At 46.4% G+C, this 143,835-nt stretch overlaps 3 protein-coding genes across 3 annotated transcripts; 1 reads left to right on the forward strand and 2 right to left on the reverse strand.

Annotated features, from left to right (window-relative positions):
- Window positions 1-37,051: 37,051 nt before the first annotated feature.
- Cops7b (COP9 signalosome subunit 7B) lies at window positions 37,052-61,969 on the reverse strand. The gene is given in 10 exon segments (XM_052191789.1): window positions 37,052-38,240; window positions 38,890-40,042; window positions 43,191-43,296; window positions 45,353-45,555; window positions 47,433-47,521; window positions 52,167-52,242; window positions 55,632-55,809; window positions 57,725-57,741; window positions 57,744-57,944; window positions 61,789-61,969. Coding segments are annotated over 9 exon segments (1,155 nt in total). The 5' UTR covers window positions 61,915-61,969; the 3' UTR covers window positions 37,052-38,240; window positions 38,890-39,883.
- Window positions 61,970-62,333: 364 nt separating this feature from the next.
- Pde6d (phosphodiesterase 6D) lies at window positions 62,334-108,141 on the forward strand. Its single transcript, XM_052191788.1, has 5 exons — window positions 62,334-62,586; window positions 102,649-102,737; window positions 103,752-103,877; window positions 104,935-105,040; window positions 107,571-108,141. Exons 1-5 carry the CDS (start codon window positions 62,537-62,539, stop codon window positions 107,650-107,652), a joined length of 453 nt encoding a protein of 150 aa, XP_052047748.1. The 5' UTR covers window positions 62,334-62,536; the 3' UTR covers window positions 107,653-108,141.
- A 13,605-nt stretch (window positions 108,142-121,746) lies between these two features.
- On the reverse strand, window positions 121,747-125,846 carry Ptma (prothymosin alpha). The gene is made up of 5 exons (XM_052192682.1): window positions 125,615-125,846; window positions 123,297-123,368; window positions 122,977-123,073; window positions 122,656-122,729; window positions 121,747-122,476 (listed from the first exon to the last, which is right to left on the reverse strand). Exons 1-5 carry the CDS (start codon window positions 125,657-125,659, stop codon window positions 122,429-122,431), a joined length of 336 nt encoding a protein of 111 aa, XP_052048642.1. The 5' UTR covers window positions 125,660-125,846; the 3' UTR covers window positions 121,747-122,428.
- Window positions 125,847-143,835: the final 17,989 nt, after the last annotated feature.

Here is a 143,835-nt window from a genome sequence, read left to right on the forward strand (position 1 = left end):
CATGTATGCAGTCAGGACTACTCATGGGATACCCAGAGGTTTGCAGGAATATTGACAACAACCCTGCATAGGGGATATATTTGTAGATGGAAATATCTACATTTTTACTTGTGTGGTAGCCACAGAAGTACATACATGTACCCTGTTAATAAATCACTTGACTTTATGTAAATTGTCTCCATTTAAAATATCTGACAGTCCTCATCCTTACTTCATCGATCTTTCCAAAAACTTGCTTTTTTGTACTTAAAATTTTCGGGGTGAACTATAAACTATCTCTACATTTAAATTGCACTGAGGGGCTGAGGATGTGCCTCACCAGTAGAACACTTGCCTCGAAGTTCTGAGTTCAAGCCTCAGTGTCACAAAACAAAAAATTACACTGAGCTCTTGATAGAAATGATATTGAGAAATGATACTGAGTGGGTCCCTGTCTGCGCGGAGGGGCCGCGTCTGCACGGAGGGGCTGCGTCTGCACGGAGGGGCCGCGTCTGCACGGAGGGGCCGGGTCTGCACGGAGGGGCTGCGTCTGCATGGAGGGGCTGCGTCTGCATGGAGGGGCCGCGTCTGCATGGAGGGGCCGGGTCTGCACGGAGGGGCCGCGTCTGCACGGAGGGGCTGCGTCTGCATGGAGGGGCCGGGTCTGCACGGAGGGGCTGCGTCTGCACGGAGGGGCTGCGTCTGCACGGAGGGGCTGCGTCTGCATGGAGGGGCCGCGTCTGCATGGAGGGGCCGGGTCTGCACGGAGGGGCTGCGTCTGCACGGAGGGGCTGCGTCTGCATGGAGGGGCCGCGTCTGCATGGAGGGGCCGGGTCTGCACGGAGGGGCCGCGTCTGCACGGAGGGGCTTCGCAGTCTGCATCTCCGGCAGCCATCAGAAGCTTGCTGAAAAGATACAAACTGGTCCCATCTCAGACATCTTTGATCAGAATCTGTATTTTCATCGGCTCCTCGTTTGACGTATGTAGTAAAATCCAAGGCATGTCAACGATAATTACGTAATGAATATCCTACTAAATACAAGAAATTGGGCTGGAGAGATGGCTCAGTGGTTAGGAGCACCAACTGCTCTTCCTGAGTTCAATTCCCAGCAACCACACAGTGGCTCGCAACCATTTGTAATGGGATACGATGCCCTCTTCTGGTGTGTCTGAAAACAGCGATAGTGTACCCACGTATGTAAAATACATAAATCTTTTTTTAAAAATATAATAAATTGCAAGCAAGCTTCTTCCCAGTTTTAGCTACTGTTGTGTTCCTCTGATTGCTCTGACTTAGTGCCCTGAGTCAGATTTGTCAATATTTTATTCAAGATATTTTCCCCCAACATTCAGCGAGATTGATCCACGCGGCAGTCAGTCTTGGGCTCACTTGTCAGGTTTGGTGTCAGGGGATGACACGCGGCTATTTCTCCGGATCCATTCCCAAGCCGGTGTGTGTTTTCGCTGTAAAATAAGTCACAAGATTCCATGGTTTGTTAGTCTTTAGTGAGTACTTTCCCTCATTATAGATACTGCTTCCCTATGTATTCCAAAGCCTAGTCACCGAGGCATTTAAGCTATTGGAAACAGTTTGTAACCATTTCACACAGTTTTAACTATTGTAGCTTTATGAGGGAGTTTAATGTTTTGGGCCAAGAGGTTTTGGTGACTCCACAGAGCCCTCTGAAGCTTTTCTCTCTAATGTCTGTGTTCCCCCCAAGGGCACCTGGTAAATGTCAGGAGACAATGATGTCAGTTTGGAAAGGCAGATGACTGGCAGCCACTCGCTGTGCAGGTATGCAGGCCTCTAATCTGTCAGACCTGGGACACATTCACCTTCATAAATGCTTTTACCACATGGTGAGCAATTCTGAAAAGGAGCCGGGGATTCTGGGATTAGCCGAGCCAAGAACACTGTGTCCCATCTTCTGTCTTAATAACGAACCGCTGACTGCCTGCTAAAAGATGCACAATTTATTTTAAATATATGAATAGGATGATTGTTTAAAAAGAGTTCCAGCTGGTTAAATTTAGGTTTTTGCAATAAAACTCTCCTCCGGCACATTCCCTGGCTTTGGGCCCTGGAGGGCTGCAGGGCCCGTCTGCTGAATCAGAGGCTGTGGTCTCCAGCATTCAGGTTTCCGGTGGTGGTTTTGACGGTCTAAGTTGGGGCGTCAGTAACAGCGTTGGCCTCGAGAGGGCTTCCTGCATTACTTGAGCAGTCCATTTCTACGCTGGTCTTGCCAGTTAGGGAAAGTCTTATTCAGTAAAATACTTTGAGCGAACCACTGGGCAGAAAATCAGGTGGCCTATGTCCTTTACCATTGTCACACAGGAAGTCTCCCTAACTCCTTTGAACGTGTTCGTCAGTTCTTGAATGCCACCTGGCATAACCTCAAGATATCACGGCCAGCGGGTATTAAGATAGGATCCTCCTGGAGCTCCTTCAAGAGCTCTCAGGTTCAGTTAACAAGCTTGGCCCAAAGGCTGCCTGGCGTTTTGCTTTTGTCTCTGCATCCCCTTTGAGGTCTTGGTCCCTTCCCTCCATCAACTTGTCTTCTGCCAGGAGTCAACTAAGCCTTATTAACCTGAAGAAGATGCTCAGAGGTGGTCTGCAGATGGTCCAGGGCAGCCAGGTCTGCATGTTGGAAAGACGTGAAGAAGAAGGTAGGTCTGAACCATTCAAGAGCCAGGTGGTTGGGATGCGGCAGGAGGACCGTGGAGGAGTGGCGAGAGGAGCGTGAGCTCGGAGAGGAGCACCGTGGAGGAGCGGGGAGAAGAGCGTGAGCTCGGAGAGGACCAGTGAGCCATGCCTCGCCTGCAGCTTGTGTTGGGGAAGAAGGTTAGTCATCTTTATGAAGTTTAGAACTTCGATGGAGAAAAGGGATCAGAACAGAAATTTACATGCAGTTTTAAGAGTGTCTGGAGTCCGGGCAGATGGCTCACCAGTTAAGAGCACTTGTTGCTCTTGTAGAGAGCCAGGTTCAGTTCCCAGCACCCACTTGGTGGCTCACAACGCTCTGTAACTTCAGTTCCAGGGGATCTGATGCTCTCTTCTGTCTCTCCAGGTACCAGGCATTCTTGTGGCTTACATACATATGTACATATGTACGTACATACATGTAAAATAGCACTCATACACATAAAATAAAAACTAATAAACCTAGAAGAATCTTTAAAAGGAGTGCCTGGAGCGGAAGGCTCTTCAAGGGAAGGGGGAAGTGAGGCTGAGGAATGCATGGGCTGCAGGTGAAGGCAGAGCAGAGGAGAGTGGAATTAATAAGGCAGGCCCTGGGGAAAGACGTGATTTAAGAGGCTTGTTAGATAACAGTGTGCAGGATATCTGGAGCCACATAAAGTCTCCCCAAGTTGATGTGAGGTTTTGTCCCAGTGAAACCATTCTAAGTTGAAATGTCTGTTGGAGGCATTTAATGTACCTAACGTGTGGACTGTCCCCGCTTACCTCTAGTGCTGCTCAAAATGCTTCTATCAGTCCACAGTTGGGCAAAATCACTGAATACAAAATCCACCCAATAATGAAGTGGTGCCTATCTCGTGTACTGCACTGAAAGTGAAAACGGAATGCACACCTTACACAGCCTTATAAAATAAAACAAACCGTGAGGTGGGTCTGTGCAGACCCGGGCCCGGTGCGAACACCTTCCTGCGCTTTTCACTGTGACCATCCAGTTGAACCTGAGAAGAGCGCATGAGTCCCAGTCCCACTGGGTGGCAAATGCAACCGTCTCCAAAGACAGCAGCAACGTTGCTACTACACGCCCAGGCATGCCTGCTGGCTGGGGCGCTGTTTAATTCTTCAGCAAGTGTCTCTGACTCCTGGGGGGTGGGAGCGTTCTTCCCATAGGGAATAGAGAGAGCTGGGGAGCAGCGGCGGCAGCAATAGCGGCACATATGTGGAGTCACAGACGAGCATATGGGACGGAGTTGTTTCTGCCCTTATTCCATGGGGGCAAGCCAGATGGCCAAGCCTGGGGCCCACAGAGCAGATGCACGCCCCTATTCCAGGGAAGGGCACTTCCAAGTGCTGCCGAGGAGGTCATGACTACAACATTAGGAGCCATCATTTGATTACCACAAAACCCAACCATTTCAGACTATAGTTTGAAAGTGAGACACTTCTGTTCTATTAGCCAGTATCCTCCACTCCGATGGGTACAGTGTCTCCTAGCCAGGACTGTGCAATGTGTGGAGTTTTTAGCTAGCTGGTCAGGTTAGTAAGAGTCAGAATACAGGAGCAGCAGCATGAGCCAGTGGGTAAAGGCACTTGCCATCAAGTTACCTGAGTTCGGCACCTCAGATTCCCATAATGGAAGCAGAAAACACACTTCCTCCCATAAGTTGTCCTCCGACCCCCACAAGCATGCCATGACATATGTGCATACACATTTATATGTGTGTGTGTGTGTGTGTGTGTGTGTGTGTGTGAGAGAGAGAGAGAGGGGGGGGGGGAGAAAACATGCATGTGCAAGAACACTTAATGTGGGGCTGGAGAGATAGCTCAGCAGCTGGGAGCACTGACTGCTCTTCCAAAGGTCCTGAGTTCAGTTCCCAGCAACCACATGGTGACTCACAACCATCTGTTCTGGTGTGTCTGAAGACAGCTACAAGTGTACTTATATACAACAAATAAATAAATCTTTTTTAAAAACCACTTAATGTAATTAAAAGTATGCTTAATCAGAATACAGAATTCTGCAGCCTTTTCATTATTTCACAACCTTGCATCTGGGTTCTATCAGTGGAGCAGACGCTATTTTGAAATGATAATGGTCTTCAGATCTCCAGTTCACTGTCAGAGCTGTGAAACTGATCAGCTCTCAGTAGATCAATAGTCTTTGGCCACAGACAAGACCCTGTGAGCAGCTGAACAGAGAGAAAGACTACTAGGACATAGAGGCTGATGGGAAGGCAGAAGGTGGGCCAAGGAAAACAGGGTAGGGCTGCGCAATGCGGTAACCCTCTGTGTCCTGTCTCTCTATTTCTCATAGTTCCGAGTCCCAGGACAGCCTGGTACATAGAATTCAGGTCCTGGGACGCAGGCAGTCCTGAGGATCCATGATGGGCTTAAAAATTCCTTCTGAGTTCTTCAGCTAAGAAGCTGGACTTCATCTCCTGCTTGCCAAATTGAGGCTGCTCTCAATATGGAGAAAGGAAAATCCCCCCAAAAGATTTCAAGAACTCATTTTAAAAGAGAATGTCTGTCTAATGGCCATAGACCAACTAGTGCCTATGACGAATGGCAGAACACTGTCATAGGTAGCTTTACCTGTCAACTTGACCCAGCCCAGTCACGTGAGTAAGAAATCTCAGTGGAGATTACACAAATCAGACTGGCCTGTCCACATTCTGGGGGAGATTGTCTTGACTGTTAACAGAGGGTAACAGGGTCTAGCCCTGTGTAAAACGGTCTAGCCCACTGTGGGTGGCACCATTCCCTAGACAGGGGTTCTGGTACGCATAAAGCGGCTAACTAAGCAGGAGCCCACGAGAAAGGCAGAAAGCACCGTTATCCATGGTTTCTGCTTTAAGTTCCTGCTTGAGCTCATTCATGTCCTGACATCCCTCAATGCTGAAATTTTTAAAGACTGGGGGACTTAAAAGTTGTATTGTGTTTTATGTTACGTTATGTTATGTAGTTATGATATTTACATGAACCCTTAAGGACAGTGAATTGAAAGATTAAAGTTTTGTTTTCTGGTTGGTTGGTTCTTTGGTTGGTTGGTTGGTTGGTTTGTGTTTGGTTTGGTTTGGGCTTTGGGTTTTTTGTTTTTGTTTTTTTGCTAATCTTTGAGAATTTCATTCAGTATATTTTATCATATTCTTGTCCCTCCCTCAATTCCTGTGAGATTTTCCCTGTCTCCCTACATACCCAATTTCATGTTCTCCATTTAAAAATAAATATAACAGGAACATGAAAAACTAGCCACTAAAAACCATGGTGTCTGATCTGTGTTAGCTGTCTGCTCCTGAGCATGGGCCTGTTCTGGAGGGAGGTTGATACACCCAGTGTCACTCCACCGAAGAACATTGATTTTCCTCTCCCAGAAGGTATCATTTGTGAACAGCTTCTTGGCTAGGAACAATAGATCAATGTCCCCGCCCTGACTTTCCTCAGTGATGGACTGTAAGCCACAAGTTGAAATAAAACCTCTCCTCTCTTACACTATCTTTACTCCAATTGTTAGATCACAGCAAAGGAAATGAAACCATGACAATCACTGAAATAAGTGCAGTAGAGGAGACGACAGTTCCCGGGCTCCCTTTGCTCCATGGTGTTTGCAGGGAGACTCAGACCCAAAGTGATGTAGCAACAGGAGCATCTGCAAGACCATGACACTCCCATCTACGCCTTTCCCTGGAACAGCCAAATTGCTAACATTTTTGGGATTGTTTTGGGGTTTGTTTGTTTGGTTTGGTTTTGTCTGGGGGTTTTTGAGATAGGGTTTTTCTGCGTAGCCCTGGCTGTTCTAGAACTTACTCTGTAGACCAGACTGGCCTCAAATTCGCAGAGATCCGCCTGCCTCTGCCTCCTAAGTGCTGGGATTAAAGGAATGCACCACCAGTGGCATCAAAATCATTAAAGTTTTTAATCCAAAATGTCTTGAAATTCTCTCCTGTCTTTCACATCACAATACAAATGTCTTTATCCAGCAATTACCACACACCAGGCACTACTCCAAAAATTAATCATCCCACTTAATCCTGACAGAACACATGTTAAGTGGTTCCTCTAGAGGTTTTGCTTTGTTCTTTGGCAGGGTTCTGTTTGTTATGTGTATTTTGTGGGGTTTCAGGTGATGGGCTTTGTTTGTTTTGAGACAGAATTTCACCTTACAACCCAGGCTGGTCTTAAACTTGTAGTTCTCCCATCTCTGCTTCCCAGTGCTGGTGATAGGCGTTAACTGCCACGCCTGTCTGTGAAGTATTTGCTACCCTGAACACCATCTTACAGGCACAGGAACTAGATCACACAGCAGGCAAGAGTTAGAATAGGAACTCAAGCCAGGTCATCTTGATTGGGATTCCACCCTCTGGTCCTTTTGCAAAACTCTCTCTAGGGACTTAGGGCAAATACTTGGGAGTTTTAGACAAGAGAGAATGGGACTGTTTTTCAGGTGCTTGGAGCAGGAAGTAACAGTGAGAAGGAAGGGGAAGAAGATACTAAAAGAAGACACTTTTCTAAACACAGGAAAACAAAGAGGCAGACAGTCTTTCAGACCCTGAGGGTGCTCTGCACTGTGAGCTATGCAGAGTTTGAATGGAAGCTAATGGTGCCTTCCTACTGGAGCTCCTACCTGGCCAGGGCCTCACATTTCCTGTGGGTTCTGGGATGGCTTGTAATCCATTCCAGACTCATCTCTCATGCGGACTGGCCCGAGTGTGGGGCCAGGTGTGCGGCCCGAGGACAGCTGGCTCTCATTTGAGGGCCTCCCTTCCGCCATGTTGTGATGACCTCACCTCACTCCCTTAACTTCCTCATGCACAGTTCACACCACATTTCACAACCCCAGGTGATAACGTATGGGGTGCACTCCTCACACCACCACCACGTGAGGGCTTCTGCTGGTTTCCAGGATTGATAACTGTTCTGTGGGGGCTTTAGAAATGTATGGACTATGAGGGTAATCAAAAAACACTTTTTTTCCTTTCCATGATTCTGGTTACATTTGGTTGTAACCAAAGAATTCCTTTCCACCCTCCTGGCCCTCCCACAGTTATCTTTGAAAAGCCAGCATATTATACAGGACTGAGAGCTAAGTTGTGGCTTTGGAATAGCAGACCTGAATTTGAAACTAGCCTCTGACATTTAACAGCCCTATGACTTTGGGGAAATTGGGGGACTGCACTGGACACTGTACCCTCCAGGAGCAGCAGGGAGTCCTAATCTACAGGAAGGGCCCACACTCCATTCTTTCTCAGAGAGGCAGCCTCTCTCCCATTTCTGTGTTCTGTACAACCCTTCCACAGCATCTAATCTCTGAAAGCGTCATATGAAAAGAAATGGAAACTAGCCAAACCAATCATATTCTCTGAGGATTCCAAATACAGCAAAACAGGAAGTGAATAGCCTTGGTTTTCATTTGGGTATTGGTTTGGGGTTGTTGTTGTTGTCAGCAGAGTCCCATTATGCAGTTATGGCTGTCCTGGAACTCACTATGTAGACCAGGCTGCCCTTTAACTCAGAGATCTGCCTACCTCTGCCTCTTGAATGCTAGAATTAAAGATATGCACCACCAGCGCCTGGCTCCCAGATCATCCCTGAACAACGACTGGGATACCTGGTCCTAGGGCTGCCTTGAATCCAAAGCTCATCCTCAAAAAGCAGATATTTTTTTCCAACAGCAAACATGGGGAGGAATGGACTTATTTCATTTTACAGCTTGTAGTCTTTTGGAAGTCAGAACAGGAAGTCAAGAAACCAGGAACTGGAGGCAGCAATGACGCAACAGCTGTCTTTTCCTCCACAGTAAAACAGAGAGGCCCCCAGGGGTCTGTGTAGAGGAGCAATGCTGGCTAACGACTCCCCTGGCTTGCTCAGCCTGCATTCTTATGCCAGCCAGGACCCTCCACTCAAAGGTGGCACTATTCTCTGTAGGGTGGGCCTATCCATATCACCCACGATTCAAAATATGCACCATAGCCTTGCCCATGGTCAGTTTGGTGAGGGCATTTTCTCAGTTGATGGCCCTCTTCTAAAATGACTCTAGTTTGTGTCAAGTTGACAAACAAGCAAAAAGCAAAAAGAAAAAGAAAAAAACTAGCCAGCACAGGAGTCATTAAAATGCCACCTTTGTTCCCATCTGTGCCCTCCCTCTTCCCTTTTCCCTTTTAAGTTGAGCACATAGACTCCACTGTCTAAGAGCACATGAGTTGTACTCACCTGTGTGACCCATTTATGTGTTCAGGGTCCCCCTCTTAACCTCTTGCTTGTCTTTCTGTCGTTACTCTATCTCCCGCCAATCTAAATCATAGAAAGAAGCTAGAAGGGTAGAAGGGAAAGAATTTTTCCTCCCCTAGAGTCACAAGTTCTTTTTCTCTTCAGGAACCATCTTACTCCCCGAGTGTTGTCGGACTTCATTTCCCAGCCTCCTTTGCTGTTAGGTGCAGCCATGTGATTGAATTACAGCTAATGGAATGTGAGCAGTGTGATATGCACAGCTCTTGAAAAATTCCGGGTGTGTGTGTGTGTGTGTGTGTGTGTGTTCGCATACACGTCCATCTGTCATGTCTGTTTGAGAGCTTTGAAGTTCACACCGATTATACTTGTGATAAATATGTCCTTTCTTAAAGCTGCCCAGAATATTTTGATTTTGCAAAGTACTGGAAGTTAACACTCAGTGCTAAGTTCTCACAGAGGAAAATCGTGAGTTGCTATACCAACTGACCATACAAGGTGCCACATTTGCATCCCTGGGGCTTAATACCAAGTCACAAGTTCAAGCACCAAGAAGTCCCTTCCTCCCATGTGGAGACTTAACTTTGCAGAGTGAGGTCCCACTCCGTCTCTCCCTTTGTTGCCACCCTATCACTAGCTTCATGGCTGTATCCCTGTGGCTCTGCTGTGCTGCGTCTGCTGGAGCGCGCTCAAGAATTCCTTTCCTTTAGACCCTAGGACTCTCTCTCACCTCTATGACTGACATAACCCCACACCACCAAGGTGGCCGTGCCCCCAGAACATGTTAGCTTCAGCCAGGAACAGCATAGTCCTTTCAACTAGGAGACCTTGGCCAGGGCCTTCTGGATGACCCTACTGGTCTCCTGGCCCAAGACTCAGGGAGAAGAGGCTACGGGTCTCTATTGTTTCTTTTCAGGGGGCTGTGGTCTACTTGCTCCAGATCTCTGCTCACCAGGGAGGCTAGCACCTGCTTTGCCTGGTCTACACTGACCCTCATCTAAAGAAGAGGAACTGGCCTTCCTTCTACAATAGAACAAAGAGGCCACCCAGGGTCTTTATGCAGAGCCCAGATCTGCTCCAAGATGTCCTGCTGGCTTGCTCAAAAGAGCAGCTGGATGCTTTTTCTTCTCTATTAAAAACAATCACTGCAGATTACATTGACTTGGGAGGAATAGATGATGAGTCCCCGGGAAGATATTAATTTCCATTTTGTTACAAAAACATACAAGCAGACTGCTGAGAACCTAGGCCTCTCATTTGCTTGTAAAACATATTTTGCATTAGCTCATTCCTTCTTCTAGGGTGTATTAATTTGCATTTGCTCCTTTTTAGAATTTAGCTAATGGCTTATTAATTTTTTTCACTGCCTGTGAGGGAGTTTCCCCTTCAAATGAGTGTAATATTAAACCCTACAGGCAGCCGAGCCCCAAAAGCCTTGTGGGTCCAGCCCAAGCAGCGAGTCCACACTGGTCACCTATAGCCCAGCCTAACTACCTCATCCCTAAATGCTCTGACCTGAGAGCAGACAAAACCACGGGCTTGCCTTTTCTCCATCAGCACAGAATTCTAAAAGGAATTTGACTAAATACTAGAGAGGAAAAAAATAAAAACAAAAAATCAAATCAGTGTGACAACAGAGGTCTTGAAGAGTAAGGGGATGGGGGGGGACTTATGAGGAGGTTTCGCTGCTCTCCCCAAGCTCCCAGCCCTGCTGTCTCCATTGCTGGAGTGCTGGGGTGTTGGGGTGCACTCCTGGCTTTGAGCATGCTATTCTCTCCAAATATGTCTCAGGAACTGGCTGGGGCAAGAACTCCAGTCTGAAGTCCACGCCAATGGGTGGCCACAGGGTCAACAGAAGCCACATTCTCTGAGGCCATCTGCCCCCAGATATATAAAAGGGAGAACCTGGATGCCTGGCAGACCCTGTCCTCCCACCTCTGTCCCAAAGTGCCCCACGCTGCACAAAGGTCACTTCCTCCAGGTGCCTACGATTAAGTTTATCAACTCCCTCTTCCTCCATTTTGTTTAAATTTATTACTTCCTTTTTCTCCTTTCTCTTGGTTTGCAGCTTAAAGGGAACAAGGTTCATCAGGCATGGGCTTGATTTATGGTTTCTCTTTTTTTCCCTCCTTAATGTAAGCCCTGGGAGCAATGAATCTCCTCTAAGTACTGCACTGGCAGCATCCCAGAAGCAGAGATGTGTCACTTTCATGGTTGTGTTCTTAAAATATTCTGTGCAGTCCCGAATGTCTCCCCTAATGAAAGGTTTATTTAAGAAAGGATCCGCTCCGCCCAGTGCAATGAGAAACAGCTGAGGACAAGTCAGGGCCTGAGGAGCAGGAAGGAGACGCCATTTGCTGAGACCAATCTGATTCCGTGAAGTGAAAACTTCTCAAGTTAAGCAAGGTGGCACACTCCCGTGAGCACATTCATTCACAAGGCTGAGGCAGGTGGAGCCTAACCAGCCAACCAGGGCAACCCAGTGAGACGTCTCAAGAAAAGTAAGAATTAAAGTTAAATGGATGCGAAATAAATATTCATAAATCAGTTGCTTTCCTCTTAGGAATACTGAGAAAATATAAGAAAGGTAGATGGTTGGGGCTATAGCTCAGTTAGTACTGTGTACCATAAGAAGCCCTGCCTTCCATTCCCAGCACCACAGAAACAGACAAAACGGCACACCCCCATCACCCCAGCACTCAGAAAATGGTAGACCAGAAGTTCAGGGTCACCCTCCTAGACACCAGGCCAGCCTAGGTTATATGAGACCCTGCTTCAAACAAACAAAATCAGGAAACTTTTAGAGAATAAATAATGTCTAAATAATTCTGAAATGCATCTGTAAAGATACAATGAGTTGTAATCCATCCTCCCTCCTGAGGAAGTGTCGGATATTTGGGCAAGACTGGGGTCAGGGTATGGGTGGCTGCGATGAAGGCAGGTAGGGGACAGCCACCTTCCAGAGCTTTGTGTTTTCTGAGCTGTGGCTAGACTCTATACCAGCCGTTCAGGAAGGACTTGCTAGATACACGGCCTGTGGGAACTATGGTCAGAGCAGCAAAAAGGACAAAGAATCTTCCTCCCAGATAGGGAAGGCAAGCCTTAGACAAATGAACACATGCGAGTGCCAGAGAGTACTGCAGGGAGGACTGAAGCACCCTGTAGGGAGGACCAAAGCACTCTGTAGGGAGGACCAAAGCACCCTGTAAGGAGGACTAAAGCACCTTGTAGGGAGGACCAAAGCACCCAGTAGGGAGGACCAAAGCACCCTGTAGAGAGGATTAAACCACCCTGGCAGAACAGAGGGGGGTGCTCCCCACAGAGAGCTAGGTGGCAGAGATCACTCAGTCTGGGGAGTGTAGGGTCATGACTGTGAAGGTTGGGAAGAAAGGAAAGGAGACAGTCAGGGCAGTGTCACACTGAGAGACCACTCCACACCTTTGCAGACAATCCTCAGGCCTCGGTGACCTCGAAGTCCAGCAGAGTCCAGACAGACAAGTAACTCTCTGGAAGAATTCAGAATGAACACAGGACTGCATGGAGCTCTTGAGAAAAGAATGGAACCCTGTGAGGCAGTGGGGAGCTGGGCTCTGAGGAGCTTGGATCCAAGGCTGAAAGCAAGAGTGGGTGTGCAGGGGGGGATGGGCCAAGAGGAGGCAAAGAAGAGGCAGATGGACCGTCCACAGCCAGGGATGGTCTTCTCATGGACATCCATCTTTCTCAGTTAGTTACTAATGGCCAACTTAGCAGACTTAGCCAGGACACTGGTTCCCCAAACACCATTTCAGGGAATATCTTTTAAAACACTGTATATGCTTCAACTCTCACTCTGAAAGGTCGCTTGAGCCTTCTTCTGACCTACTCTTTATGTAACAGTATTCCAAATCTGTAAGGTCTCAAAGAAGAACCTTTCAGCTGATGCGGATTTCTCTTGAGTCCTTTCGAAAGTCATTTGCTGTCTTGCCAACACTTAGCATTTTTCAGATTCTTTTCCAGTTTCTCTGAATGACCAGCCTGATGATTTTAGCAGATGTGCAGATGAGCCAGACTCATGCTTCTACTGGGTACAGAGCTGACAGGCAATGGGTATTTTATGGAATGGTTTTAAAAGAATTTAAAAGCACTTTTGCTTCTGCCTTCGGATGATGTTTCAATGAATGTTCATTTCGCCTCTGTCCCACAGCGAGATGGAAGCGAAGAATCGAGATGAGATCAAGAAGCAGACAGCATGGAGCTGCAGAAATGAGTCTGGGGTCACACCGTTGGCAAGGACAAAGAGGACTCTAGGCGCTGGGGTCTGCACATGATGGCTGCCAGGAGCAAGGAGGTGTCAGCCGCAGGGCCACAAAAAAATCAGCGGCGCTGGGGCTGGAGAGATAGCTCAGAGGTTAAACATGGGACTCACGAGGTGGAAGGAGAGAAGAAACTCACAAAAGTTGTCCTCTGACCTCTCCATGCATGCTCTGGCATGTACACACACACACACACACACAGGAAGCTGGAGAGATGACTCTGCAGTTAAGAGCAGGTATGGCTCTAAACCCCACATCAGAGAGTTCACAACTGTCTATATCACTCTAGCTCCAGGGATCTGAGACTTATGTGCACATGCCCACATGCAGGTGCAGACACATTCACATAATTAAAAATAATAAAAATAGATCTCTAGCCGGGCGGTGGTGGCACACGCCTTTAATCCCAGCACTTGGAAGGCAGAGGCAGGCAGTTTTCTGAGTTCAAGGCTGGCCTGGTCTACAGAGTGAGTTCCCAGAACAGCCAGGGGTACACAGAGAAACCCTGTCTCAAAAAACAAACAAACAAACAAACAAAAAACAAAAAAACCAAAAACAAAAACAAAAATTAGATCTCTAAAGTATTCCCAAATAAATGTTAGGAAAAAACATAAAAGAGGAAGAAAGTAGAGTTGCCCTGGAGAGGCCCCAGCAGAGCCTAGGGGAGGGGAACCTCCCTGCCACACTTCAGTGTCCCCAAAATGCACCTCACATGAGCCTTTCATTCTCAAGACTATATTGAGGCCAAGAACTCTATGACATGCAGTTATCTTGGTTCATCTACCGGCTCCGGCGACGTTCTGTTAATTCTAACTGGGCATTGAGTGTTTACCATGTCACGATTCCTTCCTTAGAACAGAATTTGTAGAAACTGGAAAGCCAAAGAGTTAATGCACCATGTCAAAATGGCTCCCCGCCTCCAAGGAATAGGATTTTCTGGACTGATCCTGGAAATGTCTGACAAGAGCCAGGGCGAGCCCCTGATGCTCTCCGACAGTTGCTCCTCAAGCCCCCCAGGTCAGCTCTGTTTTCATCACAGTGTCAATGCAAACCCCACAGCTCTGCCCACCCCACCCCCACACCCCCAGCACGCAGAGGCAGCAGTTGGATTCCACTGCAGACACAGAAGTTCTCGGTCAACCAGCCCTGTAGATGGGTTGAGGAAGGCACCCCTCTTTTCTCTGAGAACTTCAGTTAACTTTTTTTTAAAAAAATCCTGATATAGCCTAACTTTATAAAGAAAAAAGTTTATTCGGCTAATAGTTTTAGAGGCCGAAAATCCAAACAGCAGGGGCTTTTTTGCAAATAGTCCCAACCCACACCACACATCACCTCTGAATACAACAAAACAAGATAGCAGACATATTTGGGTCCCAGTGTCTTTCTCCTCAGATCAGAGAACTCAGGCTAGGCTCCCTTCCTTCCTTCCTTCCTTCCTTCCTTCCTTCCTTCCTTCCTTCCTTCCTTCCTTCCTACCTTTCTTTTTCTTTCTTTCTTCCTTCCTTCCTTCTTTCCTTCCTTCTTTCATGTTTTTAACCTTTATTTTTATTTTATGTGTATGCGTTTTCTTGGGTTTTTTGTTTTTGTTTTTTGTTTTGTTTTTTGTTTTTATTGAGACAGGGTTTCTCTGTGTAGCCCTGGCTGACCCGGAACTCTCTATAGACCAGGCTGGCCTTGAACTCAGAAAACCACCTGCCTCTGCCTCCCAATTGCTGGGATAAAAGGTGTGTGCCACCACTACCCGGCGTTTAAGTCTCTATGTGCCTTCAAAGGGCCCGCAGTCTTTGAGGCACCACGTGGATGCTAGGAATGGGATCTGGGTCCTCCGGAAGGGCAGCCCATGCTTCTTACCACGGAGCCATCGCCCCAGCACCTGGACTACATTCCTTAAAGGCCCCACACTGCCTTTAGACTTCGGGCCTCCCCCACACATGAGCCTGGCCAGGAAGCAGCCATGTGACACTGAAGCTCTCAAAGAAGCTGCAGCTCCCTTAAAGACACTTCCGGCTGTTTGATGTTGGCTGAGTAACACCAATTATGGAGAGAGTGTTTAATAGTGGCCACTCCTCTGTGATTTCTCCTTTGGCACCCCCCACCCCATTTGCCCAGCAACCTAAATTCTAGAGAAAGGCTGCACCTAAATGGTTAAGGTGTTAACTACTAAATAATCATTCTCTAGATTTACAGAACCCAGAACATCTGGCATCCTCTGGTGACGCCAGTGTGTGAATGTGTAACTCCCCTCCTGATCCTTCTGTTGTATGAGTCAACTAACACAGAACACAGAAATTGCAGAGAGGTTTAACTTGAAGTAGCTTAGCAATAATCTAAAGAACTATGGGAACTACTTACCCCTGAGGTCAAGGTTAACTGGAAACAGCTGGCTGGATGGCACAACCCCTCCCAGCATGAGGTCTCTCTGTCCAATGCCCCCTGCAGCTCCTCCCCCTCACTACAAAAGCCCTTTCGTAAGATGTGGTGTGGAGCGGATGCACTAACTCCTCCATCTTCCCAGGATGTTTGAACAACCTGATTATCTCATCTTGGCTTTTGAGCAAACACTTAGGTCCATTGATAACGGAATGTTGCAGCCAAAAGCCAAAATGGTCTTAGCTTCATACCTGTGATATCTGCTTCTGCCTCTGGGTCTAGCCTGCCACCCGGTGACTACACAAACCAAGCAGACTAGATCACTGAGCTTCACAGACCTCTGCTAGCCTCTCAGAAGGCATCACTGAGCTAGCCTCTGCCAACTCAAAAGCAACAAAGAGCCATTGGGACTCCACATGATCCCTACCTACTACCCACAATTGGAAGCCTAAGGTGGGAGGCTCTGAAGTTTGAGGCTAGCCTGGGCTACACAGCCAAACCTTATCTGAGAAAGAAAGAAGAAGAAAGAAGACGGGAAGAGGGAAGAATGAAGAAATGGAGGGAGGTTGGAGACAGGAGGAGATGGAGAGGGTGGGAGAGGGGAAGAGGAGAGATTTAGTTGCTTTGCTCTGGTCCATCTGCCTGACACCCACCAGTGCTTTTGGTAAATGTATCGGTTTATGACCTTTGTGCTGTGGCTACAAAAATTCCCATAACCTCTTTCTGCACAGAACATGTCATTCATGCTGGACCCCCCAAAGAGAACACAGCTTCCTCCCCTCCTCTCCATGAGACCTCACCAGCTCACAGAAACGAGGGCTCGGTAATGGCACACCTGGACGGACTTTGTCACAATATATTGTCTGTTCTTCTGGCTCATTCCAATTCTAAAGAGAATCATTTTAGTCCCTTCAGCTCATTCCAATTCCAAAGAGAATCATTTACAAGATATTATCTCTCTCTGGGGCTCCTTCAAATTTCCAGAGAATCATTTACAAGCTAATTTCTGCCTCCCGAGTCTATTCATCTTCTCTAAAATCATTTACTATCCCTCGAAATTACCTGCACTCCCCGCCTTCCTCTGCCTTATGAAGAAAGGTATTGAGCCCTACTTGATTATGCGGGGCACCCACTGTCCTGTGATTTTCCCCTTGTGAGTTAAACACATTTGCATGACTTTTCTCCTGTTACTTTGTCTACTTTCAGTTCATATTAGCAGACCCTCGGAGGGACAGTAAATGGGAGAAATTCAATAACTTACCTGCTTGATTTTTTTTTTTTTTTAGACAGGGTCTCACTATGTAGCCTTGGCTGGCCTAAAACTCAAAGATCCATCCACCTGCCTCTGCCTCTGCCTCCTGAGTGCTGAGACTAAAGACTGGGCACCACCAAGCCAGGTCTGTTTGATGATTCTTCTGTCTCCTTTGGCAACAAAGAGGGACAGGTGTCTGTGCTACAGGCTTGGTCAACAGGGTACAGCTCCCCAGTGAAGCCAAGGTTCTCTGAAGAAAGAAATTTTTTCCTTTATTTACTTATTTGGTATGTGTGTATGCAGGGGTGTGTGTGGATTCAGGGGTGTGTGTGCATGCAGGGGTGTGTGTATATGCAGTGGTGTGTGTGCATTCAGGGGATGTGTATGCAGGGGTGTGTGTGGGTGCAAGGATGTGTGTATGCAGGAGTTTATGTGTATGCAGGAGTGTGTGTGTGTATGCAGGGGTGTGTGTGGATGCAGAGGCGTGTTATGCAGGTATGTATGTATGCATGTGTGTATACATTTGTATATACGAATGCTTGTGAACATGTGTGTGCTGTGTGTGTATGCAGGTATGTTTGTGATGAAGGGATATGTGTATACAGGTATGTGCGCGCGCGCGCGCGTGCACGTGTGCTTAGGCATGTGTGCCATGTGGCACTCAGGACAACACTCAGAAGATGTTCCCCCTTTTGCAAGGGTTCCTGAGAGTTAACTTGTCAGGCCTGCACATGTGTTCATACCTGCCAAGCCATCCTAGCAGGCCCAGCTTTATTATTTAAAGCAGAGTACTCGGGCTAGGGACATAGCTTGATGGGTAGGATACTTCCCTAGCACACACAGACTGAGTTTGATCCCCAGCACCAGGTAAACTGGGAATCCTGGCCCACACCTACATCCCAGTGCTCAGGAGGTGGAGGCAGAGGCTCCAGGCCATCCTTGGCTATCGTGAGTTATAGACTTCAGGCCCTATCTCAAAAACCTAAGTCAGATGTGCTGGTGCAAGTGACTGTTCTTAGCCAATAATAAAGGAGTTCAAAAGCCACTTGAAATGTATCTAAGCAGGTATGCTGGCTCCCACCTACAATCGCAGCAGTCAGAAGCCTGGGGGAAGAAAATATTGAGTTGGAGGCCAGCTATACAGAGAGGAAAACAAACAAACAACAAAACCATCTGTCTAAATCCCACATTGTTTTCTGCTTTGGAATACTCTTAATGATTTAATATGGAAATGAAATCATTTTAGAAAACAGTCTTTATCTGAGCAAGTACCAAAATTATAGGGGTTGATGGTTGCTAAGAGAATGCTAGCTCCAATCCAGGACTGATAAGGAGCGTGCGCATGTGTCTGTTTGTATGTGTACATGTGTCTGTGTGTATCTGGTATATGTGTGTGCTGTGTGTGTGTGCACATGTGTCTGTGTGTATGTGTGTGTGGCATATTTGTGTGTTGTGTGTGTCTGGTATGTGTTGGGGAGTATGTGGGGGGTGTGCTGTGTATGTACACATGTGTCTGTGTGTATGCGCATGTCTGGTATATTTGTGTGTCTGGTACATGTAGTATGTGTGTGTGTGCACATGTGTCTATGTGTATGTGCATGTCTGGTATATTTATGTGTTGTATGTGTCTGGTACATGTGTGGGGTGTGTGTGTGTGTGTGTGTGTGTGTGTGTTTCTGTGTGTGGTATGTGTGTGTGCACCTGTGTCTGTATCTGTGTGTGTCTGGTATATTTGTGTGTTGTATGTGTCTGGTACGTGTGGGCTGTGTATGTGTGTGTGTGTGTGTGTGTGTGTGTTATGTGTATGAGCGACATGTGTCTGTGTGTCTGTGTGTGTCTGGTATATTTTTGTAGTGTGTGTGTGTGTGTGTGTGTGTGTGTGTGTGGTATGTGTGTGTATGTGTGTTTGTGTGTCTGGTATATTTGTATGTTGTGTGTGTCTGGTATATGTGTGTGTGTGTGTGTGTGTACATGTGTGCACATGTGTGCTTGTGTTCATGCACCTGACTTGGGGGTGGAGGGTTTTAAGTGATCAGTTCAGCATGGTCACTCATCATAGAACCACTCCGCATTCACTGCCTCTCTAAGCAATGAAAAAAATACTCCGAAGCAGGTTTTCATTTTCATAGGGACCCAAACTGACACACCACCATCAATATCTGGGTGGGAAAATCCCAGTATCCTACTGTTCCAAGCAAGACCCTAATGGACCACCAACCCCCAAGCCCCATAGCGCAGATATCAGAGTTTTGTTCCTAGTTCTGCTGACAACTGAAAAATCTATAGGCACCAAAACACCGAAGGCCTGGAAGCTCATGCCTGTAACCCCAGAACCTGGGAATCAGAATTCAAGGACGGCCTGGAGACCCAGTCACTGAATAAGCAGACAAATGACCTGTGGATGGACAAGGAGGAAAATGAGCAGCCAAGAGGGCTCTCAGAAGACCAGACTCTCAGAAGAGCCAACAGGGTATCTAGCCAGGTTCGTCCCTCCGTCCCTTGAATTCCACCAGTGCCCCCAAGGTCTGTGGAGAGACCTCCGTCCACATTCCAGACTCTGTCCTACTCTGAAAGGGGAAGATCTCTTCCCACCCCATAGTCTCACCTGCCTTCTGTCACAGTAGGGGACGGAGGAAATGCAGGAGTGAGGCTACAGCACCTCAGGAACTCAGCCCACTCTGGCTGGGTAGCTGGGCGTGTGGAGCTAGGATGTAAACAGTCCAGGGGAATTCCACATTCCAAAAAAAAAGGAATGCTCTAATTCATTCACTACCCAAACACCCATGTCTTAGTCAGGCTTCCTATTGCTGTGATGAAACACCGTGTCCAAAGCAAGCTGGGAAAGAAAGGATTTATTTGGCTTACACTTCTATATCACTGCTCATCATCAAAGGAAGTCAGGACAGGAACTCTAACAGGGCAGGAACCTGCAGGCAGGAGTTGATGCAGAGACTGTGAAGGGTGCTGCTAACTTGCTTGCTCCCAGGTTTCTTGAGGAACTCAGGACCACCAACCCAAGTATGTCCCCCACCCCCAATGGGCTGGGCCCTCCCACATCACTCACTAAGAAAATGCTCTAGAGGCTTGTTCTCAACACGACCTTAGGAAGATGTTCCTAGTTCCCTCCTCTCAGATGAGTCTAGCCTGAGTCAAGCTGACATAACTAGACAACAGACCTACTATGTGCCAGCCATTTCTAGGTGTTTATATAAAATGGTAACTTTTTAAAGTTTAATTTATTCACTTTCTGTGTGTGAGTGGTTTGCCTGCACGTGCATATATACATGTACAGGTACCACGTGTGTTCCTAGTGCCTACAGTGACCAAAGGAGAGCATTAGATACCCTAGGACTGGATCTTCAGGTGGTCTACCAGGTAAGTGCTGGGAAACAAACCCAGGTCCTCTGGAAGAGTATCCAGTGCCTCTTAACCACTGAGCTATCTTTTCAGCCCCAAAGATAATTCTTTTAGACTTGTCTCCTATATCCCACACTGGCCTCAAACTCCTTATTTGGCCAAAGGTGACCTCGAACGTCTGATCTTGCCCCCATCTTCCCAGTGCTATAGTTTCGTATGTGAACTACCACACCCAATTTGTATGATGCTAGGCATGAAGCCAAGGACTCGGTGACTGTTGGGCCAGCACTGTAGCGAACGAGCTACACTTCAAGCCTTTAAGTACAAATCCTAGAAAAAGAAGTAACAAATTCTCCCCTGGAACAAAGAATTCTACAAGTCTCTAATTACTGTGGTTTGAATTTGGAATGTCCCCAAAAGGCTCATGTGTTTGAACCCTTGGTACCTGGTTGGTGGCCCTGCTATAGGAGTTTATGGAACCTTGGGAGCCTAGTTGGGACCACTCGTGAAGTGTGTTGTGGTAAGTAAGGAGTACCAGTCACAGATTCCAATCACTGTGAGCCTGCCACAGCCATGCCTTCCCCGTTCAACCATGAGCCAAAAGAAACTGAAGAGGGGGGAGGAGGAAGAGGAAGAAGAGGAAGAAGAAAAATGAGGAGGAAGAAGAGGAAGCAAGGCTGGAAGTGATGACTCACACCTTTAATCTCAGCACTTCCTCAGAGAGGAAGACAGAACTCTGTGAGTTTGAATCCATCAAGCCAGGGCTACATGTGAGATGCTAGTTCACATATATATCCTTAAGTTTCTTTTGTCAATTATTCTGTCACTGTGATAAGAATATGTCTGTCCCATGCCTTAGGGAAAGAGGGCTCAAGTTCACATTCATGCCCCCAGCACATAGAGAAACAACCCTTCCCTGCAGTGGCAAGGCTTCTGGAGCGGTAAGCGCAAGTCCGCATCCCAGACGTCCTGCCTTTGCTCCCACTGTGCAGCCTGAGCATCACAACTCATGCAGCCAGCTGGAAAGGGAGGGCGGACCAGAGCCCAACCCCAGCATTCGGAGAAGCTGGGCTCGCTATCATGCATGGCTTTGCAGTACCAGCCTCTGCTGCTCGTATCTGGGAACCATAAAAGAAAGCCGAATACTTGCAGGTATCATTTAGTGACAAAGGCGAGAGAAGTTTTTGATGATGGTGTGAAAACATAAGTAGGGTATTATATCCCTATATAAATTACAATTGAGGCCAGGTTAATTGTTTTTTGGGGATTACAGATGGCTGAGGAAAAGGGTGTTTGCATTTTTATGAGGTCATAGAGTGTCAGGGCTAACTAATGTCTCTGAGTAAGCATCACAGCACAGAATTTAACCCTCTCCTAGCTGCCTCGTGAGGGAGAAAAAAAAAAAAAAACGAGGGGCTGACCACCCAGTAACTGTGTTGAGGCAGTTGCTGAAAACCCACTTGATAATGTAGAGGAAGACCTCTGGATGTGCTATCTGGTGTCCTAGAATGATTGATGATCATCCTGCTGGGGACTGAGGTGCACCTCAGTCACCAGTGTGTCTGTGTGAAATGCATGAAACTGTAGGCTAATGTCAAACGCTGCATAGCTCAGGGACGGTGGCACACACCTATAATCCTAGAATTCATCAGTTGGAAGCAGCTCAGCTCAAAGTCGATTCAAGTACAAAGTGAGTTGGAAGCCAGCCTAAGCTACATTAATACTGTATCTCCTGTGAGAGGCCACATGCCCAGGCCAAAGTCACTACCTTTCTAAGTTCAAACTGACACTCTAGGTCTCATACCCATAAGCCCCACTGGAGTGGTTAACTATATCCGGACGTCATGATGGTGCATCCTATCAGTCGCAATGAGGTTTCCTCCAAACTCCCCAAGAATACAAACCATGGGGAAAAGATTGATTTCCTAGAGTTATCCAAAGAGCCTTGGAGGCAGACATCTCCCGGACCTAGAATGGCTCCTGGAGCCTCTTACACTCTGCCAGGTGCTCTGTGCACTGAAGAACATCTCTCACACCAGAGAGCACTGGCCATGGACCATGACAAATCTGGGAGGGCGTCTGTAGTCCTCGACCCTTGGAGAAAGCTGGCCCAGAATGTGCATCTGTGCTGACTCATGCCATTAGCTGGACGTTCATCAGAGCCCTTTGCCCCGTTCCCATCTCCTCGGACAACCTGTCTTCGGACTGCGTTACTAAACTCCAGTCAGTCCCAGAGAAAGTAATTCACAGATTCTGGGGCCAGGGCTTCCCCCAGTTCCTCTGGCAGCAGCGTTTCTCGACAAAACAGCCAACTATATTAGCATTGGTGGGGGGCGGGGCGGGGGCGGGGTGATGTGCTGATCTCAGGTCCATGAAATGCTGATCTTACACAGTGAAAAAGCATGGGGTCGTGGAGGTTTCCAGAGGAGTTTTTCAAAAAGTCTGGGAGGCCCCATAACGCAATAGGTTGAAGTCCTTGCAAAATCTCCTGAGGAGGCTATGAATGAAGCTATGAGGGCAATGTCAAAGATGAAATAGAGTCTGCAGCGTGTTTGAAGCTTCCAGGAATATTCGATAGAGTCACAAAGTGGTGTCAGCTCAGAGAGAGCCACGCGGGTTATAAATGGCTGCCTGTACCTGTTGGAGCTGACCATGACATGTGAACCCAGACATGGAGGAAGGGAACTCAGCACTGGCTCTCTGGGTCCCAGCTATGCTCTGGGAGATTTCCACGCCACATTACTCTGTAGCACTGTAGCTTGGGAAGACAAGCTTTTTATTTTACAGAGGCTCACAGTGAAAAGAGTCTGCCTTTAACCTCAGAAGAAACTTACAATTTGGATAAGGTTAAGACTGGGCAAGGTTGGGATCCATTGAGGTTTTGGGGCACCTTGAAATGTACCAGATGTGTTTGCAGTACAGGATGTCGGTGAATTTGGGGAGTGGGGCAAAGCAGAAAGTTATGGCTTGAATAGGAAATGTCCCCATAGGCTTGTGTCTCGAATGCTCGGTCCCCAGCTGGTAGAGCCATTGGAGGTTCTGAAATTTTAGAAAGTAGAACATAATTGGAAGCAGTGCCAGTAGGACGTCTTTGGAGATGACGACCAGTCTTCAGTGCCTTTGCTCTGCTGATCTGCCGTGAGCAAGTGGCCTCTTCTCCCAGGGATGGCAGCCTCACCACAGGCTCAGAATCTAACAAATCGAGGAGGAGTCACAAGCCCTGGAACCATGAGCAAAACCGAGCTCCTCAGCTGTTTCCTCCGGTTATTCTTGTCACCACCATGAGGGACACAGTGATGCCTTCACCTTACACCACTATCACCCTGGGTGTCTTAGAGCCTGGAAGCAGAAGTCTTTCTTATGTCTTCTTATTCCCAAGGTTATTTTAGCTGTAATAGCTCTTTGGTTTTCCATATGATTTTCATGGTCAGCCTGTCAATGTCTGCAAAGAAGACAACCAGAATTCTGGCAGGATTTGTACTGAATCAATAGTTTGGGAATTATCGTTATTTTAATAACATTAAATAGTTCTATCAGTGATCAATAGATGTCTTTCTACTCATTCAAATCTTTAAAATTAGCCAGGCAGTGATGGCACATGCCTTTAATCCCAGCACTTGGGAGGCAGAGGCAGGCGGATTTCTGAGTTTGAGGTCAGCCTGGTCTACAGAATGAGTTCCAGGACAGCCAGAGCTACACAGAGAAACACTGTCTTGAAAAAAACAAATCCAAAAAACAAACAAACAAAAAAATCTTTAAAATTTGGCAATATTCTATATATATTATAATTTATAATTCATTTCTTTTCCAAATGTTTTCTTATTTATATTTTAGGTGTATGGGAATCTTGCCAACATATGTTCATGTATTGTATGCATGTAGCACCCGTGGAAGCGGAAAGAAAGAGGACATCAGATTCCCCTGGGACCGGAGTCAGAGGTGACTGTGCACCACTGTGTCGGTGCTGCTAATGAAACTTGGGTCTTCTGGGAAAACAGCCAATGGTTTGAATTGCTGAGCCAACTCTCCAGCCCTCCTGTTTGATTTCTAAGCAATGTGATATTTTATTTTTGAGATGGAGTCTCATTATATAGACTAGGTTGAAACTCAAGAGCTTTGCCTGTCTCTGCCTCCCAATGCTGGGAAAAAGACATGAGTCACCATACCTAACTCTAAGGATTATAATTTTGTTGTTATGTTTCTTAATTTAAATTTAAATTAAATTTATTTTTTAATTTTAATTTATTTAAATATGTGTAAAAGATAAGAGTATTGAATGCAATCTTATGACAACTTGAATTTTTAATTATTGCTACAGTATGCATAGCAGGGTGTTTTGTTTTGTTTGACACTAGAGGAAACAGAAGGACTATAAAGTTATAAAAGCTTCCTCAGGGGCTGGAGAGATGGCTCAGCGGTTAAGAGCACTGACTGCTCTTCCAAAGGTCCTGAGTTCAAATCCCAGCCACATGGTGGCTCAAAACCATCCTTAACAAGATCTGACACCCTCTTCTGGAGTGTCTGAAGACAGCTACAATGTACTTATATATAATAAATAAATAAATCTTAAAAAAATAAATAAATAAAAGCTTCCTCAATCACCTACTTCTAAAATTGAGCAAAACTGATTTTATATTTTTAAAAAAAGAGGAATATACATTCAAATCTCAATCAAAATGTCTATAAGACACAGGTCACAGCGTCATCTTTTTCACATCTGGAAGAACAAGCAGGCTGAGCATCCGTCTAGCAGGTGCCGGGCTCTAGGCTCCATCTCCAGTAACCAAACCCAGGTTGGGGTACAGCTCAGCGATAGGCCAGTTGCCAAACATGCATGAGGCCCGAGATTCAAATTCTAACACTGTAAAAAAAAAAAAAATCAACCCTACCTGACAGACATATAGTCCTAGACCTTGGGAAGTAGAGAGGCAGAAGGATCAGGAGTTGAAGGTTATCCTTAACTTCATAATAAGCTTGAGACCAGCCTGGGCTATATGAGAACCTATGTCAAATAAAAGGGGTATGGGGGCGGGTGTGACTGAGGGCTGAGGGCATATAAGGTTCCCTTTAGCCTGTAATAACAGGGCAGAGAAAGGAGGATCCACGGGGCTTGTGAGCTGCCCGGCCTAGCCAATCAGTGAGCCCCAGGCTCAGTGAGAGATGCTGTCCCAAAAACTAAGCTATGGGGCTAATGGGGAGGCTCAGTAGGCAAGGGCACTTACTGTCAAGCCCAACAGCCTGAGATCGAGACCTGGAATCCACACGATGGTGGGAGAGAACGGACTTCTGCAAGTTGCCCTTTGATCTCCATACATGCTCCATGTCACGCACATGCGTGGACACACACATGAATTTCAATAATAATAAATATGTTGTAGACACCTGAGGTCAACCTCTGGCCTCCACATACACACATGCGTACATGCACCCACACGCATGAGCACAAACACACAAGCTAGGGACGGTGCATATGCCTGCAACCCCAATGCAGCCGAGAAGAGACCGGTGGATCTCTGGGACCCCTGGGATCCTAGCCTGCGTGCTGAGCTGCAGACCAGTGAGAGGCCTGTCTTAAAATAGGGCGGACAGGTTTCCTAAGGAACACTAGAGGTTGTTGCCTGGTCCCCATATGCATCTCCACACACATGTAGACACAGACATGTGGGGGCAAGGGGAACTAGGCACATTTCTCAGGATCCATTGAGGAGAGAGAAATCACAAAGGAGGGTGAAGGGGAAACGTTATCACAATGAACTGCTCGATCTGACGGAAAGAGAGATGGGGCATGGCTAGAAAGAGAAGACCTCTGGAAAGTACAGGAAGAGCAGCAGGTAAATGGAGACACCTCTGCCTCTGTGGCTGAGACCGACCCTAAGAAACAGTCTCCATGCTCCGGGACTAAGACCTTGAAGAGGAATCAGACCATGCCTCGCTAGATGGTGAAGCTGACTGAGGTTTCTGCAGCCTCCTGGGACAGGATATGAAGAGCAGCTGTTCACGCGCCATGAGCTGCTCGCTGGCCACCAGGCACTGCCAAAGGGAGTGTACTGCAGGAGCACTACTTCTACAGCGGCGATTCTCAACCTGTGTGCCACCCTTTTGAGGGTTGAACCACCCTTTCACGGGGGTCAACTAAGACCATCAGAAAACACAGATGTTTACATTGTGATTCACAGCAGTAGCAAAAATACAGTTACGAACTAACAATGAAAATAATTTCATGGTTTGGGAGTCAGCACGACATGAGGAATTATATTAAAGGGTCAAGGCATTAGGAAGGTGGAGAACCACTGTTGTAGAGCAAAGCAAATCTGTCCATTTCCGTGGTCCAATGGCGCCCTCTACTGGCAGTTGAATATCAGGCCTGCAGGCAAATGATACGTCTTTACTGACCAATATGGAGCTATACTGAATACATTAATGCCTGAGAAAATTACCCAAAATGAAAACACCAAGATATGTTTTAAGAAATCTACTGTGTGGTATTGGATGAAAGTATTGAAGAAGCAAGAGGAGAAATAGCAAGTGCCCTCCAAAGGAAAGCGGATAGGCTCCGGACCTGAGAACCATTGCCGTGCAGCAGAACAAATCAGCGAAGCGTGCCTAAGGAGCGTACTCACTGCTCTGTGTCTTTGGGAAACACCATGGCCGAAAGCAAGTTGGGGGAGAAGGGGTTTATTTGGCCTACACTTCAGGCCCTAATCTATTACTAAGGGAAGTCAGCACAGGAACTCGGGAGGAACTGAAGCAGTCTGTGCTGTGGACCGGCTTCCAGACTGCTCTTCGGATCATTCTCTTACAGAGCCCAGGACCACCTGTCCAGGGACGGCACTGGCCACAGCAGGCTGGACCCTTACACATCAATCAGTAGTTCTCCACAGACGTGGCCGTCTGTGCAGTTCCTCAACTGAGCTCCCCTCTTGCCAGGTGACTCTAGGTTTGTGTCACGTCGACAGTAAGTACTGACCAGCACAGGCAGGCACGGTGGCGCATGCCTTTAACCCCAGCACTCAGGAGGCAAAGGCAGGTGGATCTCTGTGAGTTCAAGACCAATCTAGTCTACTCAGTGAGTTTCAGGCTATCCAAAATGACACAATTAAACCCTGTCTCAAACAATAAATTAATTAAATTAAAACTAATCAATGCTGGGAGTTAATCAAATATTTGATATCTAGGAAAAACACCTTTCATACAAAGTGCTAATTGTGTCTCAGGACTCAGAATATTGTGTCCGTGAGATCTTTCTGAAGAATGTAAGCCTCAGCCTCAGACAAAACCATAGTGACATCAGGTATTAGAAAATATTAAACACACAGGGACCTATCAAAAAGAGCTTGAGGCTTCAAAGGTAGGAATGGGTACCCCAGGACTGCAAATTCTGACAGTGTCACAGGGGACTGCTCTATCACTTACTCTGGTGGAGAAGCATTAAGACTGTTACTCTGGGGCTGGAGAGATGGCTCAGCAGTTAAGAGCACTGACTGCTCTTCAGAAGGTCCTAAGTTCAAATCTCAGCAACCACAGGGTGGTTCACACACATCTGTAATGAGATATGATGCCTTCTGGGGTATCTGAAACCAGCTACAGTGTACTCATGTTTAAAAAATAAATAAATATTGTTTGAAAAAAGACTGTTACTCTGTCACCTGCACATAAATGTATTTTCACTATTGCCCTGTTTCTTCAAGATCAGGATTATTGAAGGAAGAAAAAAATAAATAGATGTAATGTTTAAAGGATTAAAGTAAAATCGATAGTGTTATCCAGATATGACATGCATGCCTATAATCTCAGCATACAGGAAGTCAAGGCAGTGCACTGACTATAATGTGAAGCTAGCCCAGGCTAGAGTAAGACTGTCTCAAAAAATCTATAATACTAAATTTTAAACTGAAAACTCAGTGTGACCTCATGAGATGTCTATTACTGTAGGTCTGCTTTTTCTTTGTTGTAAAATCTTATGTGTGTGATGTGTATGTTTGTGTAAGCATAAACATGCATGTAGCATGGTACATGGGTGGAAGTAAGAGACAAGCTTGAGTGTAAGTCCCTTGTTTGACACTGCATACCCTAGGCTAGCCGCCTAGTGAGCTTCCTGGGATCCTCCTGTCTCTGCATCCATCTCCCCACAGGGCACTGGGATGACAGACACAGCTTTACATGGATCCCAGGATCCAAATTCAGTTCATCATGCTTGCATGCCAGACACATCATCCACTAGACTGTATCCCAAGCCTGCAAGTCTGAACAAAATATTCAAAAAGGAGTCAGGGACATCTTGGCCCTGTATGACAGGAGAGAACCATTGTACCAGCCTGGGTTCAGGGCCAAAGAACTCAGGAGAAAGCCCAAAGAAACTCTCACTGGCCCAGGCTAGGACAATTTAAGCTTTGACCATAGTAACAATTATAATACATTAAAACCCACTAAATAATTTAAATATATTATATAATTAATTATCATCGTTACTATGATACAGGAAATGTCTGTAGTGGACATTACTGTTTTTAAATTGCCCATGTGGTTATCCTGCTCCTGCACCACCGGACAGACTCACTGCGGGAGGAGAGGAGTATCTACAGGGAAGGGATCCCAGCAAACTAATGGAAAAGGAATGACAAGATTCAAATGCCATCGCTAGGCCGGGTGGTGGTGGCGCACGCCTGTAATCCCAGCTCTCTGGGAGGCAGAGGCAGGTGGATTTCTGAGTTCTAGGCCAGCTTGGTCTACAGAGTGAGTTCTAGGACAGCCAGGGCTACACAGAGAAACCCTGTCTCGAAAACAAAACAAAACAAAAACTAAATCAAATGCCATCACTGGCAGTGGTTGCTGAGACACATCATTCTTGTGTGATGGCATTTCTTGTGTGAGGTCCCTGAGGCCTTACTAATGCTACCATCTAGTCAACACTCTTGGTCTGTTTTCCTGAGGCCTGCTGACTGGATGACAAAGTTACAGTGCAAGCGAATCTGCATCGCGGAACAGTGAAAACCTGCCCCGTGCCACTTTGCTGCTCTTAATGCTGTGATGGGCACCAAGGGTACCATGAGCACAAAGATAAGCAGCTGGCCATCGTGGGCCCCATGCAGGAAGGCACCATCTCCTACAGTCTATAGAGCGTCTATAGAGCGTCTCCATCGTGGGCCCCGTGTAGGAAGGCACCATCTCCTACAGTCTATAGAGCGTCTATAGAGCGTCTCCATCATGGGCCCCATGCAGGAAGGCACCATCTCCTACAGTCTATAGAGCGTCTATAGAGCGTCTCCATCGTGGGCCCCGTGCAGGAAGGCACCATCTCCTACAGTCTATAGAGCGTCTATAGAGCGTCTCCATCGTGGGCCCCGTCAGGAAGGCACCATCTCCTACAGTCTATAGAGCGTCTATAGAGCGTCTCCATCGTGGGCCCCGTGCAGGAAGGCACCATCTCCTACAGTCTATAGAGCGTCTATAGAGCGTCTCCATCCGCTGACACTGAGCATCAAATGCAGAATATAGAGGAGCGGCAGACAACCCAAGAGAGGCAGCCGGCAAAATCCAGTGGAGAAAAGGTCTGCAGTAAACATGGAAAAGGAAGAGCCTGAGCATTGAGGAGGTAAAAGATGGAGAGATGGCTCAGCGGTTAAGAGCACTGACTGCTCTTCCAGAGGTCCTGAGTTCAATTCCCAGCAACTACATGGTGGCTCATATGGTGCCCTCTTCTGGTATGCCAGCAGAACACTGTATATGTAATAAATCTTTAAAAAAAAAAAAGGAGAAAGAAAAAAGAAAAAGCAGGGCAGTGGTGGTACATACCTTTAATCCCACACTTAGAAGGCAGAAGCAGGAGGATTTCTGAGTTCAAGGCCAGCCTGGTCTACAGAGTGAGTTCTAGAACAGTCAGGGCTATACAGAGAAACACTGTCTCGAAAAACAAAAACAAAAAAAAATAATTAATTAGTTAGTTTTTTTTAAAAAAAAAAAAAGCTAAAGGTATGTTTTTGAAGCTGGTACAAACGTTTGGGTGACAAAGCTATAAAGTGGGTGTGCTCAACTTGACTAATAAACCAGAGTTATCTAAAAGGAGGAAACAACTGAGAAGATGCCTCTAGAAGCTGTAGGACATGTTCTTAATTAGTGATTGATGGGAAATGGCACGGACCATCCCTGGGCTGACGATCTTGGATTCTGTAAGAAAGCAGGCTGAGCAAGCCAGGGGAAGCTAGCCAGTAGGCAGGACCTCTGCATCAGCTCCTGTCTCCATGTTCCTGCCTTGTTTGAGCTCCTGTCCTGGTTTCCTGCAACGATGAACGGTGCTGTGGAAGTGTGAGCTGAAAAAACTCTTTCCTCCCCAAGTTTCTTTGGTCATAAATTTTCATCAATGCAACAGTGACCCTGACTAAGGCAGCAGGGAAGTCACTTAGCACTTAGAAGTACTTGGCATCACCAGAGCCCAGCAGGTCATCAGGCTAGCCATGGTCTACTGAGTAGTACCAGCAAGTCCCGTGTCAGAGGCTCTGGCCAGGCTGGTAGAGAATAGATGGGCAAATGGGCATGTTGTGAGGAGTCACTCACATCTAGATGAGACACACACACACACACACACTGCTCTGCCATCAGTCTGGGCCATGAGAAGTGACTTCCAGCGAAGGGATCTCGGATTCCTCTGAGGATTCATTTATCTCTCCAGCCATGGCCGTTCTTTTTTTTTAACATTTCATGTATGTGTGTATGTATGTGTGTGTGTGTGTGTGTGAGAGAGAGAGAGATAGAGAGAGAAAGAGAGAGAGAGAGCATACGCATGCAGGTGCACCACTGTGTACACATGGATATCAGAGGACAATGTAAGAGTTGGTTCTCTCCTTCTGCCCTGTGGGTCTCAGGATGGAACTTAGGCTGTCGGAATTAATAGCAAGTGCTTTGACCTGCTGAGCCATCTCACTGGTCTGTTGACCTTTCGGAGTCATCTCTGTGAACCTAACCACACCATAGACTCCAATTTAGAGACATTTATCATATATTCTGAATTTCTAAACCCAGGCTCAAAATTTGCCCAGAATACACTGTTAAGCCTCCAATTCTAGCCCATGCATTATGGTATACTGCTGACCTCTGCTGGCCATTCGTAGTACTTAAGACGACGGTTTTTAAATAACCCTAAAGGCAAAATGAGTTAGAGAAGTCAACAAGAAGAAATGCAGTTTTATATTTTATATAAAATTTATATTTATATATGAATGTATTATATAAATTATATATGTGTGTACTAATTAGATGTGATTAACAAGAGACCCATGTCACTGAAGTGAAACCCTTGCCTTACTGGGACACTTGATGCTGGTTAGCTGAAGCTGACCTTATTATTAACAGTGATTAAGAAGAGACCAGCAGCCTGATAGTGGTGGTGCACGCCTTTAATCCCTCCACTTAGGGGAGGCAGATACAGGTGGATTTCTGTACATTCAAGGCTAGCCTGGTCTACAGAGGGAGTTTTTTCAGGACAGTAAGGGCTACCCAGAGAAATCCTGTCTTAGGAAAAAAACAACCAAAAAAAAAAAAAAATCCTAAAAAGTTAAAGGACAGCTGGGCAGTGGTGGTGCACGCCTGTAATCCCAGCACTCTGGGAGGCAGAGGCAGGCGGATTTCTGAGTTCGAGGCCAGCCTGGTCTACAGAGTGAGTTCCAGGACAGTCAAGGCTACACAGAGAAACCCTGTCTCAAAAAAAAACATATCTAAAATAATAAATAATAATAATAATAATAACTTAAAGGACAATAGAGGGGGAAACCCTAGAGGAGCTGTACTGAGAAAGGAAGAGTGTGTGTGTGTGTGTGTGTGTGTGTGTGTGTGTGTGTGTGTGTGTGTGTAAGACGTGTCAACCAGGGCCTTCAGCTGCAGCTCAAGACTGAGGTTTTGGCACAGGTCAGTGAAATGCAATTACCTGGTCATAAGACCCAGAGGGTCTGGGAAAAAAAATGAGAAGGGGCTGGATTCAGGGCGGCTCAGTTGCAAAGCACTGACCTGGCCTCTGCAAGGCAGGCTCTAGTTACACAGTAGTGGGAGCAGGAGGGGGAGGGTTTTTTTTTTCCCCTGGTGTATTAAGCTGCATTGACTGTGACTCTTTCCTTTCAATCCTGGGGCTGTGATAACTGGTTTACTCCAGGCCTACCCTACACTCTGTCCTGGCCCTACCTATGTAGACCAGAATGGCCTTGAACTCAGAGTTCCTCCTGCTTCTACCCTCCATGTGCTGGGATTACAGTGTGCCACACCTGACCAGTGTTGGACAGAGAACAGCTTTAGTTAGCCTGACAACTGATGGTAGATGCTACCCACTGTTTCCAGATGGCATGGAATCCGGATACCAAAGGACAATCAAGTGCTCATTTATTTCTTAGTAGGGTTCCTTTTTACTTCTCTATCCTTTCTGAGACAGGTCTGATAGCCCAGGCTGGCCTAGCACTTGTTAGGTACCATAGGCTAGCTTTGCACTTGTGATCCTATGACATCTACCTCCTTGGTGGCATGAGATCACATGCATGTGCTAGCATTCCTAGATAGCTGATTGGTCGTGGTATGCTTTGGATGACAATGACAAAGTGCCCTTATCTTGTCTATCACTTGGTGACACTACAAGAATCTTCCAGCTCAGGTGTCTGAGAAGCCTTCCTGCCCCTCATCTGCAGGGGCAAGGGCTTTGGTGAGAACAAAACTTCTTACCAGAAGATCCCATCTTCGATGGGCAGGAACGGAACTGGAAAAGAGGGTGCTTGGCAGGACTGTGTGATAGATGAACTGCCTCACTGTGAGAGGAGAGGCCTGGGTCTACGGCTACAGGTACTTAGAGCTCTGGAGGCTGCCTGGGATTCAAATCATTGAGATGAAGTCTTCTGGGAAGTGTCCTTGGTGTGAGCGCACAGAAGCTGTGTTCCAGTGCCACGGTTGTACTTGAGCTGACAACTTGGTAACATGCATGTCTCCCAGATGGCACTTGTACTGAAGGCATAAAGAGGTCATGAAGAACCGCTGAGGCTAGGAGGCCAAAAAAGTCACTGGTGAAGCTGCTGCCTCAGTAGCATTTTCTTAATTAGTGATTGATATGGGAGTATCCAGTCTACAGTGGGTGGTCCTGAGTTCTATAAGAAGGTTGGGCAAGCCAAGAGGAGCTAGTCTATTAAACAACATGCCTCCACAGCCTCTACTTCAGCTCCTGCCTCCAGCTTCCTGCCCTGCATCCCTTCAGTGTGCTGTGGAAGTGTAGGCCAAATAAATTCCCTCCTCTCCCAAGCTGCTGTCAGTCATGACGGTCATGGTGTCTCATCACAGCAACAAAGGCGATTTCATGTCTATTTATTTATTTTAATTATGTGTGTGTGTGGGGGGGGGGGGTTCTGCACATGAATGCAGTGCCCGTGGAGGCCAGTAGAGGGAATCGAAACCGTGGAGTTAGAGGCAGTTGCAGCCACCTGACAGGTGCTGAGAAATGAACTGAGATCCTCTCCAAGAGCAGAATGCGCTCCTAACTGCCATCTCTGTGGTCCCTAAACTCAGCAGTACCTGAGTTTAGCACATATACAGGGAGAAAAGCTGGCCCCTGGCTTCATCTTTAGGGGGAGTGCCCAATCATTTGCAGACAATTTTAAACTAAAACATAGAAACATCTCTCATATTAAGAGAAAGAAGAGGGGACTGGAGAGATGGCTCAGCAGTTAAGAGAACCGACTGCTCTTCTGAAGGTCCTGCATTCAAATCTCAGCAACCACATGGTAGCTCATAACCATCTGTAACGAAATCTGATGCCTTCTTCTATAGTGTCTGAAAACAGCTACAGTGTACTTACATATAATAAATAAATAAATCTTGAAAAAAATAAAGAGATATATGAAGAGCCTGGTTGACAACTGCTTAGCCTGGCTACACTCAAGGCCTGAACCCAGGCCTTGACCCCACCATTGATACTTTCCCAGAGGCTCGGCACAGGACTTCAAACCCCACAGAAATGTAGTTAAAGACTGAGCCCAGATCATACCTGGTGTGATGGGTTATATATGCTTGGTCCAGGGAGTGGCACTATTGGGAGGTGTGGCCTTGTTGGAGTAGGTGCGTCACTGTGGGCATGGGCTTTAAGACCCTCATCCTAGCTGCCTTTGGAACAAAGGGTGGAACTCTCAGCTCCTCCTGCACCATGCCTGCCTGGATGCTGTCATGCTCCCGCCTAGAGAATACACTGAGCCTCTGAACCTATAAGCCAGCCCCAATTAAATGTTGTCCTTATAAGAGTTCCTTGGCCATGGTGTCTGTTGACAGCAGTAAAACCCTAGTTAAGATACCTGGGTATAAGCCCAGTTTCACCACGCTATGCACAACGTTTTATGTTCTCATTAGTAAGCAGACGTTTTAACAAGCCTCCCCTGAGTGCTGAAATGCAGCTCACTTTGCATGGTGGACAATGTGCATTGGATTCAAATACAATGGAATTTTATCATCTCAAAGAAGCATCCTTTAGCTTAGGATGTATCATATGAGACATATGTCCCTAGCTTTCTCTAACTATTTTCATCCATACCCATGAACAAGTTGACGCTACTATTGAAGATGTATGAACAATGTGTTTGTACACTGCAGACATCAGAGGATAATGTTATGGGATTGATTCTCTCTTTCCACATTATGTGTGGGATTAAATTTAGGTTATCAAGGCCTGCAAAATAAGTGTATTTACCTGCTGACCCATCCCGCTGACCAGTGAAGATGGGTGTTGGTAAGAAAAACCCTTGCTAGGTTTTGGTAGTAGGACTCACTTAGGAACTTTAATTTTTTTTTTTTTGTAAAATCACCTAGTCAGTTAAGGATGCAAAGGAATCACTAAACCCTTAGTAATAAATGAACACGAAGCATGGAGAGATGGTAAGAGCAGTGGTTAAGAGCACTATCTGTTCTTCCAGAAGTCCTGGGTTCAATTCCCAACAACTACATGGTGGTCTATAACCATCTATGAGATCTGGTGCCCTCTTCTGGTCCACAGCCAGAATGCTGTATACATAAATCTTTTAAAAATTTTAAAACTTTTTAAAAAATAAATGAGCAGGAGCCCAGAGCCTTCATGAAGGTATACCTATGGTTTTTACTTCTGTTGTTTTGGTTTGCACTGTCAGTGAGCTACTTCCCTGCCCCGCCATTCATCATCATAATCCCAATTTCCTCTCTGTAGCTACATCCACAGTACCCTGTATCTGTTTGCTGTACCCTTTATCTGTGTCCACAATACCCTGTATCTATGTCCACAGTACCGTGTCTGTGTGTATCTGCAGTACCCTGTGTCTGTCTGTACCTGCAGTAGCCTGTAAGGTGCTTGGCATACAAGGCTTTCCTGAATCGGAGCAGTCTGGTCAGGGTGGGTGGCGGTGGCTTCTGAGGTTTCCTGGAGCTTTAGGGTACAGCTTTACCAGGGATTACAGTAACTGCCAGAACCACTTGCCTTTGCCAGGAAGCGTTCACCAGGATCTCATCTCTCAGTGAGTGAGTGGTACTTAAGCTTTCTCAGGCCAACCAACTAGTATGTGAATGCTCACTATGCAAAGTGAGCTGCATTTCAGCACTCAGGGGAAGATTGTTAAAACGTCTGCTTGCATGTAGACCAGACTGGGCTCCAACTCAAAGACCTACTGGCCTTCCAAGTGCTGGAATTAGAGGTATGTGCCACTAAGCCTGGACTTTTTTTTTTAAGTACTCTTAGAGCGCATGTGTGCCCAAGTGCAGGCATGCGTGCCGTGGGGGTTCATGATGGTCAGAGAACAATTTGAAAGAGTCAGTACTGTGTGTGTGCGCGCACGTCCAGGGCAGAACTCAGGTCATCTGGCTTGAGCACAAGCAGCTTTCCCTATCTTTAATTTCTCGATTGCCTTACCTTATGAATAAATTATGATCATCCACCTCTTTCCAGAAAATTGTTGTTAACTGAAGTTGGCATTTAAACTAACGGTCCTAAGGTCTGTGGTCCTCTTTCCTCATCTGTCTTTAATTGGTCTGATGGGTATTTTCCCTTTTTGTTTTATATATTTAAAAAAGTTCTGATTTGCGTGGCAGTGGTGGTGCACACCTGTAATCCCAGCACTCTGAGAGGCAGAGGCAGGCGGATTTCCGAGTTCAAGGCCAGCCTGGTCTACAGAGTGAGCTCCAGGACAGCCAGGGCTACACAGAGAAACCCTGTCTCAGGAAAAAAAAAAAATCCAAAAAAAAAGCTTTGATTTGTAATTTTGACTTGGCAGTTTACTTCTTCTCATCTATCATTTCTTTCCATCTACTCTGATGTTGTTTTGAGAAGGCTCATACTTGTAACCCAGGCTAGCCCTAAGCTAGTCTCCTGCATCATTTTGAGTGCAGGGATTACAAGCATGGAGCACCATAGCTGGCTTCCTTCTGCTTCTGTAATCCTGTATGTTCTGACCTTGGCTGCATCCTAGCACATAATGAACACCGCAAAGGATGCAACTGGAGATGTGGTTGAATCCAATACAGTACAAGGGCATGCATTAAGGATAAACCTCACGTTCTCAGTCAGGTAAGAACGGTTATGGACTTGTATGTAAATTCATTTTGAAGTCCCCCCGCCCCCTCCCCCCCCCCCCCCCCCGTTGTGAGTGTATTTTAAAATGGGACCTCTGAGGAGTTAAATGAGATCATGAAGGAAGAACTCCATCTGTATACACAGAGAAAAGGTCCTGTGAGGACAGAGAAGACATGAGGACAACCGTCTGCACACAAAGGACACAGGCCTTGGGAAAAAATCGATCTTGCCAACACAATGACCCTGGACTTACAGCCTCCAGAACTGGGAGAAAATTGATTCTGTTGTTTAAGACACATGGCCTGAGGTCTTTTGTTATGGCAACCACAGGAAACTTGGATGGGTAACACCATTTATTGACAACACATGGGGGATGGCCAACTGGCTCTGCTTCTCACGTTGAGCAGTCACAGATGGAGAGCTGGGGTTGGAGGAGAGACTGGAGCCATGGCAACGAGCCACAAGACCTATGGAGGACGTGTATCAGCAAAGGGAAGTCACAGGGACCCCTGGCAAGCACAGACGAAGGAGTCCGTGTCAGAGTTGGGATCTGTAATGTGCTCTCCTCCCTGTATGCTGTGAGGTGGGGCCTGGCTGGAGGGGAGGTACATCTCGTCCCAGGCCCTTCCTTTCAGTTTCTTCACAGCTGCCTAGAAATAAGCAGTCCAGCTCCACCATGGTGCTCTGCCCACCACGGCCCAGAGACAGTGGAGACCAGGAACCATCCACTGAAGCTTCGATTTTCTCAAGTTATTTTTGTCATAAAACAGAAAGCAACTAACACATCCCAGAAGAACTTTGGAAGCTGGCAGGGAAACTCAGGAAAGGCCTGGGGTAACAGTGCCGGGAAAGCTGAGGGAGCACTCATCAATGCTAGCTCAGAAAGCCGGGGTCCACGGTGTCCTTGATGAAAAAGAAGAGGCAGAGGGAGGGCAGAAGGCGGCTGCTCAGACGCAGGTGCTGAGGAGGAGGAGGAAGAGGAGGAGGAGGCAGAGAGAGAAAAGATGGGCAGTGTCAAGAAGACACTGGAGATGGAAGATGCAGAAATGTAAGAAATGGTGGTGAGGAGAAAAATCGGCCCAGGGAGAGAAACTGAACTCACACAGAATCTCCCATCACAGTAAGAACAAAGGAGCCGAGAGAGAGTTGTGTTTTCCTGGCCAATGCTCTCAGGTGGATCTCTGGGTTCGAGGCTAGCCTGGTCCAGAGTGAATATTCCAGGATAGCCAGGGCTATACAGAGAAACCCTATCTCAGAAAAAAATAAAATAAAAAATAAAAAATTTTCAAAATTAACTTGCCAGTTGGGGAAAAGAGGACCAGCAGTAACTTGCTCACAGTGTGTCCCTGTCTGGGGTCTTGAGAGTCATGGGGGAAATGTCTATGAGGCTGGGAGGTGTTCTACATCTCTTGGGGGGTCTTGAGAAGTACTTGTTTATCAAAACTTACCCAAAATGTATCAATACCCTCAAAGATCCGGTAGTGAAATCAATGTGGGCATGGGCTTCATCCCCAAGATGCCTCCAAGACCTGAGTAATGCACTTCAGTGAGGGTATGGAAAGCAGGGAGTGCACATTTATTTAATAACAGAGCCTCTTCCACACAGCGTGTCTTCTGGGGAGTTATCAAGCACACTTTGGGAATCACACTGAACCTATGGTTAGGCACAGTGTTAGATGGGTATATGGACCAGCATAAAAGGAACACAAGAGCACTTCAACACTGGATCAAACCACTTTTTAACCATGCCACTAAACGAGCATCACATTTCTCCGAGCTACCCAAATTACTGCCCTCCAAACCCACCAGCTGTACAACCCCATATTCTACAATGACAGATGTCAAATCTACATTTTTTTTCTTCTTTTTTTTCCCCCTAAAATGTGCTTTTTCAAACTCAATGAGGTTTAAATCAGTACTGGGCCTCCATCTCCCCTTAGGAAACAAAATACACACACACACACACACATACCCCTACCCCCCAACCCCCCAACCTCCCCCACTAACCCCAGCCCCCCCCCACACACACATAATCCCACCCACCTACAAAGATATACCCTCCAACCAAGTGAGAAATCCCTGGCGATTAGACTATAACAAATATTGACACAAAGGGAGAAAAAAGCATGTTGAAATGTATTAGAATCAACCTGTACAAAAAAAAAATTAAAATATAACCTGAAACTGTTCAAGTTCAGAAAGTCTAGTCAAGTCCTTTTCTGTGGCCAGGAGTGGAGTACTGATGTCATCAGAGGGCTCTGGGTCACAGCCAAGGAGGGGCGGGAAGGAAGGAGAAAGCAGCAGCAATGGTCCTTTACCAGTCTGAGGGGCTTCGGCACCACCACTCCTACCCCAGGGGCAGCCGGGAGGCATGAAAGATCTCGGGAGAGCAAATGTTGGCAGACAATCCCAGGGGGCAGCTGGGCCTCAATGCCAAGTCAAGGCTGAGCAGTCAGAGACAGCAGGAAGAGTAGCCAGCAGAGGATGCCAAGCTAGGAGAAACACCTTCTGCTGCCCACAGACCCAAGCACCCCCCGCTGGTATCAGACACCAGGGGTTAGTCAGCCCAGTGACCCAACTTGAAGAGAGATCCTGGCTGGGCTTAAGAGGCTGAAAACCCAAAGGTTTAGTAAACATAGCCCAGCACCACATCCCTACATGGCCTCAACTGGCACTGCCAACAGGGGTAAGGCAGGAGAGGAAGGAACGTGGCTACCTGACTAGAGACACCTACACCACTGTGGGTGATGTGGTACATGGGGCTAGGGAAGCAAGGCCCTCTTCACTCAGAGAGGAGCCATCTCCACAGTCATCTCGGGGCTGGGTAAACTGCCTCCAGCTTAGGACCAGCCCGACAAAATGACAGAGCGCAAAACAACGACAGGGAGGGAGGTAGCCCATCACAGAGACGAGAACCCCTGCAGGGAAGCTGGGCAGTGTTGGACCCTGGTAGGATGGCATCCGTTGAGCCCCTGAGTCTGAAGGGAACAACTAGGAAGGGAGGCAAGGGAGGAGCAATCATTTTCCGCAATGGGACCAATGGATGTGGACATACTGGTGAGGGGCGGGCAGATCTGGAACTCACTGCAGTTACAGAGGGGCAGAACTAGGCCTTGGGTGTCCCCTCCTGACCTGACCCAGGCCTGCTGAGTGCCAGCTGCCCCAGCCAGCCCTAGTGGCGGCTGGAGACCAGACCTTTCACTTTGGACATCTTCTTAGTGGGCTGCCTCTGCTCAGCATGGGGAGGACACTCCCGTTCAGTCAGCTGCTGCTCCATTTCCTGAGCTGAGGAGGAAGCTGTTGCTTTGAGTGTCTTCTTAATGTTGCTAACCTGGAAGGAGAAACAAACTTGTGTGACCTACAGTTCATACCTGAAACTCACTGAGTCCTGTTCTAAGTAAAAGGACCACACAGAGAAGCAGCCCAAATCCTCTGCAACAAAATCTGAAATGATATTCAAAAACCCAGAGGAAGACAAGCAGGCTGCTCATAGATAAATGGAAATGAGTTCACTACAACATGGAACTAGGAGCTGGAAAATGGCTCCAGAGGCCAGAGGAGGGCAGTGGTCCCTGGAGCTTGAGTTGCAGGTGGTTAGGAGCCACCGGGTGCTGTGACCCGAATCTGAGCCCTCTGGAAGAGCAGTAGCCACCTCCCTAGCCCGTGTGCTTATGGTTTAAGGACTAGTGTTTTTGTACTAGTATAAAGAGCCTACTATTTAGAATAAAGAGCCTACTGTTCTCTGCTGCACACTGTGGGAGCATCCTCCATCGTGGGGGATCTGCTGTCTGAGTGAGATTTCCAGATCAAAATGGACATATGTTTTATACTGAACCAGTATCATTATGTAGATTGACCATCCAGTATAGTAAATGACTTGAACCCGAAATGTTTCAATGTTTTTCAAGATTCTGTGATAGATTCGGGAATAGACTTTACTGATGTTCAAAAGTTTCTTCAGATTGGAATTGAAGAGACAGCTCAGCAGTTAAGAGCACTTTTTGATCTTGCAGAGGAACCCAGTTCAGTTCCCAGCACTCACATCTGGCAACTCACAACCTCCCATAGTCGGAAGGGATCTGACATCATCTTCTGACTCCTCAGGCACCCAAATACAGGTAGCATAGACACACACAGATACACAATATACACATAAATAAAGTAAGCCAGGCATGCCTTCAATCCCAGTACTTGGAAGGCTTCTCTATGAGTTCGAGGTCAGCCTGGCCTACAGATTGAGTTCTAGGTCAGCCAGTGCTAAACAGAAAAACCCTGTCTAGAAAAAACAAAAGGAAAAAAAAAGTAAAATCTTTTTTAAATGACTTTAGCCAGCCATGGTGGCACATACCTTTTATCTTAATACTGGGAGATAGGCAGGAAGCTCTCTGTGAATTCAAGGTCAGCCTGGTCTACACAGTGAGTTCCAGGCTAGCCAGGACAAGATAGTGAGACCATACTTCATAAGTAAATAAATAGTCTTTTAATAAAAGCCAGAATTCTGCTTTTTAAAAAATCAACTAGTAGGCTAGGCAAATAGCATAGTCAGCAAAGGGTTTACCACGCAAGGACAAGGACCTGAACTGGATCTTCATATACAATGCCAAGCACAGAACACATTTATAACCCGTGTTTAGTGGCTGGCGCACAGGCAGATCCCTGGGCTTCACTGACCAGCCTACTTGGAGGGGTCCAGACCAACAAAGAGACCCAGGTTCAAAAAAAGTAGAGCATCCAAGGAAGATCACCTGAGGTAGTTCTCTGGCAGCCACACACACCTACAGACCTATGTATCTGAACATACAAATACACACACACTGAGAGAGACAGACAACAGACAGAAAAACAGACAATGACAACTAGTGCTTCTGCCAGGCAGTACAGGATTGAGTACAGATACCCACATCCAGGACTCAGGCTGCCTGCCCAAGCAGGTCTACCAGTCAAACCTTTTTTAGCCTCAAAGATGTGAAGGTATCTAGTCCCCCCACCACCAGCAGCCCACCCGTTTGATAACAAGTACCCTGCAAATGTGTCTTCTTCCATATAAATCTGACCAGGGTCCTTGTGACATCCTTCAGAGGACTGGCTTATCGCCAACTCTGCCCCACCTCCCTCACCCAAGCAACCTAGGGCTCTTAAAGCACGGGGCCCAGGGTCACTCCAGTGGGCTGGGCCTCATAACAAACCTGGAACTTGGCAATGGTAGAGACACAGAGCTCCCCAGGGTGGGAAGGTGCCTTTGGGGAGGAGATGGAAGAAGACGGGGCATGTGTGGGAGACAGACAGGTATGCTATGGGTACGACAGTCCAGCACTCCAGAGGCTGAGGCAGAGGGTACAAAGCCTTGAAACCTGTCTGGGCCTGGGCCTGGGCCAAATTTTGAAAAGCAAGCAAAAGAAAAAAAACAAAAAAACAAAAAAAGCAAACAGAAATCAAGCCCACAGAAATCAAGCCCACAGGAAATACTAAAGAGACGTGAGAGATGATGAGAATTTCTCTATGAGGTACCCAGGAGACATGTTTTTAGCACACTGTAACATCTTAACTCCTGAGGGATTTTCACACAATAAAAAAATAACACTTACTCTTGTTCTATTACCTAGCTTGGGTAGAACACAGCCTATTTTGTGAACGTGTAACAATAGCTATATATTAACATCCCACAAAACACCAGACACAGGCACATTCAAATATAAAGAGAAATAGATTCCAAAAGCAAATGTGATGAAGGCTCTGCGGTGCTGTGAGCCATCCATCGCCCCTTTCCCTCCCAAGTCCCTGCTGCAGAGCCTGGGAACGCCCCTGTTGCATTATGTCTCCCCAGCTACACTGAACTATACTTATTAATGGTTTTCTATCAAAGGATAATATGACAGACTTCTCAGGCAGTTTGTCATTGGGCTGACTGAACTCAGAAGGAGGCTCTGGAAGGCACAACTCACCAGAAAATTGTTGTTCCAAGACTTGGAAGGAAAACATCAAGTTTCTCCCCTCTGAGAACAACAATGTAATTTAAAGACAAATGGGGGAAAATGTATCTCATCTACTCAATTGAGAAAATGGTTATAATGTGGGCCAAGCGTAACAGAAGCAACAACACAGGAAGGTATGACACAATGGCCTCTGCAGAGCCTTGTGCTCAGGTGAGCATACAGTAAGGCCCTGAAGTATGGCTCGGCCAGGAGACCAACACCTGCTCACAGTTCCAGACAGTCAACAAAGCCACGAGTCCTGCCCTCTCTGTCTAGTCAGTCTGTTCTAACTTTTCTAGACAGCCAGTAGGGACTGTGTTACTGTAACTGACATGGCAAAGGTGTCCTTTTCCTCATATTTATTTAAAACTTTAATAGTTTTTGATATTTCATTCATGTGTATGTATGTGTGCCTGAATGTACATCTGTGTACACGTGCACGTAAGAGGCCATGGAGGCCAGAAGGCACGCCCTGAGGAGAGGGACAAACGCTTGTGCTCTCCTTACCTCGGCTTCCACCTGCTGCTGAGTCCGGTGGTGGTTCTCTTTGTACTGGTTGGCTCTCAGAACCTGCTGTTCAATGCCCAAGAGAACGGCCTCACAGCCGTCACACCTGCAATGGAAAAGCCGGCCCTGAGCTGCAGTGAAGCCCAGGCAGTCTCCTGCAGGAGGGACCATCCGTCCCGAACCCTTCCCACACTTTACGGGACTTCCTTTACCATCCCCCCTTCCAGGTGGTCATCAGTCCCCTCCCTCCTTCCAAACAAGATCATCTAAATATGTAACACAGGCCAAGGGCGCAGCAGGAGCTGTGGGCAGCTTCTTGGAGTACAGCTCTAACATCCATCTTTGCAGCCACAGTTTTACAGACTAAGACTGAAGGAGGAACAAACTACAAGTAACACTGACTGATCCCTTTCTACAAAAGAGAAAATAAATGTTCTATTGTACAGATTGCCTTTTTCCTCAGAATTTGAAGTTATTTCCTGACTAACAACCGCTTCTCCCTGGGCTTGGTGACACATGCCTTTAATCCCAGCACTCATGAAACAGAGGCAGAAGCAGACAGATCTCTGAGTTCAAGGTTAGTCTGGTCAATACCAGCCAGGTTTACAAAATGAGACCCTATCTCATAAAATAGAAAAGGTTTTGAAAATCAATATGAATGATCAATGAAAATTCATGTACTGTCTACTACTATTCAATATGTACAACATTTTGCTATGTTTTTACTTTCTCAGGACAATAATTCTATTTCCAGTCCACCTCTAACATATAAATAGGAGCTCTGAGATTCTCTTCTAGTGGCTGAAGAGATGGCTCAGTGGTTAGGACACTTGCTACTCTTACACAGAGCCCAAGTTCAGTTTCCAGTGTCCACACACTAGCTCACGATCATCCTTAACTCCAGTTCCAGGGAATCTGATGCCCTCTTCTGACCTCTATGCACTAGATAAACACACAGCGCACTTCTATACATGTAAGCAAGATGCCTTTTATATACATACATACATAATATATATATATATAAAACACCTGGGTGTGGTAGCACTTGGGAGGCAGTTGGACAAATCTTGACTTTAAGGCAAACCTGGAATGCATAGTTATAGTTAGTTCCAGGAAAGCCTGGGCTAGAGAACAAGGCCTGTTTGGAAAAACAACAACAACAAAAGCAAGTTTCCCTATCTCTCGCACAAAGCTGCCCACCCTGCCTAATGGCACACAACATGTCACACACCTATGTAGGAACAATCTCCTCACTCTCAATAATGCTCTCTCCCTCAAAACTGCCTCCTCTGATTTCATAAGCTCCAAATCATTTTTTTTTTTGGATTTGGTTTTTTTCGAGACAGGGTTTCTCTGTATTGCCCTGGCTGTCCTGGCACTCACTCTGTAGACCAGGCTGGCCTAGAACTCAAAAATCTGTCTGCCTCTGCCTCCCAGAGTGCTGGGATTACAGGAGTGTGCCACCACCGCCCAGTGCTCCAAATCACTTAAATAGCTTATAACCAATCCTCCTAGAATGTGAAATCACTTTTACAAGCATCAAATTACACTAAAATAAGAATATATTCAAAAGTCTCAGTTCTTTTTACTAAATTCATTTATTCATTGGAGAGGAGAATAAAGAGATAAATTCTCCAACTCATAATCCTTCTGCTTCAGCATCCTAAGTGCTAGGATTGGAGTTACAGGCATGTACCTCCACACCCAGCTGGCTCAACTGTCAAACATTCTACGCCTCTGTGGTCCAGATCACAAAAGCCCATCGACAGTTCTATTGCTCACAATGCTTCACTAGCACTAACTAGCTCAACACCTTACTGACAAACACTACCTTCCTGAGCTTAGTTTATGTTTAGAAGGTGCAGATTTAGCGCCACACAGCCAGAATGCCGAGACTCTATCTGTAACTCCACATGAATATTTTATAGGCCACTGTTAAAACAGCCCAGCTGTATTTAAAGTCAATTTTACAAGCTAGGCACCAGGCATCCTTCCAGGCTTCCTAATGCCACACAGCTATAATCACAAATGCAGCCCCACTCTCTGTCTCAGTGTCCAAAGACCCCAGCTTTGGCTGCCCCACACTCATTTCTGAAGGTCACGGTGCTGCAGAGAGAAGCACAAAGGACAGGCTAGACCCTCCCTCCATCTCCCAGCCTCACCACTCATGCAAGGTCTTGACAATGTTATTGATGTCTTTCTTCCGGATGTCTCGGCCAATGCAGAAATCCACTTCCAGGAGCTGATTCCGTTGGTCCAGCTTGCCCTGGATGATGTCAGTGTAGACAGCCTCAATGATAAGGTCCTCTAGCTCCCTGAGATTCCTCATCTCCAGGTCCTTCAGCAGCACAGAGTAGGGGATACACTGTGGATAGGTCATATGACAGTTGGCGAGCATTGAAAATCATTTTTCAAGTATTACCCACACAGGCAATAACAGAGACTCTCTGTGCTTACACGATGCAGGCCAGTGGTAATCACCAATATCTGAGATAATAGGAGACCGGAAAATTGTGGAACCTGTGGCACCGGAGAAGGTGCTTTTCCAGTTCTCTATGCCCTGACTTCACCCGGCTCTCAGCTGCCACATCCACACGCTTGCAGATGGGAAACCTCCTTCCACAGGAAAGGGAAACCCTCCGCATGTGCTGCACTGCCACCTTCTGGAAGTTTGCAGACTCTGCATAAAATGCTGAATGACTGCAAGCCTCAAAGGCGTACACCTGAATAGTTTACCCAGAAGAGGATGGCCAAACAGAACAGAACACACACAAAACAACAAAAATCGATCACAGGTTATCCTGAAGTGTGTGCTCGTTTCGAAAACTCTTACAACCAATATCTCCAAAACCAGCCCGTACCAATGACCGAAAAGAACAGGACAGGCTGGAGAGAGGCTCAGCAGTAGAGCACTGACTGCTCTTCCAGAGGTCCTGAGTTCAATTCTCAGCAACCATATGGTGGCTCACAACTATCTGTAATGGGATCCGATGCCCTCTTCTGGTGTGTTAAGATAGCTACAGTGTACTCATAAAATAAATAAATCTTGAAAAAAAAGAAAAAAGAAAAAGCTTAAAAAAAAAAAGAACAGAATGTCTAATAACCTACAACTATAATCCCTGAGCTGTCAGTACTAGTTTAGAAATAAAATGGCTACGTAAGCAGAAGTGGACAAGAGAAGTGAGAATAGAGGTGAGGGGAACAGAGGGGAGCACAGAAGGGAGCAGAGGGGAGCACAGAAACAGAGTTTGCCCCCTCTTTGTTAAAAGTTGTAAGCTATGCTGAGGAGCACAGAAATGGAGTTTTCCCCCTCTTTGTTAAAAGTTGTAAGCTACGCTGGGCAGAGAACCTGTGAGTATGTCATGTAATCTTACAGGTTAGGGCCTAGTGTTAGCATATGAAAATTAATAAAAACAAAGTGAACAGATGAGGCAAAATGCAAATTGACCCTAAAAATCACAAGGAAATCACAAAGATTAGAAATCTACCTCTCAGTTGTGGCTCAGGGATAAAGAGTATTTCCCTAACATGCACAAGCCTGGAGTTCAATTCCCGGTATCACAAAATAAGCCAAAGTCCACTGGGCCCCACCGGCAGTCTCTCCTCCTGCATGAGTTGGTGACTTGTGCACTAGGAGGTTCGAAGTTGCTAACTAGCTGGAAGAAGCCTTGCTTCTTACAGGTGTGCTGTGTATACCTGTAACCCTGTCATGACTGTGAGGTCAACCTGTGTCACCCAGTGAGTTGAGGAGAGCCTGTGAATACATAGTGAGAGTCTCTGTCACCTGAACAACAACAGTCAAAAACAGACACTTGCTATATGAAGATGTATGAACTTACTCTGTAGACCAGGCTGGCCTCGAACTTACAGGGGTCCACCTGCCTCTGCCTCTGCCTCTGCCTCCTGAGTGCTGGGGTGAAAGGTGTGCACCCCCACCATCCAGGTAAAAAGATGCATCTTTTAAAAGCACTTAAGTAGCAGGCCCCTCTTAGAATAGCCAAGTGCTTTCCCTGCGTGAATTTCCACAGCACGCCAGAACAGAGACATGCTGAACCAATTCATCACTGCTGGGCTTGCTTTTCCAAAACAGAATAGGGAGTGACTGTCCACACGTTTTAATCATCTTTTTATCTGCCAAGTACACTTCAAGCACTTAGGATATGACTAGCTGCAAGTTCTTTCACTGATGCCAACGAGACCCCTGAGCGGGGTTCCGAGGAAGATGGAATGGTCGGACAGTACCTTCATCCTTGACGCCAAGCTCACGATGGTGAGGTGCTTCAGCTTGCTCTGCTGAGCCGCACTCAGTTCTGGCAGGCTCTCCTTGTTGGCTGTTCAGTCCCACCCACCACAAGAATCAAGACACAAAATAAAATTAGGATTTATTTTTATGATAAACTCATCAACTCCCCCACAAAATCTCCTTGTGGATCACTGTCCTGACTGCGCACTTGCTCACATGCTCACCCGCTCACCCGGCAGCCCACCATCAGCAGCCCTACCGTCTCTGGAAGATCATGTGCTTCCAGAAAGCACACTCAGTATCAAAGCCAGGCATGAGCAAACAGAACACAGCCAACTATCTTAACGGAGACTGGTGCTGTCCCTTCTGAAGCTCCGTTAAGTTCAACACACCTTCCCTGAGCACGGTATGTGCAATGCACAGATGGCGTACAGGGAGTCAAGGATGAATATGACTCTGGGCTTGGCGGGGGCTATACCACACAACTCTGAGTGTGACACAACTCGATAACCCCGGGCCTGTCGTCAGGTTAGTGTGGCTTGGATAAGGGGTTGATAGGGTCTTATGTAAGTCGGGGTGACCTTGAACTCCTCATCCACCTGCTTTAAGCTGACGTTAAAGGTGTGATCCTCCATGCCCAGTCTCAATCTTACAATCAGATGTTGCAATAAATACCATAAATGCAAAGGTCAAACAAGCAGAACAGACAGGCAGAGGACAAGGAAGACAAAAAGGCCAAAGGAAGAGAAGAAAAAGGGACAGAGAAAGAGAAAGCAAACAAATACAATCTCAATTGGGAAATACAAAAAACAAAAACGTTTCATGGGAGAAGAGTTTGAAATGAACCTTGGGGATGAGCAGAACTTTTCGTACTGACATTGATGACCACAGTAACAGCTACATACATCAGCACAGCCAGATCTCTCTCTCTCTCTCTCTCTCTCTCTCTCTCTCTCTCTCTCTCTCTCTCTCTCACACACACACACACACACACACACACACACACACACACACGCAGCTCACCTCACAGCCAGATCTCTCACACACACACACACACACACACACACACACACACACACACACACACAAAAACACACACACATGCATGCAGCTCACCTCACAGTCAGATCTCGATCTCTCTCTCTCTCTCTCTCTCTCTCTCTCTCTCTCTCACGCACACACACACACACACACACACACACACACACACACACACAGCTCACCTCACAGCCACTCTCCAGGCAGATTTGAAATGTCCGTAACCTCATAACCACAATTCTGGATTTCAAAAACTCAACTTTTCTGTTTGTTTGTTATTCAAGGCAGGGTTTCTCTGAGTAGCCCTGGCTGCCCTGGAACTCACTCTATAGATCAGAAAGACCTTGAACTCAGAGGTCCACCTGGTGGTACTTGGAAAGGAGTGGCGTAGATCTGAACTTAAGGCAAACAAGCTAGAGAAGGACACCCTGTCTTAATACAAAACAAAACAAAAATAAACAAACCAGAGCTCAGCACAAAGCTGCCCACTCTGACTAATAACATGCAGCACACCCCCAGCCTGTGTGACATGCCTGACTCTGCTGGGATTAAAGGCATGGGCCACCACCGTCTTTTTCTAATCCTTATGTTGAAATGCATCTAGTGGTAATTCCTACATTGAACTGAGGGTAGGTTTGTTTTCTAATCCTACTCGTGACTATTCACTTGTTTTGTGGAGAAATTATGGGTATGTTTAACTACAACTATTGCCTACATCCTGTGAGAATGTTACATAAAAAGGTACATATACCACCTTACCTTTCTTTAAGAACATTTATTATTTTCAATTCTGTGCGTGTGTCTGTGTGTGCATTAGGCCTGGAACTGGAGTCAGAGATGGCATTAAGCTTCCTGAGGTGGCTCTGGGAATGGCACTCCAGTCCTCTGCTGAAGAAGCACGTGCTCTTATCTGCTATCTCTACAGCCCCGTGTTACCTTTTAAAGTCCACAAAGTTGTAAATTCTGGAAATATTTAGCCTAAAGAGAGAGTTGTACAATTACTCTCATTTCATGGATAGGGAAACCGAGGTACTCATGACCATTTAATCTGCTGAGAGACACACAGCTAGCAGAAGCAGAGCTAGACTCTAACGCAGGCAGTCTCCTCCAGATTCCACGCAGTGCTGCCTCACAGACAGCAGAATAAAGAGCAGCGCAAAGACACAGCATGTGCCCAGAAGTGGCAAACTGTTCACTGACAGCACCCCAGAATGAGTGAACTAGGAAGAAATAATGCCAAGGAACACAAGAGGGAGCCCTGAGGAGCAGGCCACTCTTATACTGTCATAGAGGGAGAGAAGAGGACATATAAGGAAAGGAAAGTGAAACTAAGACAAACAGAAAAATGAACTAGAAAGTAAGGTAACATCTGGATAGGCAAGTCCCTCTCTCCCGACTATTTAATCTACTTGTGCAGGTGTGTACAATATGAGCGTGAGCACACTCATGCTGTCCTGTGCGTGTGGATGTGGAGGTCAGGGAACAACAGTCAGTCTTCCCTTCTTCCTTTCCACTCTGGAAGTCTTGAGCAGCAATGCTACTCCCTGCTGACCCACCGTGCCAGTCCACTCCTGATTTCAGATTATGATCTAAAACCATTCAATGTCCTCATCAGAGAAGCCTGTTGCAGGAGATGGTGATTAACAGAGAGAGCCACAACAGGACAACATACAAAGAGAGAGAATTTGGAGCACCCAGCCCTAAAGAGTATGTCTTCATCAAACTCCTCCCCTCAAGGCTCAGAGAATCTATGCAGAAGAGGAGCTAGAAAGACTCCTTTTGTTTTTGTTTTAGTTTTAGTTTTTCAAGATAGGGTTTCTCTGTGTGGTCCTGGCTATCCTGGGAACTGCCTTGTAGACCAGGCTGACCTCAAACTTGGAGATCCACTGACCTCTGCCTAAAGGTGTGCACCACCACTGCCAGCAAGGCAGAAAGATTTTAAGAACCAGAAGTGGTATGCAACTCCAAGGAAACAGTATCACCCAGATATAACAGGTTGGATGCACAACTGAACTTAGCAACTGTGACAGCACACTGGAAACCTGCAGAGGCTCAAACCAGACAGCATCCCAACACAGAGAAGGGGGATAGACACAAGGTCGCACCCCTAAGAAGCTATCTGTAGCTGACACCTGCTGGGAAAGGGACAATGAGTTTTTTCCAGTGGAGCGGCACTGGGTCTAGCCTAGCAGCAGCCCTCCAGGACAGCTTCTATGGAAGCAACACAGGATGGACGCCATGGTTTTTGTGAGAGTTTTACTTTGTTTTGTTTTTGTTTTTCACTTTGTTTTTTATTTTCATTGTTTTCTTTTTGAGAAAGAGAAAAAAACATGAAGTTAGGTGTAGGGAGGGGGGAAGGATCTGGGAGAAGATGGAGAGAAAAGAATATGATTAAAATATATTGTATAAAAACTTTAACAAAAACTAAGAGAACTAAAAACATTCAAAAGGGCTAGGAATGTAGCCCTGTGGTCCATGCTCACTAAGCAGTAAAAGTGAGACCAGCTAGGACTGCTCCTATCTGTGAGCCTGGGCGCTGGGAAGTGCAGACAGGAGCAGCCAGAGTGTGAAGTCAGCCTAAGCAACACAGCAAGAATCTGACTTAGAAATATAAATTTGGAAAATATGGATTGGAAATATTTTCTGGTCTGGAAAAGGCAAGGTATGAATTGCATATACAGTCTAATTCCATCTATATTACACAAAACATGAGCTTAGGGGAAAAACACTTAGTATCACAGTCTAATGATAGCATCATGGTCTGTGCTTTATTCTTTTCCAGTTTTCTTCAGCATGGAATCTTACTTTGGTAACGTTCTAGTCTGGCATTATGGGTCATCCTTATAATCTCAGCACTCAAAAGAATGAAGTGGGGAAAGTTTTGATTTCAAGACCACCCTGTGCTACACATAACCCAGTCAACAAAGCAAAGCAAAAAAAAGGGTGTGTGTGTGTGTGTGTGTGTGTGGTAGAGCTCAGGGGACAACCTGCAGGAGTCAGTTCTCTCTTCCCACCATGTGGGTCCCAGGGATTGAACTCAAGTTGTCAGGGAGGCTTCATTCCAGGTGCCTTACCTGCTGAGCCATCTCACCACCACCCCTCAAAAAAATAAAAATTCTGATAACGTTTAAAACACCGTTAGGACAGGTGTGGTGAGGCATACCTTTATTTCCAGCTTAGGAGGCAGAGATGGGGATATCTCTGTGAGTTCAAGGTTAGCCTGTTCTGTATAGTGAGTTCCATGCTGGCCAGAGCTATATATATAAGACCCATCTCAATAAAAAACAAAAAAAAAAACAAACAAACAAACAAAAAAACAGAAAAACACATTACTTCACTAGTTAAATGTTCTACAAACACTTGATATGAACACAAATGTTCTCAAGACACTAATCTGGGAAATAAACAAGGTCTCTGTTCATAGATGCGTGCATGCACGCATGCAAACACACAGCACACACACATGCATACACACACACACACACACACACACTATTTTACACCTAGAAAATTAAACAGTTATCAGGAAAATCCTTATATAAAGTTACCTTTGGAGCACAGACTGATGGAGATACAGTGAAGTCAATACCTAGCTACCCTGCCCACACTCACACATTATATAACCCAAACCTCAGCCACCCTACAAACAGTTCCGACAGTTAAGACAAGTCTTCTAAAGGATCTAACCCACTCACCTATGTAATCTGGGTATGTACCATAGGCGAACAGGTTCAGCAACTGCAAATACGCAGCATTAGCGCCTTCTGCAAGCTGAGGAAAGAAAAGTTCAGTTCAGTTCACCACACAACAAATTTATACCAACCACGACAATATTCTAGTCAAGGACATGTGACCACATACCAAAGATGTCATGGCCATTTTTTCTGTACTATTTGATTAGGTAGTCTCTAAGATCCTTTCCAATTCTGATTCTTGGAGAAAAACCAAACAAGATTATTTAAGTTCAAAAGTGAATCTTCCTTCCTCAGGAAGACATTTTGCACAACCTGTAAGACACTGCAGTAGCCTCCTCCTTCCCTCTTTCTGTCCCTTTGCTTTGAGTTCACTCCACCACAAAGATTTATGCACAAGAGGCAGTTCACATTTTCTCAGATCTCCTGCCTTAGAACAAACACTGATGGATGGGACCATCTCGCCTAGCCTGCACATGGAGCTAGGAGGTTCTGTCCCAGTATTGCATAAGCAGCATAGTGGCTCATGCCTGTGATTCCTCAGGAGGTGGCTACAAGAGGATCAGGAGTTCAAAGCTACATACTGAGTTCAAAACCAGCCTGGACTGCTTGAAAATGAGACCTGTCTCAAAGAGAAAACAAGAGTGTGGTGATCCTGTCTATTACCAGCTCTGTATGATTTTTGCTTATTTATTTTATTGCTGTTCCAGGATGAGTGTATGATGTGTATCTGTGCTCATGTATGCAGTGCACATGTGCAGAGTCACAGACAACTTTTTGAAGTCTGTTTTCTTCTCCAACTTTTATGAAGGTTCTCAGATCAAACTCTGGTCCTCAGGCTTCTACGGCACCTTCAGCCACTGGGCCATCTCACCAGCCCCTAGCTCACTATGTTGACTCCTACTATCAATCATATCTGAGCAAACTGTACGGCTAGTTCCAAATTTCGGTGCTATATATGAACTATAAACCCTGGACATATTAGCACAATGGAAGGTGTGACAGAAAACTATACTGTAACAGAATTATTAGTCTGAGCCAAATAAAAATGTTCATTAAGTTACATCTTTGATGCTGATAGCAAAAGACATCAACAGGAAAAATGCAAAGAGCAGCTGAGTTATGTCACACAGGCCAGGATCCCTGCTACTTGTGAAGCTAAAGAAGGGAAATCACCAGCTCAGGTCTAGTCTGAGCTACAGAAGAGGCACAAAACCAGCTTGGGAAACTTAGAAAGACTCTGTCTCAAAATAAAAATAAAAAGAGGGCTTGGACACAGTTCAGTGGCATAGCACCTGCTTAGCATGCAGAAGACTGCGGGTTCAATCCTCAGCAACACATACACACGACACCTCTTCCAACTTACCAACCACTATAAAGCAAGACAGAATCAACACTGTTTAATTTTAGCTACCTAACAAAAGTTCCAACAATTGCATCCATAATTTCAGAACACTGAAAAGCAACTAGCTTATTCCTGACTCAAAATAGGAAAAACACAAACCGTACATAGATAAAGGTGATTTGCTAAGCCCCAGTGTGAGTGTAAGTGTGTTAGCATCCTTATGTGCCTCAAGCTCCCTCTCAAGTGATCATGAGCTTCCTCAAATCCAGGATCCGAGTGAAAGAGATCCAGGAAAGACCACTGAAAAGGCCTACTTTTCACATAGATAATTACAGTTGTTGGAGTAGACTATTTTCTCTAGTGCAAACATTCCAAAAGTTGTCTAGTTGCCTAAGTTAGGAAGGTCTTACCCACTTGCTTTCACTTATTTCCTCTTAGCCAATTTTCAACAATCACAAAAACAACTACTTGGCATGTTATGTTCATTCAGGTTTTTCTCGAATCTGAAGAAACACTGATCATCTTTTCTATTGGAAAATGAGCTGAACCAAGCAGTGGCGGACTCCTGCAATCCCAGCAGACGGCAGGTGGGGGCAGGAGGAACAGAACCAAGGCCAACCTAGGAAACACAAGACTCAATCTCAAAAAAATAAGCCTAATTCACAAATCTCTTCCTCAAAGAATTATCGAATTTTTACTGACAGTCTGCTATGTGTCAGGCTGTGCACTCAGCTCAAAGGGCAAGGGCAAACACAACAGACCTTACTGTCACAGACCTCCTATGACAAGCAGGAATGACACCGAATAAAAACTTACAATTAACAAAATAAAAATCAGGGGGCTGGAGAGATGGTCCAGTGGTTAAGAGCACTGACTGCTCTTCCAGAGGTCCTGAGTTCAAATCCCAGCAGCCACATGGAGGCTCACAAACATCTGTAATGGGATCTGATGACCGATGCTCTCTTCTGGGGTGTCTGAAGACAGCTACAATATATCCATATATATAAAACAAATAAATCTTTTAAAAAATAAAAATAATAAAAATAAATAAAATAAAAATCAGGCTGGCTGGGAATGTGGCTCACTGGTACAGTGCTCGCCTATCTTGCACACATGAAGCCCTAGGTTGTCACCAACACCTAATAAAACCAGATGCAGTGGTGCATGCCTATAATCCTAGAACTTGAAATACACAGACAGGAACACTGAAAGTTCAACATCATTTTCAGCTATGTACTAAGTTTAAGGCTACAACACAGACAAGATCCAAAATAAGTGACTCCGTTCCCATCTTTGGGCATCATAAGATGATATCTGAGGTGGTCACAGAACTCTAGTTTCTCAATCAAGAGAAATAAGCAGACATATAGTACTGAGCCCAACAATCTGAACCCACACCTCAGGTTAAAACTGGCTCTGAGATTGCTGATGGCAATTGTGATTGTGGCCAAAGGTGAACTTCCTAACAGATGCCAACGTCCTATATGCAGATCACCACCACCAAGAACACCAGGGCCAACCTCAGCAGCATCCTACAAATGATTAACAAGAAGTACCTTGGCCTAGATCAGTAGACAGTGGTCATGCACACAGCCAGTGCCACCCTGCATAGGCAGAAGCCTGTGACGGTAAAGGGAAGAGAGCCTGCCCCACCACACACTGAAATCGCCTGGGAACTCCCTCCAGTGCATATAAATGTCTTCAATTTTCTCAACACGAATAAAGCAAACTCAAGTGTCTGCAAGACAAGTGGAAGTTGAGAAGCATAAATCGCTTTGCATTACTTTGTTCTACCTGGTCCCTCATGTACAGTGACGGAAGACTGTAACAATCAAACACTTAGAACATTACTTTGTGTCAAAATCAGACTTTCCTACTATCTTTTGGACAACTAACAACTCAATCCAATTGATCCAAGTTCAAGGGAAACACTGAATAAAAGAACTCTAAGACATTATCCTTGATCTCCACCCCTGGCCCACCAGTCCCCATCTTTCCAACAGGATACCAAACAAATCCACAAGACTTCAGGTTGAAATTCACTGGAACCCTAGAGACTCAACCCTGGAATCAAAATATCATAGCATAGAGGAGATAGAGAACTGTCTGAAAACTATTCTTACCTCCTGAACGTTGGCCAGCTCCAGCAGTTCTCCAAAAACATAGACCCCAGGAGCATCCAGCACCTGGCTTATGAGAGTGGTGAGGGCTGAGCCACTGGTACCTTTGGCTAATAAGATAAACTGCTCCAAGAGGTTACTCGAGGGTTTCTGTTCACCTGCCATTCTCTGATCTTGAGATCTGTCCAAAAGGAAAATGGGTCAGTCATCTACTACCTTCTCCTTTCCACAGTGTGAATTTAAGCTGGTTCAGACACAAGGATACTTTAACCTCTAAATTTTCACAAAAACAACTCCTGAATTGAGATACAATAGCCACTTTGTGAGATGGACAGAATCGAGCCTGGAGTTAAAGGTATTCTGCCCTCAGTTCTAAAGTACACTTCCCTATCTGTCACCTCAGAAGTATCACCTTCTAAGTCCATAAAGCTGACCAGGACACAAAGGAGTTTCTCTCTGTATGCTGTGTATCTACCTCACTCACAGGTGTGGGTTAAGAGAGGAAGAATACTGCCCATGCTCAGAGGCAACTTTTGTCTCACTAGAATCCCACCTACAAGCAGGAACACATCAGAAACAGATGAAGGCAAGAGCCACACTTCATTTAATCAAAAACTCCATCTAGAGGGCTCCACAATAATGAGATGCTTAGCATATCATAGAAGGCACTAGGTTGCCCAGTAATTAAATAAAATGTCATTTAAGCAAAGGAAAATGATAAAACTATTTACAGGCTTAAGCAATGACAATTCAAATCTAGAAAAATACATTGTTTAAATCAGGAAATGCATCTATTTGACCTCCTGATGATTCAGACATTTTAACAAACGTGACTCCAGAACTTGTACGAAATCTTCATAACAGGATATAAGGAAGCAATACAGATATTATTTTATAATTAATCTATGAGAGCATTTTGTCTGCATGTATGAATGGGCAACGTGTGTGTGTGGGGGGGGGGGTGCCTAAGAAAGCCAGAGAGGGCATCAGATACCCAGAGTCTGGAGTTCCAGATGGTTGGAGCCGTCATGTGGGTGTTGGGAATCAAACTCAGGTCCCTTAGAAGAGCAACCCACGCTCTAAACTGCAGAACCATCTCTCCAACCGCCAATGCATAGACTATACTGTCATCTTCAAAATATTACGCACAAAAGAGTTCCTCGATTGTGTAATACAAATAAATGCTGAGTGTGCATGGACTCTAAAGGAATCCCACATAAGACCTGTCTTCCAGAAATGATTCACACTAAAAGAGTGTGACAAAATGAAAGAAATGGGGGTGTGAGTGAATGAAGAAAAAAAAAACATGTCAAGGAATAGTTTGGTGCAAAAGACACGGTTTTCTTGTGGAGTTATGCACAGCCCTTCCAGGATATTAGGAAAAGTAAGTATATTGCCTCACTTAGGGTTACTTAACAAGATCCTGTCAGAAACAGAAAAAGTGAAGTGCTAGAAAACAGAGAGTTGGGGGGGGGAGGTAGGAATAAAGCTGAGGAATGGGAGGAGGAGAGGAGAAGGAAAGGAGAAACAGAGAGGTGAGAAGACTATGTTAGAAAAGAAAGAACAAAACCTGGTCCCCATCCCAAGCAGACACACCTAAGAAAACAGATGTGACTTTCAGACAAGATACTAAGCAGAAGTAGGGTGGGAAAGAGATGGGGATGGGATGATGGGGAGAAGATCTCAACTTCAAGAGCAAAGCAAGTGGGGATAGAGAGTGGATAGAATAGGATGATGATCAACGTTTTCTCCTGAAATGAGAGGCTCTTCAAGGAGGCAGATAGGGACGGAGTGGAGGTGAATTCCCATCTCGGGAGGACGCTATTCTGAAGGACCAAAAAGGATCAAAGGCAACAGCCTCGACCGTAAGGGGCAGACCGAGGGCTGCCACCGCGTGGAAGGTGACAGTCGCCAGCTAGAGTGGACGTCAGGACTTGTGGTCTTGATCCTAGCCACCAGCACAGAGTAAGGAGCCTCCAGGCGTCCTGCAACGGGGGCGGGGCGGCGTGGCCATCGGCTTTCTTGGAAACGCCTGCCGGAGCAAAGCTGGAAGTCCAGCCAAGACCAGAGCGACCTGCCCTCTTGCTCTCCCCTACCTGTCCCCGCCGACTCTCCGTTCTCTTCGCCGATGTCTCGGCCTCCCAGAGCCTGCCTGCAGGTTGTCAAGCTTCCATGATCGGCCCGGTGTCCGGCACTTTTCTGTCTCCGCCGACCCGTCACCGGTGCCGTTCCCCCGGAAGCCTCCCACTGCGGCACTGGAGTTCCGCCTACACAATGTTCCTGCTCTGCTTTCGCCACCTCCCACCTAGAATGAGGCTGAGGAGGAAGAAGAGGGTCCTCTCAGGGTTGCAGCTCTAGAACTAGGAGGCAAGGCAAGTAAAACACGAGGCCTGAGGAAAGGAATGTGCCCTTGGTGATTCTAGGGCCCAAATAGTAGCCGTCGCCACCACTATCCTGGGCCAAAACCCCACCCCTTTGGCTGAACTTTCCCTACAAGTGTGCCCTCAGGCAACTGCGGTTCCCCTGGGGTTCGGAAAAAAAAAAAAACAGTAAGCCTAAAGGCAACACTACTTAGTAAACTATTCTATGTGACCGTTGTTCATATGTAGCTTATCAGGTTCTTATAAAGCTATGACCTGTATAAAATATTCTCACTTTCCGGGTATGCTAACTAAAGCTAATAGCCTAAGTCAGTTAAATGGCAATGTTGGAATCCGGGCTCTCTGAAGCCAAAACACGATATTCTTAACCGTGTTCACTACTCAGTAAATGTTACAAGCAGATGGAGACTGAAGAGGTGGCTCAGCAGTTAAGAGCCCGTACTGCTGCAGAGGACTCAGGTTGTGTTTCTCAGTAGCCACATGGTAGCTCACACCCATCTGGAAGTCCAGTTCCAGAGAAATCTAATGCTGCCTTCTGACCTCCTCATACACAGCATTCACACGATGCACATACATACACTCAAGCACACACATACAAATTAAAAACAAGTATCTCTTTCAATTTTAAGCTGCTGATGGGTCTCACGAACACACATACACATTAAAAAATAAGTAAATCTTTCTTTAAAATTGTAAGCAGTTGCTGGGCCTAGAGGGGTGGCTCAGAAGTTAAGAGCACTGGCTGTTCTTCCAGAGAACCTGAGTTCAATTCACAGTACCCACATGGTGGCCTTTCAACTGTCTGTAACTCTAGTTCCAGGGGGTCCAACGCCCTCTTTCTGACTTCCAGGCACCGTACACATATGGTACACAAAAATGCATAAAAGCAGAACACCCATACATATAAAAATGTCTTAATTAAAAAAAAAACATTAGGCAGTTGAGTTTAGTAAGCAAAATGTCTTTCATGGTATTGCATTTGTACCCTGGGAAGATAGCAAAGCAATGCCAAGAATTTCAATAATTAAGCAGATTTCTTCAGAGTCTATGCCACAAACTTTAAGATCCTGAAGACATGGGAAAGGCCCTTTTTACTTAGAATGAAGGAGGCTAGCATCAAACAATTCTTTTTTTTTTTTTTAATTAGCATCTAGGGGCTGTAGTGAGAGCACTGGCTGCTCTTCTAGAGTAACTAGGTTCAAATCCCAGCACCTACATAGCAGCTCACACATCTGTAATTCCAGTTCCAGGAAATCTGGGACACTCTTCTGGCCTCTACAGACACCAGACATGCACAGGATACACAGTCATACATTCCAAGGTATCTGACACCCTCTTCTGACCTCTAAGAAAACCAAGCACACATAAGGTGCAATACACACATGCAAGCATAACACTCATGCCCATAAAATAAAATAAATAAATCTAAAACTTTTTTTTAATCTGTACTGGGAATGGGCTGTAGTGGTCTGGTGAAGCCCTTACCTAGCAAGCATAGGCAAGGTTTTGGGTTCAATCCCTAACATGCACACAACAATAAAGAGATTAATTTCCAAACCAAGAGACACAAATAAGAGATAAAGACATGCCACACCCTTGGAAAAGATATTTGCAAAGTATATGTCAGAAAAAGGAATCGCTAAGACTATAAAAACAAACGCCTAATTTCAAAAGTGGGCAAAAGTCTCAAGCTGTCACATGGACAAAAAGACCATTCAAATAGGCAGTTAAGGTGGACTGCATCAGAAAAGTAGAAATGCATACTTTAACAAAATACCGCCGGGCAGTGGTGGCGCATGCCTTTAATCCCAGCACTTGGGAGGCAGAGGCAGGCGGATTTCTGAGTTCCAGGTGAGCCTGGTCTACAGAGTGAGTTCCAGGACAGCCAGGGCTACACAGAGAAACCCTGTCTCAAAACAAACAAAAAACAAAAAAACAAAAAATGAAATATCACATTTATCCAGAATGACTAAAATTAAAAAGGCTTATGACAAATACACAGGGTCAACAAGAATGAGCAGGAACTAGAACTTTGCAGCAGGCAAAAAAGCCTCAGTTCTATGATCCCTTTGAAAAACTAGCACTATCTACTATCACTGACCATACATATATTCTACAAGGCTAACAACTCTTTTCCTAAAATCTGTACAATGTGTCCACAAAAGGAAGCACACAAGAATGCTCGCTTCATAGTGTATCTGTTAATGATAGAACTCAGATCCCCATCAACTCTCTAAGAGATGAACTGTGATTGCACATACAGTTTGCCAACAAGAAAAATGGCACACACACACAAGCCCTACACTGTTCATACTGCATAATCATGTTTACATGAAATCCACATACAAATTCAAACACAGATAAAATATCTTAATAGCCATAAAACCAGGAAACAGGTTGATTACCTCCAGATATGAGGATGCATTACTGATTGGGAAAGAGTATAATGGATGCTGGGAATGTTCTACTTCTTGATTTGGGTGGTTCTGATGGGTGTATATATCTTCTCTCACTGAATGTATGGCACATCTCATTAACAAAGATAACTCAGGATAAAAAAATTTAACATGGGGGAAAAATCCTCTTCCTTTAAGAGGTTCTCAACCCTCCTAGCTGTGACTCTTTAATACAGTTTGTCATGCTATGGTGACCGCCAACCAGAAAACTATTTTCAGTTCTACTTCAGAACTATAATGTTTCTACTGTATGGATCATAATGTAATTTTTTTGGAGATAAAGGTTTGCCAAAGGGATTTTGGACCCACAGATTAAGAACCACTGTTTTAAGTTAAAATACCATTTCCACCATGAAGTTTTACCAGCTGTTAAAGTCACTTCATCAGAACCTCTAAGGCACTCTCTACTTTATCTTGATTAAAAAGCCAAGAAGTAATCCTCTGTGGCATTCTGAGGTTATTTCTTTCATGTCATTTATCAACTCTATCTTGAATCTCCATATCTCCCTTAACAGTTACATATCTTCCAAATAACAAATAAATGGCATATCTTTCATTTAACTCAGTACCTGACCAAAACCAAAAACCCAAAACAAGGCTAGCTGAATTACTTGGAAGAAAAACAAACAAACAAACAAAAATGGATGGGTTATCAAATGGGTGAAGTGGGAACAGGAATAGGAAAGAAGAACAGGAAGGACATGGGCGTCTCCAAGGCAACAGAGGGTTAAACCAACTTCACCTACATTCTGGAAAAAAAAAAACCTTAAATGCCAACTTAAATGTCAAAAAAGCACATCAAAATAACAAGACTTATCTAGACTGAGGATAAAGAACTGTCATACTAGCGCCTTTCAGGAAATCCACCAAATAAATACTTTCCTATTCTCTGGGTGTTTCAACACTAGTTCAGAAAACTATTCATTAAGGAGAAAAACAATCACATTGTCATGCTTCTAAAAATATGACCTCCCTAGAGTAGTGTAGATACTACACAGCAGGTCAGTAGATGTAAAGCCAGACTTTAACTGTGTCAACTTGCTGTGCTCTGTGGCCAGTGTCTGCCTCACCGGGCCTCTATTTCCTCATATTTAAAATCAAAAGATAAAGAGATTGGATTGGCAAATTCTTTTAGTCTTCCTGTACTGACATAGAGTATACAATCTTTAGTTCTCCCAGTCCAAAGCAGAAATATAACATAAACCCTGTAAAACAAGTAAAAATGCACTCCCAGACTAATAAACTAGCACTATTTGAGGAAGTCATTTTGTTCTATTATCTCCCATGGCTTAATCTGGTTTTGTTAGTTGTTTGCAGTCTCACCATGGTTTGCAGATTCTTGAGTTCCATGTAAACAGAAGTTAACTGTCTGTGGGCTGTCAGGTCTTCACGGTAAAAGAGGACTTTCCTGCTGGGTTTCAAGTTACAGGATTCAGAAACCAACCTCATAGGAGGATTCCAAATATGCGCACAGTGCTCGGCACACTGGAACCCAAGTTAAAAAGACGGAGCGCATAGTATGCTGGGATTTGTAGTCCCCGGCCTCTAGTGGTGCTCTGGGATGGCTCGTGCTCTCTGGGATGCTGGGAAATGTAGTTTCTGCCACCTTGTACAGTGCAGCCTGCCATAGTCTCAGACCACTAGTGTACCCGGCGACAGAAGCAGGTTTCTCAAAAGCCTCTGAAGATTTCAAGCCACCACTCCTCTGGGACAAACTCTAGGCAACAACACGAAAGAAAATCCTGTCCTCCGGGACTCCTCCAAGAGGGCCTTTCCCACTGACGCTCTCCGTCCCCGAGCGAAGCCGCTGAGCGTTGCTATTGGCTATTCAAGATGCCAATCGCCAAGGCTGGCTTGCCATTGGTTTCAAGGCGGGAGCTCCACGACTAGAGGGAAGGAGAAGGGATCAGGAGCGGGAGCTGAGGGGAGGGAGAGGCCGGTTCGGGTCTGGCCGCCACCGCTGCTCACCTGAGGTGTCCGGCCGGGCTGCGGCTGTCTTCGGTTCCTGGGTACCGTCTGCGAGGCCCCGCGGAGCCAGCGTGGGAGGGCCGCAGGCGGCAGGCGCCGCATCATGTCAGCCAAGGACGAGCGGGCCAGGGATATCCTGAGAGGCTTCAAACTGTATCCGCCCGGGAGCAGGGGCGGGGCTGGGAGGAGGCCGTGGCTCTAAGGAGCCAGGCTTTGGCAGGGGCGCCCGGTGGGCACCCGGGAAGAAGGGCTACGAGAGGGGGCAGGAAATGAACGGTGTGCCGGGGACTGCGAACGGGAGGCAGGCACAGGGGCACCCTGAGGGAGGAAGGGGACGTTGACAGCCTGGGGGGAGGATGGAGGTGGAGGAGCCCCAGGACCTGGCTGCTGCGAGAAGTGTTCCCATCAGAAATTGGGCTCCTGGAGGCCTGGAGGCTAGGAGGGGGCTGTGGTCCCCATGCAGAGGCTGAGGGAGTGCAGCAAGCTGGCCTCCTAGCCTGCCTAGGGGCATCTTTGGCGGGAAGCCCATGGTGGAGCAAGAGAAAGTGACTCCGAGCAAGTGACCTTGTAAGTGTGGGATAACTGTACCCCATCTCACCCCAACCACACACACACACCCGTCTTGTTTCCACAACTTTTCTTCCTCACTTGTGGCTTCTAGGGCTGGAATAGTGGAGAGGTAGGGAAAGAGGAATTCAAGACTGACCCCATCTTAACACTTTCTTGGCCTTTGGAGCATCGGATAGTCAGTCACTTTTCTCAGCCTCTCGGGTTCTTTTTCCAGCAAGCTGAGAAATAGTTGTGTGAGATGCCTTGAGGTACTTTGCTTTTGACCTGACTCCCAGCAAAACTATCTTTGTTCTTTGGCATTGCTATGGTTAATGCTTTATTTTGGTGGAGCTGTTCACAATTACTTGATTGTGTTGGGGACACCTACGATATCAGAGTTCATTGTTTCTGTGGACTTGGTGTTGAATGCCTGTTGTCCCAGTATTTGGGAGATGGAAGCAGGGGGATCAGGAATTCAGGTCATTCTCAGAGTTTCATAGAGGTCAAGGCCAGCCTGGGTTATAGGAGACCCTGCTTCAAAAAGGAAGAAAGTGAGGAGGCAGAAAAAGAAAAGAAATCATTACCTCAGGCCTGTTGTACTGTGCTGTACTGTACTGTGACTTTTGCAACCTCTGTATAGTAAGGGAACTTCAAAGAATTTGTTTTGTTTTGAAGACAGGGTCATACTCTAGCTCTGGCTGACCCAGAACTTGATGTGTAGACCAGGATGGCCTCAAATAGAGATCTACCTGCCTCTGCCTGTGCCTGTGCCTGTGCCTGTGCCTCTGCCTCTACCTCTGCCTCTGCCTCTGCCTCTGCCTCTGCCTCTGCCTCTGCCTCTGCCTCTGCCTCTGCCTCTGCTTCTGCCTCTGCCTCTGCTTCTGCCTCTGCCTCTGCCTCTGCCTTCTGAGTGCTGGAAGTGTTAGGACTCAGGGTGTGGCCAGCACCTTGAGCTAGAAGCTGTGTGTTTTGATGGACTATTTGTCACCACAAAATGCAAATGAAATATATTCCAGTTTTATGTTTTGCTGACCTTAATCTGTGTTGTATAATGTAGAATATTCCTAAGTGCCTCCCCTCTGTGCACTGTAACCGTCATTTACTGAGCTCCTGCCTCCCGTGGCAGTTTAGGCTTCCCTAGACTGGTGCTCTGAACAACCTGTTGCATCTTCTCAGAACCTGTTTCACATCTTCCAATATTTAATTGCTTTGCTATGGTTAGAAACCAAGGTGATCATAAATTCTCAAATGCCTAGCAAGGCATGATAAACCATGGTTATATAATCCTAGCACTTGGTGACTGGAGCAAGAGGCTGTCATGGGTTCAAGACCAGTCTAGGCTACAGCGTGAGACCCTGACTCCAAAAAAGAAAAAACCCACGCATCACAGTGTGACCAGGGTGGATGAGTAGACTGGAAGCATAAATGAGGCCGTGGGTTTCCGCAGCACCAGGGAGAAGAAACAACACAGGAAGTTTTGGGTGCAAAATGAAAACCCTTCAAGTGAAAACTATACCGAAGTTTTGTGGGATTTGTTTTTGAGGGTGAGCAAGTAAAGTGCATTGAGAAGAAACAGCTCTCTGCAGCTTAGTGGGGATTGGAAAATGAATTGCCCCTGCTGTGCTTTGTAAAACAGAAGGCACTACCTCCTTACATACTGCCATTCTTGAGACACCCTCAATGCCTTTCGATAGTGAAGTTTAGTAAAAGACTCTTCTGTAGCTAACTGTCTGTTTGGAATAAACAAGTACAGCAGAAAGGCTTAGACTTTGTCACTTTTACTTCTGACATGAACCTGTAGAGATAGAGGCTAAGGGGCAAATATAGAACATGCTATAAAGCTGGATGTGGTGGTGCACACCTTTAATCCCAGCACTCAGGAAGCAGAGGCTTGTGGGTCTCTGTGAGTCTGAGACCAGCCTGGTCTGCAAATCAAGTTCTAGGACAGCCAGGGCAACACAGAAACCTTGTCTCAAACCAAAAAGAAAGAAAGAGTGTGTGTGTGTGTGTGTGTGTGTGTGTGTGTGTGTGTGTGTGTGTGTGTGAATCAGCCACTTAAGTAATGATGTTAGTGCTTCAGGAAACAGACTTTCAGGGAAAGCTTGACCTGGGCTGATTAAACTATAAAGCACAGGGAAACAGAGCCACATGGAAGTAAACATGGGAGGAATGGGGCGCTCATCCTCGGTGTCTATAGTTGACATCTGAAAATGAAGAGAAGGAAAATGGAGCTGGAGATACAGGTCAGCAGTTAGGAACTTAAGGATGTTCCTTAATTGCTCCCGAAGAGGACCCGCACCCACACCAGGCATTTGGTTAACTGAATTCCAAGGATCTAACACCTTCTTTCCTCCTGGGGCACCTGCATATATGTGGTGCATATAAACTCATGTACACACATACACACACACACACACACACACACACACATACATAAGTAATGATTTTAAAAAGAGAAAACAGGAACTGGATGGCTTACCACTCCCATTTAAAAAAAAAAAAAGAAAAAGATTTTCTTTTATGTTAGAAACAACCTGATCACTCACCACTTTTTGTTGGATAATTTTTTTCTGAACTGTTTTTCAGATTGCAAAAAAAAAAAAAAAAAAAAAAAAAAAAAAAAAAAAAATGTATTTACTACTTCCTTAATTACTTTTCTGTTGCTGTGGTGAGACACTGTGACCAAAGAAGGAACTTAGAGAAAAAGGGGACTTCTGGTTTCAGGGGGTTAGAGGCTGTGACAGCCATGATGGGGAGCCTGCAGCAGGCAGGCAGACATGGCACTGGAGCTCACACCTGATCCACACACACTAGGCCCAACTGCTGACTGGGAGCATTGAGGATTTTTGAAAGCTCAAAGGCCAATTCCCAGTGACACACCTCCTCCAACAAGGCCACACCTCCTCATCCTCCCCAAACAATTCCACAAACTGGGGAGTAACCAAACATTCAAATATATGAGTTTCTGCAAACCATGCTCATTCAAAATAACACATTACCATTTTTAAAAAAAAAAGGCACCATTATATTCTCCCACCAACAGTACTCAGTTTTGCATGCTGACTTTTTTTATTTTTGAAAATCTTATTTTGTTAAAAAGAAAATGATGAATTTTAATTTGTATTTCTGTATCCCCCACTCTGGAGAAATAGTTATATATTCTGTTCTATATAGAGAGTAGTTAAAGCATAGTTAGTGCTAAACTAGCTAGGTGGGGGCAGCACATGCCTTTTAACTCCAGCACTTAGGAGATGGAGACAGACAGATCTGAGTTCAAAGCCAGCTTAGCTTACCGGGTTTATATAGCAAATTCTAGGCATTCCAGGGCTACATAGTGAGGGACTGTCTCAGAAAGAGAAGGAGAAACTACTGAAGTGGGGAGCTACACTGACCACCTTGCATGCTAGTCCTATATTCCTGGGGCAGTTCCTCTAAACCACTGTCTCAATCTTCTTAGGGAGAAAATAGGACTAACAGCACATGTCTATTTAAACATGAAATGAATTGATATCTAAACCTTTGGAAAAGCACCCAGTGAGCCTTATGTCTTGGCAGTTACAAATTTCATGTTTCTCAATTGTCTTCTCTGAACTATTTGTTAATATTTACCTATTTTACTATATATTTTTTCTTTAGCCCCTTGTCTAACACGTCTATTGTGACTGTTTTATCATAGTATACTGTTTAAAGCCTTTTCTGTGGTCAGTTTGGGGTTTTTTGTTTTTGTAACATTAGAGAGTGAAGCTAGGCGTGAATCACTTGCTAGGCAAACAGCCTGCCCAGCTGTATCCCCAGCTTTCCTTTTACCTATTTATTTATCCTCTGAAACCCCCCATGAATATAATACATTCCAGTTACACTCATCCCCCTTCTCTCTCCCCACCCCCCCATCCCTGTCAAGTCTCCACATCACTATCATGTCTTTTTGTTTTACTTTCCGGCTTTTGTGACTTACTCACTGGGTTTAACCATGGCCGCCCAGTGGGCATGCTTGAGTTATTCACACACCAGAGGAGGGCTCCACATGAGTGGCTACACCACTGAAGACAGCGACTTCATCCCCAACAGCTTATCATATCTCCTTTAATTGTTTTTACAATTTTTACTTTGAGTCAGAGTCACACTGAGTAGCCCAGACCAGCCTTGAACTCACTCTGTAGCCTCATCAAGCCTTGAACTAGTGATCTTTGTTCTTCAGCCTCCCATGTAGCTGGAATTTCAGGCCTGTGCCAGCATGCCTGGCTTAGCTCCGTTTTAACTTTAAAAATATATATATGTGTGTGTATCTTCCATTTGGCTTTTGCATTTTTGTTTTATTTAAGAAAATCTTGGGGCTAGAGAGATGGCTCAGCAGTTAAAGGCACTGACTGCTCTTCCAAAGGACTCAGGTTCAAATCCCAGCATTCACATGGCAGCTCACAACTGTCTGTAACTCCAAGATCTTCTAACACTCTCACATATACATAAATGTAGACAAAATATCAGTGCACATAAAATAAAGGGAAATATATTTTTAAAAAAATACTTTAAGGAAGATCTCCCTGATATACTCTAGTTCAGCTTGTATAAATACTTTACCTATTTTGAGTCTTAATCCAATTTTGGGGGCTTTATAGGAGAGGGTATTGTGGCTATTGTTGTTGTTGTTGTTGTTTAAGGATCTGGTGATCTCGCTTATCCTGAGATTAATCAAATAGCCTGTTTCTTATTTTCAGTACTTAACCCTTTAATCCTCTGAAATGTATTCATACTTACAGTGTGTGGTAGGAATACGCTGTTTGGGAAGCCAGCCATCCCAGGAACATTTATTAGCTATGTAGACCACCCTGCTTCCATTGTTTTGGAATATTGTCTTTGTCATGTAACAGTTTCCATAAGACGGGAGTTTACTTTTAGGATATTGTTTCATTGATTTATTTCTTGCCCGTGCCTGTACATGCTTAAGGGTAATCACCTAGTATGCTTTAATATTGTTTCAGTGCAATTGCCATGAGTATGTATCTATAAAGTCATAAAGCCCCAAATAAATATTTGTATCCCTTCTGCTACTCACAGGAAGCTTTGCCCCATGTCCATCATAGATATCAAATAAGCATGAATAATTTTAAATCAAAATTTATCTAAGAGAATCCATGTAAAGCTTTGTATTGGCTTTGTTGCTTATGAACAGGACTTTGTTCTCTTAGCCTCTCCACCCATCCCTCCTTACCTGTTTTCAGCTCATATACATTAAGACTCTTCCATTTCTATTTGTTAAAAGAATAACATTTCCTAATTGTAAGTGAAAATTGTAAATATCTGAGGATAGGACAAATGTGATTTCTTCTGCATAGATTTTGGATTTGATCATTTTATTTCCCTTAACAAAGGTCTGTTGGGTGGCTATTATGTTCTGGAAGTCTGAAAAATGAATGGACAATCCCTACCCCCTTTAATTCTGCTTAGATGAATGTCTTTAACATGATATTACTAGATAGGTCTGGTGGTTCAGGCCTGTAATCCCAGCTAAGTTCAAGGCCTTCCAGGGCAACTTGGTCTCAAAGTAAAAATTTAAAATAAATAAGAAGAGGCTAGAAAGAGGCATTCACCTAGGTTCAGTCTTTATTACTAAATTACTTTTTAATGGTTTTTTATTTTGCTGTTAAAATTTATTATAGTATTTTAATATATTGAGTGTGGTGCTAATTTAGCTAATGTCTTGTATTACTTGCTTTTATAAATCTAGAGAATTGTTTTGAAATGATTTTACTTAACTTATCACGTTTATAATTTCCAAAGATAGGTTCTGTTGATTGCTTTTATTGATATACATTTATCATAGTACTTTTTGTTTGAGACTGAGTCTGTTTTCCAGGCTAATATCAAATTCCTTAACATAAGACATCCTACCCCCTTAAGAATCCCAAATGGCTGAGACCACAGCCTAGCTCACCATAGAACTCTCATAGCACTAGGTTTCTCACATAGCTCTGGCTAGATTATTTTACCTACTTGGCTAATTTTTTCATTGGTATAAACGTATACCATAATAAGTTAATATGGGAGCAGTGGGGACTGGACAGATGGCTCAGTGGTAAAGAGCACTGACTGTTCTTCCAGAGGTCCTGAGTTCAATTCTCAGCAACCACATAGTGGCTCACAACCATCTGTAATGGTATCTGATGCCCTCTTCTGGTGTGTCTGAAGAGAGCAATGGTGTACTCACATACATAAAATAAATAAATAGGCAGAGTGGTGGTGGCGCACACCTGTAATCCCAGCACTCTGGGAGGCAGAGGCAGGCAGATTTCTGAGTTTGAGGCCAGTCTGGTCTACAGAGTGAGTTCCAGGTCAGCCAGGGCTATACAGAGAAACCCTGTCTTGAAAAAACAAATCCAAATAAATAAATAAATAAATAAATAAATAAACAATTAAATAAATCTTTTAAAAAAAATATGGGGGCAGTGAGGTGGCTTAGTGCTGCCAAACCAGAGCTCAAGCCCCAGGACCCATTTGGTAGAAAAACATGAGCTTCAATAAGTTTTTCACTAACTTCTATGTGTGTGTGTGTGCACATGCACACACCAGTACACGTACAAACTTAAGTAATGTAAAAACAAAAACAAAAAAAACAGACTGTCAGAGACGATGTTTTATGATCTCGTTATCTTTAAGCCACTGGAAATTTAATCCACTGGAAATCTGCTTTGGTAGAATATATGTATATATGGTTTTGCTTTTGTTTTTGTTTTGAGACAGGCTCTCTGCATAGCCCTGACTGTCCTGGAACTCAATATGTAGACCAGGCTGGCCTTGAATTCACAGAGAGCCTCCTGCATCTGCCTCATGAATGCTGGGATTAAAGGGCCATGCCCAATAGGTGGTGGTGGTTGTTGTTGTTGTTGTTGCTAATTATCTCCATTTATTTATATTCTAGAAGTTAATATAATGTTCAAATAGAATATACATTAAAATAAACATTTGGCCTGGTGGTGGTGGCGCACGCCTGTAATCCCAGCACTCTGGGAGGCAGAGGCAGGCAGATTTCTGAGTTCGAGGCCAGCCTGGTTTACAGAGTGAGTTCCAGGACAGCCAGGGCTATACAGAGAAACCCTGTCTTGAAAAAAACAAAAATAAAAAAACCAAATAAATAAATGAATAAATAAACAAACATTTGACTTAAATTAGTAAAAGAATATATTGAATACTTCCAAAGCAAAGACCAATAATAAATGAAGACATATTCAGACTTATTAAAACTGTCTTCTTAATTGAACAGTAATGAGCCATTTTGGAGGAAGAGGAGTACTAATTTGCTCTCTTTTTTGTGTATGTGGAGCCTCTATAGAGAGTACTTAACATCTATCAAAATTTTGTATGTAACTGCTCTGGCAAATCGAACAGGCTGAAAGACTGCAGGTTCAGACTTGCTACCTGCAGCCTTATGACCTTCAACACAACACTCACACTCATTGTGCCCCAGTTTCCATAACTCATATCCCCAGAGGAGTGTTACAAAAATTAAATGAAATTTCATCACCGAGTGATAGTGGCACAGGCCTATAATCCCAGCACTGGGGAGGCAGAGGCAGGCAGATCTCTGTAAGTTCAAGGCCAGCCTGGTCTATAGAGTGAGTTCCAGGATAGCCAAGACTACACAAAGAAACCCTGTCTCAGGAAAAAGAAAATTGGAAGAAAATTTTTTTAAAAAAAAACACAACTGCTGATGGGGATTACCTTAGGTCTTGGTCCAAGAATTAGATGAAATTTAAGTTTAACACAGTACTCAGCATGTAGTAAGTAATAAAGAATAACTGCAGTTATTCAGTCTATTCATAATTATGAATAATAGTAGTAGTGAACTGGGGATGTAGCTCAGCTAATTGAGTGCTTGCCTAGTGTGTGCATGAAGCCCTGACTTGATTTCCTAGTACATATAAGCCAGTTGAAGGTCCCAGCACTTAGGAAGCAAAGGCAAGAGGATCAGAAGTTCAAGGTTATCTCAGCTATATATTGAATTCAAGGTCACAATGTGTTGCAGGAAACCCTATCTCAGAAAGAAAAAAAAAAAAAAAGTAGGGGCTGGAGAGATGGCTCAGTGGTTAAGAGTACTGACTGCTCTTCCGGAGGTCCTGAGTTCAATTCCCAGAACCCACATGGTGGTTCACAAGGTAATGGGATCCAAAGTCCTCTTCTGATGTGTCTAAAGACAGTGACAGTATACTCACATACATAAAAATAAATCTTTAAAAAAATTTTTTTAAAGTAATAACAGTAGTGCTAATATCCTCTAGAACAAAAGGTAATGCCTTTAGGTGCACAGGGCTGTGAATACAAGTAGTAGCCAAAGGTCAGTCTAAGGAGTTGATTGATTCTCAAGCACCAATATCAAGTGGTCTACCTTGTTTGAGACAGGATCTAGAACTCATCAGTTGGCCTAGGTTAGGTGATCAGCAGACACCCATTTCCTTCTTCCCAGTACTTGTATTGCAAGCCTGTGCCACCATGCCTAGCTCTTTAGTGTGGGTTCCAGGATCAGACTTGGTTCTTACATGCTTGCCGGGTAAGCACTTTACCAACTGAGCTATTTCCCCAGCCATAAGAATTCCTTCTTGTTTTTAAGATTATTTATATTTATGTACATGTGTGAGTACCTACATGTATGTATGTGCACTGTGTGTATCTGGTGCCCTCAGAGTCCAGAAGGGGGTCCAGTCCCCTAAAGCTGGAGTTAGAGGCAGCTGTGAGCCACTTAATATTGGTGCTAGAAACCAAGTCTGGGTGCTCTGAAAGAGTAGCAGTGTTCTTAACCACTGAGCCATCTCTTCAGCCCATTCATATTTAATTTGAGAATTATACTTTTCTATTGTACTTACATCCTATATATTGTTTTTAATTTTTCCTCATACCTTAAATTCAGGGGGCAGCCTGAGATAAGAAAGATGTTTTTAACAATCAGTCACTAGAAGGGGAAAAAGATATTTCTCAGAAAGTATTTAAAGTATTTAAATTGCATATATATGTGTGTGTGTGTGTGTATATATATATATATATATATACATATAAAATATATAATTTCATTGTGTGTATATATGAAAGTACTCCTACATGTAACCTCTGGAGGTCAGAAGAATATGTCAGGTCCCCTGGAACTGCAGCTACAGGCAGCTGTTAGCCACCATATGGGTGCTGGAAGTTGAAGTCTGGTTCTCTGAAGAATAGTAAGCACTCTTAGCTACTGCGCCATCTCTCCAGCCCCAAATGGGTATATTCTTGACACTTTTTTTGTTTCCGTTTTAAACATAGTCTGTAGTAAAGAAACGGCTTATCACAGGAACATAGTTAGCAACTTTGATCATGATCATATAGAAGAGGTTGTTACTCAGAGCTAATAAGCACAGCATTATGGGCCATTAGGCCATTATGGGCCATTTTTACAGCAAAGTTACTCACAGAATGTATCCCACAAGGAAGTAGTCTTCAAATGAGCAGCCCAGACTACCTCATAAGTGAGAAAGAAGAAAGAATGCCTAACATGATCCCCTTAGCCCACAGCACACAAAATGACTGTGGAATGGTAGTATTTAGAAGACTATTTTATGCATAGGTCCAGTTATTTCCACTTCTCTCTGTAATCTTCTTTAAACATCTGAAAAGTATCAGATAAAAACTATATGTGGACCAGGCAGAGGTGCACATGCCTTTAGTCTCAGCACTCAGGAGGCAGAGACAAGTGGATCTCTGAGTTAAGAGGCCTGGGCCACAGAGCTAGTTCCAGGACAGCGAGGGCTACAGAGAGAAGCCTCAAACCCCGCCCCCCCCCCCCCAAAAAAAGAAAGGTATAAGTCTTGATTCCTAGCTAGTTAATGAGCTCTAGAAAGTAGTAAAAGAATGTCTTTTAAAAACAAATAATGATAAATTAGCTAGGCAAAATGGCACAACCCTTTGATTCCAGCATTTTGGAGGCAGAGGCAGGTAGATTTCTGTGAGTTCAAGGCCAGCCTGGTTTACATAGAGAATTCCAGGACAGCCAGGGCTATATGGAAAAATCCTACCTGGAAACATAAGGTGAAGCGATTGAAAATAGGCTTGAAGCCAGCCTCCAACCTCCGTGAGCTTGTATAAGAGACACAGGAAGAGTAACAGAGTACGGCATGGTAAGTGCATCGCATTCCCCTAAGTGCAGTAGAAAGGCAGAATGATTATTGCTGAGGGCGTTGTGGAAGGCTTCAGAGTTGTCATCTAAATAGAGTCTTGAAAGATGAGTAGGTGTTAAGGAATCTAATCTCTAGATTCAGGGAAGTAACAGCAAAACAGTGGCAAGCACAGTGCAGAGGAACATTTCAGGCATAGGCTGGAGCTGAGCAAAGGGGCATAGAGATAGATCAAAGGGCCTGAGAAGGCTGCAGTGGGACTGTCACTCAGTGAATGTGTGACACTACCGAGAGTCTGTGACAGCTTATACATAAGAGTAATGTCTAAGGAACAAGATAAACTATGCCAGTATTAGAGGATTGATAGAGGAAATAAAGTCAGCAAATATCTTATTCAAGAAATCTGATGACAGAAAACCAAGTTTAGGAGGTATCTTTAGTAAGGTTATGCTGACTGGTGGGTGGGTGGGTGGGTGTGAAGTTCAGTGGTCAAGCACTAGCCGAAGCTGAATGAGGCCAGAGATTCCTCCCCCCAGCACTGAAGAAATCAAGAGGGGTTCAGTCAAATACTGAAAGTCACTTTCTCAGTCGTCCAACTGTATGTGCATCATTTATTACCTGTAAGCACAGATTATGCTTACTCTATTTGACTTGCAAGGATATTAAGAAATTATGCCATCCCACTTTAAAATCCATAGCTCTTCAATGTATTGTGCCTGCTGTTGTTATTACAGTCATTTATTTAGCTTTGCCCTAAAATGTAGAATTGCTTTTGCAAATTTATGTTTCATGTCTCAGGATTCCAAAAAAGGCCAGAGACTCAATGAATTTCTTTTATACTGTCATAGACCTCTTAAAGCCTCTGTTTGTCAAGCTGGGAAGTAATTGTCTTGCAGTGAAAACAGAACTGCAGAACCTCCGTTTCCTATTTATTTATTTGAGGGACAAGATAAGACTCCTAAGTGCAATTACAACTGTGAGCTCAGACCTTTTGGTATTTTATTTTTTATTTTTTGTTTGGTATTTGGGAGATGGGTTTTTTGTGTAGTCTGTCCTGGAACTTGCTCTGTAGACCAGGCTGGCCTTGAACTCATTGAGAGCCATCTGTCTCTGCCTCCTATATGCTGAGATTAAAGGTATATCTCACTACTGATCAGACCCTTTACCTTTTTTAAGGGTTATAATTTAAGGAAATTTGATGCCCCTCTCAGAACTATAGCACTTTTTTATTTTTAATTAGGTAAAGTTCAAGAATCACTGAATAAGGCAGGCAGTGGTGGCACACACCTTTAATCCCAGCACTTGGGAGGCAGAGACAAGCAGATTTCTTTTTTCTTTTTCTTCCCCCTCCGCCAGACAGGGTTTCTCTGTATAGCCCTGGCTGTCCTGGAACTCACTCTGTAGACCAGGCTGGCCTGGGACTCAGAAATCCGCCTGCCTCTGCCTCTGCCTCTGCCTCCCAAGTGCTGGGATTAAAGGCATGCGCCACCACTGCCCAGCAACAAGCAGATTTCTGAGTTCCAGGACAGCCAGGGCTACACAGAGAAACCCTGTTTTGGGAAAAAAAAAAAAAACAACAACAACAACAACAAAAGAAAAAGAAAGAAAGAAAGAAAGAAAGAAAGAAAGAAAGAAAGAAAGAAAGAAAGAAAGAAAGAAAGAAAGAAAGAAAGAAAGAAAGAGAAAAAGGAAAGAAAGAAAAAAGGAAAGAAAGAAAGGGAAAGGAAAAGAAAAGAAAAAAGAAAAGAGAAAAGAAAATCATTGAATATAGATTTTGGTGGCATTCAAGAACATAAGTCTTTGCCTCCAAATAAGGTGAAAGAAATAGTCTTTGGGGAGCATGCTCCTGAAAGGGGGCATTATGCTATCTCTTCCATCAGGAGGTGCTGGCATACAAACAAGGCAAAGCTAGTCTGTAAGAATCTTTCAGACGTGTCTCTTCTGGCTTGTCTGATGCCAGTTTCAGGTGCTTAACTGTAGTTCAGTACAGTTGTGGACTCTAGAAAAAGAAATGTTTGTTTCGTTGTCTGGCTTGGCTAATGAGAAGCCTGTGTTATGTTTCAAGTGGTGATCTCTTTCTCATTACTAAGTTACTTGCCTGCACTGTTTCCCAGGCCAGTCTGGATTTAGATTGTCTCTTTTCCAAGCACAGCAGCATTGCCAGAGCCAGAGTATTATTTCACAGTGATACCACCATTTGTTACAGCATATTAAGTTTCAAGGATGCTGAAGTCTGGGTTCTCAGGGACCCATTTATATTTTCTCACCATGTCTCCTGTAAGTGGGAACATTGCTGTGAAATTATTGAGTAGAGAAGTTGGCTTTATTATATGTCAATTAGAATTGTCTTTCAAGAATTTACTAAAAGGTGGCCAGCAAGATGGCACAATAATTTAAGGCACTTGATACCAAGACTAGCCATCTGACCTTGATCCCCAGGAGCTCCACAGAGGACGGACATAGCTGAGTCTCACAAGTTGTCCTCTAACTCTACCTATGTGTACATGTGTATTTGTGTCTACACATACATGTGTACACACAGTAAATGAAGGAACTCTGAAATTTTTTCAGAAATGGGGCTGGGGCCTGGAGAGATGGCTTAGTGGATAAGAACACTGGCTGTTTTAATAGAGGACCTGGATTCAGTTCTCAGCTCCCATACACAGCCTTACAACTGTCTGTACCTTCAGTTCCAGATCATCTGACCCCTTCTCTGTCTTCAGGCACCATACCAGCAACATACACAGTGCACAGACATACATGCAAACAAAATACCAATACACATAGAGTAAAATAATTTAATAAAATAAAATAAATTTTAAAAGGATGCACTAAAGGGCCTGTCCTGTGTAGCTAAGCTGGGGCAGCAGTAGCTTGAGGAACTGACAGTAGGTATCCCAGCACAGAGGTTCAGGTAGAGAAGAAAACAGCACAACCAGAAAGTGGGAATGCAGAGCAAAGGAAAACTTTGCTGTAATGGAAATGCTCAGGATGCCGCCAAATAGAACCCACCCTTGTTCACTGCCAGGCGCACTGTAGCTGTGCCCACCCCAAAGGAATGAGCACAAAGCTTTTCTTTATGCCAGTGACCTTGGTATGGAAGCTTTGCCTCATCCTGCTTTGGTCTGCAATGGTGGACATTAGCATATGTCATTATATGCTTAGTCAGCCATTTTGCCTGGAAAAAAAATCTGCTTACCTTGAAATTACTCAGAGCCACATGCCATATATAATGTACAAGTACTCTGCCAAGTCATGAATTTCAGGCCTAATGCAGAAAAGGCTTTTAGGTTCTGATGTGTTTCACCTACAATTCAGCTGACTGACTGATTTAGCTGTTCTCCTTAGAGACAGTGGGTACCAAGGCGGGGTTAGATTTTTTTAAGTGTGTGTGTGTGTGTGTGTGTGTGTGTGTGTGTGTGTGTGTGTGTACAGGCACTCACAAAAGTCACATGCTCCTTGGAGCTAAATTTATAGGTGGTTGGTTATGTGTCTGATGTGTGTGCTGGGAATTGAACTCTGGTTCTCTGCAAAGCAGTATTCACTCTTAACTGCTAAGCCATCCATCTCTCCCACCCCCTTTGCTGGTTATTTTGCAGAGCACCAATCTAATTTTCCCCTTCTGCAACTCGCTGATCCCCAAGTGAGCAGCCCCCCTGGTCTGCTTCTTAGACACTCTTAAATAACCCTTGCTTTCTGGTTGTTAACCTGAAGGAGAGTTCCCATCAACCTTCTGACTTGCTCTGTGATGTTCACTTGTGCTTCAGCACATATTTGAGTGTCTTGTGTTGAGTGCTAAGATGATCAATAAACCTGGGTGGAATTTGATTTACAAACTCAAATGTACACAGCACACTGTGTACACACGATCTACAGTGCAGTAAAACAGTTGGCCAGGGTCAGTGGGGACTGGAACAGACAGCACTCTGGAGACTGGAGTGTATGGCTGAGCCTGAGCCCAGCAGTAAGCCTTCATATTTTTACCCTGACTTTTCAAGCCCTGGTTTAAAGCCGCTCATTAACCTGCTAACCTGTTGCCTGTGGTTTTCTGTACCCTGCCAAACTATCGTCTCTCTTACTGGTAATACCTCCTGTCATATTGTGTCCTCTGTTGTCTTTTTATCTAGTTGTTTTTTAAAAACATGGCACATGCCTTTAATCCCAGCACTTGGGGAAACCAAGACAGGCAATTTCTGAGGTTGAATACAGCCTGGTCTACATACATAGTAAGTTCCAGGACAGCCAGGATTATATAGAGAAACTTGTCTCAAAATAAATAAATAAATAAATAAAATTCTCTTTTAAGGCTATCATGATGGGTTAACAGGTAAAAAGTACCAGCTGCCCAGTCTGACAGCCTGAGTTCAGTCCCTGCGGTCTGCAGAGCCAATGGGGAGAACTGACCTTTGTAGATTGTCCTCCAACCTCCCTACATATGCGCGTACGCATGCGCATACACAAAATAAATATTTTTAATTAATATGCCCTCGACCTACTTACAAAACCTGAACTATGTGTGTTCCTTAGATATGAGACAGACTTTGTCAAGAGCAGAAAAGTTTTTTTTCTATTGCCTAGAAACAGTGACACTTTAAGCTAAAGAAGAATATGATTTTTTAACTCCTTTTTTGTTTGTTTGTTTGTTTGTTTGTTTTTGTTTTTCAAGACAGGGTTTCTCTGTGTAGCCCTGCCGTCTGTCCTGGAACTCACTCTGTAGAACAGGCTGGCCTCGAACTCAGAAATCCACCTGCCTCTGCCTCCCAAGTGCTGGGATTACAGGCGTGTGCCACCACCGCCCGGCTTTTTTTAACTTCTTATCCTTCACCACAGCATGGTTACAGTAGGTGGCCATTAGGACAGTGGGTGAATATGTGGACTTGGAAATGACTAAGAAGGTGCAGACTGTTGTCCCGCAGGGTCCTCTTTGCTCTTATCATCCCTCTGAGACTCTTAGCAAGACAGATACAGTCAGTCTTTCCCTATATAAATTCTTAAAAAACAGTTTTGGTCTTTAGTACTTTTAGTGCAAAAAGGGATCCCACTTACTTATCTGAACCAGCTCTCTAGAGCAGACCATTGGCCAGGCTTGGTTTCAGGTACTGAGCCCCTCATGGAACCAGTGTAAGATGACCCATTTTGCCAGATGATTTCCTCCTGAGATTTTCTGATCTCCTCTTTATCTTGTAACATGATCCAAATAAGGTAAGAGGTCTTTCTACCAAAATCTTTGTTAAAAGCAAACCTCCAAATCAATTAAGGTAATTTCAGGTGACTTTCTAACATTAAATCTTCAGTTTAAAAATGAAATTGTGCCAGGTGGTGGTGGTGCACTTGGGAGGCAGAGGCAGGCGGATTTCTGAGTTCGAGGACAGCCTGGTCTACAGAGTGAGTTCCAGGACAGCCAGGGCTACACAGAGAAACCGTGTCTTGAAAAAAACCAACCCCCCCCCCCCAAAAAAAAGCAAAAATGAAAATGAAATTGTAAGTTCTTGAATACCCCTGAAATAATATAAGCTCATGGTCTCACTCAGGGTATAGAAAAGCAAGAAAACTACTTCTTAATCATCAAGCACAAAGGTTCTCAAAGGAGATCATTATTTTGAAATATTTAAGCTCAAATATTTAAATATAGCTTATAATAAGGAAGTTTTGTTATTGTGAGTAGAATTTTTGTTACCTGTATGAATCTGTATAGTTTCAGTAATTTCATATTCTCTACTAAGCATATCACAAGAGAATGATTTTAGAAAGGAACAAAAGACCGCTCCCACTTAGTAGTCTGCTTGCATTTCTCACCTTCAGTTTTCCTAGACTTGGTATCTTGTCTTCACCAAGGGACCTGGGACCCTACAGCTGCACTCTCTTCCCTGGGGTACTCAGTGTAGACAGACTTGTTTATCTAAATGCCACCTGTGCTGTTTCTCAGCTGCAGTAGATTCTGTACTATAGTTTCTCTCTCTGGGACAAACAGCATGCAGGAAGCTGGTAGTGTCATAGATGCTAAGAGCATAGCCATTGGAATCAGGCAGTGGAAATCCAACTTTAGAAGTAAGCTCCTGGGTTAGTTAATGAAGTGTTTATCTAGTATGGATGAAACCCTGGGTTCAGTCTACAGTGCCATCTAAAACAGGGTCTAGTGGTTTGTGCCTATAATCCAAGCACTTTGGGAGGTAGATGCAGAAGCATCAGAAATTCAAGGCCACCCTAAGCTACAGAAAACCCTGCCATCAAAAATTAAGTAAGACTTTACCACTTACTGGTTTTGAAACCTTTAAACGTTCATCTTGGAATGGAAAGTTGCTCATCAGATAGGGATCATAATAATGCCTGCTTCACAGGATTGTGAGGGAGCCGCTCATGAACATGGATAAAGCTCACAGAACATTAGCTTCACAGGATTGTGAGGGGGACTCTCATGAACATGGATAAAGCTCACAGAACATTAGCTGCATAGGATTGTGAGGGGGACTCTCATGAACATGGATAAAGCTCACAGAACATTAGCTGCATAGGATTGTGAGGGGGACTCTCATGAACGTGAATAAAGCTCACAGAACATTAGCTGGCACTCTGCACATTTTAGCCCCCATTTATATAGTAAATAGGAACTTGAAACATGTTCTTTCTGCCAAGGATTCTTATCATCCTTGTATAGGATGGATCACCTCATAACAGAATTCCTTCTTATTTTCAGTTTCTTCTGTTCATTTAAACAGAAATTTGCTTAGGTGTGACCCATTCAGTAAGGACTTTTTGATAACACGTACTAACCATGTTATGTAATTTCTCTGGATTTTTTTTTCAGAAGTTTTCTTGATTGTTTTATAAATTAGAGAAATCTGGTTAACTCGTTACCATTTTTATGTTATTTGATGTTCTATGAGTATATGTTAAGCATTTCTAATTTCCGTGGAAAAGCCCAGGGAGTGGGCAGAGTTTTTTCTCTCTTAGTTTGTTACAGTCTAGTGCAGTACATCTAAAAGGTTAGAAAGTCACAGGAGGGTGGTGCCTGGAAGCTGCCAAGGGACCCCACGTTTAAGCTTCTGGGTGTTCTCTCTGCACGCAAAAGAGAGGTATCTGGGCAAGTTTGTTGTTAGTTCCCTAGCACTACCAGGGGAGACTTATACCCCTGAGTCTCTCATGTCCTCAGGAGGGAGTGATGGCTGGTAGTCTAGCCTATCTTCAGTTTAGTAACTCGACTGGTTCCCTGATGCATTTCTGACAGGGAAGAGAGTCCTGCAGGCCTCCTGCTAGTATTTCTCTATGCCTTGCCAGCTCTGTAGCCAAGGGCTTGCTTTTTCTATGTTCTTAGACATGTGATCATTTTCCTCACTGCCCATCTCTCTTCCCTGGGCCAGCTTGCCCTCCTTTGTACACACAACTGCAAAAACCACAGTAGTTTGTCTCCACTCTCCCTCTGAAAAATATACCATTCTAAACTCTTCTGATCCTGAAGCCTCCCTTCCTAGACAAGTGTTTTATTCACAGTCCCACTCGATCATCTGTCATGGCCTCCCTATCTACCTAGCACTGTAGTATACTGACTTCAATCACCAGAATACTATTCTCTCTGTTCTTTAAGATCATTTTCCTTCCAAAATCACAGGGTTACTCAGAATTTGGCTCCTGGGTATTAGCTTTGGCCTCACTTGGGAACTGGTTAGAAATACAGAATGACAGTCGTAGCTCAGACCCACTGAAATTTGTGGTTTGTCTGAGCATGAGAGTTTAAGGAAGCCAGGCCTAACTGAGCATGATAGCACACTTAAAACTGCTTTGAAAACTTAGGGAGATCCCTGGCTTAATAGACTAGAAAATGGATAAGGGTGCTAGCTCAATGGTAGAATACCTGTCTAGCATCCTGGAGACCCTGAGGTCAATCCCCAGTAACCAGGGGATTTTAGCCCTACTGAAAACTGCCTTTTCTCAGGGAATGAAAAACTCCTGCCAACTAGTAGTTTCCAGCCTGGCTTTCAGTAGAATCATATGGGGAATCTTTTATATACATACATATATACATACATACATACATACATACACACACACACACACACATACACATATATGTACATACATATACACACACACACATTTAGTTTGTTTTTTGTTGTTGTTTTCCAAGACAGGGTTTCTCTGTGTAGCACTGGCTCTCTCAGAACTCACTCTGTAGACCTGGCTGTACCACCACCACCCAGCTAAATTTATGTTTATTGTATGTATATGTGCTAGAATATATATGTATATGTATATTTTATATAGCCCATATAAGTGCAAGAGCCTGTTGAGGTCAGAAGAGGCATTAACCAAGGTCCTCTTTGAGAGCAGTAAGTGCTCTTAATCACTGAGCATCTCTCCAGCGCCTACACAGTGAATCTTGAAAACCAATGATGCCTGAGTCCCACCTCCATAGATTGTAATATGATTGGCTCGAGTGGGAGTTTGAAAGCTCTGATCATAACAGGCAGCCAAGGTTGAACTATTGGTATTCGTCAAATAGTTAAAACAAGTGTCATGTGACCCAGGCAGGCTTCAGATTTGCTATGTAACCAAGGGTGTCCTTGTACTCCCAATTTCGTATGTCACCTGCAGGGGTTGTAGGTATGCTCTGCCACGTACAGCAAAGGTTCGAGTTGGAGGATTTTGTTTTGTTGCAGTTTGCAGCACTAAGGGTTGAATGTAGGGCTTGACACACCCTAGGCAAGTACTGCAGCCCAGGAATTGTTAATGGCCCTGTCCAATGTGCCACTGAAGGGAATTATGTTTTTTATGTTCCCTTTTACATCCTTAGGTTAGTTGGAATCGTGTTCAAGACCACAACTATTTCACAATTCTGATTCTTACATAGAAAGCTAGAAAATTCCAAGTGGAACATCTTGAAAACCTTGACAGTTTGTGGTTGGCTGAGCTGCATGGTGACCCAAGGCCATCAGAGCCACAGGAGAGCAGCTCAGTGATAGAGTGCTTGCCTAGCATGCAGAGAGCTCTGGCACTGGTTGAGTTGAGTTCTAGGACGTACAGACTACACAGAGAAGCCCTGCCTTGAAAAGCCAAAAGGAGGAGGAGGAAGAAGAAGAAAAGGAAACAGTCATTCTCAGGTGGGAATGTAGCTCACCCGTACAGTGTATATAAGGCCCAGGTTCAACCCTCCAAAACTACAGACAAGCTTCTCAGAAATGTACAGTTCCAGAAAAAAAATCATTGTGTGTACTCAAGGGCACATTATGTGCACTGTGAGGGTGTGCCACAGCATACCTGTGACTTCCCTCCACCTTTCCACATGGGTTCTTGGGATCAAACTCAGGCCATTAGACTCATGCACTTACCCACTGTGCAGTCTCACCGGCCCTCTCTCCTGCCCTAGCCTCCTGAGGGCATGGATCACCACAGCTGGCAACTAGCTTGTTCAGGAGGTTGGGGAAAGGTGTGAAAGTGGGTTTGAACATGGTCTCACTGTGTAGCTCAGACTGACCAGAATTCATTATCCATGCCAGCCTTAAATTCACAACAGCCCTCTTGCCTCAGCCTCTGGAGTGCTGGGCTCAAGCTGAGCCACCATATGCCTGGCTGCTTCTGCCCTCTTCCTCTTTGACCCCCCCCCCCTTTTTTTTTTAAAGGAAAGATCTTATATCTCAATGCAGAAAGATTTCTGGAGCTGTCCCAATAGTATAAAATATGGACAAGATATGAGCTTCCTTGAGTGGTTCTGGTCCAAGTTTGTCTTTACCTGAAACTGTAGCCCTATCAGCTTCACCATCTTGTCCAGGTATGCAAATGAGGAAGAAAGGAGACACCTGGGTATGGCAGAGGACTGAAAGGAGATACAGGTTAGTGAGCAGACACTCTGCATGTGTTAGACACTGATAGATATCTTATCTCATGAGGCCTCCTCAAGGGCGAGCCAACCATGACACTTTGTACAAGCATCTCTTACAGATCAGGCTTCTCACAGCACAGTGAAATTATTCTCCTACCTGGTAGTTTCTCTGCCTGGAGGAGACTCTGAGAACCCAACATTCATGACCCTTTAGTAAATGCTAGATGAATGAAATGCCCAATTAACCTTGTTATAGTACAGCATGGCTTGGTCGATTTCAAATCTGAATTAATGTTACCCTTTTAAAATACCAATCATGGTTTTATATCAATAAGGGTTTAAACTGTAAAATAGATAAGTACTCTGGAGTTCAAGAGGAAAATGGAAGAAAATTATTGTGAACTTGCAAAATTCTATCAAAACTTTGAGATTCAATTTTTACTTCGATTGATTGATCGATTGATTGATTGATTGATTGATTGATTGAGACAAGGGTTTTTTTGTATCCATGACTGCCCTGGAATTCCATCTGTAGATCAGGCTGGCCTCGAACTCAGAGATCTGCCTGCCTCTGCCTCTCCGGAGCCAAGATTAAAGGTATGCAGCTCACAGCCCTGCTTATAGTTTGTCTTTTCTCTTTTCTAAACAGGTCTTGCGGGGGTTGGAGGCACAGGCCTTTCTTTTGGTTGACTGTTTTAGAAGGGTTCTTCAGATTTCAACCAAACATTTTAAGAGGTTTAGCTAAGAGACCATGTTTTACCAAACTTATTCCAAAGTTTGGAAATTATAGATGCCTAAACTGGGTGTGATAGTGTGTGTCTTTTATCTCAACACTGAGGAGGCAGATGCAGGCAGAATTCCGAAAAGTCAAGGCCACCCTGCTGTTGACACAAAGTGAGCTCCAAGCCAGCCCAGCCAGAGTTACATAGTAAGACCCTGCCATACATAGCTGGATGGATAGACAGACAGACAGATAGGCCTGCATGCTAATACATATATATGTTATATATATATTATATATATTATATGTGTATATATAAATATATACACACATATATTCCTAGATGTTGATTTCTGACTAGAAATCAATTTATGAGCATAGATATATTATCAAGAACAGTTTAATTTCATGTTAATTTCAAGAACATGTTTAGATGCATGTAATTACATTGTCTGCACCCTGCTCAGATCAAGAACATACAGAGTAAAGCCTGTCTAGCCTGTGCCCTTTAATGTTTGTCTGCCCAATTCTTGAGGTTTGTTCCTTTAAATGTAACTTTGGGGAAAGCTGTGGCTCTAACAATAGTTTGTCCCTTGTGCCTCAGAAAACTGAAAGGATAAAGAGAACTTTTGACTGATAGAAACTTGGGTTTCATTCTTAACCCTGATCTTTCTTATGACACAGGTTTCCAGGATGCTTTCTGAAAGGCAGAGAGGCTAGTGGCACTCCCTGGAGGAAAACCTCAGTTCTGGTGTCTAGGGAGTGATGTTAGAGCCAGAGCTGGTGACGGTGCTTGGCTCTCCCTGGGGAAACCTTGGAAGGGAAGAACAAAAGAACTGGCCCATTAGGATCGTCTGACGCTAATTCATAGAAAGGACACTTTCTATCTAAAAAATAAATCAACCCAAAGTATCACCTTCATCTTTGTTCCACTAGTTATGAGATTTTTAATAGTAGGTAAAGTGTTAATATCTCAAAACTTAGTTTTCTCACCCAGAATTTAAGGTAACCGTAATAAGAAGACCCAACAGAGTTTTGTTTTTGTCATTCACTGATGCAACATTTGGGACAGCATCTGTTAAATATAGAGAAAATAACTGTACAAGCCAGTAAGAAAGGCTTTGTGTTAGTACAATGTGAGTGAGTTTTTCTGTATCCTGGGTTCTCCTACTAATTTTGTTTGGTGCAATGCAGTCCTGGGGCTGAAACCCGAGGCCCATCACACACTGAGTGCGTGCTCTGCTTCTGGGCTGCATGCATCCCTGTATTGAACTTTGTTTAACTTTTGCAAAAGTCTTGTATTGCATTTTAGAGTTTAGGCAAACAGCACCAAGAAGGTAAGGGAATTTGTTGCTCTTGCAGAAGACCTGGGTTTGGTTCTCAGCACCCACAAAGTGGCTCACAGCCATCACTAACTCCAGTTCCAAGAGATCTGATGAATTTTCTCAGACACGTGTGGTGCAGACTCCTACTGGCAAAAGTCATACATGTAAGATATTTTTTTACAAATTTTGTTTTAACAAGTCCTGGAGTTGGTGAGTTACTCAGTGGGTAAAAAAGCAGTTGGCAAAAAACCTGGCAACCCAAGTTCAATCAATCCCTGTAACCCTCACAGCAGTGGAAAGAGGGGAAGCTGTAAAGTTGTCCTCTTGTCTCCCCATGCACTCCCCGGATACATACAATGAACTCACACAGTAATAATTTTAATTGTTTTTGTTTTGTTTTGTGTTTGTTGGATTTGGCTTTTTTGAGACAGGGTTTCTCTATATAGCCCTGGCTGTCCTGGAACTCACTCTGTAGACCAGGATGGCCTCGAACTCAGAAATCCACCTGCCTCTGCCTCCCAGAATATTGGGATTACAGGCATGCACCACCACCGCCTGGCATAATTTTAATTGTTAAATGAAGTTAAATCACAAAACTATTAAATGACAGAGCCATGATTGTCCCCCTAGCTGAAGACCTCACATTTTGTTCTATCTGATGAAAGAGGCGCAGCGGAGCTGAACACAATGGAACACTGGAATACAAATTAATAGAGAGACAGGAAGGATGAGAAATGCCCACTAGGAAAGGATAAAAAGGATTAGGAAACTCACATGGAGAAAGAGAAAAATACTGGTTAATTGTTAACCTTCCTTAGCTAGAGCAGATGGTTTTCAAGTTGAGGTAGAAACAACCTTGTCAAGGGTATTGACCTCTGGAGTCTACTAGACTTGATCTAGAGAAAGGGGCAAGGGGCACACTGAGAGGTTCTGAACAGGGAACTAGCATTAGGTAAGAGAGAGTTAAAAAAAGATGACTCTGGTGGCACTGGGTTGACATGGAGAGGGAAAAGATGAAGGAACAAAAGCAGTGATATTCTTGCCAAAACCCAGTGGTGACATGGAAATGTAACCACCATTTCAGTGGGGGAAATATCAGGACCTGGTATACTGTCCAGGAAGGAAGGTCACAGGGAAGTTGTGCAACAGCCAAATAAAAAGTATTTAAAGATCAAATTCTGCACCAAAATAACCTTACTCTCATTCAGCAGGCTAGACACCTTGAGAACAGTTTATCAATGATATCTACTCCAGCCATAAGCGTCCTGTACTCTCACATGCCAGCTTCTCCAGGCCACAGTCGTTTCTGATAGCTCTCCCCACAGTTACTGCCCATCAGAAAGGCTTCATTAAGTTGAACCCTGCCTCGCCAGCTCACTGTGCGGCTGCATCTGCCCACCCTCACTATAGCAGGTGAAATTGCATTTCCTCCATGCTTTGCCTGGTAATCATTGGAGTCTGTGTGCTCCTTCATGTGTAAGAATTCTTACAGTAATATACTGACCCCTTGGCTGTAATAGTATAAATATTTTTCTCAATTTTTATTTGACTTGACTTTATGGTTTCAATCTACAGGTTTTTTGATTTTAGTTCCTGGAGTATTTTCAAAATTAAAGCTATGTACTCAGGTATTACACAAATGCATGTTTCTTGGGAAGATTTAGTTGTTCTTTTTTTCATGTGTATGGGTCTTTTGCTTGTGTGTGTATGACTACACACCACATGTGTGCCTGGTACCCAGGAAGGCCAGAAGACGGTATCAATCCCTCGAAATTGGCGTTATAGGTGGTTATGGGTCGCCATATATAAGTCCTGGGAGCCAAACCTAGGTCATTTAGGAGAACAGCAGTGCTCCTAACCTCTCAGCCCTCTTCTCCAGTTAGAAAATTCTTGTCATTTGGTTAGGGTTTTTTTTTTTTTTTTTTTTTTTTTTTTTTTTTGAGGCAGAGTCTCACTATGTCATCTGGACTGTCCTGGAACTTGCTGTGTAAACCAGGCTGGCCTCAAAACTCAAAAACCCAACTGTGCCTCCTGAGCATTAGAAATAAAGGCATTTGCCAACATACCTGGCATAATTTTTAAAATTACATTTGTGTGTGTGTGCATGTGTACATGCATGTGTGCACTAACAGGACATACTTGTAGAGGTCTGAGGACCAATTTGTAATAGAGTTGGATCTCTCCTCCTACATTTCTGTGATTTCTAGGGACCAAATTTAGGTCGCCAGACTTTCATAGAACCATTCATTACCCCCTGAGCCCGCCCTCCTGCCAGCTTTTGTTTTGAGACACAGTCTCTTTGGGTAACTCAGTTTTTCTTAGAACATGTAATCCTTCGGCCTGTAGTCTCCTCAGCTGAGATTATTGGTTATGTACTACAACATCCAGCAACTTTCTCTGCCATTTCATCTTTAAACTTCATTTTTAAATTATGTTGGATTTAAAGGAAGCTGCAAAAATAATAGTGTATTGACCCATTTGCTTCAAGAAATCCATATTGGTCATGTCTGTCACCATGGAGTATTATCAGAACCAGGCAGTCAGCAGAGTCACAGAGGAGCTGACTGCTGTTTTAAGGCTGGGAAGCAGCCTAGTGGCAGAGTTAGCAGAGTGCTTACAGAGCAGAAGAGCCAGGCTTGGCTTCAGGCAGATCTTGTAAGTGAACGAGTTAGGAGGGAGCCAGACGGAGAGTAAAGTGTGAGAGGAACTTGGTAGACCTCCTTGCCAAGCCAGATCTACAGAATGTCCTCCCCTTTATCTGAGTGATCCTTCTAGGTTTGCCAAGTATCGACCACAGGGTTCAGGGCATGTCAGATTACTTGTGTTGCTCTGCTATTTGGCTTGCTCTGTTTCCAGGGGAAGAGCAGGGGAGGGAATCCACAGCCTCTGCTGTTGTTACCAATCAAAAGCAACCGGCTCCATAGGCCTCCCTTGTGACTCTGACTTAAGGCAGGGGAAAATAGTGGAGACAAATTGACAGAGGCCACCTTTGCCAGCTATCATTAAGTTACCATAGAAGTGCAAATTCTCCTGGTCACACAGTGTTACACTGAAAGTGGTTTTAGATATAGATTGTTTTATCTTTTTTTTTTAAAGATTTATTTATTATATGTAAGTACACTATAGCTGTCTTCAGACACCAGAAGAGGGCATCAGATCTCTCTATGGATGGTTGTGAGCCACCATGTGGGTGATGGGATTTGAACTCATGACCTTTGGAAGAGCAGTCAGTGCTCTTACCCACTGAGCCATCTCTCCAGCCCCTAGATTGTTTTATCTTGCCACTAGAGGAGATACTTAAAGAGTGTGCTTAACATAAAGGAAGCTCTGTAAGCAGTGATGCAATTTAGATTATACTGCTTAAAAAGGATAAAATGCAACTCAATGAAGAAATCAGATGGGAAGGGGCTTTAAGTGTGGAGTGAAAGGGCCAGGTAGTGGTGGAGGCACACCCTTTTAACCTCATCAGCACTTGGGAGGCAGAGGCAGGCTGATCTGAGTCCAAGGCCAGCCTGGTTTACAAAGAGTTCCTGAACATCCAGGGATACACAGAGAAACCCTGTCTTTAAAAAAAAAAAAAAAAAAAAAAAAAAGAGCCGGGCTGGGGTGGCGCACACCTGTAATCTCAGCACTTGGGAGGCAGAGGCAGGCGGATTTCTGAGTTTGAGGCCAGCCTGGTCTACAGAGTGAGTTCCAGGACATCCAGGGCTATACAGAGAAGCCCTATCTTTTATAAAAAAAAAAAAAAAAAAAAAAAAAAAAAAAAAAAAAAAAAAAAAAAGAAGAAGAAGAAGAAGAAAAGTGTGGAAGGCAAAGGTGTTCGTAAAGATTGTTTGTGCTGAGGACTTCAGTATCTATGCTGCCTGTTTCTAAACTGCCAACGACCAGCTCCAGGACCTGTCTGGGTCTCTCAGGGTGACTCTTTTTTTGTTGTTGTTTGTTTGGGGTTTTTTGTTTGTTTGTTTGTTTTTTTCCGAAAATCCGTCTGCTTCTGCCTCCCAAGTGCTGGGATTACAGGCGTGCGCCACCACACCTGGCTTTTGGTGACTCTTGATAAAGCACCAGGACCAAAGCAGCTTGCAGAGGAAAGGATTTGTTTAACCTACACTTCCGCATCACAGTCTATCATTGAAGAATGCAGAGCAGGATCTCACGAAGTGAGTCAGGACCTGATGCAGAGGCCACGGAGAGGCACTGCTTATTGGCTTGCTCCTCACAGCATGCCCAGCCTACTTTTTATAGAACCTAAGCCCACCTGCCCAGGGGCGGTAATTAAGAAAATGTCCTACAGGAGCTGTAGAGTTGGCTCAGAGCTTAAAATGTTGAGAGCACTTGTTGCTCTCACAGAGGGCTAGGATTCAATTCCAAGGACCCACATGGTAGTTCACAACCCTCTGATCCAGGGGATCTGAGACCCTCTTTGGATCTCTGTGGTACCAGGCACACGTATGGTACACATACATACACGTAGACAAAACATTCATGCACATTAGGAGGAGGAGGAAAATGCCCTACAGTTTAGGGAAACTGTAGGGCATTTCCCATCTTTTGGAGGCATTTCTGAACTGAGGTTCCTCCTCCCAGGTGTCTTTAGCTTGGGTCAAATTAAAAACTAGCACAGTTGACCCCTTGTCAGCTTGACACACAAGGTTATTAAGACATAACCTTTCCTTTGTCTCCAAGATCTCATATTAATGTTTCCATTACCACAATATAAGCCATTCCAACCTTTTAAAAATTTAAGCATGAGCAGTGGTGGCACACGCCTTTGATCCCAGCACTTGGGAGGCAGAAGAAAGCAGATTTCTGAGTTCAAGGCCAGCATGGTCTACAGAGTGAGTTCCAGGATAGCCAAGACTATACAAAGAAACCGTCTCGGAAGAAAAAGAAAAGAAAGAAAAGGAAAAAAATTCAAACACTTAAAGTCTAGGTTTGTTTTTTTAAAAAAATATTCAAAAATCTCTCTAAAAATACAAAGTCTCTAAGAGTTCAAAATCTTTCAACTGTGGGTTCATGTTAAACCAAAAATATTTCAATAGTTTCTTATTCCAAGAGAGAACCAGGGCACAATCTGAACAAAGCAAAACCAATTCCAGCAGTGTAAATAATTGCAGTGTATGTGATTCACTATCTTTTGGGCTCCTCCACAGGGCCTGGGTCACTCCTCTGGCTCCACTCTCTGCAGCACACACAGCTTGTCTTCTAAGCTCTGGCTGGCTCCACTCCACTGCAGCTGTTCTTGATAGTTCTCCTGTGATGCTGGCATCTCCAAAGTACTGGGGTCTTCAGCTGCATCTGGGCTGCACTCTCACCAGTAGCCTCTCCTGGGCTCTCTTCACCGCCATGTTCTCTGCATGACCCCTTCAGTCCTGGGGTTCCAACTGCTTCTAAGGCTGTACCTTCTCCAGTGGTCTCTCAGAGTGCCAAGCTTCAGGGGCTCTTCATGACCCCTTCAGACCTTCCAAAGCAGGACTACTCTTACACATGACTAAGTTCAGCTACCAGTACAAGGTTCAACATCACAGCTTATGTGTGTTGACCCTGAGGCAACAATCCCCAGATTTCACCTGATGATGCTGGCCTTAATCACGGCTAATTTCTCAGCACCAGCTGACCAGCATCAGTTGTCCCAGTAAAGCAAAGGCTTCATATCAGTGGAGCTGGTCTCCTGTTGATCACAACTGGCTCTTCAGTTCCCATTAGCCAGAATCTAGCAAATGGCCTGTTAAGAGTCTCCAGGAGACTCCCAAACTGCCACAAGCCAACCCCTTGTTTTCATTTCCCTCAATACTTTCTTCCAAGCTCCTACAGAACTGTGCTCTTCAATACTCAGTGGCTGTTCTAGCCCAATTTTCCAAAGTCTTCCACAATCCTCCCAAAAACAACACGGCCAGGTCTGTCCCAACAACAGCTCATGATCTTGGCACCAGTTTCTGGTTTCAGATTACTATTGCTGTGACGAGTAACCAAAAGCAGCTTGGGAAGGAAGGATTTATTTAGCTTACACTTCCACATCACACAGTTCTCCCTGAAAGAAGACAGAGCAGGGCAGGGACCTGGAGGCAGGAACTGATACAGAGGCCACGAAGGGTGCTGCTTACTAGCTTACTCTTAAGGCTTCAGCCTTTCTTATAGAACCCAGGACCACTGCCCAGGGTTGTCCCACCCACAATGGGCTGGGTCCTGCCTAATTAATCACTAATTAAGAAAATAAACTACAGCCCTATCTCATGGAGGCATCTTCTCAGTTGAGGTTCTTCCTCTCAGATGTCTCTAGCTTGTTGAAATTGACATAAAACTAGCCACACAGAGGCAAGTACACTGATAAGTGAGCTGCATCACCAGCCCTGTTTTCTGAAACATAATATATAGAAAACAGACCAACCTTGGATTTGATATGTAGCCCAGGCTGTCTCTAAACAAACAATCCTGCCTCAGCCTCCCAAATACTGGGATTAGAGGCAAGTACCACCACACCTGGCTCAGTATAATACTTCTTACTAGGGCATAATTGGGCCACCAGGATGGCTCAGTGGGTAAAGGCACTTGCTATCAAGCCTGACCAGAATTCAATCCCCAGAAACCACATTGTAGAACAAGGAGAACCAATTTCCACAACTCATTGGACTCCACATGAGTACCTACACAGATACACAAATCAAATAAATATAATTTAAATGTTTTAAATAGGGCATAAATTTTAGAAGTTATGACCTAGGAGCTGAAGAGATAGCTCAGCAGTTAAGGCACATACTGATCTTGCATAGAATTTGAGTTCAGTTCCTAACACTCATGTCAGGCAACTGACAGACACCTATAGCTTTGCCTCCAGGGGATCCTCAGCTATCTTCTGGCCTCTTCTGGCATGTGGTGCTCGCACACACAGAAAAAATATATATATTGTATGTATGTATGTGTGTGTGTATATATATATATATTATATGTGTATATATATTTTAACATGGTTTAGATGTATATTTGTTTTAAACATGGTTCTGGAAAGCTGGCTCATCAGTTAAGGATATTTGCTACTTTTGCAGAAGGGCCAGGTTTGGCAACTCCTAACCACCCATAATTACAGTTCCATAGGAGGGTTAGGGCAGGTAAGGTGGCTCAGTGAGTGAAGGCACCTGCTGCCAACCCTGATGACTTGAGTTCAGTCCATTTCCTAGGGTTCCCATGTCAGAAGGGGAAAACTAAAACTCCTCCCATCGGTTGTCCTCTGGCTTCCTCACATGCAGCATAGCACTCACACATAAATGCACAGGATAAACAAATATAATGAGAGAGCTGTTAGAGGTGTGTGTGTGTGTACATGCATATTAGAGAACAACTTTGAGTTCCCCAAAGCCAATGTAATAGGACAAAACTAATACCCGTTACATATCTATCATGCAAACCCACACACAAAAATGAAGAAGAAAAAAAAAAGCAGTTAAGGTACACTGGGAATCTTTCGTAAATTCAGGCTACTATAATGACCACAGATAGGATGTCTTCTATACAATGAAGCGTCTGCTGTTCTGGAAGCCAGAGCTCTGAGACAGTACCAAAATAGTTGATTTCTTCTAGATTGCACTCTCCTCAGTTTGGGTCTTCACATGGTGGAAGGACAGGGAAAGTTCTCTGGGGTCCCTTTATAAGGACCAAAACCCACTTGTGGGTGTACCACTCTCGTGACCTAATCACCTAGCACGATCATATTAGGAGTCAAAGTTTTATCCCTGAATTTGATGGGACCACAGACTAGTATAAGAAATAAAGATGGGCTGTAGGGCTGTCTCAGGTTAAGAGCACTTGCTGCTCTTCCAGAGGACCCAGGTTCTGTTCCCAGAACCCACATGGAGGTTCAGGGCTGTCTGTAAATAACTGCAGTCCCAAGGGCTTCGACACCCTCTTCTGCTCTGTCGGGCACCCCACACGCTTCTCTTGGCACGCTTACATACACACAGGCAAAACACTCATACACAAGACAGAAGCAAAATATTTGTTATTTTAAATCAGATATTTAAGGAGAAATACTAACCCCATGCTCCTGGTTTGGACTCCATCTCTAGTATAGTACCTTAGAATACGAAGGCAGCAAGTTGTACTTATATGTACTCATTGCACAGAGTTGCTTTTTTTTGTTTTTATATTTATTGGGGTGGGGCAGTTTGCATGCCATAGTATGTGTGGGAAGGTCAGAGGACAACTCGAAGGAGTCAGTTCTTTCCTCCCTCCATGTTGGTTCCAGTGATTCAACTCAGATCGCCAGAGTTTTGCTTATTTTCTTTCCTTAGAAAAATGGTAGCTTTTATTATTTTATGTGTATGAGTATTTGGCCTGCACATATGTCTATACACCATGTGTTTACCTAGTACCCATGGAGACCAGAAGATCCCCTAGGATTGGGGTTACCGGTGCTTGTGAGCAGCTGTGTGAGTATTGGGTATCTAACCCAAGTCCCCAAAACAGCCAGTGATCCATCTGCTTCTGCCTCCCAAGTGTTGGAGTTGGGATTAAAGGTGTGCGCCACCACCACCCATTGGAAAGCAAGGTTTTTAGCTAGGTCAGAGCAGCTTTTTGAGAAACAATGGACTAGAGTTTGGAAGAATTAGGAATTTAGAAATACAATAGAAGATAGTCTCTTTTTACACAAGTAAGGCTGGCTTCAAACTCACATCCTCCTCCTGTCTGCCTCTGCCTTCCAAGTGTGGGATTAAAGGCATAAGTTGGCATGTCCAGCAAGAAGAGGATGTCCCGACTAGTTTAAGGACAAATGTCAGCAGCAGAAAATAATCATTGTAGATGGTTTGGGGTTTGGTCGGGATAAAGTGCATAGATAAGTTGGTAGGAAGGCATGTGCTCTGTAGGTAAGCCGCTACCACTAAGTGACCCCCAGCTCCGCAGTCATTATGTCTTTGTGATCACCCTCCCAGCCTCTCCCCCCAAAAAAGCTTTTAGTGCAAAATTCAAGGTGAAAACAATCTACAAATTACAAGGAATTAAAGCTGTTTTGTTTGAAATACTAAAACTACAGGAACCATCAAATGTAAAATACCCAGGGCCTGTGCGTGTGCGTGTGCGTGTGCGTGTGTGTGTGTGTGTGTGTGTGTGTGTGTGAGAGAGAGAGAGAGAGAGAGAGAGAGAGAGAGAGAGAGAGAGAGAGCGCTAGGCACTTAGAAGGTAAAGGCTGCATAGTGTTATCATCTGACAGCGCCTGCGCTGCCACGGTACTGAGTATCAGGCGTAGGCCTGGGGGATTAACCAAAAACACAGACACGGGTCATTCTGCAAGGAGAATGCCAAAGCTTTACTGAGAGACCAGCAATATATATACTAGAGGCCAGGGAAGGGAACAGGAAAAAACAATTATAGTCATAGGTCAGGCACCTGGGAAGTCCGTACCACACCGGGAAGGAAGGCAGGAATCAAGCTAAGCCTAAGCCACAGGATGTTTTGCTCTCAAGAAACCTGTGCAAACAGCTCAGCTGGGGGCGTTGAGCCAAGCTCTCTGGTTCCCAACAGTCATCACCCTCCTTCCTCACACCCAAAAAGAGAGTTTTCATTTTTATCATTATTTCCAGTACTGTGTATTTGTGTGAGCCTGTGCCTGTTGGATCCCCTGGAGCTATAATCACAGGCAGTTGTCAGCCACCCAATTCGGTGCTAGGTACTGAATTCTAGTCCTCTCCATGCTCTTAAATGCCGGCCCACCTCTTCAGCTCCAAGAAGTAGTTCTTATCTGTATTCTTCTGTAGATGAGAATGAGAGACAGGATGGAAATTAATACATAAGCAGCATAAAGGACCTTAGTATGTTCTCTGGGCATCGCAGGGGACAGAAGCCAAGCACTCAAGTCACCTTTCCGTTGCTTTTCTCTTATTAAAAGCTGGAGAGAAAGCAGGTATGTTGGTACCTGCTTATATCTCAGCACTCATGAGGCAGTTGTCATACACTCCTGGCCTACCTAGCTCATTCTGGGCTAGTCAGGACTACATAGCAAGAGCCTTTCATTTTCTACTCTCTTGCCCCCCAACAAAAAAGTCAGGAAGACAGAATAAGGCAATGTGTGATGGTAGAAAATTTGAAAATAATTGATGTTATCTCCTTGTCGGAGGGACTTGGTTGGTTGGTTGGTTGGTTGAATATTGTTTTTTTATTACTGTCATTTTCAGTCATGCGTATGTGTGTGTTGTTGCCTGTTGGATTGCCTGGAGCTGACATCACAGGCATATTTAATACAATCTCTCTTGTGTAACTCTGGCTGTCCTGGAACCTGCTACGTAGACCAGGCTGGCTTAACTCACAGAGATCCTTCTGCTTCTGCTGGGATTGAAGGAATGGCATACCATTCCCACTCAAAACTCTTTGGGGAGTTTTTAATCCTAAATACTTATATCCCACACTTGCATCGTGGTATATAATGTACTGATGCTTTTTTAAGCATTCCATGTAATCCTGGCCCAACCTTCAAGGTCCTAGTTTCTGTTGTTTGTTACTTACAACCTGAGACCAGGCTGATTAAATGACCGTACTCACCTTCTGTGCGGCAGGTGTTCTACTTCTCTCTCGGATCTTCCTTATGACTGTATAGTAGCATGCCCTGTGGTCTCCATCTGTGCCTTCCTGGCCCAAATAAAGGCTTGAGACTTTTTATATAAACATTTTCTCTTTTTAAAAAAAATTCTGAGTGTATAAGGTCTTTTGCCCACATGTATGTCTGTGTACTGCTTGCATGCCCAATGTCCACAGAGGCCAGAAAAAGGCATTCAGTTCCCTAGAACTGAAGTTACAGAGAATTGTGGTAACTAGGTGGGTGCTGAGAATTGAACCGCAGATCTGGAAGAATTACCAGTGTTCCCTGCTGAGCTGTCTCTCCAGCGATTTCAAATAGATCTAAGCAAGATTGCTTACTATTAAAATTCTAGCTGGGTGTTATGGTTCATACCTATAACCCCAGCACTCTGGAGACAGGGGTAGGAGGATCATCGTTAAGTTTGAGGCCAGATTTGTCTGCCTAGCAAGGATTAAAAAACAAAACAGAAAGGGCTGGAGAGATGGCTCAGCGAGTAAGAGCACAGACTGCTCTTCCAAAGGTCGTGAGTTCAAATCCCAGCACCCACATGGTGGCTCACAACCATCCTTAAAGAGATCTGATGCCCTCTTCTGGTATCTGAAGACAGCTACAGTGTACTTGCATATAATATATAAATAATTTTTTTTAAAGTGGCATAAGGTAAATTACATGAAACTGTGACTGTCTGCCAGTCTACAGACTTCCTTTTTGTTCTCCTCTGTCCTGCCCTGTCTCCATTCTGAGCTGTAGGCGGTGTTTCTAGACCCAGCCTCCCACACCCCCCTCCTTCTGTTGCGTCTTTCTTGTTCCCTGTGTGTGTGTTTCTTGTGTCTTTTCTCCTTCCCTTCTCTGATTCCCCACTCTCTCTGTTCTCTTCCCTCTTCCTGGTTTCTCTCATTCTTTCCTCTTCAACTGGCATATGAGGTCCTGGCATGTTCAGTCAATCTGTTTATGATATAGAAAATGATGTGACCATTTTCATTTAAAACTAAGACTCCTAGAACCAGTGTGTTCATCGCAAAATGCCTGTGGCCATTTCGCCCCTTTTAGCTTATTTCCTTCATTCACATCTCTCAAAGAAATGGACCTGGTACCCATTCCTCCAGCTCAGTGGTTCTCAACCTCCCTAAAGCTGCAACCGTTTAATACAGTTCCTCCTGTGTTGCGACCCCCAACCATAAATTATTTTCTTAACTGTTATTTTGCTACTGCTATGAATTATCATGTAAATATCTGATATACACGATATCTGATATGTGACACCAGTGAAAGGGTCATTCAGCCCCAAAAGGGTTGTGACGCACAGATTGAGAAGCACCGTGCTAACTGCTTTCTCCCAGTCCTAGGTTCTCCCTTTGCGCTGGGCTCCCTTCTCCACCACTGCCTTCCACGTTCCACTTCAGGCTCCGGCTCCTCTCTTAGCTCATCTACATTCTTTTATTTGTTTGTTTGTTTGCTTACTTACTCAATTCATGAGTGTTGTTTCTGCAAGTATGTATGTGCAGCACATGCCCAGGTGCCTGTGGAGGCCAAAGAGTGCTTTGGGTCACCTGCACTGAAGCCACAGTGTCTGTGAGCTGCCATCTGAGTTCTGGAGCCCGGGGCCGCCCTCAGCAAGAGCAGGCGTTCTCTTACCCAACCACTGAGCCACCTGTCCAGCCCCCCATAGGTACCCTAACACACACACACACACACACACACACACACAATTGATAAAGCCTTTGAGCTAAGAGCCTCCTGTTCTTCATGTTATTTGCTTTCTTTTTTATCTTTCTGGAGGTTTAATATTTTTCAAGCTTTAACTTTTCTCTGAAGCCTATTATTTTATCTTGAAACTAATTTTTATTGTTGTTTTTACTTATTGGGTGTGTGCGTGTGTGTGTGTGTGTGTGTGTGTGTGTGTGTGTGTGTGTATTGGGGAGGGAGCATATGACTACCACAGTTTACATGTGACAGTCAGAGGACAACTCATGGAAGTGGCTTCTCTCTTTCCACCATTTGTGTACCAGGGATGGATCTCGTCAAGTTTCGTGGCAAGCACCTCCACCAACCCTGAAGCTTACTTTTAAAGCTATTGGTACTTTTGCATGTGAGGGCATTTTACCTGGTCTGGTCCCTAATGGGGGAGTCCTAATACCAAGAAGGGCTCTCCTCCAAGAGAGACTTCCTCTGTTCATCCTCCTCACAGGCACCAAGGAGCCTTTACACGGGAGATGACCTGGCTGACCCAGAGCGCAGTGTTATAAATAGTGTCCAGCACCCCCTCCGTTAAAGCCTGCCGGCCTAATCCTCACTCTAGATTGGAATTGACTTGACCTTTGAGCCTCAAGACTCAGGTCGCTTTTTCCTCTGGAAATCCTGCTTAACAGAAAGCTGCTAAAGCAAAGATGTTTTGGTTTTGTTTTCGGTTTTGTTTTTTGAGACAGGGCCTCACAATCTATCATGCTTCATCCTCCCCCATGCTAAAACTGTCAGTCAGTTGCTTTTTGGGTAGTTCCATCCCTGTCTATCTGTCTGTCTCTGTCTATCCCTCTACCGAGTTCCTCCCTCAATTCTTAGAATGAACCCAGAGACCCCAGGACAATGAGAAGCCAGCCCACCACTGAGCCCCAGCCTCACTTGTCACTCCTAAAGCTACAGAACCTGAAGGAGCCTTAGTTACTTCCACCCCACCACCCTTAAATAGGACACTCATATTTGTCTGCTCTCATGTCGTCTATAGTAGATAAAATGTGACAAGTCCCTATCACTGTGGAATGAAACACTTCATCTATACACTGGCAGTTTTCAGATTAGGGTACATTAAAGAACTTGAAGTTGTTGAGATAACCAAGACACTTTTCTTTTATGTCTTTGAGTGTTTGCCTTCATGTATGTATGTGTTCAGTGTGTGTGCAGTGCCTGTGGAGGCCAGAAAAAGGTGCCACATTCCCTGGCAGTGGAGCTACAGGCAGTTGTGAGCCACCTGTATGCCCTGTTCTGTGACAGTCATGCTGTGTTTTGACCTCTCTGGGCACCTGCTCTTGTATGCACAGACCCACACAAAACCACACACATACACCTAATTAAAAACAAGGGTTTATCCAGGCTGTGGTGGTGCATGCTTTAATCCCAGCACTTGGGAGGCAGAGGCAGGCTGATTTCTGGGCTTGAGGCCAGCCTGGTCTATAGAGTGAATTCCAGGACAGCCAGGGCTACACAGAAACCCTGTCTCGAAAAACCAAAAAATTAAAAATTAAAAAAAATATATTAAAAAAAAAAAACACAAGGGATTGGGGGGATTGCTCAGACGTTAAGAGCACAGGCCACGTCAGGCAGCTCACAACCGCCTTTATCTCTAGCCCCAGCAGAGAGACCTTAGGCTTCTATGGATACCCACGCACATACACATAATCTTATTTCTTGGCATTATAATATAATGACACCATTCCCCACCACCACCTCCAGTTCTTCCAAACCCTCCCTTTCCAACTCGCTCTCTTTCACTCATGACCTCTTTTTTCTTAGTTGTTGAGAGATACACATAGCTTTAAAGTAATATAAATAAATCTTTTGCATCCCAGAGTTTTCTTGCTGACGAGGGCCAGGGGCATTTCTCATCCAGACGCTGCTTGAGCTGAGCCTGTCTCTGTAAGGCTTTTCCTAGCTGTAGCTTTGCTAAGAATGCCTTGGCTGCCTGCGAGTTGGGGATCGTAGACACAAGTGCATCTGTGTTTGGTCTTGTCTTTTAACTTATAGACACTCTGATGTGCACGTTGCTGCAGTGGGCACACAGGACAATACTATAAAGTCTTGAGAGGCCTTTGCAGAGCAGGCCAAGCAAGGACAAATCTTCTACAAATCTGGAGCTTAAGGCATCGGGGCCAAGTCTGAGCTCAGAGTCAGTTGACAGGGCAGCAGTGTCAGCTGTCCCCATCCAGGATGGGGAAGCTTTCCCTTGCACATGCAAGGGTAGGTAGGCAGAGTTTTAGTTCTTAAAATCGAGTGCTATGACCTAAGTAGAAGGTTATATGTGGAAGCTGCATTTAAATTCAGTTACTTAAAATAAAAGGTAGGAGTTTAACTTAGTTGAAGAGTTTAGCTTAGCATGTGGAAAGCGCTGGATTCTATCCCCAAAACAATAGATATAGGTAAAGAAGAACTCGGTGGCCCAAAGCCTGGTCAGGTACTTCGGAGGGCTGGTTAGGACTCACATACCGAGAGGAAAAAGGCATGCATAACTGTGGCTTCTGGCCTAATTACTCAAAAACCTAGCCTGCCGGACAGCCCAAGCTTATCTTGTGTATATTCTGCATAACAGCAAAATGTAGACCTTCTCTGGGTGAATGTCATCTTGTCACCCATGTAGTGTACAGCAGCTGTGCTCTGCAGGGGCCTCAGCTGACCTCAAGTCAAACAGTGGAAGAGGGTGGCAAAGATCTACCCGAAATGTAGAGGCCAGGGCCTGCACCAAAGGCCACGCAGCAGGAACAGGCAAGTAGGTATGTCTGTGCAAGCTCACACAGAAAGCTCTTCCTCAAATGCTGTGCAATGCCAGGTTCAGGACCCCAGAACTACGGTCTCCAGTGTCCAAGCCTGGGCCATGTGCTTGCCTCAGCTGTACGGGGGAGAAGAGAGATCCACCTCTCCTCACTGCTGAGGGGCAGCACAGCCCCAGCCTCTCAGAGGAGGGAGTGGCATGGCCTTTGTTGCCAAACAAAAAAAAGGCACATACAAGCTTCCTCAACTGCTCAGCCACTTCTCAAAATATTCCTTTATACCTTTTTGTTTGTTTATAGCAATAATTTTCTTTCTCAACCATTTTTAAAAGAAAAAAAGCTTTTTTCATTGAATTATTGTGTTGTTTTGGGGAAAAATAAACTCAGACTAGCCTCTAACTCACAATGTAGCGCAAGCTGCCCTCACACTCAGTAGGTAGACAAAATGACCTTGAACATCTGATTTCCCTTACAAGTACTGGCATTACAGATCTTTACCACAGGGTCTGGCTTCTGTTTACTTCCTGCTTTTGGATCTTAGGCCTCTCAGACTCTTCTATAATTCTCATATCTTTTTTTTTTTTTTCAGTTTTTCAAGACTGGGTTTCTCTGTGGCCCTGGCTTTCCTGGAATTCACTCTGTAGACCAGGCTGGCCCAAAACTCAAGAGATCCACCTGCCTCTGCCTCCCAAGTGCTGGGATTAAAGACGTGTGCCACCACTGCCCGGCTGTCATATCTTTTTAACTCAATTTATTTATGTATTATGTCTGTGAGGTTAGGGCGTGCACTTGTGCCATAGCCAGATGTGGCAATCAGAAGGCAGCTTGCAGGGGTCAGCTCTCTCCTTCTACATGTGTCCCAGGGGTTGAACTCAGGCCATTATGCTTGGTGGCAAGCCTCTCTGCCCACTGAGCCATCTCACCAGGCCCTCTTTGTGTCTTGACTCACCTATTTCCCAGCCTTTATTTTCTTTTTAATTTTTGTTAAGATCTTTCTTCAATTTTCTTCCAGCCTTTACATTAGATTTATTGACTCTGGTACCAAAACTTGTTTTTTCTAGAGGTCTTTATTGTTCTCTGGATGTGCTATTACTATCCTATTTATTGTATCAAACACGGAACATAGAAAATATAAATGTGTAAGTTAGAAGCCATTTTTTTACTAAAAGAGATATTCAGTTGATTACCCCTTAAATTGTAGCAGCCATGAACCACAAAGAATCAACTAATAGAGAACCTGTCGTTACAAGACATCTGGCATTTGGGTTACAGCATGTCTTTCTCATTTTTAAAGGTTGCTTGCGTGCGTGTGTGTGTGTGTGTGTGTGTGTGTGTGTGTGTGTGTGTGTACACATGACTTCGGGCACCCTCTGTGGCCAGAAGAGAGCATTAGATCACCTGGAGCTAAAGATAATTGGCAATTGTGAACCACCTCACATGGATTCTGTAAACTTAACTCTAGACCTCCAACAAAAATAACAACAGTCTTAACCACTGAGCCATCTCTCTGGTAATATCTCTTTATTTTTTAATATTCTTTTTTAATAGTTTGCATCTTGATCTGAAGTCTGTTTTTTCTCTTAGTTGTTTTGATTTGTTTTCATAGTAAATGTCTTGATTTCTGATGATTCTTAGTTGGGTTATGTGTGTATGCCTGTGTGTCTCTCTGGGTGTACATATGCCACAGTATTTTTGTGGAGGTCAGAGAGGTCAGAGGACATCTCCTGGGCATCTGTTCTGCACTTCCACCGTGAGATCCAGGGTCAAGCTCAGGTTGTCAGGCTCCTGCAGCAAGCTCTTTTACGTGCTGGACCGTCTCTCCAGTCCTCACTGTCTCCTCACACTAGAGAGCTCTGGGAGAGCTCTGCCTTAGTGAGTGGGGCTCATGGGCCATATCTGTATGGCTCAGTCCCTTGGCGGTTCCCTGATATCTCTCTCACCTGTTATATTTTTACCTTTTTCTTTTCTTTCTTTCTTTCTTTCTTTCTTTCTTTCTTTCTTTCTTTCTTTCTTCTTCTTCTTTTTTTTTTTTTTTTTTTTTTTTGGCTGATGAGACTTCTTTGACATATTTAGATTTTTTTCACTGATCTTTTTTTTTGGGGGGGGGGTGCTGGTTTTGAGACAGGGTTTCTTTATGTAGCTCTGGTTGTCCTGGAACTCACTCTATAGACCAGGCTGGCCTCAAACTCAGAAATCCACCTGCCTCTGCCTCCCAAGTGCTGGGGTTAAAGGCGTGTGGCGCCACCACCGACTGGCACATCACTGTTGTTTCTCCTCGCCCTCGCTACCAGTTCTAGTTGCTGCCTTTGAGTTCTTTGCTTTCTCCCGTGCTGGGGTTTGAAGAAGGCAGTGAAACTGCTAAGCTCTCTCTCCACCACTGAGCTGCATCCCAGTCCCTGTCTCTGATCTTACCTATCATGCTGTAGATAACGTCTGGGGCAGCCTCTGCCTCCTCCTGTGCATGTCTTTTGGACTCTCTTACATATACTTAGCTGCTTTCTTTCACGGCACTGAGTTATTTAACAGACTTGCTTCAAGATAAACAAGAGTTGGTAGGAGCAGAGTTGAGACCCCTACCCTGCACGGTCAGGATTGCTCTTGAAGCCTCAGTTTTCCTTAATCATACTTGATCAGAAATTGGATGAACCTTCGGGATGCTGAAACAGGGAAGATACTCTGGCAGGGAACAGAAGACCTGTCTGTCCCTGGCGTGGAACATGAAGGTACTTTGCAGCTCTTTGAGTGTACAAACTATGCCCAATGCCAGACCAGAGCCTGGCATCAAGGAGCTAAAGTAAGCACACAGCTACTAGACAGGTGAGCCCTGTAGGTGAACTGAGAGAACACTTCTTGTTCCATTTTTACGTTTCCTTCTCTCACTCCCCGAGTCACCTTAGCTCTGGACCATCTCCAGATCTGGATGTGATGGCATAGTCCTGTAATCCCAGCACTTTACAGGTTGAGACAGAAAGATCGGGAGTTCAAGGCCAGCCTCAGCTATATAGTTAATTTAAAGCCAATCTGGGCCACATGAATCCTTGTCTCAACAGAGGAAAGAGAAAGGAAGTTGTAAGATTTCAACTTTTTCCCTGGGTGGGGGATGGCGGGGTGGCACACGCCTGTAATCCCAGCACTCTGGGAGGCAGAGGCAGACAGATTTTAGTCTACTCTGTAGATTTGGTCTACAGAGTGAGTTCCAGGACAGCCAGGGCTATACAGAGAAACCCTGTCTCCAAAAAACCAAATCCAAAAAAAAAAAAAACAAAAAACAAAAAAAACCTCAACTTTTTTCAGAAGAAAATTTTCATTTTTATCTTTCTTGGGGGTAAAAGGGAAGGTAAATCACTTATTTCAAGGAATCAGAACATAAAGAAGGCACTGACCACCTGCATAGAGAGAGGATGTTCACAACCCAAAGCAGAGGGGTGAGGCCTATGGAGACACCTAGTCTGGTGTTCCTTGACAACAAGTCACATGTGTTGACCATTTAGATCCCTTCTGCCTTCAGCCTGGCGGTAATGCAGTTACCAAGGCATTTAATGGAAGCTAATTGTCGAAACAAATTCTCTAAGGCAGCCAAAGGAACTCCCAGGATCCTCAAGTGTTGTATTAGTGTATTAGTGGTTCTCATTTAGAAAGGTACCAATCTCTCTCTCTCTTCTCTCTCTCTCTCTCCCCCTCCCTCCCTCTCTTTCTCTCTCCCCCTCCCTCCCTCCCTCCCCCCCTTCTCTCATCAGCCCGTGTGCCCAAAAAAATCCTCAAGTGCAAGGCAGTGTCTCGAGAACTGAACTTTTCTTCAGCAGAGCAAATGGAAAAATTCCGCCTGGAACAAAAAGTTTACTTCAAAGGACAATGCCTAGAAGGTATTCTGCTTCCCGAGTGCCTGGAGCTGGGTGTGCAGGAGGGGGAACAGCAGGCCAGGCAGTGCTCTGAGAACACTGGTCTTATCACTGATGGGCTCTCTACGTTCTACAACACTGGGGAACCCCAGCGACAACAAACCAAGACAAGGCTGGGCACAAAAGGGGCTCTGAGCTCTGACACCGGAAGCTTGGGTGCCGGTCACTTGCCTGTGCCTAATGTGGTGTTACAATGTGATCTTTTTTTTCCTTTTTAAGATTTATTTATTTATTTTATGTATGTGAGTACACTGTCACTATCCTCAGACACACCAGAAGAGGGCATCAGATCCCATTACAGATGGTTGTGAGCCACCATGTGGTTGCTGGGAATTGAACTCAAGACCTCTGGAAGAGCAGTCAGTGCTCTTAACTGCTGAGCCATCTCTCCAGCCCCTACAATGTAATCTTGTAAGAAGCAATTATGATGAAGTATAGTATAGGGCTGTATCTACACATAAGCTGTGACTGGTAAGGATTCTAAATTGAGTTCTCAACATGTAAGAGAACATGTAGGCTCTTCCTGGAGAGCTACCTACCTCTGTTTTACTGCAGAGCTTGCTATTCCTAAGGAAATGCTGCTTCTAACGTGCCCTCCTCCCTGATCCTTGTCTATTAGACCCCATAAGGAACATTCCTGTGTGCCCTGGGTATAGGTGTGCACACCTTTAATCCTAGCACTCAGGAGGTAGAAGCAGGTGGATCTCTGTGAGTCTGAGGCCAGTCTAGTCTACAAGTGAGTTCCAGGACAGCCAGAGCTACACAGAGAAACCCTGTCTTGAAAAACCAAAAAAGAAAAAAGGAAAAAAAAGAAAAGAAGCCAGCCTGTGGCACCAATTATAAGATAGTCTGTGAATGCCCCTGTGTCCTTTCGTGTGTCTCTCTGGTTTAGGAGGTATATTGATAGGTTTCTTTCATAGTTCTGGGTAGGAAGAGCCCACTCTAAGGGAGAGGGACACAGCCGATGGTTCCCCCATGCCCACAAGTAGCACCTGCTCACTGGCTTTCCCTTCTCCTTCAGAGTGGTTCTTCGAGTTTGGCTTTGTGATCCCTAACTCCACAAACACCTGGCAATCCTTGATAGAAGCAGCACCTGAGTCCCAGATGATGCCCGCCAGCGTCCTGACGTGAGTGAGGGAGGGCGGGTGAGGGCGGGCCCAGAGTGTATCTCAGGACAGGCTTTCAGGCAGGAGGGACTCCAGGTCCTCCTCACAGGCACAGAACTAGAAAGAATAAAGAGCAAGACATACCCACTAGTATGTCAAGGTGACTGACTTTTGTCCTGTGAAAAATAGCAGGTTCAAAAACTTTAGACGACATTTTAAATTTCCAGTTTACCCTGACTACTTGTCTCCTTGGACAATAATGTCTTATCTTGCTGAGCCTTACTTTCGAGGATATAATGAAGGTTAAAAAAAAAAATGTGACAATGTGAAAGGGAACCTGCACAAAATAAACGTCAAGTCTAGTGACTTCACTCTCTCCCTGAGCCTCTGCACGATGTCTGGACCCCCTTAACTCATCCACCAAAGTGCTCCATCTTAGAGGATAATATTGGACATAGTTCTTCAGAGACTGGCCTATAATTTAATAGCTGTGGTCCAAGAACAGTTTGTTTGTCAGAAACTGTCAGGGGTTGGCAGGATGTCCCAACATTGACCTGCTGCCCTGAGTTCCACCCCTGGAACCCACACTAGAAGGAGGGAATGGTCTCCAAAAGTTGTCCTTTGACCTCTGCACATGTACCAGGGCACACACTTCATGCTACTCCACTAACACACAGCATACACAGATACACAGTAATAATAATACAATTAAAATATAAAAATATTGTCAGTAACTGTCACTTAACCTTTTTCTCTTGGAACAAGATAGTCTTTCAAATGTTTCAGTAGGTCTGGTGTTGTATCGCAGTGGTAGAGAGCTTGCTTAGCATAGGTGAATTCTATGACCTACACTACCAAAAGAAAGTCTCAGTATTAGTGGTGCCTAAAAGGTGAAGGCCTACATCTAATGATGTGACACTAGTTCATCTGGCAGTAACGCCTCCCTAAAAGCCACACCAAGGGGATTAAAGAGCTACAGAAGCGGAGGCAGAGGCAGAGGCAGGCAGATCTCTGTGAGTTTGAGGCCAGCCTGGTCTACAGAGTGAGTTCCAGGACAGTCAGGACTACATAGAGATCTTGTTTCCAAAAAAATTAAATATAAAAAAAAAAAAATTGTATGTGTGTGGGTTTTGCCTGCGTGTAAATGTGTGCAGCACACATGTCCTGGTGCCTGTGGAGGCTGGAGGAGGGTGTCAGCAGGTCCCATGGACCTGGAACTACAGAGGTGAGAATTGCCTTCCTCTGAAGAACATCCAGTACTCTAACTGGAGAGCGTCTCCAGTTTTTTTTTTAACTCAGGACCTCTGGAAGAGCAAGCAGTCAGTGCTCTTAACCACCGAGCCATGTCTCCAGCCCCAAAATAATTATTTTTTAAAATAAAATATTTTTAAACCTTCAAAGGAATTTAGTATGGCAACAGTAGTCCATTTTATAAATGGGAGCTGCCGTTTATGGCTCAGTGGCGGCCTTGCCTGCCATGCACAAGGTCCTAGGCTCATTTTCTGGCACAGCCAGAAAAGGAAAAAGAATACAGAATGAGCCACCGAGATAGCCATCTAACGAGGAAAGTAAACCGCGTTCTCCTGGACAGGGGCCTCGCTTCGGGCTCCTTGGTTACAAACAACAAAATCAAATCCTGGCAAATAGAACCAAGTTAGACAGAGCAGAGACATGGGCAGCTTGGAAAAGACAAGGGCAAGAGGTTTTTGTCTTCCTCCTGGAGTAGCAGAGGAGGGATGCTTTGGTAGGGGGAGGGATGTCTGACCGGCTTGAGTAGAATACTGTAACACCTCAGGGCAGGGAGGGGTTGTCACTCAGCTGACCCAGGCACTAAAAGAGGGATTGTTCACAAGGAAGAGCCGGATGCTACTACCCAAAACCAGGCTGGGCACACCCTGGCTGTCTGCTTTACTCACGTGTTGCAGAAAAAGCTGCCTTCCTGCCGTCAGCCCAGGGCCTGCAGCCATCTGTTAGGATCCAAGCCGAAGGGATCCAGGGGATCTGATGCAGAGACTGCACAGACATCAGGGTGCCAAGGCGAAGGGCGTGCTCTTGTTTCTGACTTTTTCACTTGAGAACAAACCAGTCCCATGAGTTTAACCCTGCAGGACTAACCCGTGTAGACGACCCTTTCATTGTGTTAGCCTTGCTTTGTTTCTGTTTTGAGACAGGGTCTAACTTTGCAGCCCTGGCTGACCTGGAACTCACCATGTCGACCAGGTTGACCTGGAATCACAGAGCTCCACCTGCCTCTTTCCCTCTAGTGCTGGGACTAAAGGTGTGCACACTGTGCCCGGCTTGTTCTCCTGTGAGATAGAACCTCACTGTATAGTCCAGAGTAACCTTGAACTCAGGTCCTCCTGCCTTGGCCTTGTAGACACTGGGGTGATGTACACCACCATACCAGGCTCTGACCAAGGACTATAATGACCCAAGCTAAGGCTCTAGGTGTCCACGTGCCCAGCCCAGAGCGCCCAAATGAACACTGTCTGTGGACAGGGCACCTTGGCCTGTGGCACTCACTTTCTTTACCCTCTCGGTTCTCGCACAGGGGCAACGTCATCATAGAGACAAAGTTCTTTGACGACGATCTTCTCGTCAGCACATCCAAAGTGAGGCTTTTCTATGTTTGAGAGAACTTGTGTGCACTTCCAAGAATCTGGACCAGGGGCAGGAGGAAGCTGTACTTGTTCCTCTGCATATCTGACTTTGATTCTCCAGCTGACTCCTTCAACAGAACCCACCTGTGCTCCAGGGAACCGGCTCTGAGTAGGCGGCCAGTGGCTTTTCTCCCAAACCTCCATCTTCACTGACGAGACTAAACTCCCAACCCCAGCCAAGGGCAGGGAATAAACCTCCACCCCTTCCTGGCGCAACCATGGGAACAAACCTCTACCAGGAGCCACACTTGCGCCTGTAGCCTGCCCCGCCTCCTCCTTCAGCCCTACAGGCTTTCTTTGGCCTCTGATTTTGAAAAAAAACTTACCTTTCTGACCCATTTAGGTTTTTCCTACCACTTCTATTTCATACATTCTCATACCTGTAACTTGTAAAATAGACTATGATATTATTATTACATAATGTAATTAAAGCATTAAAATATTCCTACAGTCTTTAGCATGCCACTGCCTCCTTCTCTCCTTTTTGTCAGGACTGTGAACCTATCTTCATGAAGGAAGAGATTTATCGCTCACATCATAGGATTAGAGCTATGGTTCCCTCCAGAAATAGACTGATAGCTTTTGTTCCCAAATGCCTCCACTGCTGCTTCTGGACATCAGAACAGAGCAATGGTGAGGAAGGGCCTGGGAGCACAGTCCTTCCACGGTGCTCCTTGGTCTTTCTGACACAGAAATCCACAAGGAGTACTTTGATAGGGGCTCACCTCTAGGGCAGAGTCAGTTCACTGTCCTTCACAAAATAACAGCAAGTTCAAGTTATCTGGCGACCAGAATGGCAGGCCTGGCCCTTTGGTCTAGCCTGGCTCCCAAGCTCCTACCCTCCTCCCGAGTCCATTGTGTCCCTGACCATGTCTCTGGCTAAGGAGAAGATACTATACGTTCTAAGTATCCCAGTACCAATTTTCTGTGAAAATTCTCTTTGTCATGTTATCTTGGGAAATTTGTTTTATTTTCTTCTTTAAACAAGGTCTCGTGTGGCCCAAGCTGGCCTCACCTGGCTATAGCTTTGAGGGAGACCTTGAACTTCTGATCCTATTTCTATCTTCTCAATACTTGAATTACAGGTGTGTGATACTTTGAGGATACTGAGGTCCAAACCCAGGGCTTTGTGCATGTTAGAGAAGCACTGTATCGACCAAGCTACTGTAGAAAACTCTTTAATATCCAAAAGTAAATTAGAAAAACCAGGGTGGGGGCTAGGAACATAGCTGGGTGTAGTGGCACACACCTGTAACCCCAGCACTCCAGAGAGGGAGATGGAAGGCCAACTCCAGCTACAGACTGCCCAGGAATGTGAGACCTGCTCTGACACACACACACACTCGCACATGCACACACAAAAGTGGGAAAAAATGGAACTGGATGAAGGTTTCCTTTTCTTGAAATCATATCTCTTCTCCATGTAGACTATCTTCTGTTTTCCTGAACCATGTGTGCTCCCCAGAACTCGTTCAGGCAGCACTCACAAATGCTGGACACATGGCTGTGGAGAAAGGATTGCTTGGAAAAGCCTTCCCCAGAGCAGACATGACGGCTTGCCTAACCCCTGAGAGGCAAAGGCAGGAAGATCATCAGTTCAGGGTCATCCTCGGCTCCATAGCCAATTTGAGGCCAGCCTGGGCCACATGAGACCCTGACTCAAAAAAAGCCTCTCCTTCCTCTCATCGAAGCAAAACATTCAAGTTGAATTTTTTTTCTTTTTTTCTAGCTTCTTTGAGAAAAACCAAAAAGGAATTATCTCTCAGTCATTCTTTGAAGCCAGCCCTCTCTCTGGGGCAGAATACCTGTGTTCAAGCAGGGATCCAGGGGCTGGAGAGAGAGGTGGCTCAGCGGGTAAGAGCACTGACTGCTCTTCCAAAGCTCCTGAGTTCAATTCCCAGCACCCACATGGTGGCTCACAACCATCTGTAATGGGATCCGATGCCCTCTTCCGGTGTGTCTGAAGACAGTGTAGTCATATACATACAATAAATAAATAATTTTCCCCCCGAGATAGGGTTTCTCTGTGTAGCCCTGGCCGTCCTAAACTCACTCTGTAGACCAGGCCAGCCTCGAACTCAGAAATCTGCCTGCCTCTGCCTCCCAAGTGCTGGGATTAAAGGCGTGCTCCACCACTGCCCGGCAATAAATAATTTTTAAAAAGTAAGCTACTTTAAAAAGAAAAAAAGATGCCGGGTGGTGGTGGCTCATGCCTGTAATCCCAGCACTCTGGGAGGCAGAAGCAGGCGGATTTCTGAGTTCGAGACCAGCCTGGTCTACAGAGTGAGTTCCAGGACAGCCAGGGCTACACAGAGAAACCCTGTCTTGGGGTGGGGGGAAGAAAAGAAAAGAAAGAAAAAAAGAAACAGGAATCCTGAAACTGCGATGGAGACACTGCGCCATGCCATGAGGTTTGGATAGCAGGATGCTGGGGGCACCAGCAGGGACAGAACAGCTATGATGACCCCTAGGTCAGTCATCAGCCTAAGATTCTTTTTAATTGTTAACCATCTGTGTGGGTTTCTGCAGAGAGGCCAGAGGTGTCAGAGTGCCCTGGAGCTAGGGTTGCAGGCCCTAGGTCAGCTTCTATAGGGTAAGTGCAGGCTGGAGTTGGAATTGATGCCCAGTTGCCTGAAGGCCTGAGTACTCTCTAGACAGGCTGAAACCTCTGGAACTATATTAGAAGAAACCATGTAGACAAAGCCTGGCACAGTATGTGGCCATTGGTTTTCAAAAATCATTAGGTACTTGCTCAGGTCCCCAGAGATTGTGATTCCAGAAGTTTGACATGAGCACCCAAGGCTGGGGCTGTGCTCAGTGGTAGAGTCCAAGACTTCGATACCAAACACTGCAGGAAAAGAAACACCCTGGGGACCTGTGTCCACCATGTATAGGCTACATTGGGGCATGCTGGTGCAGCCATCGAACTGCTAGAGACACAAGTGTAATAAAGACAGCCCCAGGCTAGCCCAGGTCTCTGAGCAGTGTGCTCCGGGCAAGAGGCAGACCCACTTCCGTCCTGTGCAAACTGAAGGGAAGAATTAGCTTGGATCACTGAGGAGAGGAGAGAATCCCAGGCCACACAGCCCTGGGCAGCTTTGGGTGAGAACAGATTTCTTTAGAGAAAATTTGGCACAGGTTTGCCATATTCCATGCAATAAGCCCTCTTATCTGTCTCCCCATTGTGTTACTTGCCAATATCTTGAACCCTTTTAAAAATTGGAGTGGAGGGTGTGGAGAAAAGGAGGCAGAGGGAAACAGATCTCTGAGTCCAAGGCCAGCCTGGTCTACAAAGTGAGTTTGAAAAGAGTCAGGGCCACACAGAGAAACCCTGTCTGGGGAGTGGGGCAGGCCTCACTATGTAGATGAGGCTAGACTCAAACTTCTCACCCTCCTGACTCGGCCTCTTTCCCTCATATAGGCAGCCACCATACCAGCTGGGTATTGTTCTTTTTAAGTTTTACATATTTATAGTGTGTGTGCGCACCAGGGTGGATGGAGGCCAGAAGATAACTGGATTGAGCTGGATAGTGCCTTCCACTAGCTGGCTTCCAGGGCCTGAACTTAGGTTGTAAGGGTTGACAGCAGGCATCTTAACCTTAACCTGCCGTGTCATCTTAAGGCCCCTGCATGTTCTTCCGTGGTGGGGGAATGTATCTGACACTATGTGTGACTTGCGTGGAAATGTCACATTCGGGCCACACTGGGAGACCGTATGGATCCATAAGAGACTGTCTTGACTAAACCCCATTAGTGGGAGGAGGGTGTGACAAATGGTTTTCATAAGCTGGGGGCTTGTAGGAAGAGATGTTCCTAAAAAACAGCAAAATCACGAAAGCCTTTTTGTGCTCCTCACTCAGTCCACAAATTGTTTGCAAGGTTGGTTTTATTTTTAAGGTGCTAGGGATGAGCCTCAGAGCTAAGCATGTGTTCTAACATTGTATGAGCCTTAGACATACTAAACGTATGTTCTAACACTGAGTGACAGCCCCAGCCCTAAATGTATGTTTGAAAATAAGAGGGTTGGAGAGATGGCTTAGCAGTTAAAATAAAGTAATGCTCCTGCAGAGGAGCCCCTGTTCTGTCCCCAGCACTAGCCCTGGCCTCCTCGAATTTGCCTAGAACTCAGCTCAGGGTATCTGATGCCTCTGGACTCCACGGGTACCCACACTCACACACACTGCATTTAACACCAAGGGCGCTGTAGAGATGGCTTGGCAGTTAGGAGCACCGACTGCTCTTGCAAGGACTTCAGTTCCCAGCGCCCACATGGCCACTGTGGTTAGTGTCTGTAACTCCGCTTCAGGGAGATCCTATGCCTTCTTCTGAACTCCACGAGGACCAGGCACCGACGTGGCGACCATATGTATCCGCAGGAAAACATTCACACATATTAGAATAAATCAATATAAAAATAAGCACGAAAATAAGCAAGCTGGAGAGATGGCTCAGAGGCTAAGATTCCGTTCCCATCATCCGTACGGCAGCTCGCAACCATCCGTAATTCCAGTTCCAGGGAATCAGAGCCCCCACTTCTGGCCTCCACAAGTACTAGGCCTGCAATGTGGGGCCTATACATACAGGAGAAATACATACATATACACATATACATATATATACATAATTCGTGTGTGTGTGTGTGTCTGTATGTCTGTGTGTGTGTTTGTGTGTGTGTGTGAGAGAGAGAGAGACAGAGACAGAGATACAAAGAGAAAGAGAGAGACAGAGAGAGGTGAGGGAAGGAGGGAAGAAGGGAAGGAGGGAAGGAGGCCTTGGCTTCAGCTTGGCGCTGTATTTCAGGTTTCCGGGAAGTGTCTTGCTTACTCTCCAAAGCTGCTACCTCCCCTCTGTCTCCCCCTGGTGGCTATTCGTAGGCTTCCTGCTTCCAGGCTGCACCTGACCCTTTCTTTGCCTTCCCTGAAAATTCCCAAGAACCGTGTCTCAGCGCACTGCTCGTTGCTCTTGGGTAGTCTTTTTTTCCTTCGATGATTTAACTATTTGACAATTTTATACATGCATGCACGCCCATGTGCGCGAGCGCGCGCGCGCGCGCACACACACACACATACACACGTCTTTATTTTCTTCCTGCTCCCTTGACACAGTTTTTTTGTTTGTTTGTTTTTTAATTTGTTTTTTTCAAGACAGGGTTTCTCTGTGTAACCCTGGCTGTCCTGGAACTCACTCTGTAGACCAGGCTGGCCTCGAACTTAGAAATCTGCCTACCTCTGACTCCCAGAGTGCTGCGATTACAGGCATGCGCCACCACCGCCCGGCTTTGACCCAGTTTTTTAAAGCTATTGTTTATGAAGAAAATACTATGTGCCAATTTGTTAAGCCCTAAACCTTGGCTCATATTTCCTGAGCTTGTCTCCAGGCAGTAGACACTGAACCCCTGCTGGAAGGAGCCGTGAACCCCTCACCTCCCAGTAGATTCCAGAAGGACGAGGCAGGAAGTAAAGAAGTAGCTTCAAGTTCTGAGTCAGTTAGGAAACAGAGCACCGTGGTGGCAGCAGACTAGGCCCATCCCATCAACAGTCCCCAGCCAGCAGCCAACACTAGAAAACGAGACTCTCCATTTCCTTTGCAGAATCAGTGAGACTGTCATAGTCAGCAGCAAGAACATATACACCCTACTTGCCTCTGGACCGGCTGTAGTGGACAGCGGCCACTGCCAGGCTGAAGCAGGCTGGGACAGAAGAAGGAGGGAGTTGGGCAGAGCAGGTCCTGATGGCGTTGCCTTCCCGCTGACTCAGATGGGAGGCTAGATAGACATCTGTGTGGATGGGCTGTGGCCACAAGAGCAGCTGTCAACCCTCCATCTTCCTCCCCACTAGACCCAAGTATATTGACGCCGCTCTATAGCGTCACCCTCGCCATCTCTCCAGCCCCTACTTTGGTCCTCCATAGCCAACTGGGGACCCGGCCCTGGCTGCTCCCACCCATCCTTAGCCATACTAAGGTCATATTAAGGTCATAGCCAGAAAGAATATCCTGGATGAAGGGCTGATGCCAAGGCCTGCCAGGAGGCCTTCCTGTGCCCTCAGCCAAAATAAACCTCTCTGCTTATTTTGCCAAGTTTCCTTTTAGCACTTGTGATGACCTATAGTTGTTTCCAACTATAGCTGTGTGATGCTGTCATTTGGAGGCCGAGTCAGGAAACCGAGTTCGAGATAAACCTAAACTACATAGGGATAATCTCAAAAGTGTTCTTTTCTGACGAGCGTGGTGGTGCACATCCTCAACCCCAGCACTCGAGAGGCAGAAGCAAAGTAACCTCTGTGAATCTGAGGCTATCCTAGTCTACAGAGTGAGTTCCAGGACAGCCAAGGCTACACTGAAAATTCCTGTCTGGGGGAAAAACAAAAACAAAACAAAAATAAATAAAAAACCAAAAACCATGCCAGGCAGTGGTGGCACACACCTTTAATCCCAGCACTTGGGAGGCAGAGGCAGGTGGATTGCTGAGTTGGAGGCCAGCCTGGTCTACAGAGTGAGTTCCAGGACAGCCAGGGCTACACAGAGAAACCCTGTCTCCAAACACACACACATAAACACACACACACCAAAAAATCCTATTTGTATTGGGGCTCAGCAGTTAAGAGCACCTGTTGCTTGTTCAGAGGATTTGAATTGTGGCACTTACATGAGGGTACACAGACCCCCTAACTCAAGTTCTAGGGGATCTCACACCTTCTAGTTTCTGCAGACACCAGGTATGCATGTGATGCACGTATACACATTCAAACAAAAGACACATATAAAATAAATCTAAAAAAAATTTCAGAATAAGGTTCTGTGTTATCGTAGAAAGAAGGGCACATGCCTCACTGACAGATTCTTGCCAGGCACTAGGACACATGCCTATAATCCCAGCTCTGGGGAGGGAAAAGCAGGAGGATCAGGAGTTCAAGGCCACCTTTGGCTATATGATAAGTTCAAGCCCAGCCTGGACTACACGAGACACTGCCTCCGAAAAAACAATCCAACCAAGGCTGAAGAAATGGCAACAGTGGTTAAGAGCACTAGCTGCTCTCCCAAAGGACTCCAGGTCAAATTCTTAGCACCTACTTGGTGGCTCACAGTCTTCTGTGACTCCAGTTCTAGAGCATCTGCCTCCCTCTTGTGGCCTCTGAGAACACTGCATGCACATGGCGCCCAGACATACTTGGCAGGAAAAGCATGTGTACACAGAAAAGAGAGAGAGAGAGAGAGAGAGAGAGAGAGAGAGAGAGAGAGAGAGAGAGAGAGAGAGAGAGAGAGAGAGAGAGAGGAAAGAAAGAAAAGGAAGGAAGGAAGGAAGGAAGGAAGGAAGGAAGAAGAAGAAGAAGAAGAAGAAGAAGAAGAAGAAGAAGAAGAAGAAGAAAGAAAGAAAGAAAAGAAAGAAAAGAAAGAAAGAAAGAAAGAAAGAAAGAAAGAAAGAAAGAAAGAAAGAAAGAAAGAAAGAAAGAAAGAAAGAAAGAAAGAAAGAAAGAAAGAAAGAAAACAATAAAGCCAACCCAAAACTCAACAGAGTTCCCAGCATTGTTATTATTTCTGGACTGAGTCAGGGTTGAGGTAATTCAAAGCAATCTTTCTTTCTTTCTTTTTCTTTCTTTTTTTTTTTTTTTTAAGATTTATTTATTGCCGGGCGGCAGTGGCGCACGCCTGTAATCCCAGCACTTTGGGAGGCAGAGGCAGGCAGATTTCTGAGTCCGAGGCCAGCCTGGTCTACAGAGTGAGTTCCAGGACAGCCAGAGCCATACAGAGGAAACCCTGTCTGAAAAAAATCCAAACCCAAAAAAAACAAAATAGATAAATAAATAAAATAAGAATGAACTATGTAAGTGCACTCTCTGTAGCTGTCTTTAGACACTCCAGAAGACGGAGTCAGATCTTGTTACACAGATGGTTGTGAACCACCATGTGGCTGCTGGGATTTGAACTCAGGACCTTCAGAAGAACAGTCAGTGCTCTCAACCGCTGAGCCATCTCTCCAGCCTCCAAAGCAATCTTTCAAAGTTCCTGGTAAACACTCTTCTACCCTAGGCTGAACAGTTCAGCATACAGCCTTTTTTAAGCTGCCGACTCTGAAGAATAACATCATGGACATCTTTGAGTCTAGTGCCCGCCCCAACAGTTCTGCTGGGCCTAACATGGTTTCCTGGGAGTGCAATTTCTTGGTAAAGAATATGTCTGTGGGGCTTGCTGCCAACCTGACAGCCTGCATTTGATCCATGGGACCCATTACCACAAGTTTTCCTCTGACCTACACATGATTCCTTGGCACCCTCACCTCCATGTGTGCACCCAAGTGCATGCCCACACACAACTAATTAAATAAAATGCATTTAAGAATATGTTGGCTGGGCGGTGGTGGTGCACGCCTGTAATCCCAGCACTCTGGGAGGCAGAGGCAGGCGGATTTCTGAGTTCGAGGCCAGTCTGGTCTACAGAGTGAGTTCCAGGACAGCCAGGGCTATACAGAGAAACCCTGTCTTGAAAAAACCAAATCCAGAAAACCAATATATATGTATGTTGGGGGGGGGGGGTGTGCCGGAGAGATGATGGCTCAGCGGTTAAGAGCACTGACTGCTCTTCCAAAGGACCTGAGTTCAAATCCCAGCAACCACATGGTGGCTCACAACCATTGGTAATGAGATTTGATGCCCTCTTCTGTTGTGTCTGAAGACAGCTACAGTGTACTTACATATAATAAATAAGAGCACCCAGAGGTCCTGTGAGTTCAATACCCAGCAGCCACATGATGGCTCACAAGCATCTATAATTGGATCTGGTGCTCTTTTCTGATGTGTCTGAAGACAGCTCTGGTGTACTCATATACATATAATAAACAATTTTTTTAAAAGGAAAAGAAGAATATGTGGGATTCTTTGGTGGTGTATTATTTTTATATTATGGTAGACACTACCATATAGCCCAGGATGGCCTGAAACTCATAATGATCCTCCTGCTTCAGCCTCCTGGGCATGGGATTACAGACCTGAACCCCCTCTGCCCAGTATATTTTTTGGACCTTAATACAGATGGTTGGAGTGCTTCCCAGGTAGGTCTCCACCAGTTCCCAGCCTTTGCTGTCCCCCACCCTGCTGGTGACAACCACACCCCTAATCAAGGGCACACGGCTCCTCTCCCTGCTAAGCACAATCCAGACTGCCTGGGACCAAAATCTGCAGCCTAAAAAGGGTCTGAACTGACTGTAGAACCAGTTCCCGCAGGACTCCACCTCCGGCCTACTTCAGCACGTACTCCCCGAGCCCTGGAGAGGGTCTGTGCTCTGCAAGATCAGCTTTTTTTGGGACACCAATGTCCTTCAGTATGCTAATGGGCTCTATTGAAAAAAAAATCCAGGTCAAATAAATTTAGAGAGCTACACGTTAAGGCTTCTTGGAGACTCAGCACTCTTGGGTAGTTAAAGGCCCAGTGGGCCCCTTACAAGTTAAAAACAAAACAAAACAAAACTTTTCCTGTTCCTGTCACTTCAAAAACCAGGATGGCTCTCCTCTACTGTTCTCAGGTGTGCCTTCTTCAGGCAAAGACTTCAGGCCCCTGAGCATGGGGAGGGGATTCTCTCTCACCTGGGAGCCTCTCTGAGCCACTGAGTTAGTTGAGTGCTGAGGGAACCCTCAACAAGGCAAAAAATAGCAACGCTTCGAAGTCAGAATGCCAGAGGCTTAAGGAAGGAAAGAAGTTTGAGGAGGGCCGGAGTGGGCCAGGGCCACACCCATCTGTTGGGAGGGATTTGACAGGGACCGGAATTCTGCTAAGATGTGGCCTTTGAAGATCAGAGAGATGGTTAAGAGCAACTGTTGTTCTTGCAGAGGACCTGGGTTCAGTTCCCAAGACCCACCCATATGTGGTGGCTCACAACCATCTATAGCTCCAGTGTCAGGGATTCAGTACCCTCTTCTGACCTCTGTCGGCACCAGGCATAAACATGTGTACAGACAGACAGACAAAACATTCATACATATTAAAAAAACAAAACCAAAAATAGAGCCAGGTGGACTTCTGTGAATTTGAGGCCAGCCAGGGCCAGAGAGAGAGAGAGAGAGAGAGAGAGAGGGAGAGAGAGAGAGACAGACAGAGAGAGAGAGAGAGAGAGAGAGAGAGAGAGAGAGAGAGAGAGACCCTGTTTCAAAAGAAGGGAATGTGATGCAGAGAGATGGCTCAGTGGATTTTAAAGCATGAATGTTCTGTCTGCAAGTACACCTCCATGCCAGAGGAGGGCATTGGATCCCTTTATATATGGTCATGAGCCACCATGTGGGTGCTGGGAATTGACCTTTGGAAGAACAGCCAGTGCTTTTAATCGCTGAGCCATCTCACCAGCCCCAATAAATAAATCTACAAAAATTAAAATAAATAAAAAATTAAAATAAAAAAGGTATGACTGGTTACTGTTTAGAGCTAGATGACTCAGTGGTGAAGGCCAAACCTGAGGCCCTGAGTTCATCCCAGAAGCCACATGTTAGAAGGAAAGAGGTTCTGACCTCCATATGAGCAGCAATCTCTTGTGAGACTGACTACACCTGTCTATGCTCCCCAAGTCTGAAAGCCATGTCAGCCAGACAGAGGTGACCACCAGCCAGAAAAATGTCCTCTACCTTACCGTTGTGTTGCCTCTTTCTCAAGCAGCCTTTGCCTGTCTTTTTTGTTATTGTTGTTGTTTGTTTTTCAAAACAGTTGGTTTCCTAGGCTGGTCTAGAAATCAGAGATCCACTTTCTCTGCCTCCAGAGTGCTGGGATTACAGGCGTGCTCCACCACAGCCCGGCAAAAAAAATCAATATTTTTAAAGAAAGAATAAAATAAAAACTACTGTTTATAAATAAATAAGTTGGGTCTGCAGAGATTGCTCAGTGGTTAAGAGCACTGGCTGCTGTTTTTCCAGAGGCCAGGATTGAATGCTCAGCTCACAACCATCTGTAACTCCAGTTCTGGGGAAAAAAAAAAAAAATCTAATGCCCTCTTCTGGCCTCTAGGGGTACTACAGACAAATAGTGCATACACTTAAATACAGGCAAAACGGTTTTATTTTATATATAATATATATATATATATATATAATATTTAAAATATATATATTTAAAAATTAAATTAAAAACCCAGGGCTCTGCCAAGTGGTGGTTGTGCATGCCTTCAATCCCAGCACTTGGGAGGCAGAGGCAGGCGGATTTCTGAGTTTGAGGCCAGCCTGATCTACAGAGTGAGTTCCAGGACAGTCAGGGCTACACAGAGAAACCCTGTCTCGCAGGGAGGGGGCCACCCAGGACTCCCTCTGATTTAGTGTCTTGGGTCACATATTGAATCACTCGGTGCAGACAGGACCAAGTCTAACATCCTACCTCAGTCTGGCCCAAGAGTTATAAGAGGAACCTTCTCCAGGAGGAAAAGCAAACACACCATTTCAGGCAGTTCTCGCCGAAAGGATGGAGTGTCTCAAGTGGCCAGCTGGCACTCCTTGGTACTATGGGGGCCGTTTTGATGGAGAGCGCTTCTGGGCGTGCATGCCCCAAGCTGCGTCTCTTATGCTGAGGACGTCATGGCCCACAGCAGCCCACAGCTGGGAGCATTCTCTCCAGGTAATGTGCTTGTTTAACACTCACCAGTCCACGAGCACAGTGGATCAGGCGGCCTGAAAGCCTTTCAGCTATTTCTCAAGCTATGCATCTATAATTCCTCCAAGTTCAGCCAAGACTGCGGTATCCTGAGAGGAGGGTCTCGGGTGACAGCCTTGCACCCTTCCCTGGCTGGCCCTGTTCTTGTGTTGAAGTTGGCCATGGTGCAAAACTGGGATACACTGTATCAGGACTTGGCTGCTGTATGTGTTTGTCAGAGTTGACCAGACCTGTGAGACCAGACCAGACTGAGAGAAGCCCCAAATAAAGCTGGGCACAGGGCTGCTATCTCCTTGGCGGGCCGGAGGGGGTTGAAATTGCTCTAGGAGGGAACCACTGGCCCATTTCTAGGACATAGGTATTATCAATCCAGACAAAGGTGGCTTCACCCCAGGAGGGCACTGTACACACAGGCCATCCGCAGCGAGCTGGCAACATGACATGTAACTGTGATGCTGGTCCCTGAGGGCCGCTCAGGACCTGCAACACCAGAGGAACCTCTTAGGATTTTAGCTCTGCATCTGGGGAAGGTCTCCCCTCCAGAAAAATAAAGAACCAGGTCCTTAGGATTGGCTGTCCTGAGGAAATAGCATAGGAAATGACACTAACTCCACACTGCCTCCACAGCAACAGAGGAGCCTCCCCTGGACCCAGCCCCTCTGAAGGGCTCTTTTCTAAACTAACAAATCTTTTGAGTCTCTACATCCCTGTAACCACCAGAGGGCGCCCATTACTCATGAATCTTCCAGAATCCCTTTCTGGTCAATGCCAGCAGTAGGATCTTGGTGACCCTAAACCATTTGCAAATGTCCCCAGTTAATTGTGTGCTAGGCTAGGGACCAGGTGAAAATATATTCCACTAAGGGTGGTAGTTCCCAGAGCTAGTCGCTAGAGAAACGACTCAACGGCTTAAACAGGATATAGTAGGATCTGGTGTCTCTCAGGGTGCTAGGAAGCCATCAGGACGTGGGCCTTCATGCCATTGTCCCCATTCTTCATAAGATTAAGGCCCAGAATCATTCACTGGCTGCCTATTTACCAAAGTCTACATTGTCTACACGGCTGTAGTTTCGGAGAACAGGATTAGCTGTGCCTAGCTCCACACTCAGCTGTTACAAGTGGAGCTCAGGGCTCCTCCCCTGCCTTAGAGACCTCCCATTGCAGGTCCCTGGTGTTCCAGGGAACATCCCAAGGCTGACCAACTGTCAGATGAGATGGGCAGTTCAGGTTTCTTTTCTGGAAGCGCCAGCAGAGATTTCTACTGAAGCCCCAGGCTCTGATGGGGCGGGGGCGGGGGATCCATCCTGAGTCTGAGCAGCCTGGCCAATAAAAGCAGGACTAGTTACCACAGGAGGCTGTAACCTCCCAGGGAAGCAAGATGCATAGTCAGGCTTCTCCAAGTAGGGAGTGGACAACAGGGGCAGGGCAGGCCCCGTGTATGTACCCATTTCTCTCCCCACTTCCCCCAGCCTTTCCTCTTCCTGTGCAGTTTCACCTCATTTCCCCACCTCCCTCCCCAGAGCTTTCCCTTCAGTCTTTAGTGGGGTCCAAGGTCTGATTTAGCTTTTTGTTGATTTGTGTTTTTTTTGAGACAGGTTTCTGAATAGCCTTGGCTGTCCTAGAACTCAACTGTAGACCAGGCTGGCCTCATCCTACCTCTGCCTCCCATGAAGGTACGTACCACCACTGCCATGCTACTAAATTTTAAATGCTCACAGGTTTCTAGTCCTAGTTATCGCTGTGGTCCTGGGAACTCTGCCCAGACTGACTGCCCAACTGTAACAGAGTACTTCTGAAAGCTGTGGCCAATGTTCGTCAGTCTCCATTCCCTCCAGTCCACCCAATCAGTGAAATCTCTGGGAGTGAGCAAATTAGGAAAGCTCCTCCTCCCATACTCACAGCCCAGCCTGTAGCCTCTATAGCACCCCCCTGAACTGCAGGGACTCCAACCCCACGAGCTGGCACAGCACCGCCTACAGGATGATCTTCTTACAGTCTAAAGATTGCCTACCCTCATGCACTGACTGTAACCAACTTGAAGTCAAAGTATAAAGCCAGAGCTTGCCCAGGTTAGTCAAGCACAGAGCCTTTTGGACCTAGACAGAGGCTTGGCTGGCAAGCTAAGACCAGGAGCCACTAACAGTATAACTACAGGGAAAGCAGCCCAGAAGACTTGCGTGTCTTGGTGTATACCTCTCTCCAGTTGCCTGGGTACTGGTGGCACCAGTAAGAGATGTTGGTGTCACAACAGTCAAGGAACTCTCCCAATGTCCTGTAAACTGCAGCTTTGTCCTAACCTTCCCCTAGAACCTTAATTCCAGTACTACCCTCTCCCCATAAAAACTGGTATGGTGGTACCCAACCAATCACTCAGGAGGTCCTGGGGACAGGGGGGACCCCATTTCAAACTAGGTACACACAGAAAAAAAAACAGGCTTTGAGACACCATTGTTAGAACAACTCAGCAAAATAAAATTCCGGTTTATTGTTGGACATTGTTTCACACATACATCAAACAGGCCAAAAAATAAACAGCAACTTCATAGACAAAAAAAAGGAAAAAAAAATCTTTTTATCTTTGGCCTTTTTAACCATCTCATACAAACCAACTACTTATAGTACAGCTAGGTACATACACAAAAAAAGTTACTGGAATGCTCGGAATAAGATTGTTTTTTTGTTGTTGTTTTTGTTTTTTTTACAAGGTTTTTTTTCTCCTTTGAGATTATAATGAACATGGTCACACCACAAGTAAAGTCTGAAGTAGGACAGAAAACGCTCTGAAGGCTGGTTTGGTCACCCGTTATCATTAAAAATGGCTGACCCCTAACAATATGTACAAAAATATAAAATGTAAATAAAAAATACAAACAAATTTTCCTTTTAAAGTATTTTTAAGAAAAAAAGCAGGGCCTGGGAAGTTCTGGTTCTTTTTCCCTCCCGTGTTGCCAATTCATGTTGTGGTTTTGGTGGGGTGGAGAGCGCATGTCATCTGTGGGTGGCACTGCCCGCTATGGGCGGGCGGGGCCTGCTTCTCTACTCGAAGGTGACCACGTTTAAATTCTGAGACGGGAAGTGGAGGGTGAATAGGTCACGGTGCGTAAGGTTAGCTTTCTTTTCCTTTTGCTGTCTAGTCATCCTCGTCAGTCTTCTGCTTCTTGGTGTCAACATCATCATCCTGCAGAACAACATCAGTCCCGTGACCAGTCAGCTTGGCAGGCCTGGGCCACCATTCCAGAACCCTCCCAACCTTGCAGGAAGGAACCAAAGCTGGGTGTTCCACTAAGAACCTCTGCCATTTTCCACAACAACTCCCAAAGCTCTTGTGCACCCCAGGAAAAGGTGTCTCACACCTACCTCATCATCCTCAGCTACCCGCTTGCCCGTAGGAGCCTCAGCCTCCTCGTCTTCATCTCCATCCTCTTCCTCACCTAGAGAGAATCAAGGACCACATAAACCACTGTCCTCCCACAGCAGCTGCCACCACTGGCCCTGATGGCTTCTCCCGTCAGAGTAGACAGGTCAGACAGATCAACTCTTCTAAATATGAAAGAGCTGTTCCGACAGGAAGGTGGGGTACACCAAAGAAATTCAAAGCAGTCCACTGCCCAGAAGCCCAACCTCTCCCTTCTGGCAGTAAAGACCAAGAAAGGAACCTGAGAAAACAAGACTACTCACCGTCACCTTCTTCCTCCTCCTCCTCTTCCTCCCCACCTTCTTCCTCTTCTTCATCTACCTCATTGTCAGCCTCCTGCTCTCCATTTTCCTCATTTTGCTTTAACAAAAAACAGATTGGCCATTAGCCAGCTCCAGAGCAGGCCTGCATGTCTAGTACACCTGCCCCTCCCCGAAAGAAGGGCATACAGCTACCATATCACCTCCCAATCTAAGATCAGACAAGTTCCTTGCCTGGGCCAACATCCTCAACCATCCTGAACTACGCTGAAAATTTAAGAGTTCTAACTAGGAACAGAAGCCCCAGCTACTCGGACACTCACAGCGTTCCCATTGGCAGGTGCATCTCTTCCATTCTCTGCCTCCTCCACAACTTCCTTCTTCTCCTTCAAGTCCTTTAGAAGGAAGAAGAAACCCGTTAGTATTCACATCATAGAGGGCACCCATCAAATCAACCAAAGTGCTGAGAATTAGACAACGCTGACCCACAGGACTGTTGAGTCACTGGCTCCTTGGCCCCGCTGGAGGAATGTCAGAAGCATGGACCATAGCCCATACTCAAGGCCTACCTACAGTCCCAATCCTACATTTCCATCTTCACGTCAAAATAAGGCAAACAAGTGTTGACTCAAGGCTCTCCGCTACCATATGGTGCTCCTGCAGCAAACCTGCCAGGCCAGGCAGACAAGCTCGGAGAACTGTCGCCCTTACCTGCACGCCCTTGGCCGCCCGTTTCCAGCTAGAGGGAGCTCCACCCCTCAGAAACCCTTCTTGGAAGGCGGTGGCCGTGTGCCATAAATAAATAAGGTAGCGAGGGGAGGAGCCAGTCAGTCGGTGGCCGTTCGCTCAGGGATGGGAGAATCCGGATGGGGGTCGGGAGGGCCTGGGCACGCACAAACACCCCCTTCAAGTCACCCCGGCCATGCTTGGTTCGAGAGACCTCCCAGCCTCCATAGCCCAAAGCAACACAACAAGCGAAACTGCGGGAGGCTTCGGGGCCGGACCACTGGGTAACTTTTTCCACCAACGTGGTTGAACGGTCGGCCTGCCTGGGGCCCCCGCACACGGTGCAGCTAACAATTCCGGGCCCTCCGCTGGGCTACCTGCCGGCATGGTGGGTTCGCGCCCACGGGTGGCCTGCCTAAAACCGCACGGCACCCGCGACCGCCCCCTGGCGGCCGAAGCCCGGGGGAGCGAGTGGGGGCGGGGTGGCAGCGGCGCGCAGGCGCACAGCTCACCCAGCGAACTACGCGCGCGAGCCTCGGCACGCACCGCGCGCAAAGAGCACGTGGCCCGGGGCGCCAAGTGCGCCCTGTGCCCTGGAGACCCGAGGTCCGCTTTCATCTAGGTGATCGCAGTCACCCGCTGGAGAAAGCGGCGTGCTGCCCCCTGGGGTCGTGCCCGTGAGGGTCAACACGCGGCTTCCGGCTCCAATTTTGGCGCGCAGCGTCCCGCGGCAGGCCACCGGGGATTCGGAGCTTCTCGGCTCCGACCCTCGAGACCCGTCGGGGGCGCACTCCCCAGAAGCGCTGAACCTCGCGGGAATTCACCTGAGAGAAACTCCCGCCGAGGCCGGGGGGTGAACCACGCCGCCTGCAGAGTCTATCTACAGGGGCCGCTGGGCACCGCTCCAGAGTGCGCTCTCGGTCTGCTCCGCACGGGACCGAGCCGGCCGAGATCCCGCACCACGGGAGTTTAAGAAAACAAGGCGACACGCGCCGAGTTCCCGCTGTAGGATGAGTGGGGCGCGAACATCCAGTGTTTGAAAGCAAAAAGCCCGAGCCGAATAAGGCTCGTGAGGGTGGAGAACACTCCACTGGGCGGGCGAGCCGCTGCCTCAGGACTCTAGCCAGGGCGGCGAGTCTGCGCGGGATCCTCGGCCGCCGCGTCTCCACCGCAGTGGGCAGCCGTGGGGGGCCGCCGCGCCGCTTCACTTTCTATTTCCTCCCCCTCTATCGCGTGGGCTCGCCGCCCGGGCCCAACCACCGTCAGCAGTGACCACCACTGGTACGAGGTCCGCCGCCGGAGCGCGCAGTCTCCACGGGCAGCCCACGACCACCCGTGTTTGCCCATGGCTGCCCACCAGAGCGCTTAGGCGTCTCGGCCAAAATCACCACGGCGCAGCACGCCGCCCTATCCGCGTCATTCCGGATAACCGGCTGCCGGCCCGCTATAGGGCGCGAACCCAGGCGCCTAACAAAGAGCAGCTCAGCCGCCGGCGCCCGCAGCCGGCCGGCGCCGCACACGCGCCCCCCACACTTCCGACTGCCGACGCGCCGGAGTTTCAAAGTTATTTCCGTGCGCCGCGGCCTCGCGACCCCAGCCCCCGATAGCACTCAAACGATTCGCAAACAAGTTTCGAGAATTTGCGGCCCGGCCCTCCCAGTTTTCGTCCCCGAGTTCCGCGTCGACCCCAGGCCATTGGCCAGCTCCCGACGGCGGCACGAATGCCCGCGCCGCTTCGCGCCCCCTCCCCCGCACACAAAGAGTGGTGCCCGGGGCCATCGCGCCGCTGGAGGTTGGCGAGGTGCTCTCGGGAAGCGCCTGCGTGATGCTTTCCCGAATTCGCCAACCACGCGCCCAACGCGGCCCCGGGAGACGGCGCGCAGACCCCGAGGGGGCGGGCGGCGTCCAGCCTCACCTTGGTGGTGATCTCGGAGCTGGTGTCCACTGCCGCGTCTGACATGGTGGGGCACGCCGGTGGTCTGATGCAGCGAGTGAAGAACGAGTGTAGTTCGAGGACTCTGGCGAGAGAACTGCCGGAGTCCGCGTTGGAGGAGGTGGTGGGCGGCGAAGGTGGCTGCAGTGAGCGCGGAGCACGACCCGGGAACAATGCAAAGATGGCTTTTCGGAGCAGCCAGTGGGGGACTCACGCGGCGCCAGAAGCTTTAATATAGATTAGTGGGCGGTGCTCCACCACCCTAGTCCCTACGCTATTGGCTGAGTACCGGGAGCGGGCGTTTTCTCATTGGCTCAATTCCGAACAATGGGCAAGTGAGCTTAAAGCGGCAGTGCCTCGGCTTGGCGCGCGCTGCGCAGTCCCCCGCCGCACTGTCATTCAGAGTCTTGAATTTGTTGGGTCTCGCAACGCCGGGGAGGGGGCTCGCGCGCGTGCGCGCTCCCGCAGCTGTTTTGCTCAGGCTTCTGACGCAGAAAAGCAAAGCGCGGCAAAGCCGTCCGCCCAGCCCCCGTCCTCCCCCTCCCTCCCGCGGCTGCTCGGAAGGAGGGGGAGGGAGGAGGGGGAGCAGGAGGACTGCCCGCGAGGGGGAAGGGAAGACAGCGCTGGGCGGCGCTTGCCCCGGGCGGTGGCCCGCGTGGTTCCCGCGCCCGAAACCCGCCCGCACCTACCACCAAGTTGTCCCAGTTCAAGCGAATGTAAGCCCGCAAAGGGCACTGTGACTCGCACCTTCCGCCCCATCGTCCCTTCCCGCCGCCTCGATTACACTAGTGACCCCCGCCGCCCACCACTGTCCCGCCGTCCAGGGTCGGCTCATGAGGCGGGCGGGCCTCGCGCCCGGAACACTTGGGGGACTCATGCGAGGAGTGATTTGATGACCGGTGTCCTCGAACGGGACAGTCTTTGGGCCTCAGGCCACAAAACGGTTTCGCGCCTCAGGGCTCTCTGGTCCGCGTCTGCTGGGAGAGGTCACTGCCGTCGCGACAGCCTCTTAACATCTGCCAGAGCCCCGCCCGGCCATCGAGTTTACCCCTTTCCCTTAACATTTTGCAGGCTCCAGTGGGTATATGAACACTGCAACTGGGAGAAACTTGTCTCCTCGGCCATTAGGACTAGTCCTTGAGGGATTTCCTTCAAACTTGAGCCATTTAAGGTACCACGCGGAGCTTTGAAAAAAGAAAAAACCATAAAGACGCCACACTCAAGATGGCGTTGGACTCGGCAAGCGTGGCGTGATGTGGCGATCCAGCTCACACGAACAACTTCAGAACACTAGATTATTCCAATTTTAGCGCCGTCTCACTTGGCTGTCGAACTAAGAGATTTTTCCTGTGAGAAGAAAGACCAGACTTGCCATAAACGGATTCCATGAACCGATCTTAGCCACACTCAAGATGGCGACCGATAGCGTCCGACCGTGTGTTGCCAGAAGGGGGCGCCCGACACGGAAGGCGGGACTTCGGAGAAACCAGCACGCATTGGCTGAGAGTGGCGGGCGAACACAAAGTTGACGCTTTGCGCCCTGCCATTGGTCATCCCTGCTGTCTGTCTCCTGGGGGCCGCGGAATCGGGAGTGAGGAAAACCCGGAGTCCTGAATCGGGGAACACGCACGGATGCCGAGTTCCGTAGAGTTTGAGGTCGAGGCGAGGAGTCTGAACTGCCCTTATCGTTTCCCTCGGGCGCTTGGGCCCATCCTCACCCGGAGGCCCCTATACTGAGCTTGAGGAGAGGAGAGGAAGATGCAGTGTCGGGAAACTGTTGTAGTTGGACCCGGGATCTGCCCGCGAGCCGCACGTGGCCGGCCCGCATCCCCGCGCGCACGTGCCAGTCCCGCCGCCAGCCTTCCGGGCCTCTGCGAGCTTTTCCTTTAAGGAGAATGCCTTGCCGCCGCCCTTTGGCCTGCGCTCATTCCCGTTGTCCAGTGCTTGTAAATGCCGCCGCAGCCCCTGACAACAGAGGGGTGTACGCTCGCGGCGCTCGCGGGGTCCCGCTCTTCCCGGAGCACACTAGTGGCTAGAGATGGTTATCTCGCCCCAGCGCCCCAAGTTGCACAAACTGTCCCGCAGTCCGAACTCTGCCCCACCCCCGCCAGCGGCCTTTACGGTGGCCAGGATTTGGATCCTTAAACAGGGAAGGGCCTTTGAGCTGCCGCTGCCAAGACCCTTTTTTTTGTAGGCGATAGGGAGGGATTGTGCTTCAATATAAACGGAAAGGATGCTTTCTACCTGGGCCTTATCCATTAAGCTCCCGTTATTCTCTAGGGGACTGTTCCATCTACAAAACCCAGGTGCACAAAGAGCTTGGCCTGTACCACCCACATCGTAGTTAGCAGTTGTGGTTTCTGAGTTCACTGCTCAAGAGGGGCCAGGTTCTGGATTGGAGAGCTGATGGAGGCAAGGTGGTAATCAGTGAGAAGCTGGATAAGTATGAATTTCCCTCGAAGAACTGCTTTATCTAGTCTTGTGCATGCCCCTGCCTCTACTAGAAGGGAGGGAGACTCAAGCCTCTGGTTATAGAAGCACCACCTAAATTCAAGCTAAGCTTACCGACCACCTGCTATATTCGTGACAGTGTTTGGCTTTGGCGCATGCAAAGAAAAAAAACCCAGATGTTCTAGAAAGGGACTTAGAGTTATCAAAAAAAAAAAAAAAAAAAAAAAACATGGTCAGAGCTCTGGCTATCCTAGTATGGTTGAGAAGACCAGTAACAGAAGCCACCTCTGGGCCATCTGTCTGGCCACAGGAGTCTCGCAGGAGCTGCTGCGGTTACTGGGGCTATGAAGAGTCCCTTTCTTTCCTTAACAGGTTGTTCTTCCTCTTCAGCTGTTTCTTTTTTTTCTTTTCTTTTTCTTTTTTGTTGTTGTTGTCGTTTGTCAAGACAGGGTTTTTCTGTGTAGTCTCTTAGATCAGGCTGGCCTCGAACTCAGAAATCCGCCTGCCTCTGCCTCCCAAGTGCTGGAATTAAAGGCGTGTGCCACCACTACCCGGCTGTCTTCAGCTGCTTCTGAGAGGGCTGGTCTTACTGTCTGCACTTCCACTCATCCATGTATCTTAGGCCTTTTGCTGCTCCAGAGGCAGGGAGGGAGGCACTTCCATGATGTTACCCAAATCTCTCAGAACAAGCTAGTGAGCCCTAACAGGCCACATTTCTTCCTCTAGCTCAGTTCAAACAGATCTAGGGTATTCTAGGCCAGCCTTAAAGCCGTAACTGAACCGGCCCTATGGGTGCCGGAAGCCTGCAGCCTAGGCTGGCTTCTAAGTCATCTGCGACATATGTATTCCTGATTGATTATCTCACAACTCTGCCTCATACCTAAAACATGACATGAAGTATAGATTTGGGAGCTGGGTCAGATTTGGGGACTGCTGAAGTGGTGCCCAAGATTAAGGTATTGCCGGGCCTGAGGTCTGAGCTCAGTCTCTGGGGTCCACATGGCAGGAGAGAGCCATTCCCACAAGATGTCTGCTGACGTCCATGTGTGTGACCTCCTCCCCACATAAACAGATACATATAATTCTTGTTTGGTTGGTTTACTTTTCTAAGACAAATAAGCCGGGCAGTGGTGGTACATGCCTTTAATCCCAGCACTTGGGAGGCAGAGGCAGGCAGATTTCTGAGTTCAAGGCCAGCCTGGTCTACAGTGTGAGTTCCAGGACAGCCAGGGCTACACAAAGAAACCCTGTGTGGGGGGTGTGTGGGGGGAGGACAAGTTTTCTCTGTGTAGCCCTAGCAGACCTGGAACTGTCTGTGTAGATGTGTAGACCAGGTTAGCCTTGAAGTCAGAGATCTACCTGCCTCTGCCTCCTCCTACTGGGATTCAAGGTATGTGCCACCATGCCTAGCCATGTACATGTAATTTTTTTTCTATATTCTTTGTTTACATTCCAAATGCTTTCCCCTTTCCCAGTTCCCCCCTCCCCACGTGTCATGTAATTTTTTTAAAGTATATATTTGGGGTCTGCGCAGTGGTGGTACATACACACACACACACACATATAATGGGTTACATATTACAGCCATATGTAATCACTATATATAATCCGTACATTTATCAAAGCTGCCTGGATTCAGCCTGAGCCATGCTGTTTCCTGTTTGTGTAAAACCAGGTGATCCACTTTCTCACCTCTAAAATCTAGACATGGCTTAACTGAACTGAAGAAGTAGATGTTCAGAAAGAGATGATAGCGGCCCAGCATTCCGGGGAGCGGGCTCTCGGGCGGGCACCTTCTAGCCGCCATCTCCGTGTAAGTGTGTTGATGTAAGGATATTCACAGGACTCTGGCAAAAGGAACACTGTCCTCAGCAAATTTCTCTCATGTTCGGTGGCCAATGAGGACGATGTCTTCAGAGTTTCTGAAGCCCAGGATTCGGTGCCCAGCATGGTTGGCAGTGCCTTTGGCTTCTGAGGAATGATGGATTCTGGGAGGTAGCCACAGTGGAACAGACCTCAAAAACTCCTGCCTGCCCGCTCCTCAGAATTCAGAACCCCTGGAGTTTCGGGCTGTGGTTTCCTAGCTCAGGCGGCAGAGCCTGGGGAGCTGCCAGCTGCCTTTCAACTCTCCCGCCTTGCCTGTGGCAGGATTGTGTAAGAGCACCCCCACCCCCATGCCAGTCTCTCTAGCAGGCCTGGGCTTGCCCGCCCTCGCTGTCCTCCCTGGGGACCTGGGGTAGAGGCCCGACTCCTGGTACTCACACAGGTCTGGCCACCCTGGGAGTCTCCTTAGCAGCAGGGAGAGGGTGTGGGAATGTCTCTTGACATTTGAGGCCTGCTCTCAAAACCAGTGCCAAAGCCTGCAGAGCACGGGTGCTGGCAGGAGCCAAGTGAGGGTAGGGAGCTGGAGGAGGGGAGCATGCAGAGGCGGGAGCCATGACCCCTGGGTGTAAGAGTGCATCCTGCCACTTTTCCTCTGAACGTGCAGAGACTCCAGGAATCTCCTGCTGCCTGCGACTTTCTGGCCGCCTTCCCTGCATCCCAGCGCCTGGTGCACCTATTTGCATATCTGAGCTTGTGGGTGTTTTTTTGCTTAAGCTCTGGTTACATTGGTGAGTGGGTGAGCCCAGCCTCACCTCAATGGCACAGGAAGATGCTGGTTGCAGGAGCTTCTGAGCTGGCACACACCTGGGTCACCACCTTCAAAGATTGGGGAGCTGCTGCATCTGACATGAAGGTAGGTTCCTGTGGGACCATACATTTGGCAGACTCTCCACATTTCTGCCACACCACCCAACTTGGGAGCACAGCAGGAGCCCCAAGGAGGGGGCTGTCAAGGTCACCCAGAAGTCCTAGGGTTGTGGAGACAAGATATTCCCACACTTTCCCACACAGCAAGGTCCTCTGAGCAGGTCCCAGCGGGTCAGTCTCCTCCAGCCGTGTTCTGGAGGGAAAACAGTCAGGCAAACATCACTGTCTCTGTAGGAAAATCTCGAAACCAGACCCGGCCTCGCTGAGCTTAAATCTGGGCAGGGAAAGCGAGGCCTTTTTATAGATGCTGTGCACCACACATGAGAAGTCCAAGGAGAGAGCTGCCTCCCATCTGAGCCTGACTCTGCCACCCCTCAGCCACCATTTACTGGCCTCGCTTTGGTTGTAGTATCCTCTGTTAAGGTGGCATGGAAGGTCACCTACAATTGCTTTCCATGCACATGGCTTCTGGCAAATTCTCATCATCCATACTTTGGCAAACAGAGAAGAGTCTGGCCTACTTCCTAGGGAGAGACCAGCATGGCTGTCACAACCCTACTGACCGTTCACAGAACCACACTGCTCTGAGGCACGAAATATTTGACCAACATATTTTTTTTTAGATCCCCAAATAGGATGAGTCAGGTGTGGTGTTACACACCTTTAATCTCAGCACTCAAGGCAGAAGGATCCCTGTGAGTTTGAAGCAGGCCATCCAGAAACACATAGTGAGACACTGCCTTAAAAAAAAATTTTTTTCCGCCAGGCGGTGCCCAGCACTCTGGGAGGCAGAGACAGGCGGATTTCTGAATTCGAGGCCAGCCTGGTCTCCAGAGTGAGTTCCAGGACAGCCAGGGCTACACAGAGAAACCCTGTCTCGAAAAATACCAAAAAACCACACACACACACACACACAAAATTTCATGGTAATAAGGTGTTACTTCTCAGCTGCTGGACAGCTACAGTAAGGTATGTTCCAGAAATCACACTATGCTCAATAAGACCAAGTAAGGACCGGAGAGATGATCAGCTGTTAGGACCACTGGACTTAGTGGTGCACACCTTTAATTCCAGCGCTCGGAAGGCAGAGGCAGACGAATCTCTGAGCCCAAGGCCAGCTTGGTCTATAGAGAGAGTTCTAGGGCAGCCAAGAAAGAGTGCCAGCAACCATACTGGCTGCTCTTTCAGAGGACAAGGGTTTGACTCCTAGCACCTACGTGGCAGCCCACAGCCATCTGTAACTCCAGTCCCGGAGATCTGACATCCTCTTCTGGCTTCCGTGAGCAGCAGGCATGCGTGTGGTACATGCAGACAAAACACCCATATACACAAAATGCTAAAAGGAGAGGGGCTAAGGAGATGGCTCAGAGAGTGAATTGCCTGCTGTGCGAGCATGGAGAGTCTAAATACAGATTCCCAGACCCCACACAGAAGCTGGGGCAAGGCCAAATCCGACAGAGCCAGGCAGACCCTTCGGGGTCACTGGCCAGCCAGCCTGGCCTACTCAGTGAGTTCCAAATTCAGAGAAAGACCCAATCTCATAAAGTGGAGAGTTATCGGAGAAGACACCCACTGTCACTATCCAAGCTCAGCCTCCCAGCGTATACATTCACTCACACACACACACACACACACAGAAGGACACGGCACACTGTAGAGGTGGGGGACTAATCCTTGTTTAGGTCGGGTTTCCTAATGCTTTTGGATCCTTGGGAAACTCAGGAGTCCTCAGGGGAGAGCTGGCTCTCCTGGCTAGGCCTCACCTCTGTCTCTGCCTCCATTCTGGGCCAGCAGGGGGACCAAAAGACTTATTTCCAGGCTTGATTGACAAAAGTTCCAAGCAGCTCTCTGCCTTTGGCCACCTGGTTCCCAGCTGGAATGGCAGTGACAGCCCCCTGTAGATACAGTCCACAGGGCGGAAACAGCACAGGTCTGGTTGTGTTCCCCACTTGGTGTAGACCTTTGCCTTATTCAACAGCTAAGTTTAACAAGGAAATTATCTTTTTGCAGACTGGGGAGGTTCAGTGGATAAAGTGCTTGCTATACAAACCTGAGGAACAGAGTTAGATTTCTAGCACCCTTGTAAATAAATGTTGGGTAGGAGTGGCTACACTAGAGAGGCAGAGACAGGGGATCCCTGGAGCAAATTGGCTAGCTAGGCCAGCAGGAGATCCTGCCTCCTACAGTGATTGAGAAAGATACCTGATAACAACCTCTGGTCTCACACATATGCACACATGTGCACTTATACACCTCGGAACACATCCAAAAAATAAAAGAAAATTGTTATTTAGACTGAAGATTATTCAGACTCAGTGGGAGGAACATCCCTCTAGCAAGCATAAAGCCCTGGGTTCAATACCCAGGACCATCCTCAGCACAAAAAGTTCTGGCCTAGCACAGAAGCTCATGCCTATACTTCTAGCACTGAAGAGGCTGAGATGAGAGGATTGCCAGTGTTTCTATGCCAGATGAGCTGCTAAGTGAATTCCAGGAGAATCTGGGCTGTAGGATGGGATTGTCGGACTGTCTCAAAACACTGGGGAAAGAAAAAGCAAGCCACTCAAGTGCGCTGAATAAAGGGAATGGCTGGGCTTGGGGTGTCACTAAATCCCCTTCCCAGTGTGCTATGGAGCGGTGTAAGAAAAGAGCAAATATGTGGCAATGGAGATGGCTCAGCGGGTAAGGCCCTTGTCACCAAACCTGACAAGGTGCGTCCAATCCCTGGGACGCCTGGTGGAGGGAGAGGACAGCCACCTGCAGAGTACCCTGTGCGCACGCACGCACTGTTTAAACACTCAATAAAGAAGATAAGAAAGGTGAGTAAAATCCTACGACCCTACAGCGAACCTCTACAGGCAGAGCAAGTGGGAAAGGTTGGGGACCTCGTAAGTGTGGTGGCACACCATCTCTAATCCTAACCCTGGAGACAGAAAAACGAGGCTCATCACAAGTTCAAGGCTAGTCAGGGCTACATAGTGAGGAGGAGTGGAGAAAGGGAGACCTGGGGACTGGAAGGTCAAGCCTGGTCAGAAGCAGACGTAGCAGATCCACATATCCCTCACACAATGACTAGGACTGTGCCTGACACCAGCTTTGAGAACTCACGAGTCCAAAGCAGACCTTAGTTGGCCAGGAGTGCTTCCCAGCAAGCACACAGAAGGCTTAGCCAAACCCTGACGGCAAGGCAAGATGTGAGGGGAGACATCCAGGTGTGTCTCTCCATGGTGCTACGGGGTCTAGCTCTGTCCCATCAAATGCATGGAAAATGGGTAAATGGTAGAAAGGACAGCAGTTCCCTGCTGGCCCAACTTGGAACAAGGATACTTAACTCCAGACTGTTTGTTTTGGTGGGGCTGGAGAGATGGCTCAGTGGTTAAGAGCACTGACTGCTCTTACAGAGGTCCTGAGTTCAATTCCCAGCAACTACATGGTGGCTCACAACCATCTGTAATGGGGTCTGATGCCCTCTTCTGGGGAGTCTGAAGACAGCTACAGTGTACTCCTGTACATAAAGTAATTCTTTTTAAAAAAAAAGCTTTTGTTTTTTGTTTTTATTTTATTTGTTTATTTGTTTATTTTATGTATATGAGTACACTGTAGCTGTACAGATGGTTGTGAGCCATCATGTGGTTGCTGGGAATTGAACTCAGGACCTCTGTTCGCTCCAGTCCTGCTCGCTCCTGACCAAAGATTTATCTATTGTTATATGTAAGTACACTGTAGCTGTCTTCAGACACACCAGAAGAGGGCGTCAGATCTTATTACAGATGGTTGTGAGTCACCATGTGGAAGAGCAGTCAGTGCTCTTAACTGCTGCTCATCTCTCCAGCACCGCTTTTTGTTTTTTTAATTAAGGGTCCAGTCCATCCTCCCTGGAGCCTGTTCCGAAATCAGGAGGTCATAGGAACTAGAAGATGAGTCCTTCATAGGTGTGTGTGTGTGTGTGTGTGTGTGTGTGTGTAGTTCAAATGCTCCCTGTGAGTAAATGGCAGAACGGGAGTTTGAATCCTGGGCAGCCTCCATAGCGCCAAGTGAACTGTGACTACAGACACAGCCCTCACCGCTCACAGGGAGGCAGTTCGTCTATCGTGTAGTCCCACCGGCATCTGAAACACCCTCCTTTCCAGTTCCATTCCTGCCCATCAAAGATGGGATCTCCTGGTAAGAAGTTTTGTTCTCACCAAAGCCCTTGCCCCTAGCAGGTACTCCTTAAGAGATGAAGGGTAGAAAGGCTTCTCAGACAGGAACTTTCCACCTGAGTTGGAAGATTCTTGTAGTGGCACCAAATAATATACAAGATGAGGGTACTTTGTCATTATCACCCAAAGCATACCAGAACCAATCAGCTATCTAGGAATGCTGGCACATGAATGTGATCTCAGCACCCAGGAGGTAGATGTCATAGGATCACAAGTGCAAAGCTAGCCTAGGCAACCTAGCAAGTGCTAGGTCAGCCTGGGCTATCAGACCCTGTCTCAGAAAGGATAGAGAAGAAAAAAGGAACCCTACTGTAGAGGCTGTTCCTGGTTGTCAACTTGACTATATCTGAAATGAGCTACAATCAAGAACTGGAGGGCACACCTGTTATCCAGATCTTGAGGCTGGGAGATACAAGTTTCTGACCTGGATCTTAACATGGAGATCTTGAGGCATAGTGACCATGAAAATCTTAGGCCCAGGCAAGGTAGTACTCACCTTTAATCCCAGGAGACTGAGGCAAGGAGATCTCTGAGTTTAAGGTCAGCCTGGACAAAACAGGTCCCAGATCCAAGCTTAGTGGCACATACCTTTAATCTGGGCCACACCTTCTACTGGAGGCCTACATAAGGACGTCGGAAGAAGGAAGACTCTCTGCTTGCACTTACTTGCAAGTACATCTGTTGGAACCTTATTCTACAAAAGACCAGCGAAACAGCTAGCCTCATGGACTCAGCAACTACTAGATTCTTGGACTTCCAGCCACAGCTGCCCATTGTTGGGTTAGTTGGACTACAGACTGTAAGTCATCATAACAAATTCTCTCAATAGGGAGACATTCCATAAGTTCTGTGACTCTAGAGAACCCTGACTAATACACCAACTAAGAAATAAAAGAACTCATGATTGTCCTTTGGGTCATTCTGTGGCATCCAGAAACAGTGGGTAGCATCTACCATCAGTTGTCAGGCTAACTAAAGCTGTTCTCTCTCCAACACTGGTCAGGTGTGGTGGCACACTGTAATCCCAGCACATGGAGGGCAGAAGCAGGAGGAGCTCTGTGAGTTCAAGGCCATTCTGATCTACAGAGGGAGCTCCAGGACAGCCAGGAGCATGATGCGGTCTTGAAAGAAATTTAAAAGGCCATCTTCATGGATCTCCATTTGTTCTTGAGCAAATGCAAGTTAATAATAAGTTAATAATAGCCCCAGAGGGTGAAGTGAAAGGGAGTCACAGTCACCACTGCTCAATACTCCAGGAAAAGAATCTCTCTCTCTCTCTCTCTCTCTCTCTCTCTCTCTCCCTCCCTCCCTCCCTCCCTCCCTTCCTCTCTCTCTCTCTCTCTCTCTCTCTCCCATTACTGTGCAACTAGGGCCTGCCTTGCAGAGGCCAGGTCAGTGCTTTGCAACTGAGCCGCCCTGAATCCAGCCCCTTCTCATTTTTCTTCCCAGACCCTCTGGGTCTTATGACCAGGTAATTGCATTTCACTGACCTGTGCCAAAACCTCAGTCTTGAGCTGCAGCTGAAGGCCCTGGGACTCCCCAAGGTTGACACGTCTTACACACACACACACACACACACACACACACACACCCTACCCTGCCCTCCTCAGTCCATCTTTAGGGGTTTTCCCTCTGTTGTCCTTTAAGTATTTTTATACATTTTAGAGTCTAGGCCTAAGTTAATGAAAGTGGTCATTAACAAACTGGAACCCTTTACACCTGAGCATTTTCACACAGGTTAGAACATTCTGGCTTCACACCAGTCTGGAGAGGTGTCCCCATTTCACAGACGAGGAAATGTGGTTACCAGAGGACACTGGTAGGGGTGAAGATGGGTCATCCCATGTACCCAGTACACCCAGTACGCTAAACTGGTTGTCCCATTCTCAATGTCCTTCCCAGCATTCCCCTGCCTGAGTGCAGTTTGGAGCATCTAGCCCTTTCTTCCTTCTGTCCTATCTCCCCTCTATCCACTCCCGGTTCTTTTCTCTCCTCCCCTCCCCTCCTCTCTCTCCACCCCCTTCCCCATTTGGTCTATGTGTGTGTATGTGTGTGCAGAGCCCAGGGCTGTTGCATGCGAAGTGAGTTTTCTATCACCAAACTGTGTTCCAGCCCCCACTTCCTGGTTACAATTCTCTTGCCCTCCGGGGGACTTTCCATGAGACTGTAAAGTACATTATTTAAGAGTGAGTGAAAAATCAGGAGCCAGGCATGTTGGCTCAGGCCTATAATCACAGCACTTTGGAGACTGAGGCAGAGGGGTTGCCAAAATCTTGAGGCTGACAGGACTACATAGTGAGTTCCAGGTCAGTGCAGAAAACATGCCCCACACACATTTATACACATTTATACACATTTATACACATTTATACACATTTACGGCTGAGCTGTGGTGGCTCAGAAGACAGAAGCAGAAGGAGGATCTCTGAGAGTCTGAGGCCAGCTACTCTACCCACACAGTGAACTCTGGGTCACTGAAGGCTCCCCAGATGTTTTTGTTGTTGTTGTTGTTATTGTTGTTGTTTTTTGTTTTTTGGAGACAGGTTTCTCTGTGTAGCCCTGGCTGTCCTGGAACTCACTCTGTAGACCAGGCTGGCCTTGAACTCAGAAATCTGCCTGCCTCTGCCTCCCAAGTGCTGGGATTACAGGCATGCACCACCATGCCCGGCCTAAGGCTCCTCAGTCTTAAACTGCCAACAAGCCACAGAAGCTTGGGGACACTGGGGCATCCAATAGTCCCTGTGACCATTTCCTGGAGGGGGGCATCAATCTGAATAGTCAACAGCTAGACCCAAGTAACCCTTCAGAGAACCCAAAGGTGGGAGGCAGAGGCAGGAGGATAAGAAGTTCAAGGCCACCTTCAGCTACCTATCAAGGTCACAGCCAGCCTGGGATCTATAAAGCCCTACCTAGAAACAAGAATAAGTAAAAGCTGGCAAAGTGGCTCTGTGCAAAAGTGCGACGTGATGATCTGAGTTCGAGTCCTGCTGGAACCCACGACAGACTCCCCAAAGCTGCCTTCTGACCTGCACACACACACCTTGCCACGGCATACCAGAGGCCTCCTGCACACAGACTAACAAACACGTAACCTATTACTCAGCCGGCTACCCTTTGCTCCTAGAACAGGCTCCCTGGAGTAGGATCTAGACCCTGGCAGGGATCACACATTCCCCAGTGCAACGCAGAAGACACATATAACCATCTTGAAGGCCAGCTGCCTTTGGAAGCCTTTGTGTGCAGCTGAGCCCTTGAAGCTGGGCCCACCAGCTGGGCCCAGGTGAGCAGGAGCAAGAGCACAGACAGGATGGGAGTGAGCAAAACTGCTCTCCAGAATGGAGGAGGACTCCTGCCTGGCTTTTCCGCAAGCCCTGTCACATCTGACTAACTAAGCATCTTAATGAATAACTCAGTGGTAATGACCATTCTTGACATTCAAGTCTCAGGACTGTTGTGGGTATTATTAATTCATTATAATATTGTGCAGAGGACTGTAACTTTGTCTTGTTGCTATAGGGTCTCGTTCTGTTAGCCAGGCTGGTCTTGAACTTACGGTGGCAATCCTGCCTCTGCCTTCTGAGCACTTAGGTTGCAGGCACACCCTATTAACACCAAAACTATTTTCAAACTGTGGCCCTGTGGTTTGGTACGTGGAACTCTGAGGTCATTTTGCTCTTTCCTGGTGCTTCTGGCCCTGCCTTAGGTCCCCTCTCAGGGGCCTTCAGTCATCTCTGGGCCTCGAGCCAGGCTCCATCAGATCCTGGACATGTTGGCCTCCTGAGCTTTCTCCCCAAATTCCCATCCAAAACACACTCTAAGAACACATCATCTGTGTGCACATGGATATTAGCCCTGCTCCTGTTCTCAAACTTACATCTCTCTGTACTCTGCTGTTGGTGAGAAGTACCTGCAGCTGAGGTCTGCCCGCTGGAGATCAAGCCTGTGATGGCGAAGTCGATAGCTGGAAAAGTGACTGTCATATCCCAACCTGCCTGCTTATCCGTGGCCCCCCCCCCCCGTAGTTGAAGGAGCTTGCCCACACAGAATCCAAGAGCAAGAGTGTCAGCTCTTGGTGAGGTGCAGGCCTGGTATGGGCCCAGAAAGCTCAGACAGGGGGGGCATGCAGGAGCCATACCTGGCTTCCCATCTCTTCTCTGGAGTAGGCTGCCTTCTGGTTTCCCATCGCATCTCAGCAGTGGATGTGTAGTTAGTACATCTGTATAATCCAGGGCGCATGCGCTATATTCCCTCTTCTAACTTTTTTGGTTTTTTGAGACATAATCTCACTATGTAGACCAGACTCATGGCCAGGAACTCACAGAGATTCCCCTGCCTCTGCCTCCTGAGTGCAGGTATTAAAGGTGTGCTCCAGCAACCTTAACTACCCACAATCAGCACTTAAGGAAGGGGTGTGGGCTTGACCCAGTGGCAGCCTGAAGTGAGAATAGGAGGTGAAGAGAGGGAGCAAGGGAAATGGGGGCAGGGAGGCCTCTGGTGCCTAAACAACTAGATCCTCAGAGAAGGAGTATGTCTCAGTCAGGGTTTCTATTCCTGCACAAACATCACGACCAAGAAGTAAGCCGGGGAGGAAAGGGTTTATTCAGCTTACACTTCCACACTGCTGTTCATCACCAAAGTCAGGACTGGAACTCAACCAGGTCAGGAAGCAGGAGCTGATGCAGAGATGCAGAGGCTGTGGAGAGGCCATCTTGCTTCCCCTGCCTTGCTCAGCTTGCTCTCTTATAGAACCCAGAACTACCAGCCCAGAGATGGCACCACCCACAATGGGCCCTCCCACCCTTGATCACTAATTTAAAAAATGCCTCACAACTGGATCTCATGGAGGCACTTCCTCAAAGGAAGCTCTTTTCTCTGTGATAACTCCAACTTGTGTCAAGTTGACACACAAACCCGCCAGCACAAGTGCAAAGAGACCTTTAAGCCCAATTCACCTGAAACCTTAAGCCCTTGTGCACCAAAGACGAGCAGTTCTGTTCAGAGCAGTGACCTCATCTCCTGGGCCACTGTGGGAAAGATACTTTGGGAAGCCCCCCAGTGGCTCAGTCACAGCTCAGTCCCTGAGGTGCCCCTTAATATATACTCTTCCCTCTCCTACTGGGTGAGTGTGGCACAGGGGTCTGCATATGCACATACAAGGTTATTTTGAAAAGTTTTTTTTTTTTTTTTGGATTTGGTTTTTTCGAGACAGGGTTTCTCTGTATAGCCTTGGCTGTCCTGGAACTCACTCTGTAGACCAGGCTGGCCTCAAATTCAGAAATCTGCCTGCCTCTGCCTACCAGAGTGCTGGGATTACAGTCTGTGCCACCCCCGCCGGGCTATTTTGAAAAGTTAAAAAAAAAATTCTTAGAAGACCTGGACATAGTGGTGTATGCCTGTAGCCCCTATGTCAGAAGGCAGGAGGATCACTTGAACCCAGGATTTCCAGGCTGAACTGAACAACATGGAGACACATCATCTCAAAAGAATAAAATTAGCTGGGCAGAAAGACTCACAGATTCTCAATATGAAAGAAGAGAGAGGATGGAGATCCAATCTAATAGCAGGATGCTGGTGTGTGTGTGTGAATGTGTGAGTGTGTGTGTGTGTGTGTGTGTGTGCACGTGGGGGGGCAGTATGTGTGTGTGGAGTGGTGTGTGGGTATGGATACCCGCAGAGGCCAAAAGAGGACACATCCTGTTCTTTTCACCCTCTGTCTCATCCCCTGAGACACGGCCTCTTTCTAAGTCTGGAACTAGGCTGGAGTCACAGGTTGTGCGAAGCCACACCCAGGTTTTTACGTGCACGCTGAGACTCAAACTCAGGTCCTGACCGAGGTACAGAAAGCACTCTTACCCACTGAGCCACTCCCTAGCCTTCTCCTTTTTCTGTAAAGGTGGGATGAGGATAGGAAGGAAGCGCTTACTAACAAGCTGAACAGAGCTGCAGATGCTGTGCATTAGGATGGGGCCATTTGAGACCAATTAGGGAACAACACATCTCGGATTATAGAACAATGCAGGGGAAATTGCACACATGTGTGGGAGTCCCTCTCCCAAAGAACCGTGCTGCCACTGGGGTGGTACCTCTGTGCCCTGTTCCCTGCACCAGAAAGGTACCCCGGAACCAGCTGGGGAAGGGGATCAAGTCCAACAGCTCTTGGACAAGGACCCACCTTTAGAAATGAGATTGGCAGACTCAGATAGTGGGCACTTTGCACTCTGGAGGTAGGGGCCAGCTTTCTAGGCGAAGATGTTGACGTGTAAGTTGTGTGAGCTGGTGAAGAGATGTCAACTGCTATGGTGGGTGGGAAGGGCACGCACTCATTCATTCATTCATTCATTCATTCATTCATTCATTCACTCTTTCATCAGTACCTGCTACTGAGCACATGCCCTCTGCCAAGTAAAATGAAATGAGGAAGGGGATTTGCTGAGGGGAGTATGATGGGCTCTTAAGTGTTTTGCACTAGGAATCAAGAGGTTCCCTTGCTAGAAGATGGCAGGTCCCAGCAGAAGCCCCATTTTTCATCAAGATCAGTTAGTGGGTCCCAAGGCAAGATGATGCAGAGGAAGGGAGGAACATAAGTGGCTTCTCTTGGGCCCCCCTAAATGACAAAAGACTGAAGGGATCAAGAGATAGACCGCGGTCTGCCAGCTGGGCCAGGCAGAGGTGACTGTGGTGAGCATGTGGGAGGGACTAGCAGATGGAAGTCAGTAGTCTGACTGACAGGCTGCTGGGAACAGGTGGGTGGGCAGCCAGGGCTGTTTTGGGCACCAGCTTCCTGCTGCCCAGTGCCAGCCAGGCCAGTGGGCGAGGAATGGGGCTTGGGCTGGCCCCTGGCAGAGGTTGTGGTGATTGAAGCATTGGCAGTGCCAGGAGCCTGCAGGCCTTCATCCTGCGCTCCCTAAGGATCAGCTAATTCACTTAAGAGGAGCTGGGCAGCTAATGAAGACGGCAGCCGGCAGCTGCCCCTCCCTGCTGAATCCCACACACAGCTGACCAGTAGACAAGGGGCTTAGGGGGCGCTAGCAGCCCCCGCCCCCAACTTTTGACTCTCAGAGAAGCAGAAGGACCTTGAGAAAAAGAGAGATCTCCCTGTAATTGAGCTGGGGGAGAAGAGGAAGAGAATGCTATCCTGAGCTGCCAAGGCCTTCATGGGGAGAAGATGGCTGGGAGGGGATGTGGCGGTGCCCAGGTGGAGGAAGGAAGAGGAGCCTTGAACACAAGGTGTTTGGAGGACTGGGTCCCAGCAAGACTTGAAAGTGAAGCCCCAAAGAAACAAATCAATTGGAAAACAAAGCCAGGGTCTCACCGGTGAGCTCCCCAGCTCCATCCAGGTACTGTGGTTTAGAGTTCACATGTTGTGTGAGTCTGCAGGGCTCCACATCTGACACAAATCCTCAGCCAGAGAAGGAGTCAGCTCACAGGAAGTGCACTAGAGACTGTCCCCAATTTCTATTCACTAGGGTCCCCAGCCTGGGTGCTCATGGCCCTCAAGGCCACCTGAAAGACAGGAACTACCGAGCAGACCCATTTTATAGTTGAGCAAACTAAGGCCCCAGAAGATTCAATCGCTCACTGAAGAGTCTCCCAAATGGTAGAAGTGGGTCTTAATATCCTTGACCCAGGGTCATAGCTTACTTTCCTTAAGGAACCAAAAACCTTATTAGCAGCTGCTGGGGTTAGAACAACTGGAGTGGCTCGCCTTTAGATCTCTCTCAAAGTTTGGAGGAGTCCCTACCAGGAGAGAGTGGCCCCCAGCCTTTGGTGGGGGGTGCTGTGTGATCCTGCTGCGAATAAGCAATGGGTGATAGGTGACTCTTCATAATTGTGGGGGCCGCTATCCTGCTTCTGGGTATCTCCCACACAGTCCCCCTAGTTCATCTCCAGAGCTGAGCTGAAAGGCACTGAGCGGAGCCGGGAGGACTCTGGCTGGGCGGTCCTCTGGCTGCCTCCTCCTGGGACCTGGGGAACAAAGGGGAACGGGCTTGGGAGGGCAGGTGGCAACCACGTGCTCTCCCAGCTGTGGCTGGGCCGGGTAGGAAGGGGCCTTGAGCGCCCTCTGCGGGTCTGGGAGCTCGTGGAGGGAGGAAGTGGCAGTTTAGGGCAAGGAAAGGCAGGCGGGGTGCGCTGCAGGGGAGCCCCTGCGGGGGAGGAGGTGGTCTACCGCTGTGACTGGGTCTTTGTCTGTCATGGGTGTGGGGATGCCTGTGTAGTATGTATGGCAGCGTGTGCATCTCTGTGTACATCCGTGCTTACCAATATGTGATGGATGCATGCAGCGTGTGCAGATGTGTTTACTCTTCTGTTTTGTTGTTTCAAGACAAGAGTTTTCTTTGTAGCCCTAGCTGTCCTGGAACTCACTCTGTAGACAGGCTGGTCTTGAACTCAGAGATCTGCCTGCTCTGCCTCCCAAGTGCCGGGATTAAAGGTATGCGCTACCGAGGGCCTGGTGTGTTTACTGTTTACATATGCATATCTGCACCTGTTCTTGTCTGAATGTGCATGTGTTACAGGCATGAGTCTCTGCGGGTGCACATCTCTTCACTATAGGGTTCATGCCCACATCGGTCCACCTGGGTTGGGGAGGGGATCATCTAGAGCTTCCAGGGCTTGTTGGGAGGTGGCAGGACGGGCAGTGGCGGGAGACTGGGAGAGGTGACATTGTCCAGAGCCATTCTCAAGTTCATCTGGGGTCTTGTGGGAAAAGGGAGGAGTGGTGGCATACACTTAATCCCAGCATGTGGGAGGCAGGGGCAGGTAGATCTCTGTGAGTTCGGGACAGCATGGTCTACATAG

The sequence above is a fragment of the Apodemus sylvaticus genome, chromosome 9, assembly GCF_947179515.1.
Source record: "Apodemus sylvaticus chromosome 9, mApoSyl1.1, whole genome shotgun sequence".
In the NCBI taxonomy this organism is placed as follows: domain Eukaryota; kingdom Metazoa; phylum Chordata; class Mammalia; order Rodentia; family Muridae; genus Apodemus; species Apodemus sylvaticus.

What these genes read in the sequence shown, in the direction of transcription:
- Pde6d (XM_052191788.1), top strand. Translation starts at nt 62,537, where the DNA reads ATGTCAGCCAAGGACGAGCGGGCCAGGGATATCCTGAGAGGCTTCAAA. An exon ending in ATCCTGAGAGGCTTCAAACT is followed by an intron (nt 62,587 to 102,648) that starts GTATCCGCCCGG and finishes ATACTTGATCAG; the next exon opens with AAATTGGATGAACCTTCGGG. An exon ending in CCCTGGCGTGGAACATGAAG is followed by an intron (nt 102,738 to 103,751) that starts GTACTTTGCAGC and finishes TTCTCTCATCAG; the next exon opens with CCCGTGTGCCCAAAAAAATC.
- Ptma (XM_052192682.1), bottom strand. Translation starts at nt 125,659, where the DNA reads ATGTCAGACGCGGCAGTGGACACCAGCTCCGAGATCACCACCAAG. An exon ending in CACCTGCCAATGGGAACGCT is followed by an intron (nt 123,074 to 123,296) that starts GTGAGTGTCCGA and finishes TTTTTGTTAAAG; the next exon opens with CAAAATGAGGAAAATGGAGA. An exon ending in GGAGGAGGAAGAAGGTGACG is followed by an intron (nt 122,730 to 122,976) that starts GTGAGTAGTCTT and finishes GATTCTCTCTAG; the next exon opens with GTGAGGAAGAGGATGGAGAT.